Consider the following 144,179-nt stretch of genomic DNA (forward strand, 5'->3'; position numbering starts at 1 on the left):
ACGATTCTACTGGTCTCGCCTCATTTTCTTGAAATCTCTTTACTTTTCTCTCTCTAGCTTTCACATGAGAGAGAACAGTGGCCCTTGATTTTCTGAGTCTGGCTGGTCTCACTTAGCATGTGTTCACTAGTCCCATCCACTTTCCTGCAAAAGACACATTTTTATTTATTTTATGGCTGAGTGAAAATCCATTTGTGTATGTACCACATTTCTTTATCCATTCATCTGTCGGCGGACGCCAAGGTTGGTTCCACAGCTTGGCTGTTGTGAACTGTGCTGCTATACATGAGTATATGCGTACCACTTTAGTATTCTAACTTTAATTCCTTTGGAAAGATGTCGAGGAGTGGTATGTTGGGTCACATGGTGGCTCCATTTCTAGTGTTCTGAGGAACCTCCATACTGATTTCCATAGTGGTTGTACTAATTTACAATTCTACCAACAGCGTATGAGGCGTCTTTTATCCCCACATCCTCATCAGCCTTTATTATTGGTTGTATTCTGGATGATTGTCATTCTAACTTGATTAGATGGAATCTCTGAAGTTTTGATTTCTTCTTTTTAGATTTTAGATCCGGCTTCTTGGTCTTAGGCAAATTAACAAAAACTTCATTTGAAATAATTTTTTACAGATAGATTCAAGTCATGAGAAAAGCTAAAGGCAGTGTATGTTTCTTGTTCTTTTCTTTTTTTTTTTTTTTTTGCAGTACTGGGGATGGAACTCAGGGGCATTCTACCTCCGTGCTGTACCACCCAGCCCTATTTTTTTATTCTTTATTTTGAAACAGGGTCTCACTGAGTTGCAAAGGGCCTCGCTAAGTAGTAGCTGAGGCTGTCCTTGAACTGTGACCCTCCTGTCTCAGCCTCCCAAATGCTGGGATTACAAGCGTGCGCCACCACACCTAGCTGGCAGTGTTTGTTTCTAAAGATACAGGTGCTTTTAATTAATGATGGAGGTTGTGGTAGTTATGAAAAAGTTCTGTCCACAATGTCAAAAAATTTCCATTGCTAATAATCTCAGTTACAAATGTGTCAGCAAAGGTTTTTCAAGGATGAGCGAGAATGCTTAAAGATGTTGATTATATTCTTCAAAATATATAATAAAAAAGATTTTTAAAATAAATTCCTTTGCAGAATAAATTTCTGCTCTATCACTATACCAATTTTAGAATGGCTTTTGCTTAGATTTTGTGTCATAGATACTTTCTGCTCATAAAAATTTAGTTTCCAATTTGTCTCACTCCCACCTCTGTTGCCATTAAGGGGTTATGACGATGCCCCCTGGCTGGGATGTTCTCCTCCCTGCTTAGAAAGCTCATCTCCCCGGTTTTGTCCTGACTCGGAATCCAGCTTCAGTTTTAATGGACAAAGGGACGTTTGGTACCCTGATTTCACTTTGAATTCAGGTCAAGGGGCATTATTGAGAGCTTTTCTCTGTCTCTAACTTCAACAGCTTTTTTTTCCTCTTTATTTAGATATAAAACTGTTCTAAAATATTTGAAGTCTGCCTCTTTGTTTTAGGTGGGGGAGAAACAATTTTGGAAGGATGAAAATATGTGTAGAACTTTTTGGGCCCCTTTCACAGAGCTGAGTCACCATGTGAGTTTAGGATGTGACACTGTAGAACTCCAGTATGTTTCTAGAGTGGAAAGAACACGACAGGTAGATTAGCATGATGAGGCTTCAACTCCTAGTTCTTTCCCTTACTTGCTCTGTGATTTTGAATAAATAATTTGATCTCTTCAAGCTATATTTTTTGTCATCTGTAATAGAGAAATAATCAACATCTTAGTGTTTGATTGAAATAAAGCATACAGATACAAAATATTTACATACATATGAAGTACTTTGCTCCTCTTTAAACTGGATCCAACCTGCACTAACCATTTTTTTTTTTTTTTTTGGTATTACAATGAAATACCTGAATCAGGCTAACATTATAAAGAAAAGAGGTTTATTAAGCTCAAAGCTTTGGCTGCCCAAAGTCCAAAAGCATGGTGTAGGTTCCAGTGAGGATCCCCTTGGTTGCATCACCTCACACCCAATGGCGATGCTGGAGGGAATGTGGGAGGAGAGATTCCGATGAAAACTGGAAGCCAGAGAGACTGGTATCCCTTCTAAAGGAATGCCCTCCAATTGACCCAAGCACTTCCCACTAGGTCTCACCTCCCAACATAGTCACACTGGGGACCAAGCTTCCAACACATGAACCTTTGGGGGACACATTAACCCAAATCTAAACTACAGCACTACCTAGCCCTTAAAAAGCAAGTGTGAGCCATGCCATGTTCTTTTTCATCTGTGTTTCGAGCTTCTCTTTGCTTTCATGTTCTTTGTGGTTCAAGCCACAAAATAAACACTCGTCACTTTTTTTCTCTAGGAGCCTAAGCTTTGTGCACAGGACAGCTCTGTAATATACCCTGGCTTTGCCCTTTTTAATTTTTTTTTTTTGTACTGGGGATGGAACCCAGGGGCATTCTACCTCCGAGCTACACCCCGAGCCCTGTTTTCTTTATTTTGAACAGGGTTTCACTGAGTTGCAAAGGGCCTCACTAAGTAGCTGAGGCTGGCCGCGAACCCCGATCCTCCTGTCTCGGCCTCCCAAATGCTGAGATTACAAGTGTGCACCACCATGCCTGGCTTTGGCTTTGCCCTTTTTATGCCATTTAAGTGCTGATGTTGAAAAAAGTGGTTGAAGTGTTATCTCCATATTTTCTTCTTTCTACCTTATCATTTTATGTAGCTGTCAATATTACAAATGATTAAGTTGCTTTTAAAGGGGTTTGACCAATATAATTCCATTGTCCAAGTGTCGTAGTTGAGCCACTAATACTTTTTAACACTGACTTATTGCCAGGCGTGGTGGCGCACGCTTGTAATCCCCGCGCTTGGGAGGCGGAGACAGGAGGATCGCGCAGGTTCGAAGCCAGTCGCGCTGGCGTAAGAGACCCTGTTTCAAAAATATAAAATAGGTCTGGGAGTGAAGCCCGGAGGTAGAAGGGCTTCCAGGAACCCCAGTACCACCAAAAAAATAAAATTAAATTAAAAAAAAATAAAACTGACTTATTACTTGCAGTGCTTTGTTACTTGGGGAGGTAGCTTGGATAATATCATTTGAACTACATTTTGAGTGACTTATATCAGCCCCTTTGTCTCTTCTTGTTCAAATACTGTCTAATCCCATGAGGTCATTAGGCATGTTTGGGCGGCCTCTTTCCTTAGAACCTCAAATCCTTTACCTGTTCCTCTGTGCCGTTTGCTATACATCTTTCTCTAATCTATGATGACAGATGCCACTTCTAGCATTCTTACTCTTCTTGTCCATCGTCCCTTGAGGTCAGAAAGACAAGAACAACTCTATGAGTCTCTGGATCAAAAGTTGACGGGTGAAAATCCATATGCGCATAGGCACTGGCTCTTCCTTCTTACAGGTAAGTCCATTCCGAAGAAAGAAATGCGCTCCTCTGTTTACAAGTTGACTCTCAAGAGCTGAACCTGAGAGTTTCAGAATAAACAATTTCAGGTTGTGCCGCTCTAAAGGAATTCCAGGACAGGCAATAATAAATACTTTCTTCTCAACATCTTATTCAGTAAATTTCATAATCCCCAAATGTTTTAATAGTTTCGGTATTAAAAACTGAAGGTATTTTTAGCAACGCCTTCTATGGCGTATCGGTATCTTGGTATCTATGAGTCGGAGTCTTCTGTATCTGTGAACAGTCCTTTAGTATACGTGCAGCGTCTTCACACAGGCCAAGAAAACACAGAGGGAGAGTTTTCACCACCAGGTGATGTTTGAAGTCATCACAGTTTTGCCTTGACACAAGCATACGACTTCTCACAGACACGCGTCACAGGTGATCGGGACCCACAGCTAGAAGACTAGATCTGGGAGACTCTTGGAGAGAGGCTTCCTTGGTGTGGCTGTGATGGTCTTAGGAGCCCAAGGCTGTGCAGAATGGGTTTTCATTTATGGAAGAAGCATCCAGGCTGGACCAGCTGGCTCATGCTCTTAGTTATGCATTTCTTAATTTTTCAGTGGAAGATGAATATGCAGGGGTTTAGGTACTGTAATGATTTGATGAGAAACCTGTTTGATAAGATGATATTCTCATTTTTCTTTGAGTAGTGGTTTCATGCTTAGCTATTAACTTCATTCTGTGGTTAGGGATTGAAGAAGATCTTGCAGTGCATCCAGAGGTTCGTTTTTATGCCTCTTTCAATGTGTCTTGAAGATGAATGATGGCTTTTTTTGGTTTGTTTTGGTGATTAAGGTTTGATATCCTCATACAGCTCTTATTGAAGCTCACATTGAATAAATTATTTATGCATTCTTTTATAACTTTAAGTTTGGCTTTTTTTGAATACTGGGAATTGAATCTAGGGGTATACTACCTTTGAGCTACACTCCCAGCCCTTTAATTTTTTTTTTTTGAAACAAGGTCGCTGGGCATGGTGGTGCACGCTTGTAATCCCAGCACTTGGGAGGCTGAGACAGGAGGATCGCACAGGTTTGAAGCCAGCCTCAGGTAGTTAGAGAGGCTCTCAGCAACTTAGTGAGACCCTGTTTCCAAATAAAGTATAAAATAGGTCTGGGAGTACAGCCCGGAGGTAGAAAGCCTCTGTGTTCCATCCCCAGTACCACAAAAAAAAAAAAAAAAAAAAAAGAGAGAGAGAGAGAGAGAGAGAGAGAGAGAGAGAGAGAGAAAGAAAAAAAGAAAAAAGAAAAAAAGAAACAAGGTCTTGCTAAGTTTCTGAGGGCTTTACTAAATTGCCGAGGCTGCCTTGGACCATCTATCCTCTGGTTTCAGCCTCCCAAGTACTGGGATTACAGGTGTGCCCCACCATACCTGGCTTAAATTCGGCTTTCTATGCCATGCCATGTCCTGTGTTCTTCTCTTGAGCACTGGCTTGTGGAGTTGAGTCTCTAATTTATGATCTGGTTATATAAAAGTTTTTAGGTGGAAATGTCTTTACCCAGTCTGGCTTGGTCTTACGTCTGGTTCTTCCTGTGACCTATGCCGCCTCCTGCTCTACCTCGATGGGCTTCATCATCCCAAGCAAGATGAACTAGTACCATGGGCTTCTGGGACACTGCAGAAGTGAAGGAAAAGAGCCATGACCACCTACTTAGCAGTGGAGAGTGGGGAAAGAAAATCCACCAGCTCATCCAAGTGGCAGTTTTTGGCTAGAGACGTGTTTGGGTTTGGCAGAAGAATGAGCACTGGAGTAGCTCTTCTCTTTAGGGCTTTCAAGGTTTTAAGAAACCTGGCACCATGTCACATAGCCAACCTTATTTCCCAAAGCCTCTATTTGGCCCCTCTCCTGCGTGCCCTCCAAACATGCCATGGCTCATTCTGGTGGCACTTCTTGTGAATATTGTGAAATACGTCTTTTACTATTAACACCTTTCTATTCCTCTTTGTCTTCTTCATGTTTCAACTTTCCTCCCTATCTACTGGAAGCTTCCTGAAGTGGGAGGCATATCTTTTCTTTCCTTCCCCTTTCTTTCTTTCTTTCTTTCTTTCTTTCTTTCTTTCTTTCTTTCTTTCTTTCTTTCTTTCTTTCTTTTTTCTTTCTTTCTCTTTCTTTGGTACTGAGAGGCATTCTACTTCTGAGCTACACCCCCAACCCTATTTTTTTAAATTCTTTATTTTGAAACAGGGTATCATTGAGTTGCAAAGGGCCTCACTAAGTAGCTAAGTAGCTGAAGCTGTCTTCGAACCATATCCTCCTGTCTCAGCCTCCTAAATGCTGGGATTACAAGCGTGCGCCACCAATGCCCAGCTCTTATTTTTATTCTTCATTTTGAAATAGCATCTCACTGAGTTGCAAAGTGCCTCACTAATATATATATATATATATATATATATATATATATATATATATATATATATAAAATCTTATGAAATACCTAGTTCGAGCTGGGTGTGGTGGCACATGTTTATAATCCCAGCATTTGGGAGGCTGAGACCGGAGGATTACAGTTCGTGGACAGCTTCAGCTACTTAGTGAGGCCCTCCGCAACTTAGTGAGACCCTGTTTCAAAATAAAGAATATGAGCCAGGCGTGGTGACGCACGCTTGTAATCCCTGCACTTGGGAGGCTGAGACAGGAGGATTGCACAGGTTCAAAGCCAGCCTCAGCTACTTAGTGAGGCTCTCAGCAACTTAGTGAGACCCTGTTTCCAAATAAAATACAAAATAGGTCTGGGAGTATAGCTTAGAGGTAAAAAGCCTCTGGGTTCCACCCCCAGTACCACAACCAAAAAAAAAAAAACAAAAAACAAAAAACAAAAAAACAAAAATAGGGCAGGGGTGTAGCTTGGAGGTCGAATGCCCCTGGATTCCATCTCCAGACCCCCCCCCCCCAAAAAAAAAGAAATACTAAGTTCAGTGATGCACATAAAGAAACCATGCATCAATTCTTGATAAATTCAGTTATTCAAACAATCTCATTCTTCTTTGTGGGCTAAGCTGTTGCCTAACAATGTTAGGAATACTAAGGCCTGGTGTCACTTAATTTTTATGTGACGTTGTTAAAAATGCCCACACGCCAGATGGCTATAATCTTGATTTTATGAAGAAGGCACAGTATAAATAATGAATTAAGATTAGTAACATAATATGCAGCTCAAGCACAATCGATAGCTTTATTTCTAGGTTAGATATTGGCTTTCTTAAAAAAAAAAATCCAGTAATGATTTCATGAACTTGCAAAGGTAAGTTTATTGAAGCATAGAAACAGAGCACGGTTGTCATTTCATTTTTTTTTTTTTCAAGAGCATTCGAACAAGGAAATAAAGGGGATGCAGAAAAGTCAACTGCTCATCAATTTCTGGATTGAAACGTTTCCCTGGAGATTTTCAGAAAGATGCTAGAATAGTGAGATTTCTCACATGCGTTCTTCTCGATTATCTTTTTATTTTCCTTCGAGAGACACTCCTGTTGACCCAGAAACTGCCTATATTATTTTCACCTCTGAAATATTGCTGACTTGAGATGAGACCACTTTGCCATCCACCACCTCTTCTATGATGGTCTTAGTGACTCTAGTCTTGTTGGGATCTGCAAATCATGGGATCACAGGTCAGCGTGAGAACTCAAAAGCAACACAAGTCAAGAGAAATTCAATTATAGTTAATTATGGCCATCAACATGTTCTCTCTGGGCGACAGTATGTGAACAGTGGCATACACTTTAATCTGACACGCAAAGCATGCCTCTACTTTTAAATTACAAAATTATCATCAACACTAAAAAAATGTCTACCTCTTCCTTGACCAGAACCGTTTCCAGATCTTGTATCACCCGGTGCCGTATTCTTGGATCCTGTGTTTCTATAATCAGATCCCCCGAAGCCAGAACCCCTGGAGAAGAGAAGAACTATGTTTTCCTTTGCAGTTTACAATGGTAAGAGAAACCCTCCACACTGGGGATTCTCAATGATGAAGCTTTGGCTGTCTTTTGATTGGACCCTGCCTGTGACTTTATTACTTTATAACTACATGTCCGAGCCCCGTGTACTTTTTTGGTTTCATAAAATAAATTCACCAAAGTTTGCATTTCGGCACATGTCTGAGGTTCCCTTACCCCCTCTCTCCGTCGAGCAGGCGGCGGTAGGTCTCGATCTCCATCTCCAGGCGAGTCTTGATGTCCAGCAGGAGCTCATATTCTGCGTTCTGGCATTCCGTCTCACCGCGGATCTGGCAGATCTGCTCCTCCAGGCTGCTGATCTGCATCTGAATTTCTGACAGCTGAGCCACATAGCTAGCTTCTGTATCCGCCAGGGTCCCTTCCAGGGAGCTTTTCTAAGAGGAAAAGCAAATATCAAACTTCAAGATAAGGCGGGGCATGGTGGCACATGCCCGAAATCCCAGTGCTTGGGAGGCTGAGATTGCAGATTCAGGGTCAGCCTTAGCAATTTAGTAAGACTCTGCTTCAAAATAAAAATAAAAAGGAATGGGGTGTAGCTTGGAGGGAGAATGCCCATGAGTTCAATCCCCAGTACCAAAAATAAGTTTATTATGAAGATATATCAATGAATAATTTTTCTAAAAAATGCAATTTTGCTGGGCACGGTGGTGTATGCCTGTAATCCCAGTACTTGTAAGCCAGAGACAGGAGGATTGCAGGTTTAAGGCCAGACTTAGCAATGCGGTGAAACTCTCAGCAACCTAGTGAGTGAGACCCTGTTTCCAAATAAAAAATTAAATAGGACGGGGGGGGGGTGTAGTCTGGAAGTAGTACATCTATAGATTCAACCCCCAGTATCAAAATAAAGGCAATTTTATGCCAGGCGTGGTGGCACACGCTTGTCATCCCCATGCTTGGGAGGTGGAGACAGGAGGATCGCTGGCTTGAGAACCTGTTTCCAAAATAAAAATATAAAAAAATAGATATCTGGGAGTGAAGCTCGGAGGTAGAAGGGTTTTCAGGAACCCCAGTACCACCACCAAAAATAAATAAATAAATAAATAAATAAATAAAAGCAATTTTATATGGTTTTTCACCATATAAAAATTTATATGGTTCTATATCATTTGTATTTTCATCCAGCAACATCTATTGTTTTATCATTTTTGTCGATAAAACATTATAACTAGTCAGGTATGGTGGTGCATGCTTGTCATCCCAGAACAAGCGAAGCTGAGACATTTCAGGTTCGTGGCCAGCCTCAGTTACTGAGTGAGGGTCTCAGCAACTTAGTGGACCCTGTTTCCAAATAAAATATAAAATAGGTCTGGGAGTATAGCCTGGAGATAGAAAGCCCCTGGGTTCCACCCCTAGTATCACACACACATACACACACACACACACAAAAGAAAACAGAACAACATTACAGCTAATGTTCAATGCCTGTGTGCCTTTTTGGTTCCATAAAATAAATTCACGAAAGCATGCATTTTAAATATTTCACCATATGAATTTTTTTGTGTGTGTGCCTTCTACCTCTGGGCTACACTCCCAGACCTATTTTCTATTTTATTTGGAAACAGAGCCTCACTAGGTTGCTGAGAGCCTCACTAAGTAGCTGAAGCTGGCTTCGAACCTGCGCGATCCTCCTGTCTCAGCCTCCCAAGTGCTGGGATTATAAACCTACGCCTGGCTCTCACCATATAACATTTTATATGCTTCTGCACCATATGTATCTTCACTCAGCAACATCTATTTTTTTTTTTTCATTTTTTGTTGGCCTTGCTCTTTAAACCTTTTATGGAAATGGAATCCATTATCTTTAGCTGCTGTATGCTTTCTGGAACCACAATACGGTCCTCCTGAACCCTGTTCTTATTCTGTGCCCTGTGAACATCTTGGCAAAGAAAGAAAACGATCTGTGCTTTACTCCCTGCTGGTGACTGTGGAGCCGGCTGCACCTACCATGGCCAGTTGGGATTGAAGCTCAATTTCCAGGGCTTGCAGGGTACGTTTCAGTTCTGTGATCTCATTCCTGGCAGAACTGGCTGCTCCGGCATCGGTCGAGATCTGTGCTTGCAGGGCTGCACTCTAAATAGAAAGAAAACGCATTTCTGGTAGGCAGAAGCGGCTCCTGGGCAGCCGGCTGAGGGCTTAGCGGCCCAGGAGACATCGCACCTGCTTGTTGAACTGCTCCTCGGCCTTGCGGCGGTTCTCCTCAGCCAGCTCCTCGTACTGTGCCCTCATGTCATTGAGTAACTTGGTCAGGTCGGTACCCGGGGCAGCATTCATTTCCACGGTCACGTCCCCTCCAGAGCTTCCCTGCATACTCTTCATCTCCTAGTAAACAAAGAAAAAGACCACAGGGATGCAGATAGCAAAGCAACGACATCCTGTTGCAGGGCTAACAAAAATCCCAAACGAGGACACAGAAAGGAGAGAAAAGAAAATCAAGTTCGGATATAATACGCTCGCTATTATTTTTTCTGCTTGTTGGAGGTGAGGGATTCATCAAAATCAAGTGGAGTTTATTTTGTAGGATGGATGGGAGAATGTGAAAGCCGGAGCTCTCGCCTGTGGCGCAGCGTATTCCTACCTCTTCATGATTCTTCTTCAGATAGGCCAGCTCCTCCGTGAGGCTCTCGATCTGCATCTCCAGGTCGGAGCGAGTCATGGTGAGGTCGTCCAGCACTCTCCGCAGGCCGTTGATGTCGGCCTCCACGGCCTGCCGGAGGCACAGCTCGTTTTCGTACCTGGAGGGGACAGCGTAATCACGGAGCTGGCTGGACCCATTTTCAGCAGCATCTCCCTTCTTACAGATTGAGCCAGTTAGCACCTCTGAGCATTCTGATACACGAAAGCTACTAAGTTTTCTCGGATGATTTTTTTCCTCCACAGAGAAAAAGAGAAGTCGGATGTTAGTTCAAATCAGCTCTAATAATTTATAATAAAATTCTTATCCTTAATTTGCATCTTTTTTTGGTTTGGTGGAATGATGGTTTCTAACATCCTCGGGATGTTTGTGAATTGAATTTGGGTCATAATTCCCTGAAAGATACTTAAAAAAATTTTATTTTAGAAAAAGCATTGAATTTTCTTTTTCATATAATACTTGTTTTGAAAAGTTTTCACGCTTCTTACTTCAGTCTGAAGTCATCAGCAGCCAGTCTGGCATTGTCAATCTGTAAAATGGCGCCGGCATTTTCGATCTTGGCAGCGAGGATCTAGAGAAGAGGATAATAGTGAACGGGCATAGATAACTTTTGCCTTGTGTCTACATGCCTATCTAGCAACAGGGTAGATGTCTCCTGAGTTATTGCTTATAATGGTGAATTAATTTGCATACTTATGTAGTAATGACACCTGTAGATTGAAGACTGGCATGTTGGAACTACCTCTTTCTACAAAAAGATAACAGTTTGTACACTTATTAGAATAGGCTCAGAACATTGTTTTATTCTGCCTATTTCCGCTGTCTGGAAGATCAGTTATCCCATGAACTCTTATAGAAAATAGTACAAAAGCTGAATTTCACTTAGAAAAAAAATGCCATTAAAATATAAATCCTGTAGGACAGTGGCAAAACATTTTAGCTTCCATTATATTCTTATACAATATTTGTATCAGGTTTTCTAGGAAGAAAAAATAGTCCTACAGACTATTTAAATCTAGGAAAATACTGACATGCGTCAGCCTGTCAGAATTAATCATGAAATAATTATGTTGAATCAGTATTGATTTATTGCCACCATTGTTCTACACACTTGTTAGTTAGCTGCCTGGCATAATATATAAAATTTTTTCTTGTGCAGAAATAGTCAAATCTGAGTTGCAAACAGAAAATGAATGTAGTTGCAAGCCGTATACAGGATTGTCTTAATTAACACATACTAGGTCCCATTGTGTGTATACGACAAACAAATATGTTTTCCAATAATTTCTTGACTTAAAATTCTCATTACAGTATATGATTTACATAAAAGTGAAAGACAGATGACAGAAACTCAGCCGTGGAGCGAGTTCTCACCTGGTTTCTGAGCTCTTCAATCACTGAATAGTACTTGCTATAATCTCTTCCCGAACTATCGTCTCTAGATCCAGGCCCAAATTTGTCATACCAAGCCTTGATTTTATTCTCCAGATCAGTGTTGGCCTCCTCCAGGGCTCTGACCTTGTCTAGGTAACTGGCCAGACGGTCATTGAGGTTCTGCATGGTTTGCTTTTCATCTCCGGACAGTAGTCCCCCATCACCAAGCCCACCGCCGAAGCTGCCTACCATCCCACCTCCATGGCTGTACAAGCCTCTACTAGCACTGCTGTCGAATCCAGAGCTCCCGCTGAAGCCAGACTCCCTGCTAAAGCCAGTCCCGGAGCCCCAGGCTGCCCCCAAACCGCCCCCTATGGAGCAGCTCCCAAAGCCCACTCCAAAGCCCCCGCTAGACCCCCTACTCAGGCCACAGGTGCCGGCTCCTCCTTGGAAGTCCAAAGCAGAGCCACCCCCCAGACCACATCTGCTTCTGCTGCTGAAGCCGCTGCCCCCCGCCCTGCAGGAGATGCGAGAAGAGCAAGCCATGCTGGTCCTGCGAACGTTCAGCTCACCCAGCGAGAGGGAGAGGAGAAGCCAAGGGCCTGTGGGAGGCTGCCTTTCTATCCCTTATATACACACTTTTAGGGTGTTCCTTTTTCTTTGTCGCTTCTTAATTCGTGTTACAGTTCTGCTAATCTGTAATTGGATAATTTCCTTTCATGAACCCACTCTACTGGCTTTTTTTCTGAGGCTGGGTCAGAGCCTTGGGGCATTTATTAGACAGAACGAGAGAAAATAAGGTGGAGCAAAGCAAAAGCCAAAAAAAAAAAAAAAGTCAGAATGACTGTTTTAATCTTTCAGAGGTTTTGATGACTTGTAATTCTTTTCTGAAAATATGATTACATTGAATCTGCTTCAGAGTTTTCCAATTGCAGGGGATAGCCCCAGATTATCAAATGTAATTAATATGCTTTGTATGAGAACGAAAATTTGCCCAGATGTGACTTTTTGTGCGTTTTGTTGTCAAAAGTTGAAATTAGCTATAACAGCAGTGCTCATTTCAGATCTAATTAAGCATCCTTCTCTTTGATGATTTCAATTTCAATCAGCTATTTTTTTTGAAGTTTGTTGAAGTGTGTGTTTATTGCTTTCTTTGTATTTTAAGATCAAATGATAGTTTTTAATGTTACTGAAAAGAACCTAGATAGACAATTGTCTTTCATGTGAGTTTTATTAGATCTCAAGGATTCAAATTTTCAGGGAGCTCGTTTGAGTAGCAGAGCGGAATTAGATCATAAATGCCTCAAATATGCTATTCCTTTTTTTAGTTTTTTTTTTTTACTGGCACATTATTAATATAAATTAACAGTGTTTTTTGTAGTTTCATATTTGTGCATGTGCATATAGCATAATTTGGCCAGTTTCATTCTTACGTGTGCTTTTCTTTCTGATATAACAATAGCAACTTTCTTTAGAAACTAATCAGGAAATGAAGAGAGGTTGATTTCTTCTGTTTTATGTGCGTGGTGTGCGTGGGGAGAAGTAATTCCCCCACACCACCAACCAGACAGACAAACAGAAAAACTGTGGATTCTTGTCCTAAGCTAAGAATAAGTATTCATCGCTTGGACAGCTGCTGAAGATTTAAAGAAGTTTATTAAAAAGATAGAAATATAGAGATAGTTACAGCCCTGTGCCGGAGCGGGGCACAGGGGGGGCAATTCGAATGAAAATGCCAAAGAACTCCAGTTTACTGAGTGTTTTTATCCCGCCCAAGTCCAGCAGGTCCCTTTGATTTGGAGATAATGCTACCCCCTTATCTCCATCCCTAGCTCTGCTTCTGCTATCTCTCCAGCCGGATTTAGGGCCGAGGGGGAGGCATTTCTGTCTCCAGACGTAGGCTTTTACCTTTTGTCTTATCCCCCAAAATGTGTGAAATTGTTCTTAGGAATGTAAAGACACATTTTTTTCCTGGCTCCAGCCTTCCTTCCTTTACATATGGAAATTACAAGTCACTAATTATTTAGTACTGGGGATTGAACCCAGGGGCATTCTACTTTCTTGCTACATTCTCAGCCCTTTTTTATTAATTTTTTTTTTTAATTTTGAAATAGGGTCTCACCAAGTTGCTGAGTGTTTAGTTACATTGCTGGGGCTGGCTTTAGCAGGGGCCCTGGCTTTGACGGGACCTCTGGCTTTTTTAGCAGAGGCTTCTACAGCCATGGAGGTGGTTTGTAAAAGGATCACGACATCCTGCCATTCTCCTGTCTCGACCTCCCAAGTGTTGGGATTATAGGCGTGCACTACCAGGCCTGGCTTTGAACTCACTTTTTAAAAATTTTTAATTAATTAATTAATTACTTTGCAGGTCTGGGAATGGAACCCAAGGGCATTTGATCTCTGAGCTACACCCCCTGCCCTATTTTTTATTCTTTATTTTGAAACCAGGTCTCACTGAGTTGCAGAGGGCCTCAGTAAATAGCTGAGGCTGTCCGCGAACCGTGATCCTCCGGTCTCAGGCTCCCGAATGCTATTGAGGAGGTAGAAAAGAAGTAGGCAGGTAGGGAAGAGGCCTCGGTAGAAAAACTTAATTTCCTGAGGGGCAACGAATGCTAATTAACTTCCAAGGCTCCTAAAAAGAGACCAGCCCTTCCAAGGTTCAGAGATAAGAATGACCAAAGCTTCACAAAACCATCTGTTTACTAATCAGCAAACCCAGGAGACATCCCTGGAGCAAGTCTGACACCTCTACTGAAAGAAGGAGACTCCTCAAGGACATGCAAATATCCTATGCAAATTTTAAGAACTACCTCCCAGACTCCAAGTAACAGAGGACTTTACCGAGATATATAAACCCCTAGACCAGTCACCAGGACAGTTACCCACTCTGGGAACCCCTCCCCTTTGGGGAGCTTTTATCTCCCACAGGTTGTGTTGGCTTTGAGTAAAGGTGGGGTGCAATTGAAGGCAGTTGGCCCAGGCTACACTCAGGTAGTGACCTGAAGGCCTCCACTGGACATCAAGGCCGACCAGGGCCCCTAGGGGTGACCTGCACTTCTTTTCTGGCAGACTGTGTGGACTTTGGGAGAAAGCAGCTTGCAACTGAAGGCATTCGGCTTGGGCTACCCTCACGTATTGTCCTGAAGGCAGCTGCTGGGCACCGACAGCCCTTAGGGGTGTTCTGCCACTTTTCCCTATTCCCTGCTGTTTCCAATAAACTTCTTGATCCCCTTCCTGCGTCTGTGGGTGTCATTCTTCGCTCACCACAGACAAGAATCTGGTAAGGAAACGCCGTGTTTCTTCTCAAGAAACCCTGTTTCACTGGGATTACAAGCGTGCACCACCACGCCCGGCTGAACCCACTTTTAATAATCCATGTTGTTTCTGGAGTCATTTCATAGGTGTTGAAATCTTGAGTTTCATTCAGCTACTCTTTGCTTAGCTTTTTCTATTTTTTTAAAAGTATTTAGAAAAGAGGTTCTGAATCTACTTCTGGTAACTCATGGTATGATTGGGGTCACTGTATAGATCCTGAAATCCCGGGCCCTTACGGTTCTGCTTCATGTTGTTATACTTTGTATGTAGATGGTTTTCTGTCATTTCTGCTAGTAATTTCTCTGGCTTCAAAGGTTTTTTTTTTTTTTTTTTTGGACAAATACTGTATGATGCCCCTTCTATGAGATTCCTAGACTAGTAGAATGCTGCTTGCGAGGGGCTGGGGCTGGGAGATAGAGTGGGTTATTTATTGGGTGGAGACTTTTTACATAGTCTTCAACGTAAGAAAGACTTTTCAGTTTCACAATCTGAAGGGTTCTGAAGATTGGTTGCACAACGGTGTGAGTACGTAAAGCCATTGAACTGTACACTTAAAAACAATTAAGTCGGGGCGGGGAAGGAGGCAGGGGAAGCTCACTTACTGTTCTGTGTCTGTCTGTCCATGTCACTCTGAACTATATTATGATGTGAGATTACAATGCACCAATAAAGGTATATTAGGCCAGGCATGATGGTGCACGCCTGTAATCCCAGTACTTGGGAGGCTGAGACAGGAGGATCACAGGTTCGCGGCCAGCCTCAGCTACTTAGTGAGGTCCTCCCAAACTTAGTGAGACCCTGTTTCAAAATAAATAGGGCTGAGGGTGTAATTCAGAGGTTGGATGCCTCTGGGTTCAATCTCTGGTACTACAAAAATAATTAAATTAAAAAAATTATGGAATAGAATCATTCTGTGTTAAAAAAGGCTGGCATTCGGCTAAGAGAAGGTATAAAGGAAGGAAGCACATTTAAGCAAAAGAAATCTGATGGAGCTTAGAAGTGTAAATGCCTGGGGGAAAGAGCTTCCTGTGGAAAGAACGAGAAAAGACAAGGTTTAACAACATCCTTTGCCTCTGCACTTCGCCTGGGGTATGAGGAGTTTCTCTGTAGCTGTCATCAGAGCTGTGGCTTTTTCCATTTGGCAGCTTTATTTACCTTGCTCTTTGGGAGATAGGATCATTTGGGTCTTAACTGAGGATCCCATGATGACTGAAGCTTCTCCTCCTCCTCCCCTTTCTCTTCCTCCTCCTCCTCCTCCTTTCTACCTCTCAGCTACACCCTCAGCCCTATTTTTTATTATTTATTTTGAAAGAGGGTCTCACTGAGTTGCAAAGGGCCTCACCAAGTAGGTGAGGCGTTCCGCGAACTCCGATTCTCCTGCCTTAGCCTCCCAAATGCCGTGATTACAAGCATGTGCTAGTTTTCTTCTTGATATAATTTAGAATGCTGGCATCATCATCATCTCTCTCTCTCTCTCTCTCTCTCTCTATATATATATATATATATATATATATATATTTATTTTATTTTATTTTATTTTTTTTCTTTTGCGGGTCTGGAGATGGAACCCAGGGGCATTTGACCTCTGAGCCACATCCCCTGCCCTTTTTTTTATTCTTTATTTTGAAACAGGGTCTCACTAAGTTGCGGAGGGCCTCACTAAGTAGCTGAGGCTGTCCACGAACCGCGATCCTCCAGTTTCAGCCTCCCGAATGCTGGGATTACAAGCGTGCGCCACCATGCCCGGCTTATTTACTTATATTTTTGATACTGGGGATTGAGCTCAGGTTCATTCTGCCTCCCAGCCACATCCTCAGCCAGCCCTTTTTATTTTTTATTTTGAAATAGGGTTTTGCTAAGTTGCTGAGGCTGCCTTCCAACGTGCAATCCTCCTGTCTCAGGCTCCCAGGTACTGGGATTGCAGGTGTGTGCCACCATGCTCAGCTTCTTTCTTTTTTAAATTCAGCCTTAGAATTAAGTTCTTATATTTCCCTGAATCTTTTCAGGATTGACCCATGGGAAGGGCATTTAATGATTATAACAGCCAACACTGCCTAAAATTCTATGCATATGAGTCAATGTATAAATAAACACCTAGAAAGGCCCACAGGATTCTCTCCTTGTTCATATTTCCTTAAGCATTTTCATGCTTTTTCGTCAGCTCTATGCATGTGACTTTTCTTTTAAATGATGAACCAACTAAACAGACTAAGCTTGATTTTGTGATTTGCAAGCTGTCTAGAATGTTGGTGTTTAGTGGATTAAAGGGTTTTAATCACGCATTTAAATACAACTCTGTTTTTGACGTGTTAGTGTTATTTGGTAAACATGGGTTCCCACTGTTTTGCAACAACTTCAAATTTAATACTCACCAAAGATAACACATTAGTTCCTGGTGCTTCTTTCGTTTGTAAAATGGAAGCTTCAAGAATCTGGTGATGTTCCAGTGAAATAGGATGTTCAAAAAGCTAGTTTTGCCGGGCGTGGTGGCGCACGCTTGTAATCCCCGTGCTTGGGAGGTGGATACAGGAGGATCGTGCAGGTTCGAAGCCAGCCACGCTGGTTTAAGAGACCCTGTTTCCCAATAAATATGTCTGGGAGTGTAGCCCAGAGATAGAAGGGTTTCCAGGAACCTCAGTACCACACACACACACACACACACACACACACACAAAAAAAAAAAAAAAAAAAAAAAAAAAAAGAAAGGAAAAAAAGAGGCTAGTTTTGGTGTCTGGCATCTGGGAGTTGTTTGATAGATAGTTTAAAAGAAACAGACTGGGTGTGGTGGCACATGTTTATAATCCCAGTACTTGGAAGACTGAGACAGGAGGATTGTGAGTATTTAGTGAGGTCCTCTGCAATTTAGTGAAACCCTGTTTTGAAATAAAGAATGAAAGCTGGGCATGGTAGCACCTGCTTGTAATCCCAGCATTTGGGAGGCTGAGACAAGAGAATCCAGGTTTGCGGCCAGCCTCAGCTACTTAGGCCCTTTGCAACTCAGTGAGACCTTGATTTAAAATAAAGAATAAAAAATAGGGGTAGGGTTGCTTTGCTTGGAGGTGAAATGGCCCTGGATTCCATCCCTAGTACAGAAAAAAAAAAAAAAAAAAGAAAGAAAGAAAGAAAGAAAAAAAAAGCATGAAAAAAAAAATAGGGATGGGAGTGTTAGAATGCCAGTTTGGGTTCAAATTCCAGTATCCCAAATTAAAAAAGAAAGAAACAGACCTAATACCAAATATCTGGGTTCCCAATTCAGTTCTATGCCCTTTGTTATATAACTGTATGTAACTATATAAATAAATCTATCTGTACTGGGGATTGAGCCCAGGTGCCCAGCTCACTACGACTGAGCTACATCACTAGTTCTTATTAAAAAAAAAAAAAAATTTTTTTTTTTTTTTTGGTGGTACTGGGGTTCCTGGAAACCCTTCTACCTCCGGGCTACGCTCCCAGACCTATTTTATATAATTTATATTTTTATTTGGAAACAGGGTCTCTTAAGCCAGCGCGGCTGGCTTTGAACCTGCGCGATCCTCCTGTCTCCACCTCCCAAGCGCGGGGATTACAAGTGTGCGCCACCATGCCTGGCTTTATTTTAAAATTTGAGACAAGATTTTGCTAAGTTGCCCATGCTGGCTTTGAAGTTGTCATTTACCTGTCTCAGCTTTCTACAGGATATGGTATTTGTGATAAGTGCAGAATAGTTTGCAAATAATACCCATATATATTTTTTCTGTGTGGTAGATTACTAGAATTCTAAAAATTTTCAGTAAACATATTACATTTTTTGGGGGCATCCTGGGGTTGAACCAAGGGGCATTCTACCTCTGAGCTATACCCCCAGCCACTTTTCTATTTTTTTTTTTTTAAACAGAGTCTCAAAGCTATATTGAGAGGCTGAGGCTGTCCTTAAACTTGATATCTGCCTGTCTCAGCCTCCCAAGAACTGGAATTACGAGTGTGTACCACTCCGCCTGGCTATTACATGTTTTTAGATTAGCAAGAAAATAAAATATTGAAAAGAATGGAATATTGCTTCTGAAAAATCTTTGAAGATTTGAGAAGAGAACTTAGGGCTTTTTATGTATTGCTCATTCTAGAGAGTATTCTATTATGTGCTTTTTATTTACTTTTTATTTTATTTATTTATTTTTTGGTGGTACTGGGGTTCCTGGAAATACTTCTGGGCTACACTCCCAGATATATATATATATATATATATATATATATATATATATATATATATATTTTTTTTTTTTTTTTAATTTTTATTTGGAAACAGGGTCTCTTAAGCCAGTGAGGCTGACTTTGAACCTGCACGATCCTCCTGTCTCTGCCTCCTAAGTGCAGGGATTACAAGTGTGTGCCACCACGCCCAGGTATTATGTGTTTTTTAAATGAGGCATAATATCAAAAGAATTGAGAGGAGTAACTGGGCATAGAATATTTAGTGAATGTTGATAGAATTTTTCATGGCAGAAAGTACAGAAAAAGAGGAAGCGCAGATATGGTTTATGAACAGTCTCATTTTATTTATTTATTTATTTATTTATTTATTTATTTATGGTGGTACTGGGGTTCCTGGAAGCCCTTCTACCTCCGGGCTACACTGCCAGACCTATTTTTTTTTATATTTTTATTTGGAAACAGGGTCTCTTGAGCCAGCGAGGCTGGCTCCGAACCAGCGCGATCCTCCTGTCTCCGCCTCCCAAGCGCGGGGATTACAAGTGTGCACCACCACGCCCGGCTTGTGAACAGTCTCGTTTTCATGTCTGACATATTTTAGATAGACAACAAATATTGCTTGAATCAATAGAAAAGAGCACGGCCTGATTTGCTTCCTGAACAACTTGGCTGCTAATCGTTTTTGTCCTTTACTAATGTTGTTTTGTACAACCTTGTTCTGCAGCTTCAGGGTGTGCGGTTCTTGGCGTGTGTGTGTGTGTGTGTGTGTGTGTGTGTGTGTGTGTGTGTGTGTGTGGTAGGGAGGGAGGATGGCAGTGAGAAGAGGTGTTGTCTGAGGAAGGAGCAGGGAAGGTCATTCAAGGTCACCCTGGACTTCCCCAGTAGAGAATCATTGTTTATGTTAACTTTTGGTGGTGGCCACCAAGATTAACTACTTGAAAGGAAAAAGAAAGTTTTGCAATAATATGTGTCCTGAGAGGCCACTCCAGTGGATCTGGCGCCGTCCATCAGTTAATTTCAGCGCTGTGCTGTGGTCAGACACCAAAGCTACAAACTACCTATAAAAGTAGAGCAGAAATCCATCAATCTGTGTTTCTCTTTCTACATTCCTTCCTACACTTTCCCATCTTTTCCCCATCATCCTTGCCCATTCTTTTTCTTCATCTAACCTTCTTTCATCTTGTCTTAGTGAAACTAAAGGTTTGTTGATTTAAAAAAAAATGTGACTGGAGCTGGGGATCTTACAGGTGTCTGTAGCTACTGCTGCCCCAGAGCCTTGAGCTCCACATCAGCAGAGCCAGAGAATGGTAGAGGGGAGGAGATTGCCTGGTACTCACCTGTCCACATTTGCATCCTGGTTTTGTGCACCCAGAGGTGGCCTGGGGTCCTAGCCAGAGTGTATCTGTCCCTGGAGCTTATTATGCCCACAGCATCTGGGGCTGATGGCTTGGTAGTACGGAAAGCCCAGACTGGGATCAGAAGTCCACCCAGGCTTTAGTCCCAGCTCTCCTGAGGCCCAGCAGGGGAACCCTAACATTATGACTGAGCTAATTGCTGTCTAAGTTTCTTTCTACCCCGAGGTTCTTTGAATCTAGTATGTCTTTGCCTATAGGGGTGAAACGCCATGGTGGCCTGCGTGTGTGCACAGGTGGGTGGCTTTGTGTGTTGACATAAAGCCATGCTCCATGCCCAGCCTTGCGCTGTTACTGGGAGGAGGGTACTGTTGGTAGTTTGTACAAAGGCACTCGATGTACATGCTGGTGAGGGCCCAGTTTCCTGGCCTGGTTTCCTCTGCATGGGACTTTTCTCCCCCTTAGTTAAGCACTGTTCTTAGTTGGGGATGGCTGCTCTTTTAAGATCTTACGTGGATAGTCGAGGCAAAGCCATCAGACCTTTGAGGTGTCGCTAAGGCAACAGTCCCATTCTCAGGGCCCTTAAAAAAGAGCTAACAGAAAAACGAAAAACAACCTAGCCAGAGTCTTGTCAGCACCTTTCTTCTCCCCTTCAGCCCAATGCCTGTCATTCATGAAATAAATAACTGTGGAGCTATACCCACACCCAACAAATAAACAATAGACAAAAAAAATGTGACTTCATATTGTTGATTTTTTCTTAGTCTCTATTTTTTACTTCTGCTTTGATCTTTTACTATTTACTTTTTCTACTAACATGAAGTTTGTCTTACTGTTTCTTAAGGTATAATTAAAGGTTGCTAATTTGGGATCATTTTTTTTTTCTTTTTTGTTCTGGGTATTGAACCCAGAGGCATTCTACCTCCAAGCAATACCCCCAGCCCTATTTTATTTCTTATTTGGAAACAGGTTCTCCCTGGGTTCCTGGGTTGCTGAGAGCCTTGCTAAATTGCTAAATTCAAAGTCTCCCAAGTACTGAGATTGCAAGCATGTGCCATCATACCCAACTGAGATCATTCTTTTTTTTTTTTTTTTTTTTTGCAGTACTGGGATTGGAATCCAGGGGTATTCTACCTTTGAGCTACAGCCCCAGCCCTATTTTTTATTCTTTATTTTGAAACAGAGTCTCACTGAGTTGTAAAGGGCTGGCTGCAAACGTGATCCTTCTGTTTCAGCCTTACAAATGCTGGGATTACAAACGTGTGCCACCGTGCTGGGTGAGGTCATTCTTTTTGACGTGGAGTTTATTACCATATACTTTCTATTTTAGAATGCTTTTGTTATATCCTATAGGTTTGGATGCGTTGTATTTCCATTTCTATTTGTCTCAACAACTCTTTATTCCTTCACTGACCTCTGGTTGTTAAGGAGGATATTGTTTAATTTTTGCATATTTGTGAATTCCCCAAAGTTCCTTTCGTTATTGATTTCTAGTGGTCAGAAGAGATTTTTGACATTATTTCAATATTTTAAAATGTTTTATTTCTGGTTTGTGGCCTAATATATGGTCTATCCGGGAGCATGTTCCATGCACAGTCAAAAAGAATATGTGTTTTGCAGCTGTTGCATAGAATGGTGTGCATATATCTGTTATGATGTTTCTGTATTGATTTTCTGTCTGAATGATATTTCTGGTGCTGAAAGTGGGGTGCTGAAGTCCTCTACAATATTTAGGTGCTCTGAGGTTGGGTTCACATATATGAATTAATAATTCTTATACGATTTTGCTGAATTGACCCCCTTATAATTATATAATGACCTTTTGGTCTCTTTTTTAAGATTTAAAGCTTATTCAACCAAGTATATATATTCCTGCTCTTTTGGGTTTCATTTGCATGAAGTATCTTCTTCTGTCCTTTCACATTCAGTCTCTATGTGCCCTTACAGGAAAAGTGGTTCTCTTGTAGGCAGCATATAGTTGGGTCTAGTTGGGTTTTTAAAAAATTCATTCACCTACTCTAAGTCTTTGGAGAATTAAATCCATTTTCACTGAAAGTTATTACTGATAGATAGGACTTACTACTACCATTTAAAAAAGTGTTTTCTAATTATTTTATATGTCCTTTGTTCCTTTCTTCTGTCTTCTTTTGTGGCTAAAGATGTTCTATAGTAAGCTCGGCATGGTGGCACACGCTTGTAATCCCAGCATTTAGGAGGCTGAGACAGGAGGATCATGGTTCAATGACAGCTTCAGCTACTTAGTGAGGCCATCTGCAACTCAGTGAGACCCGGTTTCAAAATAAAGAATAAAAAATAGGACTGGGGGTGTTGCTTGGAGGTAGAATGACCCTGGGTTCCATCCCCAGTACTACAACGACAACAAAAAAAGATGTTCTAGAGTGGTACATTTTGATTCCTTGCTTTTAATTTTTTGTGTATCCATTACATATTTTGTTTGTGTCTCCATTTTATATTTTGCTTTATCATTATCATAAGACTTATGAAAAACATCTTTATAGTTAAAATAAGCTGTCTTAAGCTGATAACTTTGTAAAAAAATAAAACCTTCACACTAACTCCACTCTCCCTCACATTTTGAATTTTTGATGTCATGTCTTTTTATATTGTGCATCATATAACAAATAATTGTAGCTTTCTTTTCAACAATTTTGTCTATTAACACTCATACTGAAGATATAAGTGATTCATACTCCACTACTGTACTCTGAATTTGACAGTGAATTTTATGTTTTCTTGCTACTCATTAGCATCCTTTTCTTTCATCTTGAAGAACTCTCTTTAGCACTTCTTGTAAGACAGGTCTGATCGTGTTTGTCTGGGAATGTCTTCATCTCTCATTTTTGAAAGACAGTTTTGCTAAGTGCAGCATTATTGGTTGGCAGTCCCCACAAGCCCCCTCCCTGCATTTTGAATATATTATTCCACTTTCTTCTGGCTTGTAGAGATTCTGCTGAGACATCTTCTGGGAGGCATATTTGAATTCCCTTATGTGTAATTTGCTTCTTTTTTCTTGCTGCATTCAGGATCCTCTGTCTTTGATTATTATTATTATTATTATTTTGTGTGTGTGTATGTATCATTGGGGAATGAACCCAGGGGTGTTCTACCACTGAGCCATATCCACAGAGCTTTTTATATTTTATTTTGAGACAAGAGCTTGCTAAGTTGTTGAGGCTGGCCCTGAATTTGTGATCCTCTTACCTCAGTGTACTGAGTAGCTGGGGTTACAGGTGTGTGCCACCGTGCCTGGCTTGTCATTGCTTTCTGACAGTTTGGTTATAACATGTCCTGGAAGTAATCTTCAGATTGAATGTAGTTGGAGACCTTCAACCTATATTTACCTGAATATATCTTTCTACAGATTTTGAAAAATTTCTGCTATTATATCTTTATCCAAGCTTTCTGCTCTTTTTCCTCTCTTTCTCTTGAATGCCTGCAATTCATTTGTTCTTTTGGTCCTGCCATAATTCCTGAGAACTTCTTTGTATATTTTCAAATATACTTCCTTCAAGTTCACAGATCTGTTCTTTTGTTTAATAAGTTCTTCTGTTGATGCTCCCTATTGCACTTTCAAGTTCATTGTTATTTTTCAGTTTGATTTTTATCTCGAGTCAGAGTAGCACTATGTTGTCCAGGCTGACCTTGAACAACTCCTCCTCCTCCTCCTCCTCCTCCTCCTCCTCCTCCTCCTCCTCCTCCTCCTCCTCCTCCTCCTTCTTCTTCTTCTTCTTTTTTGGTGGTACTGGGGTTCCTGGAATCCCTTCTACCTCCAGGCTACATTCCCAGACCTATTTTGTATTATTTTATTTATTTGGATACAGGGTCTCTTAAGCCAGCGAGGCTGACTACAAACCTGTGCGATCCTCCTGTCTCCATCTCCCAAGCGCGGGGATTACAAGCGTGCGCCACCATGCCCGGCTGACCTCGAACTCTTGACCCTCCTGCTTCAGCCTCCTGGGTTGCTGGAACTGTTTGATATTTTAAAATTTTCAATCTCTTTGTAAAACTTATTTTGATCACGTATTGTTGGCCTCATTTTTTGAATGGTGTCTCTGTGTTTCCTTGACATTTGCTGAGCATCCTTGAGATGGTTATTTTGAATACCTCTTCACGCAGCTCACATGTCTCTGTCCCTTCAGGTTCAGTCATTGGCATGCTATTTTGTCTCTCTGAGAGTGTCCTGTCCTGTTGATCCTTGTGGCTGTGTGTTGAGGTCATTGCACTTGAAGAAGTAGGTGCTTATTCTAGTCTTTGTGGACTGGGTTCATCTGAGAAAGTCCTTTAAACTAGGACAAGTCAGCCTTTCTACAGATTTCCGGCAGGCCACTTGGCATGGTCCTTATACTTGGGTCCACTGTAAACGACTGACATCTTTTCAGGTCAATACGCGAACATTCTTAATGGCTGCATGATGGTTCTTCGATGGGTGCTTTATAACTGAGCTTATTGATTCTTCATTGTTGGATATTTTATTATGGCTAAGGTTTCATATAATAAATGCAGTGAGAGATATGGACGCATATTAATAATTGATTATGTAAGGATGAGTTCCTAAAAAACTGCTGCTTCTAAGGATATGATATTTTCTTAAAGGCATTGGATATTCTGTTGCTGGCTTGTACTCTTAAAGGGTTTTGTCAACTTATACTCCATCTAGCAAGGTACTCTATCTTGCTAAAATGGGTATTTCTTCTTATTAAAGAAACAGGACATATTTTGATAAAAACGACATTTCTTTAAATTGTCTCACTTTGATGATTAGAGCTGTTGTGTTTCAGGCACCTCGTAATGTTTGTTGCTCATTCCTATTTTATGAATTGCTTGTGCATATCATGGATCTGTTTCATATTTTTTTATTTTATTTTTTTAATTTTATTTTTTATTGGTGCAATGTATTCATACATCATAATGGTATAAAGAAAATACTTTTGTAGACATACATGCACACATCGCCCAGTTAGCCCCTACCCGATCCCCACCCCGTTCCCCCCCCCCCATCCCTCCTTCCCATGCTTGGCTTAGTGGTTGACATGATCTGTTTCATATTGATATTGTTATCTCTTACTTATAGATCTGTTTATACATTGGGGACATCTGCCCTTGGATAGCCACACAGGACCAATACAGCGAAAACTCTTGTTATCATCGGGGCTCTTTTGAAAATACAGACCTAAAGTTATTGGCTTTGGCCCCAACAGGCTGGGCTGATGTTCTTATCTCCTGAAGACAGCAGGTGGCGCCAAACTACAGCCAAGACAAGATAATTCAAACGCTACCGCACAATGGAATTCTACTCAGCAATAAAGAAGAATAAAATTTTGTCATTTGCAGGAAAATAGATGGGCCCGGAGAACAATTAAGTAAGATTAGCCAGTCACAGAAAGTGAAAGGTCATGTGTTTCAGAAAGGTCATATGATTCAGGTACTGGAGGAGAAACCCCATTGGAGTCAGGGAGGTGGTCTAGGAGAGGGTAGGGTGGGGGAGAGGGGAGATGGGTGATCAGTAATGGGAACACTTCCATTGATGGTAAGTTTGTATGTGAGAATACAATGCCAATCTTGATATTCTGAATGGGGAAGGGAAGGAATAGGGAGGAGCCAGTGTAACCCCACCAACTGCTGTGAACTATATCATGATGTGAGACTATAATACACCGTGAAAGTACAAACAATGTAGACCCTGTTGGTTGACTAGTTACATAGATTTTCTTTGGTGTTAAGGTAGGTGTTTACCATATTTCACTAAGGTTAAAAAATTTTCTTTTAATTTTGCTTTTCTTCTTACTACACATTATTTTCTTGATACAAATCTATCCCTTCATTTTTGTTTACTAAAAAGCCTCCAATAACCCCAACTATATAAATACTCCTTTAAAAAAATTTGAAGTGTTTGAAATTTTATGTTCTTATGTTTCTGAAAGCATAGTGGGATTTATCTTGGTGTGTGCGATAAGAATTAAATATTTAACACCTACCTCACTCCCACCACCACCTCCATCCGTGCCCCATGGATTACTAAGTATTCCATCAATGTTTACTGAGTAACCTGCTTCCCCACAGCTGACGTGAAGGTGCCATTCTCATATACAAGAGTCTTGTCCTGGTGGTGTTGATTCTTATGTTAGTAAGACATCACCTTGATGGTAACATTATACTAGTTTCCTAAGTCTTGTTCCCTGGAAACAGACTCTGAGATGTGTGCAGAGGTTTCTCAGGGAGTTTTCTTGGGGGATAGACCGGTAAGGAAGTGAGGAGGGCTGGACTGGGCAGAGGCTGACTGCCACACTGTTTTAATGGAGGTTTCAGCTAATCCTTTTGAGGGCTCTGGAACTGTTCCGATTCGAAGCAGGGTTGCTAGGCCTTGTTATCCTCCATCAGCCAGTTACTTGGCCATGTGTAATTGCCTCAATTGCATTCCTTTGCTATTTTACCAATAATTCTACTTATTCTTATTTAGTATTTAGTTGATTATTTATCAATTATTTTATCTCTTATTCTATTATTATTTATTTTCTATAACTTTTTTTATTTGCTTATTTGGTTTATATTTTATACAACAGTAATGAATAAACTCATCGGTCCTGAATTGGAAAAAACACTCTGCTAGCTCTTGGGAATAAAATGGACAAGATAGTTCCTGTTTTTAAAGAACTTTGTAAGCCAGGCATAGTGGCACATGCTTGAAATCCCAGTACTTGGGAGGTTCAGATAGGAGGATCATGCAGGTTCAAAGCCAGCTTCAGCTACTTAGTGAGGCTCTCAGCAATTTAGTGAGACCCTGTTTCCAAACAAAATATAAAATAGGTTTGGGAGTGTAGCCTAGAGGTAGAAAGCCCCTGAGTTCCATCCCTAGTACTCCCCCCCCCACACACACACAATAAAATACTTTGTAAGTTTTGTAGTATTTCATATAATCACAGTAAGAATTCTATTAAGTATTCTTTATAATGTTGAAAAAGTATAAGAAAATAATTTTTATTTTTTTCCTACCAAGAAACAATAGGGAAAGGTATTCTTAGTCCAAGGGTTGACCTAGATGTGGCCTCTGGGTTGCAGATGGCTGCTTTATTTTCTCGCCTTGTTTACAACAGTCGCCCTAGTTAGAGACCCAGTTTCCATGGAGTTGCCCTAGGAGCTCATCTTGCCAGACCATACCTACTTCCACGCCTTCTGTCACAGATTGCGGCCATGTCCTGCTGCCCAGCAGTACAACTCAGGTTTATCTCCTTGGTTTTGCCCCTAAGGTTTTGTGTTGCTAAAACCAAGACCCCACTTGTCATTTGCTACCAAAGACTTGGGCCACCGTTCCTTACTGCTACCCAACTGCTGAAGCCAAAGTAAGAAATGCTGGAGAGAACATCTAGGTTTATGCTCTTGGAAGCTTCAAATTCTTTCTTAGTGTTCACATCATAGGTACAGAACTGGTCCTTTATTAAACTCAGCAAGCATCACTGAACACTTTGTGATGGGTACTGAGCTTGAAATCAAGGACAGGATTTTGATAGATCTACAGAATTTTACCTCAGTGTCGTATGGTTTAAATAGGTAATTGTAGAATTTTATAATTATTCATAACACTTTCTCAGGGAGAAAGTATATCCAAGTTCCAAAAGGTGTGGTGCTTAAAACAAAAATCCTGGAGCCATACTGCTGCACTTTTTGTTTCTCACTTATTATCTGGCCATTTACTGACTTTGTGACCTTGAGAAAGGGACTTAACATCTTTGTACCACCATGTCCTCATGTGTAAAATTAAAGTACTAGCTTTTACTTCATGGGATTAGCATATGTATTAAATAAGTTATAATGGTAAAGGACTCAAGAGTAAAGCCTGGCACAGAATAAAGCCTGGCACAGAGTGTTAGATAAAAATGTTTTTAAACACACCTTGGAATATCACCCTTTTTTAAACTGAGGACTGCTTTTGTTTTACTTAATTAAAAAATTTAAATTGGTGAATAATAGTCATACATCTTAATGTGGTACAAGGTGGAAGAGGCAGATACGTACACATCACTTAGCCCTCCCCAAATTCCCATCTCGTTCCCTTCCCCCTCCCTTCTTCTCATGGTTGGCTTAGTGATCGATTTTGATATGTTCGTGAATGTACCTCTATTTATTTTTAATACTTTTATTTATACAATGTAATTCTATACATCACAATGGGATCCAGAGTGATACAAACACATCACATGGTGTATTTCTCTTTTTAATGACAAATTGGCGATATCAGTAACCATTCTGTTCTTGCTCATTTAAAAAATATTCCGAAATATTGAAATGTTATCTTTAAGTCATCAAAAGCTTGGTATCAGACAAATGAAACTGTTATGTGAGATTATCATCGTTAATATTGGATAAATTGCTATAAAACTAGATGTCAACCACTAAGCCAAGCATGGGAAGGAGGGATGGGGAGGAAACGGGGTGGGGATCGGGTAGGGGCTAACTGGGTGATGTGTGCATGTACGTCTACAAAAGTATTTTCTTTATACCATTATGATGTATGAATACATTGCACTAATAAAAAATAAATTAAAAAAATTATTCTGAGATTTTAATTACTACCAGCAGTTAGCTAAAAAAATTGGAAAGAAAAATTATGTATGTTGCAATACATTTTTTTAATTTTAAAAATCCCAAGATGGGCATGGTGGTGCATACTTGTAATTCCAGTACTTGGGAGGTCAAAACAGGAGGATCGAAAGTTCAAGGCCAGTCTCAGCTACTTAGTGAGGCCCTCTGGAACTTAGTGAGACCCTGTTTCAAAATAAAGTCTCAAGTAGGGCTGGTGGTGTAGCTTAGAGGTAGGATGGCCCTGGGTTCAATCCCCAGCCCCCCCAACATAATCCACAAAACCATAATCTAGAATAAAGATACTGAGGATTGTAGGTTCCTTGCTTGACTCATCAATTCTTCAATTTGTGGATAATATGTGTGGATCAAATATTCCTATTAATTTTGATTTTTCTTTCTTTTTTATGGTACTGGGGATGGAACGTAGGGGCATTCTGCCTCTGAGTTACATCCCCAGTCCTATTTTTTATTCTTTTGTTCTATTTTTTATTCTATTTTGCAACAGGGTCTCACTGAGTTGCAAAGGGCCTCACTAAGTCGTAGCTGAGGCTGGGCTCAAACCGCAATCCTCTTGTCTCAGCCTCCCAAATGCTGGGATTACAAGTGTGCACCACCACGCCAGGCTTCTTAATACTGTATGCTGGTAGTTGGTAGCACATCAGGACAATGTGTTTTTTGTTTGGGAAAGTCTGCTGCAATGGAACCCACTGTATATTATGGCACTGTCTTAACTGGATGGGTGTTTATCACCATGGAAGCCTACACCCACCACTGTCCCTAAGTTGCCTGAAGTGTCACTTCTCAAAAATCTATTCTAATGAGTTACCAGATTCAAGACTTGTTGCTCCTTTTAATAGTTATTCTTGTGTCTAACGTCTTCTGCTACGAATGCTTTTTGTATTTCTACATCATTTTGCAGTTTTCAACCACTATTGTATATGATACTGTGAAGGAATATTTATTAGATCTGTGAGAGACAGTCAGGGCATTTTAGAGAGAAGGAAACTGAGGCTCAAAAGTTATATTTTCCTCCAGGTAATGCAATTTGTTAGTGCCAAGAACCTGAATTAGTAATAGGGCCTCTTAATTCCTGCCTGATGCTCATTTCCCTACGTCATAGGAAGCTTTCTGCTGTTCCGGATCACTCATTATTCTTTCCTTCCTTCCTTCCTTCCTTCCTTCCTTCCTTCCTTCCTTCCTTCCTTCCTTCCTTCCGTCTTTCCTTCCTCTCTCTCTCTCTTTTTCTTTCTTTCTTTCTTGCAGATCTGGGGATGGAACCCAGGGGCATTCTACCTCTGAGCTATACCCTCAGCCCCATTTTTTACTCTTTATTTTGAAACAGGGTCTCACTGAGTTGCAAAAGGCTTCACTAAGTAGCTGAGGCTGACTTCGAACTTGTACAATCCTCCCGTATCAGCCTCCCAAATCATTTTTCTTGAAGACATCTTTAGTTTGAGAGGTGTTGTGCCTGAAAAGATGAAATTTATGGGTACAGAACATGGATTTTACAGTCTTTAAGTTATCTTCTATATGAAATTTGATGTTTTCTCCTTAAATCCTGTCCAGTTGTAGCAACTTAAAAATTACCATTAGGTATTTGTATTTGTACTATGTTGTTTTTTTTGGGGGGGGGGTAAGAAATAGCCTCTTTGTGCTTGTGGTTTAACTGTGTGCCAGTCAGCCTGGCACACTCTTGTTGGACCAGCCTCTCCTTTCCCAAGCGGGGGCCTCAGGCAGGGCTCTGCCTGTGGATTGTTACTCATGTGACTTGATTTCCTTCCTGTCATCATCAAGTTGGGCCGTCATCAGGGTCCAGCATCAGCTTCCCCGACACCTGTAAGTTAGTGGAGACTGTCAACCTTTGGGTGTATTTCAAAGTTATGAAATCCTCTGGAGCATTCAAGAATCACGGCAGTGCTTTATCAGGACCTCTTCTCACATCCGGTGGGTAGGAAGCCCTCTTGAAAGAGGAAGGGTTCTTGAAAGCCCTCAAGAACCAAGGCAGTGGTGTTCTTTCTCCCTCTTTGGGCTAGCTTTCAGATCCTTCCTGCCTTTGACACTAGTCTGATCATGTGATCCATCTTGCTGGGATGCACCTCTCGTCTGAGTGGGAACATGCTGGGCGGGGACCTGCAGGGCGTGATCTATCACCTGTGCTGATGCTTATGTGGTTCCTGTGACCGGGAGGACCACAATGGATAGGATTAGGAGCCCTGCTCTCTCTGATTTCTTTGTAGACCTGCTATTTTGGTAGCATGTTTATTGGAATTAGATGATTTCTTCCTGAATACTTTTGTTTTAGTTGGCCAATTTGTTCAACTCATTGCCTGGGCCTTACGATGAAACAGGGAGAATTACCTTTCATGAGGTAGATAAGAGGATCTCTCTCATCCTGAGTACCAGGGATGGCTCTCCATCCATCATCTCTTGTGGCCTCGGGCTTCTTATGGGGAAACTGGACATGGTCTAAATAGCCTTGAAACTCTCTTGTATCTTGAAAGTTTTTGGATAATGTGGAATTCATTTGAAATGGTTATTTTCATTTCACTATACTAGTTACATTTATTAGGGTTTCGTAGAAACCAGATATTCTCCAAAGTGTATCGATTAGATACATCACAAGTCTGCAAGGTGGGTGCTATTATTATCACCCCCAGTTTACAGGTGCAGAAATGTTAGACCACTTGCCCGAGAAAACACAAGCTAGGAAAGAGAAGAAATTGCTCTGAATCCAGGCAGTTCCAGGCCTGCTTTTGTGACCAGGCTTCATTGCCGCCTTCTCTAACAGGGAAGTTGGAGAATCTGTTTTGCCTTCTTCCTATCTTTTTTGTTTTTTCTTGTGGCATTGGGGATTGAACCCAGGAGCATTCTACCTTTAAGTTACTCCCCAAGACCTATTTTATTTTTTAAAAAAATTTGAAACAAGGCCTCACTAAGTTGCTGAGGCTGGCCTTGAACCTGTGATCCTCTTGTCTCAGCCACCCAAGTACTGAGATTACAGGCATGTACTGCCACACCTGGCTGAGATGCCTCTGTTTTTCTTTATTGTGACATGTTCATTTGATTCACTAATAAGATGAGCTAGAGGAAAAGGCCCAATGAATCTGTGGTGTGCCCTGAGGCTCCAGCTGAGGCCAGGACTGCCCAGTTCTGGTCTGAGGCATCACAGGGGCCATGATTTTCAGAACTGGGGGGCACAGTTCTGTGCACAGCCACCAGACCAGGCCTGAGCCTACAAGAGTTCCTGGAAGCTTTTTGAAGTTGTGAATGGGGTGTGTGTGGGGGGAACAAAAAGGAAATTTAAAGATAAAATGAGGTGTGCTATTAAGAATATCTAAGCATTGTATAGTATGAACATAGATGAGTCAGAATGGACACTAGCAGCCGGGCAGCTTGGAGCAGGATCCCAGAGGCCCCTGCTGTGCCTGACATGTTTCACTGGATTTTGGCAAGGGGGTCATGAGCCTCCTCCAGGCAGTGATTATTTTAATGACCTGTACCAGCACCTCTGTAGCCCTTGCTGCGCGCGTGTGTGTGTGTGTGTGTGTGTGTGTGTGTGTGTGTGTGTGTTACTGGGGATTTAACGCAGGGAGGGGCATTCTACCTCTGAGCTCCACCACCAGCCCTTTCTATATTTTATTTTGAAACAGGGCCTTGCTAAGTTATTGGGTGGCCTCAGACTTGCAATTCTTCTTTCTCAGCCAATTACTAGGATTGCATGTAGCTTTTTGCAAGTTAGATAAACATGTTTTGTTCCTGGGCACTAGGCCTGCAGAGTCTGGCCACCCTGGTGTGGGGTATAACCTGCCCATGACTTACAGGAAACGTGTGTGTGTGTGTGTGTGTGTGTGTGTGTGTGTGTTACCCAGGAGCTTTTCTACCTCCGGGCTATACTCCCAGACCTATTTTATACTTTATTTGGAAACAGGGTCTCACTAAGTTGCTGAGAGCCTCACTAAGTAGCCGAGGCTGGCTTTGAACCTGTGCGATCCTCCTGTCTCAGCCTCCCAAGCTCTGGGATTACAGGTGTGCGCCATCATGCCCTGCCAGAAACTTTTTTAAAAATAAAAATTCTTAATCAGAAATGGGGAGAGGAGTGACGAGCGTAATTTCTGGTGGGGCTGGCTTGCTATTTATCCCAAAGGGACATATGTAGGTCAGAATAGAGGATCATTGCTTTGTAACATTACTGAGGCAGTTATTCTTTGCAATTTGGCCACGCTACTATAGAAGCTTTTTTGAAGAGTGGTTTCTTGGTCCAATACAGATCAGGGCCAAAATATTTGGCCTAAATTATCTCAGAAAAACTAGTACAAAATTTGTTAGCTGGGCTTGGTGGTGCATGCTTGTAATCCCAGCATTTGGAAGACTGCGGCAGGAGGATCGCAGTTCCTGGACAGCCTCAGCTGCTTAGTGAGTCCCTTTGCAACTCAATGAGACCCTGTTTCAAAATAAATAATAAAAAATAGGGCCGGGGGCGCAGCTCAGAGGTAGAATGCCCCTGGATTCCATCCTAGTACCACACAAAAAGAAATTTGTTCTCCCTGCCCTTCATTGATTCTCTTGTATGTACATTAGTAGATTCCTTTGGATATTTATTATGCTAAGTACGGTGCAGAGTGGAGTGATCTGAGCTGATTTTGGCACGTAAATGTTTCAGTGACTAATTGTTTCAATTCCTTCTAGGCCTTAGGTGCAGTTTCAAATTGCTTTTGGTATGAGCCTGAGTCACGTCGTTCGTTCATTCATTCATTCATTCATTCATTCATTCATTCAGCTCTGAGCCTGGCACTGTGTTAGATGGTGAGGATGCAGAGATGATAGGAACAGGACTGGATCGTAAGAGCTTACAGCTGGTCACATCACGAGACACACAGGTGAATGCAATTTTAACCGCGTGAGGCTAGACATGGGGGCTAGAGTGAGTGGCTTGGGGGAAACCCCTGGAAGAATGAATAGAATTCCTCAGTCTGCCCTGCTGCTGCGGTCCATCCCACAGATTATGTATACATATACCTTTATTAGGTGAAACCAAGATTTCAGAGGGATTGTATTTCCAAACTTACAAGAATGTTAAAAAAGAGATTCACGGTTCCACAGCCTCATCTCCACTCGACACAGGGAGACTTTGATATCTGCCAAGTTGGAGAGGGACTGTGAAATGGAATTTTGTTTTATTTATCTACCTATTTTTTTCTCTTGTGATGAAACCCAGATAATTTCTTCATTCTTTGCTACAATTTATATTAATTCTCTGACTGTATATAATGTGGTAGAGAATCTAAACATTGAGACTTTAATTTCTTATCTTCACTTCTTTTAGTTTACTTTGGTTCTTTTAAAAAATATCTGCTTAGAGCTGGGTATGGTGGTTGGGTATGGTGGTTCATGACTATAATCCTAGTACTTGGGAGGCTGTGAGACAGGAGATTCATAGGTTCAAGGTCAGCCTTAGAAACTTAATGAGATCTGTTTCTAAATTAAAAAATAAAAAAGGCTGGAGATGTGACTTGGAGGTAGAACACCTCTGGGTTCTATCCCTAGTACAAAAAAAAAAAAAAAATCTTAGGCTAGGCATGGTGGTGCATGCCTGTAATCTCAGTGCCTGGGAGGTTGAAACAGGAGGAGCATAGGTTTGAGGTCAGCCTCAGCAATTTGGGGAGTCTCTAAGCAACCAGCAACCTGAAAAGACCCTGTTTCTGAATTAAAAAAAAAAAAAGCTGGGGATTAATTTAGAGGTAGAATGCCTCTGAGTTCAATTTCTAGTACCCTTCTCCACACAAATAAAAAAAATTAAAAAATCTGTTTAGCCACTCTTCCTAGTTTTTTGGAATATGTATACATTTTCTATTTTTTATTTATTTTATTTATTTTTTGGTGGTACTGGGGTTCCTGGAAACCCTTCTACCTTCGGGTTATACTCCCAGAGCTATTTTTATATTTTTATTTGGAAACAGGGTCTCTTAAGCCAGTGAGGCTGGCTTCCAACCTGCGAGATCCTCCTGTCTCTGCCTCCCAAGCGCAGGGATTACAAGCGTGCGCCTCCACGCCTGGCTTATATTTTCAATTTTTAAAAAATTTCAAGTAGGCCAGATCCCACGCTTGTAATCCCAATATTTGGAATGCTGAGATAAGATGATTGCAGGTTGGTGACCGGCCTCAACTACTTAGTGAGGCACTCTGCAACTTAGTGAGGCCTAATGTAATGTAATGTTTATGTATAAAAATAAAAGAATAAAAATAGGGCGGGGGTGTAGCTCAGAGGAAGAATGTCTCTGGGTTCCATCCCCAGCACTAAAAAAAGTTTTCAAGTATATTAATAATTTTTATGCTCTATATTTTAGATTTCTTTCTTTCTTTCTTTCTTTCTTTCTTTCTTTCTTTCTTTCTTTCTTTCTTTCTTGTGGTACTGGGGATGGAACCTGTTTACCTCTGGATTACACTTCCAGACCTATTTTATATATTTTTAAATTTGGAAACAGGGTCTCTTAAGCCAGCGAGGCTGGCTTCGAACCTGCGCCATCCTCCTGTCTCCGCCTCCCAAGCGCGGTTTCTTGCTGTTGGCACCTTGATTTCCTGTGTTCAGTGATTTTTGACCACCAACAGTTAATTATCCTTTGAAATTTATTTGTAGAAATCCTTTGAGGCCCGGGATGATAGCGCGTTCATCCAAAGAAACATTTGCTCTGTTAGGATCTCTGCGGGTACCAGTGGTTAGGGACTGTATTACATTTTCAGCTTAAAGTTATTTTGGAACAGTCTAATAGTGTGAATTTTATCTAAACACACCTCTGTATTTTGGACTGACCGTCTCAGAGATCATTTTTCCCCCTCTTCTTTTTAGTCCAGTAGTTGAGACAGGACACTTTGCCCTCCGTTCTGTGGTAGTGGGGTGAGTTATTTCTAGGTCAGGCTTACAAGGGAACTCATGGCCCATTGGGGCCACTTACCAACTTCTCATGGGTAGGTGCTATGTTTATCTCTTATTCTTTACATTCTGTGAGGTCCTGAAAACTGAAATTTGACTTCGTAGCTTCAGCAAATATAAGGATTGATTTATACTTGGAAGCATCACTCTAGCTAGTGAGGGAAGACTGGGCCACATGTAGGGAAGAGACAGGTGTGGATTGATTCAGCGTTTATACGATTGCAAAATATTTTTTCTAAGAGGAAATGTCTTTGCACTTGTAATGTTTTTGTTTCAAATAATCTGATGGGGGACATGGCTAGGCATTTTGGCTCGAGTGGTCTCTTAGCTAAGATTATATCAGAAGATGATAGAAGTAACTTGGGAATAATTATGGTATACTTAAAGAATGCCATCATCTTTTCTGCTTAGTATTGTCACATGGAGATAATCCATCCACAGAGGACTAAAGCTCAACTAAGTATATAGGGGTAATATTTGGTCTGTTTTCAGTTCATCTAATTTATTTCCCTTAGGGATGAATCCATTAGTCAAGAGAGTTATAAACATCAGCTATAACCTTGTAAGACAATAACTTGGATTCTAAATAAGGATGTTTGCTTTAACCTTTCTTACCTTTGGGATATTGTTTGTTTGTGGTTACTGGGGTTGAGCCCAGGGCCTCATATACGCTAGGCAAGTGCTCTACCACTGAGCTACACCCCCAGTCCTGGAATATTGGTGAATATATATCCATAAAAGGAAAAATGAGATTTGAAAATTAAATCATTATAAATATTGGGTAGTATAAAACAGAGTTAGCATTTGAGTACTTATCGGTGCACTTCATAATAATTTTTAAAATCTTTACAATAATCATTTTAAAGAAGTGCTTATCCCCATTTATAGATGAAGAACCTGAAATGGGTACATTTTAGCTATTATAGGGGGAATAAGCTTCTTACTTTGTCAAAGCATGGTAGATTAAGGATGTAAGTGAAAGTATTTTTATTCCTTTTGAATTTTTCTGATTTTTTTCCCCTATTTTGGCACTGGGGATTGAACTCAGGGGCATTCTACTTCTGAGAGACACCCCCAGCCCTTTTTATTTTTTTTTATTTTGAAACAGAGTCTCACTGCTGAGGCTCTCTTTGAACATGGAATCCTCCCGTCTCAGCCTCCCAAGTACCAGAATTAGACACCATGCCGGCTGTGAACTCGTCTGATTTTGAATCACTGAGACAGCCTCAGGAAAACCTAGCCTCATGAATTCAGCTGATTTTTTAAAGTTTCCACATAGATTAAAAGATGTTAAGTGCTCAACTGTCTTTGCACAGACATACACATTCTAAAGATTGGACAACAGCACCGTTGGTAACTTGCAGAAGGAAGAAGGTTTATTGAATACAGAGGGTTGGTAACAGATTTCTGTAGGATGATCAGATGAGGCATCATATTTGTATGTGACATCTTTCCAGATGGACAGGGAGTTATGATTGCCCAGAAAGAAAAGGAACAGAAAGACAGCAGGACAGACATTTTCCTGAGACTCGCTCATTTTCCTAGACATGCAGAATGCCTTTTCTTCTCTGATGGTCTTTGGCTCATATTATGTTAGTTGCTTTGAGATTTCTCTTCCAGGGAGTGAAGCCTGGTGGTGAGTATTTTACTACGTTGGTCTACCTCTTCAAGAACTTTCTTAACCACTATGGGTTTGGTCGAATCTGAAGATTAAAATTTAAGAGGAGATTTTAGAGAGTTATGAACGAAAAGAATAAGAGGATTCTTATGTAGCATGGACTACATAATAAGTACATACGGGTAGACCTATTTGTGATGAACTTTGGCTACTTGGGTAAAATACAGTGACATGTGACTTTGTTTAAAATTAACCCACATCATTAAAGCTGGACATCTAGGACACACTGATATTCACTACAGATCTGTCATGGCTAGCCTTAACTAAGCCACGGCAATATGAAAATAATCAACTGGGCACTTCAAACAAAGTATAATTGCATAACAATGGAATTTCATTTTAATTACCTTTTATTTGAGTTCCCATGTTTCCATAATCTTTAGACTTGTAACCTCCAGACTTACAGGCTCTGTGAAAACATCACAATAGAGAATGATTTAGAGTTATACTCTTTCAGTTCTAGAGCCATGATTAAGTTTTCTTTAGCTCTTTGGCGAAAACATATTCAATGGGTTGCACGGTCAAAATTTGTTTTCTTTAGCCAAGTGTGTGGATGGTGCACGCTTTTAATCCCAGTGCTTGGGAGGCTGGTACAGGAGGATCGCACATGTTCGAAGCCAGCCTTAGCTACTTAGTGAGGCTCTCGGCAACTTAGTGAGACCCTGTTTCCAAATAAAATATAAAATAGGTCTGGGAGTGTAGCCCAGAGGTAGAAAGCCCCTAAGTTCCATCCCTAGTACCACACAAAAAAAATTGCTCTGCTTTAGGATGAAGAAGTGATATTTTAAATCTTTATACCGTAAACACAAGACTTGTTTCATTTTGATATTGTAAAACATTGCTAATCTATATCAACAGTAGAGGATTATGTTTAATATTTAGCATTCATGATAATAAATGCTGCCACATTAGTTCACGTTAACTCTCTAGGGGTCTAAGCTGCAAGCAAATCTCATCCTTTAGTATTAGTGGGGGATTGGTTCAAGGACTTCAGTAGATACCCAAATCCAAGGATGCTCAAGCCCTTTATGCACAATGGCACAGTATTTGCATATAACCTATGGGTATCCTTCCCTATACTTCAAGTCACCTCAAGATAATACACAATATAATGTAAATACTATGTAAATATTTATTATATTGTTTACAGAATCAAGAAAATTGTCCATGTTCAGTACAGATGCATTTCTATATTTTTGAATATTTTCCACTTGCAGTTGGTTGAATCCAAGGATGTTGCACCTGGAGATCTGGTGGGCTGGCTGCACATGACATCGTCTATATAGATTCCTCTACCTACCCATCATCTCCCCCGATGAGGAGGCAGTAGGTCTCGATTTCCTTCTCCAGGTGGACCTTGATGTCCAGCAGCTGCTCGTGTTCCAGCTTCTGGCCCTCGGTCTCCGTCCTGACCTGGTGCAGCTGCTCCTCCAGGGCCCCGATCTGAGCCTGGATCTGCGCCAGCTGCGTGCAGTAGTTGCCCTCGGTCTCTGTCAGGGAGCACTCCAGGGAATGTTTCTGTCAGGGAACAGCAGAGAGAACCTGAGACGGATATACAGATATGAAAAAATCTCTTTGACATATGACTCCCACCTCTTGTTAATGTAACCTATAATTGTTTGAGATTTCTTGTGAGCATATAGTTAAAATGAACCTACAATAGGGCTTCAAAATGGGGAAGTCTTCCTTTCTAATAGAACAGATCTAAAAACCTTGGCTTTGGAGCCGGGCATGGTGGCACGCCCTTGTAATCTCCAGCATTTGGGAGGCTGAGACAGGAGGGTTGTAGTGAGGCCCTTTGCAACTCAGTGAGACCCTGTTCCAAAATAAAGAATAAAAAATAGGAGCCGGGTGTGGTGGCGCACGCTTGTAATCCCAGCATTCAGGAGGCTGAGACTGGAGGATCGCGGTTTGCAGATAGCCTCAGCTACTTAGTGAGGCCCTCCGTAATTTAGTGAGACCCTGTTTCAAAATAAAGAATAAAAAATAGGGCAGGGGGTGTAGCTTGGAGGTCAAATGCCCCTGGGGTTCCATCCCCAGATTCGCAAAAAAAAAAAAAAAATATATATATATATATATATATATATATATATATATATATATATATATAATGGCTGGGGGTGTAGCTCAAAGGTAGAATGCCCCTGTGTTCCCTCCCCAGTACCTAAAAAAAAACAAACCCCACAAAAACCAAAACACACACACACACACACACACACACACACACACACACATACATACCCTTGGCTTCGCTCTTTTTGCTGTTCTATATACAATCATGTTTCCTTATGTTTTAGGATAATTACAAAAGGTGGACATCTTTTCCACACTGTTGGGAGTTTTAAAGTCAATGGATACATGTTTACAATGAATCTGGGGCGCATTCTCAGAGCTTGGGAGGCGGAGACAGGAGGATCGCACACGTTCGAAGCCAGCCTCAGCTACTTAGTGAGGCTCTCAGAAACTTAGTGAGGCCCTGTTTCCAAATACAGTATAATAAAGGTCTATAGTATAATATAGCCCGGAGGTAGAAAAGCCCCTGGGTTCCACCCCCAGTACCACACACACACACACACAAATAAATAATAAAATGTATCTGGGTGATGGTAGGAAACTGTCCTCTTCCTACCGTGGCTAGAAGAGACTGGAGTTCGATTTCCAGGGTTTGCAGAGTGCGCTTCATCTCCGTCAGCTCGTTCCGGGCTGAGGTTGTGGCCCCGACATCTTCGGAGATCTGCTGCTGCAGCGACGCACTCTGAAACGAAGGGAGTGCGGGAGCAAAGCTAAGTTCTGCGAACACCACCCAGATGCACAGGGCTTGTTTTCCGCAGGAGAGTCACCTTCTCGTTGAACCAGGCCTCGGCGTCCCTGCGGTTCTGCTCAGCCAGCGCCTCGTACTCCGCACGCATGTTGTTCAGCAGGACGGTGAGGTCCACGCCGGGGGCCGCGTTCATCTCCACGTTCACGTTGCCCCCGGCCGCACACTGCAGAACTTGCATCTCCTAGAGGCAGAAAAGTTTTCAGCTCGGCCATGCAGGAATCTCACAGGAAGGCTTGGAAGTTTAGCTTCGGAGGGTTTTTAGAGGTCGCCTGGCTTCCCCTTCCAAGGGTGTTCAGTGCCCCCCGCCAACCCCTTCCACATTTCTATTTCCTATCCATTGGACTGACCTGTCAAGAGCAGTTAACTCACTACCTCACAGAGTAGCCTGTTTCATTCTAGAAGAGTTCTAATTGTTCCCAAGGTCTTCCTTCCCGGGGAGGCCAGACTCCTGTTCCTGTAACTCCAACTTGTCAGTTTCAGCCCTGCTTCCCGGAATAAGTCTTAACTCCCTTTCCTTCTTAACCTACTGGAAATTAATTATCCTTTATCTTTCATGCTATCTGTTTACAGGGTGAACGTCTCCACCTTCGTGGGTGGCCTTCGTTCCACTGGAGACCAGCTTGGTGTGCAAACTGGTTACATCCTAAACTTAGTGACTGGGGTCCGAGGGCCGGGAGCAATTCTGAACAGTAGAAATGGTTATGAATAAATAAATAAATAAATGTGTGTACACTTCCCAGGGAAGAAAAACATATCCAGGTGTCTGTTAGGCTTACCCAGTGACATTTTAGTATTCTGTTGGATTCTAGAGTCAGACAAATTTCTATGTGAATTCTGGTTCTGCCTCCTTATTGGTTGTGCTAACTTTAGGAAAGTCAGTTCACCTATTTAAGGGTTCAATATGCTTCTCTAAAAATTGAAGCTAATTAAAAACCCTTCTTTGAGTTGTTATAAAAGAACTGATAATAGTAAGATTTAGTAATACTGCCTGGCATATGAATACGAAATAAATGTTGGTTATTATGATTACAATCATCATGGAAGCTGAAACCTATTTTTCAAAGTCCACACATGATTCTGTCTGAGCTGCGTGCTGTTAGGATGCGGTGTATGAGACCGAAGGGAGGCATAACTGCCAAGTCTGTGCAAACGGAATGAACACAGATCAGTGCGTCTCAGCAGCAGAAGCAGCCTCCGCCCCACTCCTCTGATCTGAGTGATGCTAACTGGGGCTTTCCTTCCTTCCTGTAATAAATCCCTCTGGCCGTTCTAGCGTTCTTCCTTCCCAGGTGGACGCTATACCTTTTTCATCTCCATGTGTGATTTTTTCCCTAAGGAATTAGTGAAAACTTTTTCAGTTCAAGAGGAATTAAAAAAAAAAAAAGATGTGTATATGGAATCACCTGCAGGTGAAACATTAATTTTTTTCTTCTAATTCTTTAAAATTTATTGAATGACTACCATGAACTATGTAGTAACACTTGAACTTGTATGGCCAAATAAACGTTGTTACTCAAGTGTTAAATTTACAAGAGAAGCCTCATGCCTAAGTGTCATTTTTACTACTCAGCTTGGTCTTCTGCTTTAAGGATTTGGTTGACTATGGAAGTCTTTTGGCTGTTTAAAAATATAAAATTTATTTTTAAAGGATAGTGACTTTTTGCTGGGCATGGTGGCACATGCCTGTAAACCCAGTACTTGGGAGGCCAAGACAGGAGGATCACAGGTTCAGGGCTAACCTCAGCAATTTAATGAGGACCTCAGCAACTTAGAGAGGCCCTGGTTCAAAATGACAAATAAAATAAGGCTGGAAGAATGTAGCTCAGATGCAGAGCACACCTTGGTTTAGTCCCTAGTACCACAAACACATACACGAAAGGCTCCCCTCCTTAAAAAAAAAAAAAAAAAGCAGTGGCTCTGAGAACAATCTCAAGGCTGAAATGGCTATAAGATCTGATTTTGACTTTAGCTCCCCAAAGCAAACATTTCGAAAGTATACTATGTGCTTGGAAGTATAAGTTCTGGTATAACAGTTTAATTGCAGTTTTATTTTGATAGCTGTATCTATTAAGAATGTCTTAATGTTGCATATATATATAAATAATGTTGCATATATAATGTTGCATACATACATATACATACACACACTTAAGGTTTGTATGAAATTAATGTTTTAGTGTTTTAAATCTGTCACTGTTATACAGAAACTTAGAACCGGTTTTCTTAGGATGTCCTTGAAGTCTATAGATTTTTTTTTTATCTAATTAGATGTAATCTTCTAAGTGGACCATTTTAACTTAGTTATAATTACATACCTAGACACTGATCTTATAACTTTGATTGGTCTGAAAAACATGGTTTCTTCCCCTCCCTCATGGGAAACTGGATGAGAAAAAAAAAAAAGGGGACTCTAGACAAGTTATTTGATTCTTTCTTACAAAGACAAGCCGGCTCTTGTACACCAACTGCCCACTCGGGAGGTCAGCACGCTCTCTCCCGCCAGGTGGGCAGATGGCCGCTCTTACCTCTTTATGATTCTTTTTGAGGTAAGTCATCTCCTCGCTTAGGGTCTCATACTGAATCTCCAGGTCCGTTCTGCACAGGGTTATTTCATCCAAAACTCTGCGTAAGCCGTTGACATCCGCCTCTACGCTCTGGTGAAGAGCCAGCTCGTTTTCATACCTTAAAAAGAGTTTGTGATTGCCCAACTTATCGCCTGACTAGACAGTCACCAGTCAGTGATAAATGCTAAGATTTTGGTATTTTGAAGTGGCACACATGACCGCAAGAGACCTCGTCAGTGTTTGTTATATAATAATTATTTTTTATTTTGGGGTTGACGGAAAAAGAAGTAGGTTATTGGGCGCTAGTTTTCTAGTAATTCACTAAAACTAGCCAAGGCATAGAAGAATATTAAGAGTTGATAATATATAATGGAAGGACTGAAAAATAGCTTTCATAGGACAGAGACTAGTAGTGTAGGGGTAGGGGATGGGGCAGGGGGTAAGGTGGGGAAGGAGAGGTATGGGGAAGGAAAATCAGATCATGTTATATGCATATATGAATGTATCATGAATACCACTCTCGTGTACAATTTTATTTTTGCAGTACTGAGGATGGAACCCAGGGGCATTCTATCTCTGAGCTAAGCCCCCAGCCCTACTTTTTATTCTTTATTTTGAAACAGGGTCTCACTGGGTTGCAAAGGGCCCCACTAAGTAGCTGAGGTTGTCCGAGAACCGCGATCATCCTGTCTCAGCCTCCCAAATGCTGCGATCACAAGCGTGCACCACCACGCCTGGCTTCTCGTGTACAATTATAAAGCACCAATAAAAATTCTAAAAGATTTCGATTTGATTCTTTGCACAAATCACCGTGAATTCTTTGCACATTTGGGAGTCTACTTACTTGAGTCTGAAATCATCAGCGGTTAGCCTGGCATTATCGATCTGCAGCACAGCATTAGCGTTGCTGGTGGTGGATGCGATGATCTAGAAATGAAGAGTTTGACTTTTCAAGGCAATTTGTAACAATGAGTAAAAATCAAAAAAAATTTTTTGTTTTGCTTTAGACTAGGTAATGGAAATAACCAACAGTAATAGTTATCATCAGTAAATGGCGTTTTACCATGAGGTTTATCAGTGGCATCTACTTAAGTGCTTATTTCCAATACTCAGTTGAAATCCCCTTTCTGACACCACAAGCAGGGGTGATACATGTCTTTAGAAGTCAGTGAAAAGAAACTTAGGAATAAAAAATACAGACATATGGCTGCAACATGCAATTTCTTACCTGATTTTTAAGATCATCGATTATGGGGAAATATCTACTGTAGTCATGATCGAGACCCCGGCAAGAGCCTGGCCCGAATTTCTCATACCAGCCCTTGATCTTCTGCTCCAGCTCGGCGTTGGCCTCCTCCAGGGCGCGCACATTCTCCAGGTAGGAGGCCAGGCGATCATTGAGGTTCTGCATGGTCACCTTCTCATTGCCGGACAGGAGGCCCCCCTCGTTCACAGTGAAGCCTGAGCAGGGATTGCCCGTCCCCACGTTTCCTCCCGAGGAGCTGCCACCGAAGGCACAAGAGAAGCCACTTCCGATGCCTGGCAGGCCGCAAGCATTTCCAGCCCCAAAGCTGGCAGCCCCACCAGACAGCCTGAGGGAGCCCGTGGTGGGTCGGGAACAGGACCTCCGGGATCCACTGGACAGCCGAAGAGACATGATGTCAGGGCAAGACCGTGTCGCAGAACTGTCACAGAACTTCGTGGAAGTCAGAATGGAGAGCCTCCTCACCTCAGCTGTTTTGTTTCCCTTTATATACACACTTTCCAGGGGTGTTCCGGATGAGATTCTGCCGACATAGAGTAAAACGCAGCTTGCCAGCCTCAGCAAGTTAGCATAATTGGACGATTTTTTCCTAATTAGTAACTAACTTCGCTGGGCTCATTTCTGTAGGAGGGCAGTTGCCCCCAGCTTGGTGGTTATCTAAAAAAAAAAAAAAAAAAAAGGGTTTGGGTGGAGCAATGGCAGGTTCATAATTACGTTTTAAAATTGTGGGTGAGTCATTCTTCACTTATATCCTAAAAAAGATAAGGCTCATCCGTCCATGACAGAATAAAAAAAATGGCATCATAGTTTGAGGCTATTATGCTAAGGCGGGTTTTGATGTTTCTGATTTTTTGCCCTGCTATTCTTTTTACAATTCTGTTCACATTCATAGAGAATGGAACTGTAATCATGATTTCTCAACCTGGTCCTTCATGCTCTAGGGTTTTTTTTTTTGTGTGTGTGTGTTTGTTTTTAATTCCTCCTGCTGCTGTTTGGGATGGGAAGTTAACTTCCATTTTGGCTGACATGGTCAACATATTTTGTTGACAATTACTTATGACTAGGGTTAGTTGTCTTCTCTTATCCATTTTGGTAATTAGGAGCACACCCCTAATTGCTGTTATGATTTGTGGGAGTTGGGATGGACTTTAACTTAATTCCTGACTCTGCAAAATTTGAAACAAACCTGGAAGGAACGATATTGCCTGTCTTCATGTGGTTTGTTTAGCTCAAGTGAAAGTCACAAGTAAGCGAACTTTTTAATGGGTGTGGATTTATGTCTATCTATTGAAAACCTAAATATCATGAAAAAAATTTAAATTGACAAATGAAAATTATTCATATCTATGGTGTATAATGTGATATTTTGAGACGTGTACACATTGTGGAATGGCTAAATCAAACTAATTAACATATCTATAACCTCACATATACTTTTGTGGTGAAAAATACTTTAAAATTTTTTTTGTGGTACTGGGGATGGAACCCGGGGGCATTCTACTTCCGAGCTACACCCCCAGTACTATTTTTTATTCTTTATTTTGAAACAGGGTCTCACTGAGTTGCAAAGGGCCTCACTAAGTAGCTGAGGCTGTCTGTAAACCTCAGTCCTCCTATATCAGCCTCCCGAATGCTGAGATTACAAGCGTGCTCCTTAGCAATTTTCAGGTATAAGCACATTGTTACTAGCTGTGATAATTCAGTCATGTAATACTTCTTCTGAACTTATTTCTCCTAACTGAAATTTTATAGCCTTTGACCAACATCTCCCCCCGCCCCCGCATTTTTCTGCTGATTAGTGATGTTGAACATTTTTTCCTCATTTATCTGTTGGCCATTTGTATGTCTTCTTTTGAGAAATGCTTTTTAAAATCAGGTTGTTTTCTTGTTGTTGAGTTTGACTTCCTTAAATATTTTGGATTTTAAGCCTGTACCAGATGCATAGCTCACAATATTTTCTCCGAGTGAGTAGGTTATCTCTTCACTTTGCTAATTGTTTCCTATGCTGTGAAGAAATTTTAGAGTTTTATGTAATCCTATTGTATATTATTTCTTTCATGGCCTGTATTTTTGGAGTTATATAAAAATATTTTTGTAGATCAGTGTCAAAATTTTTTTCCTACATTTTTTTTCTAGTGGTTTTATAGTTTCAGCTCTTATGTTTAAGTTTAATCCATGTTGAGTTGATTTTGTATATAACATGAGATAAATGTCTACTTTTATTCTTCTGCAATTAGATATCCAGTTTTCCCAACATTATTTATTGCAAAGACGGCCCTTTCTCTTTTGTCTGTTCCTGGCTTCATTTTTGGGAAATAGATTGACTATAAGCGCATGGATTTATTAATGAGATGTTAATTTTATTCCCCAGGCATATAGGTATGTTTTTCTTTTGTTTCCTCTCCGATTCTTTTTGTGGTATTAGGGATTGAACTCAGGGTGGCCAACCACTTTTATTTTTTTATATTGAAACAAGGTCTTGCTAAGTTATCCCGTGCTAACCTCAAGTCTGTGATCCTCCTATCTTAGCCTCCCAAGTACTGGGATTACAGGTATGAGACACCACACCTGGCTATAGGTATGTTTTTCTGCCAGTACCATAATGTTTTGATTACTATTGTTTTGTAGTAGATTTTGAGATCAGGTAAAGTGATATCTCTAACTTTATTCTTTTTGCTATTTGGGCTATTTTATGGTTTTATGAATTTTGGATTTTTTCTATTTCTATGAAAGATTTCCCTGAAAAATTTTTTAACCAAAATTACGCTGACTATGTAGACTACTTTGGTGACATGAGCATTTAACAATATCGGTTCTTCTCATACATGAACATGGGAAAATTTTGCATTCATTTTTGTCTTCAACTGATTTTATAATGTTTTATAGTTTCTAAAAATATCATTTACTTCTTTGATTTATTTGTAGCTTTTTACCATAGAATATAAAGCTACATATGGCCTTCTCACATATGGCCTTTATATGTTGAGATATAATTCTTCTATACCTACTTTGTTGAGAATTTTTATCATGAAAGGAGGTTGAATATTGTTAATGTGTTTTCTGCATCTATTGAAAGTATCATATGATTTTTATGTTTAACTCTTTTAATAGGTTTTATCACATTTATCAATTTGCATATATCAACCATACTTGCATCTCAGGAAAAATTCCTATTTGACCGTGGTGAATGTTTCTTTTACTGTGCTGTTGATTCAGTTTCCTAGTATTTTGTTGGGAATTTTTTTGTATCTCTATTCATCATGGATATTAGCCTATAATTTTTAAATATAGTGCCTTTGGCTTTGGTGTCAAGGTAATGCTGGCCTTATGAGTTTAGAAGTATTATCTCCTTCTTAAGTTTTTGGAAAAATTTGAAAAGGACTGGTATTAGTTCTTCATTAAATCTTTGGTAGAATTTAGATGTGAAGCCATTTGGTCCTGGGCTTTTCTTTGATGAGAGACTTTTTATTAGTGAAGCAATCTCCTTACTTATTGGTTTGTTCAGATTTTTTATTTCCTCATAATTTAATATTATTATATGTCTCTAGGAATTTATATATTTGTTTATTCATTTGTATATTTGTTTATTCATAAATGTCTCTTATGATCTTGTATATTTCTATGGTATTATTTATAACCTCCTCTTTCATTTCTGATTTTATTTAAATCTTCTCTCTCTACTTTAGTTAGCCTAGCCAAGGGTGTCAGTTGTGTTTACATTTCTAAAAAAAAGCTTTTAGTTTCACTGATCTTTTTCTCCTTGTCTCTATTCCATTTATTTCTGTCCTGATATTTGTTATTTCTTCCTTCTATTAACTTTGGGCTTAAATTGTTACTCTTTTTTTCAGTTCCTTGATATGTAATGAAAGACTATTTATTTGAGATCTTTCTTCTTTAATGTTGGCATTTATTGCTATAATAGTCCCTCTTAGAATTGCTTTTTCTGTATCCCATAAGTTTTAATGTGCCGTGTTTCCATTTTCATTTGTTTCAAGATTTTATAAAGTTTTGACCATTGGTTTTTCAGACTCATGTTTAATTTTCATTTGCTTGTGAATTTTCCAAAGTTCCCCATGATCGACTTCTAGTTTCATATCATCGTGGTCAAGGAATCATGTTATCAATGATACTTGATATCACTGCAATCTTCTTAAATTTGTTGAGGCTTGTTTTGTGCCCTCACATATTGCCAATCCTGAAGACTGTTTTTTTGTGTGCTTGAGAAGAAAGTGTATTCTGCTTTTGTTGTTATGCTTTACATATGTCTGTTAGGCCCATTTGATCTAAAGTATAGATTAAACCTGATTATTTCCTTATTGACTTTCTGTGTAATCTACCCATTGTTGAAGGTGGACTACTGAAGTTTTCCATTATTATCATATTGCTTTCTCTCTTTTTAGATTTATTAATATTTACTTTATGTATCTAGGAGATTAACTGTTGGGTTCACATATATTCACAGTTGTTATATTCTCTTGAGAAACTGACTCCTTTATAATGAGATGACATTTTTGTTTAACTTAAAGTCTGTTTCATCTGATATAAGTATAGCTTTCCTTACCCTTTTCTGTTCTGTTTGTATAGAATATAGAATATAATTTTTCCATTCCTTTGCTTTAGTCTATATGTATCCTTAAAGCTGAAATGAGTCTCTTATAGGAAGCATTTGGTTTGAATCTTATTTTTGAAAATATAGTCAGTTACTTTATATCTTTTGATTAAAGAATTTAATCTATTTACATATAATTATTGATAGGTGAGGACTTACTACTGCCATTTGCTGTTTTATAATAGGTCCTTTGTTATTTTTTCCCCTATTTTGCTGTCTTACTTTGTGATTTGACAATTTTTTTTTTTTTGGTGGTACTGGGGTTCCTGGAAGCCCTTCTACCTCTGGGCTACACTCCCAGACCTATTTTATGTTTTTATTTGGAAACAGGTTCTCTTAAGCCAGCGCGGCTGGCTTCGAACCTGCGCGATCCTCCTGTCTCCACCTCCCAAGCGCAGGAAAAACAAGCGTGCACCACCACGCCCGGCTCTAGAATGCATAATTTATATAAAATATTCTTAAAGTTTTTCCAGAGACAGGCATGGTGGTGCACTCTTACAGTCCAAGTACTTGGGAGACTGAGACAGGAGGATCATAGATTCATGGCCCTGTTAGTTTAGTGAGACCCTGTTTCAAAATAAAAGAATAAACTAGAACTGGGAGTGCACTCAGAGGTAGAATGTCCTTAGGTTGAATCCCCAGTAAAACACACATACACACACACACACAAAAAAAAAAAAATTAAAAAAAATAATGTTGTGAGTCCAAAAGGTGTGAAATGGCATCTCATGTGGTTTAAATTTCTGTTTCTAGTTAGGAATGTGGTTGAATACTTTTTTATAATCTTTTCTCAGTATATTGAAAGTACACTGAAGATTTAATTCTACTCTCTTCTGGCTTCCATTTCTGCTGTTGAGAAGTTGATCTTCGATTTCACTGTCACTCATTTGAAGGGAATAGTTTTTTCCCCATAAGCTGTTTCTTAAGGTCTTTTCTTTGTTGCATTGTGGCTTTCCTATGATTCACTTATTATGCATTTCTTTTTTTGTTTTGTCTTTAGTTTCACAATTGGTAGTTCACTTAAGGATGTCCAATAACAGTTTTGAGATTTGTCACATGTTCGTTGCGGATTTTCTCTATTTTAGCTTTCCAAACAGTGACTTTTCAGAAACACTGAAGAGTAAGCATCCTAGCTTTCATTTCAAGTGGTATGACTGCTTGTCAAAAGCGTGCAAGTTAGAGTCATACTTTATAGTTATATTAACTATAAATCTGTCTTGTGAAGTAGATTACTTAGATTACTTAGGCAAGTTCATCAGTTTAAGCAGGAAAGAAATGAACACCGAAAGGCAGAAGTTAGATGGTTCTTGGAGAGAAAAGAAAATTTTTGTGTGGCACTGAGGGTGGAACCCAGGGCCTTTTCTACCTCTGGACTATACTCCCAGAGCTATTTTGTACTTTATTTGGAAACAGAGTCTCGCCATGTTGCTGAGAGCCTCACTAAGTAGCTGAGGCTGGCTTCGAACCTGTGCGATCCTCCTGTCTCCGCCTCCCAAGCGCGGGGATTACAAGCGTGCGCCACCACGCCCGGCAGAGAAAAGAAATTTTCCTGGGAACAAGCACAAGTGATTATTTTTGGTGGTGACAAGAGAAAGAGGGTCAACGCTGTGTTTGCAAGATGGTAAGTTAGCCAAGGACTTTGAGAGTGAGCGTGTGGCTCTAACCCTCCGCTTTCTGGGAGATAGAGCCTCAGTGTGACCCGAGTAGTGAGAAAGACAGCAACGAAGTGTAATGAAGGAGACTGTAGCCTAAGTAAGCGGAGGGGGGATCTGGTTACCAGGACTTAATTGATATGAGGCCCGAGAAGGGAAGTGCAGGAAGGGGAGCTGGAGGTGGGTAACTGCAAAAGAGGGAAAGAGTATGGACAGAGTACAGGCAAAGTATATGAGAAGCAGAGAAGCTGTTTTCCTGGTTGGGTCATGAATGACTATACTCACAAAAATATGCCTGATTGTAGTCCCCCTTTGGTGGCAGTGGAATCTAAGTGTGAAAACAGAGTGTGCTTCCGAGAGAGAATCCTATGCTGACTTTGTTTTGTGCAGTGGTACTCTGGTCAGGACAGAGGAGAAGGAGATCTGAATTTGCATCTAAGTCCCACCACACACCAGCTGTGTAGCCCTAGGGAAATTCCTTTATCTCTTCGAATATCTACTTCTTCACATATAAAGATAAAACACCTAGCTCAGGAACGTTTTTGAAGTTTAAATTGGTGAACACATGCAAAGTAAGTTCAAGCACAGTTAATGAATGTAGGTGTTGTCACTATTGTTCTGCAATCAAAAGCACTTTTTTTTTTTTTTTTTTTTTTTTTGCGGTACTGGGGATAGAACCCAGCGCATACCTCTGAGCTGCACCCCAGTCCTATTTTTTATTCTTTAGTTTGAAACCAGGTCTCACTGAGTTGCAGAGGGCCTCACTAAGTAGCTGAGGCTGTCCGCGAACTGCGATCCTCCAGTCTCAGCCTCCCGAATGCTGGGATTACAAGTGTGCGCCAACACGCCCGGCTCAAAAGCACTTCTAACCTGACTCAATCCAGTTCCACACTATTGGACTTACAGCTTTGATAATCATGGTTGGGGCCTATTCACCACACATGTACACACACACACACACACACACACACACACACACTCTGCAAAGGTAACGTTCAGCTATCTCTACATCTTAAGAAATTGTCTTCAGGTTCAGGTCAACTACCTTATATGGGAGCTGGAAATAATGGCGATTGAGACTTGGAGATGCAATCTCAGAGGGCCCAGCACCCTGAGATGACGTATTTCTTCATTAATGGGCCATTTTGAATTCTATATATCAGGTGATTAAAACCTTTTAGTGATGTCTTGTTGTGCAATTTGGAAATCCAGGTTATTGCAGAGCTCCCAGTCTCATTCCACTTTAAGTAAAAAACCTCTTTAAAAATGCTTTATTTGAACTGGGCGTGGTGGTGCACGCTTATAATTCCAGCATTCAGGAGGCTGAGACCAGAGGATCGCGGTTCGTGGACAGTCTCAGCTACTTAGTGAGGCCCTCTGCAACTCAGTGAGACCCGGTTTCAAAATAAAGAATAATAAAAAAACAATAGGGCAGGGGATGTAGCTCGGAGGTCCAGTGCCCCCGGGTTCCATTCCCAGACCCACACACAGAAGAAAGCTTTTATTTGTGCATTGTAATTATACATCGTAGTGAGGTTCAAATGATATAGACACACATGAAACACATGAAACACTTCGTGCATTTACCTCTGGATACCAACCCTCTCCCCTCCTCATCCCTATCCTTATCCCTATCCCTATCCCTATCCATATACTAGCGATATTGGTAGTGATACCTTCATATATGGATAGCATAGCATAATTTGAATTGTTCCCTTCATCAACTTTTCTTTCGTCTCTCCCCATCTCTCTCTGCAATGCCTTTCTACCATTCTGTTGGTCTCCTCATTTATCTGAAGTCCATTGTCAGATGAATGGATAAAGAAAAATGTGGTTTCTACACACAATAGAAAGTCACTCAGCTATCCGGAAGAACAAAACTATGCCATTTTCAGGAAAATGGATGAAACTAGAGAATATTACGCTAAGTGAGATCAGCCATCTGCAGGACGACAAAGGTCATCTGTTTCTTCATTAATGGGTCATTTTGAATTCCATATATGAGGTGCATAAAACCTTTTAGTGATGTCTTGAGAGAAGCTAGAGAGAAAATAGAAGACAGGAAGGAACAACTTCTTTCTCTTAAAAAAATGTCTGCTCTCCAGCCCCAGCGGAACCTCCCATAACAGTTAGGTAAGGATGTCAGGCATAATCTTGTGTGTAGGAGGATACCGGCAAGATTTAGAACCTGCCTCATGCTTGGATGGTGGAGTTCTGAATTTACTTAGCCATCACTGTGGTAGGGTCAGAGCAATGCACATATTGCACAGCAGAAAGACAGCTATCCAGATTCGGATTCAACAAATTGCCTAGGCATTGCAAGGGTGAGCAAATCCTAGGGATCGATGGATAGAACCTTCTTTCTTATATTTGTCGAAGCCTGACCCTAAAGAGATCAGATAATTTAATAGATCATCAGGAAGATTTGGGGCCCGAGATTTGGGCTATGTAGGCTCTTTTCAACTTATCTTGTTACTATCTGAGGTCACTGTAACTGTGAACTAAGCACATTGCTTTACTAGCTGGTCCTTAGTACGGTCACATGGAAATGACTATGGAAATTAGAAAGGAACAGATTTATATAAAATAACTTGAAACAAAAGAATTTTTAAATGAAATGTTCCCCCTCCTCAATAAAAAAAAAACACACACACACACACATAAAAAAAAAAAAAACTAGAGATAGAGCAAGATTTTTCCTTCACTTAAAAAGGATTGCAATGGAAAAAACATGAGAGAAGAAACCCAAATTCTGGTCCTTTTATTTTTAAGAAGAGAAATGAAAGCTGGGTGCGAAGGAGCATGCCTATAATCTCAGTTTTGAAGACTGAGACAGGAAGATCGAAGGTTCGAGGACAGCCTCAGTAACATATTGAGACTGTAAGCAATCTAGCAAGGCCCTCTTTCAAAACGAAACAACAAAACCAAAACAATAAAAAGGGCTGGGAGTATAGCTCTGAGAACACCCCTGGCTCCAATCCCTAGTCTAGTACATTGAGGGGTGGGGGGAAGGAGAGAGAGAGAGATTTCATTGGATTATTTGACCAATAGAACTTTGCAAAGGCAGATTTTTTGTTTCTTTGTTTTTTGAAATGAATTCTTATCACGCTGGTTTAGAAGGTATTCGTTGTTCCATTGTAATATTGCTTATTTTAGAAGATATTTCTTCTACTGAGTGCACTCTCAGAGAAAGGACATTGCCAAGTTGATCTAGTTCTTCAACTACTGTCTTGACAAACGTTTCTTCTGGTGAGTCTAAAATAAAATAAATGAAAGTTTGGTTACCACTGGTAACTGTTAGGATAAGCAGCCCAGTCATGCCAAAGATGGCGCCTCTCCGGCTTCTCTTCCGGATTGTGCTGACTACCTCATAGCCAGCCAAAGGGGCCACGGGATGCCCAACAACCAGTCCCCTGATAACACACTCACAGGGGTATGAGCCACCCAATCAGTAAACGCACCGTACTTTGTGCGATCTTCCGCTGTGAGCGGAAGTCCCTCCTCCCAGCTGCCTGATATAAAAGGGCGCTGGACTGTCTTAATAAAGCTTTTGCTTGCTTGCTTGCTTATCTCCAACGGCTGGCCTTGGGTCTTTCCTGCGCCGACCCCCCCCTTCATTGGTCCCGAAGACCCCTGACCCCCCTTCAGTAACAACTTGAAAGTTATGCTTTTTAAAATTGTTTTTTGTGGCGTTGGGGTATAGCTCAGTGGTAAAGTATTTGCCTAGCATGTGTGAAGCCCTGGGTTCAGTATATTCCACTGCGAAGAAATAAAAATAAGAAACAAAAAACCCCCCCAAAATAAAGTTGGCTTTTTGTAAATTTGCATAAAATTGAGATATGAAAATCAAGATTTGAATTCAACGTTGAGCATGACCTGGGACTCTCTTTCTTAGGTCTGCCACTGTTTTTTAGAGCAATGGGTATCTGAAAGGATAAAGGAATAGAGATTGAAAACATCCTAAGTATCGGGCAAGTCTAGGCCTGGAGCAGGGATGGCCTTCTTTTAAGTATCAACTTGCTCTATTTTTGTGGTTATAAAGAAAGTAATGCATTTTATCAACACATTGAAACTATGAGAAATAAAGATGTTTTAGGTAAGGAAGATGTTGGTAGATCGATTCTTCATTCTAATAATCTTATAATTTGACCACGTCTGTTCTATTGAGATATAAAATACAAATATCAAGACTTGTCATAACAACTTCTCATCTCTTCATTCACTAGGACTAAACTCAGAAACAAGTTTTATTTAGTCAGCAAAGAAGTGGCTTATGTAACACAACCGTGGGAGTTTAAAAGCATTGCATCAAGTAAAAAGCTTTCCATACCTTTGGCTTCAGAACTTACAGGCCTGCCTCCTTTTGATTGATAACATGCGGATGTGCTTCTTCTGAGAAGAAAACAGTAAGTTATTGTATTTTTTTCTTTCAAGAGAGAGCCCATAAATAACAATGAATTGGCAGTAAAGGTTTTGGAGTTCGATTTCCAATAAGATTTAAATTCCTCTTATGTTGAGGAGACATCGCTAAGCTTTTCATAACTCTGACAAAAGTAAATAAAGAGATTAAGTGGGTGTTTCTGACCAGAAACGTCCTCATGACCAGATAATATCTCTTTCATCTAGCAATATGTGGACTCTGAGTTCATTTTCTTTTGTTTTTTTTTTTTTTTGTTTGTTTGTTTTTTTGCGGGTCTGGGGATGGAACCCAGGGGCATTCGACCTCCGAGCTACACCCCCTGCCCTATTTTTTATTCTTTCTTTTGAAACCGGGTCTCACTGAGTTGCAGAGAGCCTCACTAAGTAGCTGAAGCTGTCTGCGAACTGCGATCCCCCGGTCTCAGCCTCCCAAATGCTGGGATTACAAGCTTGCGCCACTACGCCCAGCTTGAGTTCATTTTCATTCTGACTTTTCTTCCAACTGGCCAGTGAAGATGTTTGAAGCGCCTACTACGTAGTAGAGAGGTCTAGGTGCTGTAGCACTAAAACACACAAGCAATTTACGCTGTTGGAAAGAAAGCACATTCATGTAAAAATGATCTGTAACATCGCATGAAAGGTGCTTTGAGTTCAGTGAAGAATGAATGGTGTACAAATATTTGTTCTAAGGAGGGAGCCATCACTGTTGGGTTCTATGGGAACAGGCTGTAGAGGGTCACCCTGGCCTTAGAGGAGGCCACCTACTGACGTCACCTACGCATGCTGTGCCTGTGGGCAAGCATTTAGTAATGGCCACTGATGATGACGTGCCCTGTGTGTGTAAGTCATTGCCACAAGTATTTTACATAGCACCGGGGTGACACACTCTGCCTAAGAGCAGGCAACAGCATGCTTTAGGTGTTAGTACAGTTTTAACAATGAGGAAATTGTGGTTCAAAGAGGTTAAACCACAGGTTCAATTCACCTGGTGTATGATTCTCACTCAAGGCTGTATTCTAGGGCTTTCCCCGCTTTGCTCTCTCAGCTAACAAACTATGATGCCTCTTCCATTACATTTTCTTAATCAGCACTGTTCAACTTTAATAGAGGGTGCAGATGAGGTCATTAGTGAAGTAATATTAAAACAGAGGGAGTTATTATAAAAATGTGCTTAAGCGTTAAATCACAGAAGGACTTTTTTTCTTGGTTTGGAATATTGGAATTGTTAAATACACCATATTCAATTGTCTTTTATTATATGATTATACTTTCAAATATTTACATACTTAACACTTTGATTTTTCATATTTCCTTTTCTTTATTTTGCAGTACTGGGATGGAACCCTGGGGCATTCTATCTCTGAGTTACACCCCCAGCCCTATTTTTTATTCTTTATTTTTGAAACAGAGTCTCACTGAGTTGCAAAGGGCCTCGCTAAGTACCTGAGGCTGGCTGCGAACCACAATCCTAGATTGCTGAAGACTCTCATAAGTTGTTGAAGCTGGTGTCAAACCTGTGATCCTCCTGTTTCAGCCTCCCAAATGCTGGGATTACAAGCGTGTGCCACCATGCCTGGCTTCAAATTTCTGTTTTCATTTCATTTACATATAATCATGTGCATTCACTGAGGATGTATATATATATATATATATATATATATATATATATGCTTTTCAGAGTAGGAAATTCTAAAGCACAATATTGGCATATGTATATTCTTTCCATATGTGTAAATATGTAATATATATATATATATATATATATATATATATATTTTTTTTTTTTTTAGAAAGAGGGATGTCTAACTAGATATCTGCGAGGTTTCCCCTATAAGTTAATATTTACCTTTCTTCTCCATCTAGTAAGTCGCAATACATCTCAATTTCTTTTTCCAAACATATTTTGATGTCGAGAATCCGCTCATGCTCCAGCTTCTGGCCCTCCATCTCTGTTCGGATCTGTTGCAGCTGCTCCTCCATGGCCCCGATCTGATCCTGGATTCGCTGGAGCTGAGTGTAATAATTTCCTTCGGTCTCAGCCAAGGAGCATTCGTAGGAATGTTTCTGAAAGAAGTATGAAGTAAGGCTTGAATGAGCAAAAGAAAACGACATGTTCACGTTTTAAGCATTCTCAAGGCAGAAAGAAATGTTTGCACAAGGTGTGAGTGTTCTGAATTGAAAATCAAAAATAGCTGTGTGTTTTGGTGCATGCTTGTAATCCCAGGATTTGTGATCGTAAGACAGAAGGATCTCAGGTTTGACGCCAGCCTCAACAACTTATGAGAGACTTCAGCAACCTAGGAGACCTTGTTTTTTAAAAAAAAAAAAGGAGCTGGGGTGTAACTTGGAATAATTAATCCATATGCATACACAGGCCAAAAAAAAAAAAAAACATTTTCTTCCATGGAAAAAGTCATTTTTCAAGTTGTTTCAGGATTGGTTCAGAGGTAATAGAAGGAATTCTAGATATTTAATCTGCTTTTTATTTTTAGTTATATATACTTGTAATATATACTGTACTTAGTGTTATAGATATAATTTTTGTTTTTTTGGTATTGGGGATTGAGCTAGTTAACTAGGGTTGTTCTACCTCTGAGCTACACCCCCAGCACTTTTAATTTTATTTATTATTTATTTTTTTTTGTGGGTCTGGGGGTGGAATCCAGGGGCATTTGACCTCCGAGCTATACCCCCTGCCCTATTTTTTATTCTTTATTTTGAAACCAGGTCTCACTGAGTTGCAGAGGGCCTCACTAAGTAGCTGAGGCTGTCAGCGAACCATGATCCTCTGGTCTCAGCCTCCCGAATAAGCATGCGCCACCATGCCTGGCTTATTTTTTTTTTTTTAATTTTGAAACAGAGTCTTGCAAAGTTGCTGAGGGTTTCCCTAAATTACTGAGGCTGGCCTTGAACTTGAGATTCTCCTATCTTAGCCTCTCAAGTACTGGGATTACAGACTCAAGCCGCTATGCCCCTCCTAGATAATGTTTATATATATATATATGTTTACATATACCTAAGCACATACACTGCTATGCTTTGAATATGGTTTGAATATGTCCCCTGAGGGTTTGTGTGTTGGAATCTTGGCCCCAGTATGGGAAGATTCTGAACTACATTATGATGTGAGGCTACAGTGCACCAATAAAAGTATATATATATATATATATATATATATATATATATTTATATGATATATGTGTATATATACATATATAATTTGTATAATATATGTGTGTATATGTACATATATACATACACATACATATACACATGCACACATATACATGTATATATGTATATATAATACGTATATATACATATGTATAATATGTATATACACATATATACATATACATATACATATACATATATATATATATATATATATATATATATATATATATGGATGGTGGCACTTTGAAGAGGCAGGGCCTAGTGGGAAGTAATTAGATCATTGAGGGCGCTGCTCTTAGAAAAACTTAATATTATTCTCATGGAACTCTGGTCAATTCTTGTGCAAGAGGTGCTATAAAAGTGTGAGCTTAGTCTCTCTCTGTGCTCTGTCTTCCTGTCTCTTACATGCACTTTCTCCACGATGCCACCCACGGTGATCTGACACAGCCAGGGGTCAGAGAGGACTTGTCAGAGCCGATACCATGCTATTTAGACTTTCAGCCTCCAAATCTGTGAGTGAAATAAGCCTCTTCTCTTTATCAAGTATCCAGCCTCAGGTATTTTGTTAGAGAAATGGAAAACGGACTAATATACAAGTTCCACCTAAGGGCCATTCCTACATACCACAGCCGCCAGGGACTGAAGTTCTATTTCCAGTGTCTGCAGGTTGCGTTTCATTTCCGTCAGCTCATTTCTGGCTGCTGTGGCTGCTCCTGCATCATCCGAAATCTGTTGTTGCAGTGACGCGCTCTGAAGAGGAGTTGTCCGAGAGGTTAGTGACCAGCTTGATCACGGACCAAATAAGCCCTTCGCGTACAATTTGCTATAGTCCTACCTTCTCATTAAACCAGTCTTCGGCTTTTTTGCGGTTTTGCTCAGTCAGTTCCTCATACTCAGCCCTCATGTTGTTCAACAGAACAGTTAAGTCCACCCCCGGGGCTGCGTTCACCTCCACATTGACATTCCCTCCTGAGGCACTTTGCAGGACTTCCATTTCCTGGGAAGGGGACAGTGTCAAGACTCAAGGGCGGATTTCAGCTGAGATCCATACGTGCCACGAGCGTGGAGAAGGAACTCGAGATGCTGTACAGCGCTGTTCTGCAGGCTTCTTACCTCCTCGTGATTCCTCTGGAGGTATGTCAGCTCCTCACTCAGGCTTTCACACTGGATCTCCAGGTCTGTCATGCTGATGGCCAGCTCCTCCAGCACTCTGCGGAGACTGTTGGTGTCGGCCTCCACGCTCTGGTGCAGAGCCAGCTCATTTTCGTACCTTAAAGGTTAGTAAAGTGCTTGAGAATTGGCATCACGGGCAGGGGCGAAGCGCAGCTTGCCAAGACATCTCTCCTAGGCTGAAAGATTGGGTGTTCTGTTCCTACTTCTGAAGCTTCTCCTAATGACAGACTGCTAAGATAGTGTGAGATACCCGGTGGTTTGTGACTATCAGTTTTTAGAGGTGTTATTTCTTCAGAGCTAATTTTTCTTGTAATCCAATGTGCTTAACAGTCGAATAAAATCTCACTAGATTTTAAAAACTTAGGCTATCTCTCTGTGTAAGGACATATTTAATATCTTTATTTCTCTAGTATGTCATTATTAAAACATTTTGGTTCTTAAAGCACTTGCCTAGCGTATGCAAAGCCCTGGGCTCCATCCCCAGCACCCAAAACAAACAAACAAACAAACAAACAAACAAAAACACAACAAAAAAGGAAGAGAGCTGAAGATACATGTTTCCATCCAACTTTAGCATACGTAACTCATTTCCACCTACTTCATTCTGAAGTCATCAGCGGTCAGTCTAGCATTGTCGTTTTGTAGAACAATGCTGGCGTTACACGTAGTCAGAGAAATAATCTGAACAGGACAGAATATGCGAAATGTTAAGAACCAAACAGTCAAAGGACCTTCCACATTTCCTGGAGATTTTACATCTTCTGAACCCACCAAGCATCTATTCTGACATCATTTCTTTCTCTGTATTAAAGGAATCTGGATTTTCTTCAGATAATAAATGTCCAGAGTGTACAAGCCACCTGGGTACTTTTATTACCCTTCATCCAAAAATATGAGTTAACTATAAAAACAACAAAGCACATACATTTCTATTTTGAAATGATTTCTCTTTCATTATTTAATTCTACAAATATTTATTGGCACTGGAAATAGAGAGTGCACATATTCTACATCCCATAACATTTTAAGGCACATCTTTACGTTTTCTCTTCTTTTAAGTTATGGCCACCAGAAAACTGCATAAAAAATGAAAAGCAAATCTGTATCCCTTACCTGTCTTTTTAGGTCTTCAATGACTGAGAAATACCTACTGTAGTCATGATCGAGGCCCCGGCCACAGCCAGGCCCATATTTCTCATACCAGCCCTCTATCTTCTGCTCCAAGTCTGCGTTTGCCTCTTCCAGAGAGCGCACGTGCTCCAGGTAACAGGCCAGGCGGTGGTTGAGGTTCTGCATGGTCACCTTGTCATTCCCGGAGAGAAGGTGGTACTCGCTTCCAAGAAATCCAGGCCCGTCGCTGCTCCCTGCCCCTCTACCACCATTGTCAAAGCTTCCTCCGGAGGAAACCCCCTCAAGAGTACAAGAAAAGCTGCCTCCTGCTCCCGACCCAACGCACACATTCCCAGCCACGAAGCCAGCGCCTCCACCAGACACCCTGAGCGACCCAGCTCGTGAGCAGGTTCTCCTGGATTCACTAGAAAACCGAAAAGACATGGCGATAGCCCAGCGCAGCCCAGCGACCCTTTCCCAGAGAGGAGCGAAGCCAAAGTCCACCTTCCACAAAGGGGAGCTGCGTAGGACTTTTATAGGATTCAGTAGTCATTTTAATATCACCTGTGCTAATCTGTAATAAAATTTTACTCGAATCCTAATTGTTGTTTTTTATAACTGGACTATTTTTAATAGTGTCCAGTAGGTGGCAAGGTGCCCCAAGGATATTTTTTTATATATGAAAAAGGTGCCAGGTGGAGTAGTGCTAAACAAGGATTCAAAGTGTTAGTGATGCTAAGCCACTGCCTCCTAGATCACAAAAATAATTTCTTTTATTAAAAGGTATAAGGGTACAACTTTTTAACCTCTGGAATAGTCTAGACTCCTCACCCCCAGAATGGGGAATTAATCATTCAAATGAGAAATGTATTCTACTCTTGTCCTACAAATACACAGAGTATTCCCACTCTTCCTACTTTTTTGAGTGTGTTCTTTCTTACTGAAACCAGATACTCTCAAGAGCTAGTGATCTTTTGATTGTGGGACTTTTTGAGTTGGGTTTAAAACAATTGAAAGACAGAAACAACTGAAGTCCTGCACTCACTCAAGCTTAGCAGTCTCACTGAAGTTTGTGAATCTGTGGTGTTGATAGAGAATTATTTGAACTGCCCTTCCTTCCTTCCTTCCTTCCTTCCTTCCTTCCTTCCTTCCTTCCTTCCTTCCTCTCTTTCTCCCTCTTTCTTTCTTTCTTTCTTTCTTTCTTTCTTTCTTTCTTTCTTTCTTTCTTTCTTTCTTTCTTTCTTTCTTTCTTTCTTTCTTTCTTTCTTTCTCTTTCTGTCTTCTTCTTCTTTTTTTTTGCAGTACAGGGAAGGAACCCAGGGCATTCTACCTCTGAGCTACACCCTAAGCCCCATTTTTATTCTTTATTTTTGAATCAGGGTCTCACTAAGTTGCAGAAGGCCTCAGTAAGTAGCTTAGTCTGGCTGAGAACCTGCAATCCTCCTGTCTCAGCCTCCCAAGTACTGGGATTACAAGTGTGCGCTACCACGCCAGGCTGCCATTTCTTGATTTCTGGTCCAGGAGCAGAACATCAATTCAACCAACTTTTGAGTCTCCAAAGTGTTTACTTCCCTGGCTCAAAAATATTGTTTATTGTCTTTTAGTTCAAACCTAGATATTTAAGGCATTATGAATTATTTTGAGATGTGAACATCATATTGGTCTGGGGAGTGGAATATATGAAGGAGAGGGGTGTTTCCATCATCACCTGGAAGAGCCATGGCTACTACTGTATCTAGAGAGCAGAGCGGTTGTCACAGGGAAGCAGGCTCCTCCTCTCGTGCCTTGATGCTCTGAGGAAGTGACCTGGTCCTGTTGTGCTTATGCCCCTGAGAGGCAAAAGAAAATAGCATCAAACTGTAATAATGAGCAGGTCTAATAATGAATGTCTATAAGACAGTCTGAAGGGCACAGACATTTTGCAGATGTTAATTATTTATATTATTGTAATCAAGTGGACACGTCATACAGGGCCAGGTCTCTCAGTTACAGATTGATTGCTCAACTGATCAAGGGCTTAGTTTTGAAACAGTAATTTTTCTCTGAATGAGATTTTTTTTTTAATGTTGTGGTTATTGGATACTTTGAAAAATAGCCAATGTTATCATCACTAAAAGATATGGAATATTCAGAAGACTGGAATATGTTTTCATTAAACCACAAGTATTAAAAATTATTACTACAAGACTGCAATTCAGACCACCAGCTCATGTTTAGAGCAGTGCATTATTAAGAGATACAACTTATATTCAGAGACTTATTATTTTGTTGTGGGCTGGTCAAGTTTTTAATCTTTTTCCCCTGTTTCCCATGAACAAGAAAAACAGTATGTTGTCAGTGTTAATAGTTTATAAGGCTTGAATTTCTTAGATAAGGGGCATTAGGAGCCTGTAAAGTATTATTAACATAATCTGTTTATCTTCGGCACTTTATAAATACAAATTAACTTATCTTTTGTGAGATAAGTTAAGCATATATTATTAGAACCATTTGAGAGATGAGTCGCCTCTGAAGCCAAATGGAATTGTGGATCACAGAACACTTTTCCATCAAAGCAGGATGGGAAGGTACCATGCTTAACTCCCTCAAACATTACCGCCATTCACAGGGCAAGTCTCTTGGATTCATTTAATCATAGGCTTCCTCTAAACTTACTTTAGAAGCTTAAATATGATTTAGTTCTTTCTGGAAGTGGAGGCTAGATTTAATTATTTCTCTGGGCCACTTCTATTTATATATTTGTTCCCTGAGAGTGGTTATTTTATTTATGGTTGGAAACCAGTATTCAGCAGTATATTGTTTTTTAAGAATCTATTCCGCAGTTGGGTGTGGTAGCACACACTTGTAATCTCTGTACTTGTGAGGTTGAGACAGGGGGATAGAGGTTCAAGGCCACCCTCGGCAATTTAGTGAGACCCTCAGCAACTTATTGATACCCTGTTTCAAAATAAAATAAAAAAAAGGGCTTGAGAGGATATACAAGCACACATCATCCAATTAGCCCTCATCCAGTCCCCATCCCATTCCCTCCCCCTCCCTGGATCCTGTGCTTGTGTATCCTCTCAAGTCTTGTATTCCAATGTGATACATGATTACAATGCACCAATAAAAATAAATTAAAAAAAGAAAACATAAAAAATTCAGTTCTTATAAAACATGTGACCAAAAAAATAAATGAAACACCTAAGTTTTATGAAATATTTATAGAAATTATAAAAAAAACAAATTTAAAAAAAAGGGCTTGAGATTTAGTTTGGAGATAAATATGCCCCTAGGTTCAATCTCCAGCACACAAATGAAAAAGGCTGTACTAGGCATTAGAGTGTTACATAACATGCATATCATAGATATTAAAAATAATTGAATTGAATTAAATTTTTACACTGGGTTAATATCTCATCTCTTTTTATTATTTTATTTTATTTTATTTTTGCGGGTTTCGGGGTGGAACCCAGGGGCATTTGACCTCCGAGCTACACCCCCAACCCTATTTTTTATTCTTTTTAAAAAATTTTTGAAACAGGGTCTCACTAAGTTGCAGAGGGCCTCACTAAGTAGCTGAGGCTGTCTGTGAACTGCGATCCTCCTGTCTCAGCCTCCCGAATGCTGGGATTACAAGTGTGTGCCACCACGCCCAGCTAATATCTCACCTCTTTAATATTTATTTGTTTACTGTGCTAAGGATTGATCCTAGGGGCATTCTACCTCTGAGCTATACTCCCAGTCCTATTTTTATTTTTTATTTGGAAATAAGGTCTTGCTAAGTTTTTGACAGTCTCACCAAATTACAGGAGGATTGTTGGCTTCGAACCTATGATGCTTCTTCCTTAGCCTTCCAAGTGCTAGGATTATAGGCATATGCCATCATGCCAGTTGATGTCTCCTTATATCTGAAAAAAGTTTTTCCTTACGTTTTCTTACTCTAATGATGTTTCAGTTTCTCCCTGATGAATTTGTTTCATTTCAAGTATGTTGCTGATTAAAATTCACCTTCCTGTTGGCTAAGTTTAGACAGGTGTCTTCCTTCCTTCCTTCCTTCCTTTCTTTCTGGTGGTACTAGGGCTCCTGGAAATCCTTCTATCTCCAGGCTACACTCCCAGACCTATTTTATATATTTCTTTTATTTGAAAACAGGGTCTCTTAAGCCAGCGAGGCTGGCTTCAAACCTGCGTGATCCTCCTGTCTCCGCCTCCCAAGCATGGGGATTAAAAGTGTTTGCAGCCATGCCTGGCCAGGTGTTTTTCTTGAATGAGAATGAGATTTGTTTTGTCACTAGGTTCCTATTTCTTTCTTTCTTTTTCTTTTTTTCTTTTTTGGTGGTACTGGGGTTCCTGGAAGCCCTTCTACCTCTGGGCTACACTCCCAGACCTATTTTATACTTTTTATTTTGAAACAGGGTCTCTTAAACCAGCAAGGCTGGCTCCGAACCAGCGCGATCGTCCTGTCTCTGCCTCCCAAGCGTGGGGATTACAAGCGTGCGCCACCACGCCCGGCCCTATTTCTTTTTTCTGAGAATTAGACTCGAATGTGCTAATTCCTCCCACCAAGGGGCTCCCCTGTTTTGGGAAGAATTAATGATAATTGATAAGTGGTGCTTACTCTGTGCTAGGCACTGCTCTAAAAACCCCTTACTCCTCACAATGACCCTATGGGATGGATACTACGGCCATCTTCATTTTGCAGGTAAGAAAACACTTCTAGACATTAGCTGTGGGGCCTGGACAAGCTTCTTGACCACACTCTGCCTCAGTCTCCTTACCTGTAAGTGAGCATGATCCTAGTACTTCCACTGTAGGGTTGTCATGAAACCGAAATGATTTTATCTTTTTGCAGTACTGGGGATGGAACCCAGGGGCATTTGACCTTCGAGTTACACCCCCAGCCCCATTTTTTTATTTTTATTTTGAAACAGGGTCTCACTGAATTGCACAGGGCCTCACTAAGTAGCTGAGGCTGACCACGAACCACGATCCTCCGGTCTCGGCCTCTCAAATGCTGGGATGACAAGCCTGCGCCACCATGACCCACTTAAAATAATTTTTTAGAATGGTGCCTACCACAGAGTAAGTGCCGCTTGCTTATTATGACCAGCTCTTTCCTGGAAGTCGTGCAATGGAATTTTACTCAGCAACAAAGGAGAAGAAAATAATGCCATCTGTGGGAAGATGGATGGACCCAGAGAACATTATGTTAAGTGGGAATAGCCAGTCACAGAAAGTGAAGGGTCATATGTTTCCTTTCTTAGGTGGAAGCCAGGGAGTAATTGGGATAGAAGAGATCCCACAGATAAAGGAGGAGAAACCGCACTGGAGTAAGGGAAGGGGAGGAGGAGAGGCGAGTTAATGAAGGAAACACATTGATGTCATGTACATATATGAAATTGTCGATGCCAATCTTAATATCATGTTGGGGAAGGAGAAGGAGCGGGGAGGGAGCCAGGGTGCTGTGCGCATGCGCACCCCTATCGCTCTGCCCTTCATTATGATGGCAAGACTACAATGCACCAATAAAGGCACATTAAAAGAAAAAGCCTTGGAAATGACCATTCTCTCGATTCTGGTAGAATTTATTCCCTTAATTAAGATGAGTTGGTGGTCAGACATTTTACTTTTTTTTTTTTTTTTTGGTGGTGGTACTGGGATTCCTGGAAGCCCTTCTACCTCCGGGCTACACTCCCAGACCTATTTTATATTTTTTAATTTGGAAACAGGGTCTCTTAAGCCAGCGCGGCTGGCTTAGAACCTGCGCGATCCTCCTGTCTCAGCCTCTCAAGCGCGGGGATTACAAGCGTGTGCCACCACGCCCGGCTGTGGTCAGACATTTTAAACACTAAAGAAATCTGAGCTAAGGACTTACAAATGAAAAACAAATGGTGAAGACGTGGTTTGTAAAGAGCAGTTTGAGGCTCACAGGAAAAGTGAGAGGAAGGGACAGAGATTTCGCACATACTCCCTGCTCCGCACAGGCGTAGCCTCCCCATAACCAGTCTCCACTGGAGAGGTGCACTTGTCCTAATGGTGAACTTCCATCAACACGTCATCATCCCCTGGAGTCCAGAGTAAAACGAGGGGCCACGCTGGGCGCTGTGCATCGCATGAATTTGGCAAATTGTATAATGACGTATCTCTGCCCTTATGGTATCATATAGAGCATTTTTACTTTCCTAAAAATCCTCTTGTTTCCAAGCTTAGAATCTGTTTACTGTTTCCATAGTTCTGCCTTTTCTAGAATGTCATATAGTTGGAATAATATAGTACAAAGCCTTCTCTTTTTTGTAGTACTGGGGATTGAATCCAGGGGCATTCTATCTCTGAGCTACACTCTCATCCTGTTTTGCTTTTTATTTTGAAACAGGTTTTCACTAGGTTGCTGAAAGTCTTACTAAGCTGCCGAGGCCAGTCTTTGACCTGGGATCCTTCTGTCTCAGCCTCCCAAGTATTGGGATTATAGGCATGTGCCACCAAGTTCAGCAGCATAAAGACTTTTTATTTATTTATTTTTGTGGTACTGGGGATTAAGCCCAGGGACATTCTACAACTGAGATATACCCCCAGCTCTGTATCATTTTTTTTTTATTTTGAAACAAGGTCTCCCTAGGTTGCAGAGGGCCTAGCTAAACTGCTGAGGCTGGCTGGCTGCTAACCTGTGATTTTCCTGTCACAGCCTCCCAAGTACTGGGATTACAGGTGTGGGCCACCATGCCCAGCTATGAAGCCTTTTTAGATTGCCTTCTTTCACTTAGTAATGTACATTTGAGTTTCCTCTCTCTTTTTTTTTTTGTGGCCAATTTCATGACTTCTTTTTAGCACTGAATAATATCCCACTGTTGGATCTACCAAAGTGTATCCACACATCCACTGAAGGAGATCTCGATTGCTTCCAAGTTTTGGCAATTAAGAAATAAAGCTACCATACAGACCTGTTTTTTTTTTTTTTTTTTTGCAGCTGAGTAAAATTTCATTGTGTGTCTGTATAGGGGAAGAGGGGTGGGATGCTGAGGGGAATAATACTTCAAGTGATATATGATTGTATGTTTGTACTATTTTGAATCTCACTATGATGGGTTATTATAATGTGCCAATAAAAGTATAAAAAAAAAACTGTGCACACATATGTTTTCAAAGCCTTTGGATAAAAGAGTAAGGATCCAGCAACTGTGGGATCATATGCTGAGTATGTTTAGTTTTGTAAGAAATGATGGAATTGTCCTCCAAATGTAAGCTACATTTTATTTTTATTTAAAAATCTTTTATTGGTGTATCATAACAGTTTGTAATAGCGAGGTTCCCAGGGATGCATTCCTGTGCGCACACAACACTATTTGGTCTGCTTCCTTCTCCGCGCCTCCCCGCCCCCTCCCTCCCCTCCCCTCCCTCAGTCCCCCTCCTCTATTCCGCTTGCCCCTCTTCTATTTTCAGAAGGTCCCTCTTCTTCTCCTTTTTCTCTCTAGCTTCCACATATGGGAAATAACAAGGTGATCCCCGATTTTCTGAGTCTGGCTGATCTCACATTATGTTCTCCAGTTCCATCCATTTCTGCAAATGACATAATTTCGTTCTCCTTTGCGGCCGTGTGAAACTGCTGTGTACATATACCACATGCCCTCTATCCATTTATCTGTTGACAGACTCCTAGGCTGGCTCCCTAACTTGGCTACTGTGAGTTGTACCGTAAGCTAAGGACTCTGACTGTGGTCCCACGTGGCAGGATATTTCCTCCTCCTGGTTCTGATGTGGAAGGATGCGGAGGCTAGTCAACTAGAGAGCCCAGCAGAAGGTATTTGCTTTAGGTTCACCTGGGTGTTATTAAATGCTCGTGGGAAAGAGTGGAGGGAAGAGATCTCCAAAACACTTGTCCTTGAACTGACCTGAATCAGTCCCATAGAGTTCAGTCAGAGATACTGGTTCCTGAGAAAAGCAGGCTGTTTCTATTGTGAGTCAATTTATGGGGAGACAAGTCTTCCCACTCTAATAATTCTACAGAAGGTTTTCTGCTAAATTTATCCCCATACGATTTTAAACTACAGACTAGAGAAATAGCTTCATTAGTGATAAGTGCTAAATATAACTTCACTTAAAATACACATTGTTCTGCAGTCTTGGATGGCAATAAATAAAGTATTTGTGAATACCCACCTGCAAAGTGAAGGGGTTAAGATTTTGACTCAGAGCTGGATGTGGTGGCACTCACATGTAATCCCAGTACTTGGGAGGCTGAGACGAGAGGATTGCAGATTTGAGGCCATGCTCAGCAACTTAGTGAGACTCTCAACAACTTAGACCCTATCTAAATATATAAAAAAAAAACTAAAAGGACTGAGGGTGCAGCTCAAAGGTAGAATGCCCCTGGGTTAAGTTCTTAGTACTAAAAAAAAAAAAGTCCCATTGGAATTCTCCTCCTGGTTCCTACACCTCATTCTTTTCCCTTTCTGAAACTTTCAAATATTTCCATGAATAACAGTCCCTTTATGCCTCGGATGTTTCTGATTCCTTAATTCCTTATTCCCCCTTCCACGGACATGCTGAACTCCAAGACGGGAGTTTAACTATTTTATTCTCATTACCTGGCACTTGGTGTGTTCTTAGCAAATATTTATTAAGGGATGAAAGGATGACAAAATTTTACAGAAATATAAGGAAGACGCCTACTAGTTTATATGTTAAACTTCTGCACTTGTGAAAACCATAACTTAAACGAAATTAAAGACGAAATTCGGCTCGTAGTGGAGGGTGTATTTAAAAACGCAAAGATTGTTCAGCACCAGGAAGGGTGGCTTGCAACAGGAAGAGCTTTTATTGAAACACTGCCACAGAGAAAGCCACAGGAATGCTACTACCCTACAAGGAGCTTATTTTAATCCATTGGAAACAAAGCAGAAAGAGAGGAGGGCCGTTATTTGGGACACTAGCTTCACGCTGGGATTTTGATGTGGGGGCATCCTTTTGCGAGGTGCTGGCGTTTAGGAAGGCACCCTCTGTTCACTCTTGTTGCCTTTGGTGGACTTCTCTTCCACCGTGTGGACTCTGGATGAGAGAACTTTGCCACGAGGATCTATTTCTTCCACGACTGTTTTAACGATGGCGGTTTTCGATGACTCTATAACAACACATAGGAATTTGTTAGAATATATTAAATCCCTGAATGTGAAACCAAGAACTCATCACTAGAAACATAGGAAAAAAAAAAAAAAGACCGCCGCACAGGGTCTCTGTTTACCTTTGATCTGCCCTGGTCCTCCTTTCGATTTAAAGCAAGATCTGTAAAAATAAGATTTTTTTTTTCCCCACTGATTATTTTGTTGTGGGTTTTGTTAAGGAAACTGAAACGCAATGATGTAAGGTAAGAGTTCACTGACTACTAAAATAATACTAAAAGGGGTCTTATCCAGCAGTGATCTGGATCAGAGGTCACAGGCACTTTGTACTTGATTTCAAATAAGCTTTCCTAGCCCTGAATTGTCTTCTCAGCAGAAGCTGTACTCACTCGTCGTCTCCGTCGATGAGGCGGCAGTAGGTCTCGATTTCCTTCTCCAGGTGGACCTTGATGTCCAGCAGCTGCTCGTGTTCCAGCTTCTGGCCCTCGGTCTCCGTCCTGACCTGGTGCAGCTGTTCCTCCAGGGCCCCGATCTGAGCCTGGATCTGCGCCAGCTGCGTGCAGTAGTTGCCCTCGGTCTCCGTCAGGGAGCACTCCAGGGAGTGTTTCTGTGGTTCGGGAAGACATACGTTTGTAGAAAACATCACCATGTTGTTTCAGAATAGTCCCTTGAGAGAGAGGGTTATCCCTATATAATACAAACTGATCACATCCAAAATAATATATGTATTCAATGCTAACTCTTGCCTTTATCAGATCCCTTACTATTATTCTGTTTGGGAATGGCACAATTGGTGGTGAATGTTACTCCTAGGAGTGTTAGAAATAGTTTCACAGTTGGAAATGGTCTCTTCCTAGTACACAGTCTAGGAAAACCGTATCCTGTTTCTGTGGAGTCTGGCATAATTTGCTATGTTCTCCAGGAATAAAAATCCTCCTTCTTTCTCTCTCATCCCTCCCATCTCCCCTTCCTTTTTTCCTTCTTTCATTCCTAGTGAGGATGGAGCTCAGGAGGGTTCTTCCTTGGAGCTACACGCCCACCCCTATTTATTTATTTATTTATTTATTTATTTATTTATTTAGAAACAGGGTCTTGCTAAATGGACGAGGCTGGCCTTGAACCCATGATCATCCTGTCTCAGCCTCCCAAGCACTGGGATTACAGGTACCACCACAGTTCCTGGCTTTGCCCTCTCGAATTAATCAGGAGTCTGCCTCATCTTATGAGGATTGCAGTCAAAAAACAATCCTCTAGTCAACAGCATAAACTTTGTATAAGGAAAATAAAGCAGAAAAAGAAATTGCCCTTTTAAGCTTTAAGCAGTTTGATTTTTTGGCTTGTGAATCTAAAAGAGTTTATACAGATGCACAGAAGGAACACTTGCTATAATTTTACACGGAACGGAGATGAGAATGTCTTGCCCTTTCATATGCAAATGTTTTTGCATAAGCTCTGATTTTATATATTCATAGTTTCATTTGTGGATAAAGTGTGGAGGTTTCTTAGCCGGCGTGGGAAAAGTATAGACTTGGGAGTCTAAACATTTGGAGAGAAATTCTGTCTTCTTCATATCCAACTGTGGGACTTTGGAATCACTTAACTTTTTGTTTTTGCATCTTAGATTTTTCTTTTGGCAATAATCACATGCGTCATTAAATCTGCCCTACCCGTGCCTCAGGGTGACTGTGAACTAATATCTGGGTGAAACTGCTGGGCAAACCCTTCACGAACAAGGTTATTATTATCATTACACATGGCTTAGAGCCAGCCTTCGTGCCTCTATGCTGCTTCTTATTTATGCCACTTAAAAAGAAACTCGAGTGCTTTTAATTAAGTGGCCAGAAGGAAGGCTAGATTAAAAAAAAAACTCAGAAAGGTACAAACGCATTTTCGCTCTTCATACACAGTGGTTTTTGATCTTTTGATCTGGGAAAGCAGATTCAGGATAAAAACGATATTCCTTTCCACGTACCTCCAAAATAATTATATTTGCTAATTTCTAGTGCTTTTCATGACTATTGGCATTTAGGTAGGGTTACATTTTTCGGGCCAAGAGAAATATATGTAAAATGCAAATGTGCCTTACGTCGACCTAATAATTAGTGGATAAACTCTCAAGTAAGGAATACTAAAATAAGGAATGCCGGAGGAAGATTCACCTTAACTTCTTCTCCCTTCAATTTCCAAAGCAAAGTCGTTTTGAACTTGGTACCCACCATGGCTAAGAGGGACTGCAGCTCAATCTCCAGGGTCTGAAGGGTACGTTTCAGCTCCGTGAGTTCATTCCTGGCCGAGGTGGTGGCCCCAGTGTCGTCGGAGATCTGCTGCTGGAGCGAAGCGCTCTGCAGGACAGGACAGGGCAGGGGTTAGCGCGGGAGGCCGCGCCGCACCCGGGGCCGCCGGGCGGCTCCTCACCTTCTCGTTGAACCAGGCCTCGGCGTCCCTGCGGTTCTGCTCAGCCAGCGCCTCGTACTCCGCCCGCATGTTGTTCAGCAGGACGGTGAGGTCCACGCCGGGGGCCGCGTTCATCTCCACGTTCACGTTGCCCCCGGCCGCACACTGCAGAGCCTTCATGTCCTGGAAGAGATTTGTTGAGTCATATTAGGATTTTTATTTTTTATGGTGCCAGGGTTTAAAGCAAGGGGCACTCTACCTCTGAGCTCCCCTCTAGCCCTATTTTATTTGGAAACGAGTTCTCGCTAAGTTACCGAGGCTCGTCTTGAACCTGCAATTCTTTCGTCTCAGCCTTCCAAGTACTGGAATTTGACTTTTTTTTTTTTTTTTTTCTGTACTAAGGATGGAACACTGGGGCATTCTACCTCGGAGCTATACCCTCAGCCCTATTTTTTATTCTTTATTTTGAAACAAAATCTCACTAAGTTGTGGAGGGCATTACAAGTGTGCCTGGCTAAGGAGCTGGAAAGACAGGATCCGTATGATTAGAAGCTTTTTGTGGTGTTTCTTTTGAGAGGGACAACTAGAAACATTTCAAGCAATCTAAGCCATACCAAGAACTGGGCAAGGGCTATCTTGATATTAGAGTATGATCTTGCCTGTAGTATCAGTTCTTGGGAAGCTGAGACAGGAGTATCCTTGGTTTGAGACCAGTCTCAACAATTTAGCTGGACCCTCCGCCCCCACTCAGCAACTTGGTGAGATCTTGTTTAGAATGAAAAATAAAAAGGGCCGGAGGTAGAATGCCCCTGGATTCAATCCTAAGCACCTATTTTGAGTTAATACTTGTATGTGGGATTAGGTAAGGGTCCAATTTTATTCTTTTCCATGTAATTATTATTTTTCAACAATATTTAGTTAAAAGATTATTATTTCCACCACCAAATGTTCGTGGAAACCTTGTCAAAAATAACTTGACAATATAGGGAAGAATTTAGCTCTAGGCTTGTATTTAACTCCAATGGTTTATATATCTGCCTTTAGAACAGTATTACACTGTTTCAATTATTGTAGCTTTATATGGTTTGAAATCAGAAAATATATATCTGCTAGCTTTGTTCTTTTTCAAGATCGTTTTGGGTATCTAGAATTCATATTCCATATTAGGATAGATTTTTTTCTGAAAAATAAATATATGAATATATGATAGTTTCACCTAAAAAAAACAGAAAAAAATATGCTCTGGTAAGAAAGAAAGCAAAAAGAAATATTGAAATGTTATCTTTAAGTTATCAAAAGCTTGGTATCAGACAAATGAAACTGTTATGTGAGATTAACATTTTTAATTTTGGATAAATTGCTATAATACTAGATGTCAACCACTAAGCCAAGCATGGGAAGGAGGGATGGGGAGGGAATGGGGTGGGGATCGGGTGGGGGCTGACTGGGCGATGTGTGCATGTATGTCTACAAAAGTTTGTATCCCACTATGATGTATGAATACAGTGCACCAATAAAATAAAATTAAAAAAATTAAAAAAAAAGAAGAGAAAAAAATATCATATCATTTGAAGTTCATTCTTAATTCCAGGAGAGAGGCAGCCTGAAGGGCAGGGAGTAGGGCACCTACCTCCTCGTGGTTCTTCTTGAGATACGCCAGCTCCTCGGTGAGAGTTTCCAGCTGAACCTCAAGGTCAGTTCTGCACAAGGTCAGCTCGTCCAGGACTCTGCGCAAGCCGTTGATGTCGGCTTCCACGCTCTGGTGAAGGGCCAGTTCATTCTCATACCTTAGGGATGGATTTGAAGGCATCATTCACTTTTGAGATCATTAAAAAAAACCTCAGCCTAAGATTTGAAGCAAAGCTCACCATCATATACAGAACGTTGGTTGGATCGTCCATGATAAGTACACATTTTCAAAGCAAGAGAAATTCGATTACTCAAAATTATTTTCTCTGGGACATTGCCGTTCGTTTGTTAGTTCCCCAGATTTCCAAATAGTTATAATACGCATTTAGGTTCAATATGAATAAATTAAACACAAAGAATAGAAATGACTTCATATAGCCTAGATGAGAGAAGGTGATGCCAAGGTGATCTTCTGTCAGCTTCTCTATGGTTCTACTTACTTCATTCTGAAGTCATCGGCCGTCAGTCTGGCGTTATCATTTTGCAGGACAACGCTGGCATTACCGGTAGTTGCAGAAATGATCTGATAAAGAGAGAGGTAGTAAAGAGCGAGAAAATAGTTAAAAAATTCAAATTTCCTTGAAATAAAGTTACCTATGAAATTATAGTAATATTTCTGGCATCCATATCTAATAATAAGACGATTGTTTTGAAAATGGGAAATTGAAATATAACCTCCTTTGTCCCTCTATTAAAAACACTTTCTATGGAAAAGGTTTTTCAATAGAGTTGCAGCCATTGGGCGTTTTCTTTATTCTAACATTACTAAAAACATACATATGTACCTAACACCAGTCAATGAATGAGTCATGTGCAAAGATTAGAATTCTTACGGAAATCACTTTTGATATTGATAGCCAACTACCGAAGTCTGGAAGCGAAGCCCAAGGCCCTGTGGTAACAGCCTACGCATTTGCGTGTCTACGTTAGGCTAAAGGCTCTCATGAATGTTAATACCTACGACCTGTGTTCCTTACCTGGTTCCTGAGGTCATCGATGATTGGGAAGTATCTGCTGTAATCATGATCAAGACCACGGCAGGAACCTGGTCCAAAGTTCTCATACCAGCCCTTGATCTTCTGTTCCAGGTCAGCGTTGGCCTCCTCTAGCGCTCGAACGTTTTCCAGGTAGGAGGCCAAGCGGTCGTTCAGGTTCTGCATGGTCACCTTCTCGTTGCCGGACAGGAGCCCATGTTCGTTGCTGGTGTACGCGGCACAGGAAGCACCCCCTTGGCCCAGCCCTCCGCCATAGCCCCCTGCCGAGGAGCTGCCCCCAAAGGCGCAAGAGAAGCCACTTCCGATGCCTGGCACACCGCAGGCATTGCCGCTGGCCCCAAAGCTGGCTCCCCCGCCAGACAGCCTCACCGAGCCCGCGCCTCCGCAAGAGCCCAGACGCCTGGACGAGGAAGAAAAGCGCACAGACATGGTGTCCAGATTGGAGAGGTGCTCTACTGGCGAATGTCCTACTCAGTCGAGTTTGCTTTATATATACACGTTATTAGGGTGGTTCTTCATGAACTGTGCTACTCATAGCAAAATGGTGTCTGCCAGCTCATTACGAATTACCCCTAATTGGGTGACTTTTTTTTTTTTTTAATGAATGTCTTTACCCTACTGTGTCCATTTCTGTAGGTGGATAGTTACCTTGGGGTTATTTGTTATCTCTGGAATGGGGCAGGGTGGAGTATTATCAACGTTATTATAGGGATGCTTTACCAATTTAGTGTGAGTAACCCTTCCTGTCTTCCAGGCTTTGGGAATATAAAATCCATATAAGAATTTAAAAAGTGAGATAGACACATTTCTCTTTCCCTTACCCAAACCAATGGCATTGCATTTTCTCCAGCAAGTGAAGCATGGGAATCATGATTTTCTTTCAGGTATTTTGGAAATAATTTTGAGACCGTAAGCCTAGGAGAGGAAGGAGGCCAGCTCCTAAAGGAAAACGGAGGAATTAAATGGAATCGTCTTGGGAGACAGAAAGTCTTTTCTTGATCCTTATCCTTCCTGAATCACCATTTCATCTCTACTGGTTTTCTGTCTGGGCTTTGTTGCTCATCGGGTTAAGTAAGGGAATTGGTTAACCTGTCTGGACCTTGGGTTCCTTCGTTGTAAATAAGGGGACAGCTTTATAGCCTCTGTGTTCCCTTCATTTCTGTCTCTACATTTCTCCTATTTCTATATTTCTTCCTTTCTCTATTTCTAGACACTTTCCTGTCTTCACTTCCTTTACTTTTCACCTTCTAATCATTCCTGAATTTTGTTGCCTCTACATTAAAGATTTAGTGATTAAAGTCGCGAATCACTCCACGTCTCCCATCCAATCATGGCTTTTTACACTCACTCTCCTAGACCCTCTTGGTTATGCTTAGTACTGGCCACCTTGTCTGAGTGAGTCTCAGGCAGTGGCTTCCCAGTTACTCCCCTTTCCTCTTTCAGCCATAACTTCAGCATAACGCACGTTGTCATTCCGTGCAGGTCTGTGCTCGGCAAGGCAGAATCTTCTCCATGGAGATGCTAGCCGTCACTTTGCTGTTCTTCCAGGTCCCCACTCCCCCGATTCCTATCTCTTTGCTTCTGTTCATGCTGTTTATTTTTTTCTACCTGTTTTTTTCCCTTAAAGTGAACAATTATTAAGTATTATTTGAGATCTTACATTTGCCAAGAATGCTTGACACCACTTTTAGTTATAAAGGTTAAAAGCGAAGTTGCTGAGAATATGTTATTTTTCATGATCTGATAAATGAGTGTGCAGGAAAGGCAGCCAGAAAAATCTGTCAATCATGAAATTAAATTATTAAAGTTTTATATTTTATTACATCACCTAAAACTGTGACACTAAAATATATTTCGCATTTTGTTTTTGGTGGTACTGGGGTTCCTGGAAACCCTTCTACCTCCGGGCTACACTCCCAGACCTATTTTTATATTTTTATTTGGAAACAGGGTCTCTTAAGCCAGCGCGGCTGGCTTCGATGGCTTTGAACCTGCGCGATCCTCCTGTCTCCGCCTCCCAAGCGCGGGGATTACAAGCGTGCGCCACCACACCCGGCTTATATTTCACATTTTAAAGTTCATACTGTTTCTATGTATCACTGTTATCTCCATTATGGGTTATAATTACTAAGGTATTTTTAAAAGAAAAAGGTTTATATTTTAGGATTTCTAACCAAACTTTTTTCTTTTTTTCTGACATTTGAACAAGGCATCCTAAATTTTTATTTTGCATTGGGTCCCCAAAATTATGTAGCCTGTTTAGTTCTTCTCTGGAGAAGCCAAAGAATCCTAGAGAAAAGACTATGTGTGTATATATATATATATATATATATATATATATATATATATATATATGTTTGAGATTATGAAAGAGAGAAGTTAATAGAATTCACAAGGAAAGAAATTCTAACACGTTTTATTGACATTCTCATAGAATAAAGACAATGGAGCAGAGGGTGAGAATTTTCTAGAATAAGTTGGAAATAGCAGCCCTTCAATTTAAGAGACATGAGGAATTAAACATTTTGCTTTTAGTCATATTAAAGTAATGCTGCCGAAAATGAAGCATGGAGAATATTTTTTTTTTCTGTGCTGGGGGTTGAATCTAGGGCCTCACACATTCTGAGCCAGCGTTCTACCACTGAGCTATACCCCTGTTCCCTAGGGATAAGATCTACAGCAGCCAGAGGGAAACCAGAAATCATTTACAAAGGAACTCCAGCTCTCCACTAACAACAATGGAAATCAGAAGACACTGGAATGATCTGTATAAAATATGGACAAAAATCATTATCAACATTGAATACCAACTAAAATTATCTTTCTTGAATTCTGGGAAATGGTAGCAAGGATAGAAGAATTTTTGAATCCCCACATGAAAGTTGTACAGAATGATCATCTCACAAAACCAAAGACCCATGCACAATATGTACCACAATGTATGACCCTGAATCCCAATATATAAGCTGACAGAACAATCATAAGACCTACATGCTGTTAGACATTGCTGTGGGAAAAAGAGGGAATCCAGAGGCACCCGAAGAATCTAATTGTTGGAGAAGCCCCAAAGAACCAAATGAAAATAATCGCAGGGGGATTTGAGAAGAGCAGGCAGAGCTGGGAGAGTCTGTGCTTCCCAGATGACTGAGGAGTCTCCCAGGAGGTCAGCAGGGAATGAAGCCGTGTAGGTGCTGTGAATTCCCAAAGGTGACCAGCATGGCTCCTTTCCAAAAGAGTAGCCCACGCTGAGGCATTGCTGCTGGGAGAGGGATCCAGTTGATCAGGATGGGGTTAGAGACAAAGGAAAGAGAAGGTCCAGGTACAAGTCAGGTTGGGGGGAAAGAGACAGGAAATTTCAGAAATCAAACCAACGTAGTTTTATTTATTATTATTATTTTTGATGGCACTGGGGTTACTGGAAGCTCTTCTACCTCCGAGCTACCCTCTCAGAACTATTTTTAGAATATTTTTATTTGGAAACAGGGTCTCTTAAGCCAGCGCGGCTGGCCTCGAACCTGCGCGATCCTCCCGTCTCCACCTCCCAATCGCAAGGATTACAAGTGTGCGCCACCATGCCCGGCTCGAACCAATGTAGTTTTATTTTATTTTATTTTTTAATTATTTTTATTTTTTGGTGGTACTGGGGGTGGAACCCAGGGGCTTTCTACCTCTGGGCTATACTCCCAGACCTATTTTCTATTTTATTTGGAAACGGGGGTCTCACTAAGTAGCTGAGGCCAGCTTCGAACCTGTACAATCCTCCTGTCTCAGCCTCCCAAGCGCAAGGATTACAAGCGTGCGCCACCACGCCCGGCTCGAACCAATGTAGTTTTAAATCCTAGGTTAAAACAAGAGCAAAGGGAGCTCTGGAAAGTTAGAAAAGCTACTTGGAATTATACCTCATTCTGGAAGTTTAGGGACATGAATTGCTTAATAAATGAGCAAAAGAAAAAGATTGAGAATAAAAGCCCACGAAATGTTATACACACGAGTAAGAAAATGAAGATATTCAGGTAGAAAATGAAAGTGTGGCAGTAAGGAATGCCCAGGAAACCGATTGTGACAGTAAGGAATGCCCAGGAAACAGAGTAAGATATAATCTGCCATTTCAAAGCGGCCTAAAACTCATTAACAATGATAGGAGAAAAAGGAGACGGGAGAGGAGAAGCAGGAGGAGCAGAAATGAGGAGCAGGAGGAGGGGAATAAACTAGAATTAGAAAAACCTAGACACGAGATGAAAGAATTTAGGAAAGGACTAGAGTCAAAGAGGAAAAATATCCACTGTACTGAGTAAGATATAAGCGCAGGAAATGAGAAGCCAGTCCCCAGAGGATAATCATATGCTGGACACACATCCCCTTCAATAAAATACCAGCAAATACAACCCAGTAGTCTATTACAGAGCATTCAGTATGCCCAAGGGAGTTATTCACAGGAAGCAAGTGGCAAGTTACTTCCTTGCAAAGCTCCCTCCACTTTTGGGTATTTGTTAAAATAAGGAAGATTAGTTTGTAATATCCACTTTAACAACTAACTACCCAAGGGCAGTGGCTGAATTGCTTCCCCTTCACACAGAGACGGATTCCTTGGATGAACTGTCAGTGTAGGAACCCCTGCAGAAAGAAGCAGTGTGCATCTTCAAAGACCAGGTGTGAATATGCAGCTGTTAGCAGAACTCCTAGGGAACTCCGAAGCCCTGGAATTCTGCCAAGCAAAGGAAAGTCAGAGAACGGCGGTTCTCACCCAGGTAGGAAGGGCAGTCAGATTTCAGACTTTAAAGCCCAAGGCTGGGCTGTTTCCTTTCATCCTGTCTACTCAACAGAACTTAAAGGTAATTCATTCACAATTTAACTCTGTACCCACGCCTTTACTGAATAGATAAACAGGGAATTCTGGTTTATTGCTTTCATACCAACAACACACTTTCTTCAAAGAACGGCGTGTAGTATCTATCCTGTAAAGGGCCTGCTGTGGAAAACGGATCACCACAAAGACAGAGTTTGTAAAAATCTATGCATTATGCACGCCCCTGATAACCAGGGATGGCTTCATGGCCATGAAGCCTATGCAGCTGTGCAGGGTCTTATGTTCAGAAGAGCCTCATGCTTGGTTTAAAGGTCTCTGTTGTCATCTTAAAATTCGTAGTAATTTTATCTTTGAACTTGAGTCTGCTAAGTGAATTCTGGTGGGACCATGGGACACATGAGTGAGCAGAGGAGTATGTAAGATAGGTTTGGCTGCCGTGGGTCCTAACTATCTTGATGACATGTAGTGTATTCAGTGCCCACGTGCGCTGCATTCTGGTGGATCTATGATACACGGGGGCCCAGTGATATTCAAAGTGAGGACAAAGTCAGTATGCCATGTGTATGTCTGTGTGAGCCAGGTCTCTGACAACCCCAAGAAGCCAGGCTTTCCAGGTGAATCAGAACTTGCTATAGATGCAGAAGAATGTGCTGCTGTTCCAAGAAAGATGAAGGACGAAGGAACTAATTCTTTTTTTTTTTTTGGTGGTACTGGGGTTCCTGGAAACCCTTCTATCTCCGGGCTACATTCCAGACCTATTTTATATTTTTATTTGGAAACAGGGTCTCTTAAGCCAGCGCAGCTGGCTTCGAACCTGCACGACCCTCCTGTCTCTGCCTCCCAAGCACGGGGATTACAAGCGTGCGCCACCACGCCCAGCTGAAGGAACTAATTCTACCCTGAATGTATTTGTGCTATTTTCCTATATTAGCTAAGCATGGACGCTGAAAATAATGATTTAGAAAGACAGGACAACCCATACTTCCTTTCCTTTCAGTCTTTTTTTTTTTTTTAACCCATCACTAAACCAAAGGTAGAGTGTTGGTAGAATGTGCACCTCTAAGAAGTAAAATAGTCCTACAGGGACAGCTCAGTGGCAGAGAGATTGCCTCACGTGTGCAGGCCTTGGGTTCAATCTCCAGCAATACACACACACACACACACACACACACACACACACACACACAGACACACACACGTACACACGTGAAATAAAAGGCAGTTGAGTTTGTTTTGAGCAGTGTTTCCGCTCATTTTGGGAAGAACAAAATAAATATGCACATATGACCTACAAAATGCGAATTGTGTAATTTTGGGGTTATTATGTTTAGATTTAAAACTGGCATTGCACAATATAAGAATGAGTGGTAAAATGTATGCAACAACTTAAAATTTTATTTTATCTTGACTTATGATGACTTTAAATAGATAAAAGCCCCCTCCCCTTGCAAAACACACACACACACACACACACACACACACACACATAAATAAATAAATAAATAAATAAATAAATAAATAAAAATAAAAATAACAAACCCAGGACAAGTTGAGAGTGCAATTTTAGAAGAAAGGGTAAAACATTCTATTTTAGTTCTTTAATGACTTTTTTTTTTTTGCTCTTATTTTTGAATAAGTGACCTCGTATTTTCACTTTCTCCTGAGTCCCAGAGATTATGTACCTGGTCATGTGCATTTTACATTTGGACAGCCATTTCCCCAGGACTTTCTACTGTTTGTTTCAATTGGTGACTTCTGGCTGAAAAGTTTACAAATACTCCATCTGTCCACAACTTCTACGAACTCCCTTGTGACTGTTGTCATTTGTTGGGCAGAAATCCTGCTCTCGTTGGAACCAGACCAGATGGCAGAGAAATAAAAGGACTGCTTTCCTAAGGTAGAAAGACACAGCAACCAGAATGTCCATCACTCGCTTGAGATTTTGAGCTCTAGAACGGGTGTTAGTGAATTAAATCTAGCCGTCATGTGTTTTTATACAGCTCTTGAGAATGGTTTTTTACATTTTTTTAATGGTTGGGAAAAAATAAAAAGAAGAATAATATTTCATGGCACCAGTTATTTACAATTCAGATTTCAGTGTCACTAGATGAAGTTTCATTGGAATCCGGCCATGCCCATTCATCTATCTATTGTCGATGACTGCTTTCTGCTACAGTCCGTGACTGAGCTGAGTATTGAAATATTCATTTGGCAGACATTATAGTCTGAGTATTCAAATACTCATCTGGCAGCTATTACGGTCTACAAAGCCTGAAATATTTATTTAGTGGGTCTTTACAGAAAATGCTTGTCTACTCTTCTGTAGAAAGAAAGCCTAACAGTGGGCTAATGGTTGTGGATCTTTCCACAGATTTTCCCTGTTGAGACGAGGGTGGGTAGGTATCCTAGTAAAGATCCAGATGCCCAGAAGAGTTTGAGATAGGCTCTTAGAATACCAGGCATGTGCTATCTAGAAGTGGGACTTTTCAGCCATAGGAGAATTTCTGAGTTTTTCCAGGTTATTTTAACAGTGCAGACATGGTAGGATTGAAAGATCATGCCTGAGCCGGGCGTGGTGGCGCACGCTTGTAATTCCAGCATTCGGGAGGCTGAGACCTGGAGGATCGTGGTTCGCGGACAGCCTCAGCTACTTAGTGAGGCCCTCTGCAACTCAGTGAGACCCGGTTTCAAAATAAAGAATAAAAAATAGGGCAGGGGGTGTAGCCTGGAGGTCAAATGCCCCTGGGTTCCATCCCCAGACCCGCAAAAAAAAAAAAAAAAAAAAGAAAGATCATGCCTCATGAATGTTTATTGTTTAAATGCTATATGCTATTACCCACTGTTATTTAAAACCAAAGAAATTCAATAGAAATATATTCTGTTAGTGTCTCCCTAAGAAAAAAGAAGTCACAACTAATTATCAGTCATCAGTGAAGGAAAATGCGTGCATATCAATTTTTATTTATTAATTTGAAAACAAAAGACCCAACAGCCTATAAAAGTTACTAAAGAAATCAGGTATTTTGGCTAAGGAATTGATCTTTCAGAGCAGAAAGTGTTTCTATTCTCCCTGATATTTAAATTAATGCCTTCGTGCTGGACGCTTTCTCGAATTCTTCTCCTCTTTAACATGACACCTAGAAGGGAATCCTTTGTTCTGTCTTGCCATTGGTTGTTTTCGATGGCTTTTCTTCAATGGAGTGAATCCTGGATGAAAGAACTTTGCCACGTTGATCGATCTCTTCGACTACCGTCTTGACCAGCGTGGTTTTTGATAAATCTAGAAATAAAAATAAAGCATGGGGTTGGGGATGCATATATTCAGCCTAAAAGATTATATGATGAAGAATTCCATTACTATTTATATTTAATATATAATATATATTTATGTGTTATGCACATTATTTGGTGAGGGAGTAAGCATATACTTATAATAATCATTTAATAGTTTGAGATAGTTGGGTAAACTCTTAATACTTTCAGCCCAGAGCACTTTAGTTAAAATTACTTAACAGCCTGTAGGCTGTTGCCGCAGTGTAGGACTGCCTTTCATGTAAAAGTGTTTACTGCACCAGAAATGGAGCTAGATTTTATTACCTTTAGATGAATTCCCTGAGCTTCCTGAGCCAAAGCTTTTTGACTTGGAGCACGAACTGTAAAAAAAAAAAGAAAGAAAGTTTATTCTTATATATTTATATTTACTATCACGTAAGAAATATTCATTGAATCCATGAGCTCAAGTTTCTGGCATAAAACAGAAACAGATATTAGTTTACAATGGAGGGAAATACTAAGACGTTTGTGGGCAGGAGCTGGAAGTACTGAAATGTTATGTCAAGAGAAGAAGACATTTAAAGACTTTAGATGATGTCTTTAAATGACTGTTTTAAACAAGAGTTTAAGAATTCTTAGAATTTATATAAGAATTTAAGACTTAAGAAATATATATGCATATATATATATATATATATATATATATATGAATTTAAGGTGTGTGTATGTGTGTGTGTGTGTGGGGGGGGGTTCCTCTAGCATCCATGCACATCCATACCCGGGTCCTGGGGGTTTTTACAGAGTGCAGTTATTTCGAGGCAGCAGTGATATAAGAAAGAAGCTTAAAGAAGGATAAACCCTGGGATTGGGGTGGGGGCATCTTGAAACCTGCAATGATTAGCCTGGACAACCACTGTGAACTGGAGCAGGGACATTGGAGTCGCCTGAAGCACACGAGGAGGATGCTGTGACGGACAAAACACGCAAGAGAGGACTCTAGGGCAAGGAGGGGGCTTGCGTGCAGGGGAATAAAAGAATAGGCTTAGAGGTATGAAAGGCTAAGGGGCAGCGGATGGCTGTGGCTCAGGACTTCCCAGTGGTGCTACTTACTTCCCATCCCCGTCGATGAGGCGGCAGTAGGTCTCGATTTCCTTCTCCAGGTGGACCTTGATGTCCAGCAGCTGCTCGTGTTCCAGCTTCTGGCCCTCGGTCTCCGTCCTGACCTGGTGCAGCTGCTCCTCCAGGGCCCCGATCTGAGCCTGGATCTGCGCCAGCTGCGTGCAGTAGTTGCCCTCGGTCTCCGTCAGGGAGCACTCCAGGGAGTGTTTCTGAGGATATAAAAAACCCAGAGCAAGGGATGAGACCACCCCAGGACTACATAGTCCAGAGTTTCTTAGCAGACGGCTCCCTGGGCAAGTTTTGTGAACGTGTGTGGCTGGTCACAATAAAATGGGAGGCGCAGGCTGGTGTTGGCTGGGTGGGGGCCAGGCGTGCTGGATGACCTGACATGGGGCAAGTGACCCTTTCTCACAGGATTTTTGACTGTCCTACTCTGCACTCATGATATTAGGACGGACCTATATATGAAAGCATGTCTTTTTTGGAGGGAGGGCGGTTAGCGCGGTAAGAAACCAATATGGGACACTTCTATTGTGAAATTATTTTTGTGTTGCCTGTTGCATTGCAGTTTTACTCTGTGACAGTCCCCATCCTATTCCAAGGCCCAGTGTGCTATTGTTTCTATTTCTGATCCATCCTTGATTTTCTGTTTTCCAGAACGGCCTCATCTTAAGGCACTTGAGACGGAATAAACACCTTACAGGGTGGGTTTTCAAGGTCGGAGATAACCTCATAACACAGTACAGGTCATTATTTATGAATATTATTACTTCCTCTCTATTTCCACAGTCTGTAATTTGTCTGGGCATGTGAGCTGTACTTCAATCGAGGTGACCGCCCTCTTTCCCTTATCATGTATAAATATGTCTGGGCAGTCATTACTTCTCTGATGTTAGTTATCAGCCGACTGTTCACCTCCCTCATCCACTCTTTCATTTACTTTTATTCCTGTATGGAACAACTCCTGATCTTACACTGTTAAAATGAAACATTTATTAAAAGAAGATGAGAGGTTCTTGCATTTTCTAGGGATAATTGATTTAAAGTTTAAAATACATTTTATTAAAAATACTTTCCTTTTTGTTACAGTGATGGCATGATGTTTTAGAAATAATTGTGTGTATTGCTAAATAAATTACGCATTCATTGGGTTCTGATCACACTCATTTGTATAGTAGCTACTCTTTCCTTTTTTAAGTACTGGGGATTGAATCCAGGGGCCTTCTACCTCTGAGGTACACCCCCGGTTCTTTTTTATTTTGAAGCAGGAGCTTGATAGGTTGCTGATGGTCTCACTAAGTTGCTGAGACATTACTCGAATCTGTAACTCTCTTGCCTCAACTCCCAAGTCCTAGGTTTACAGGTGTGTGGCACCACGCCAGGCTTTTTCTTTTCTTTGTATTACAACCCGATGTCTTCAGAAGCAGAGAATGTCTTGGGAAGACAGGGGATTCTTAGGCCACAAGTGTGCTATGATTCTCAAAATCAAGCCTTTTGGTGGCTGCTAGCTCACAGCCCAGAAGTGAAGCTAGTTTTAGTCCTGGGTTGTTTCCATGGTAACCTCCAAAGTCATCCAGGTGCCCTGGCATGTGCCAAAGGCCGAATGCCCAGGTTTGTGGATTGTGTGCTCTGGGCTGAGGCCTCTGGCCCGCATACTGGGGATTTAAGGGGTTGACAGTGCCCTTGTGGAGAGAGAGAGAGAGAGAGAGAGAGAGTGTGTGTGTGTGTGTGTGTGTGTGTGTGTGTGTGTGTGTGTTTTCCTCCACCTGGTCAAAAGCACAGTGTGAGCCAGACACCTGTAATCCCAGTACTCGGGAGGCGGAAAAAGGAGGAACACAGGTTTGAGACCAGCCTGAGCAACCTAGTGAAACCCTGTTTCAAAATAAAAAATAAAATAGATCTGGGGGGTGTAACTTTGAGGTAGAATGCCTCTGAGTTCAATCCTCAGCACCAGAAAAAAAAAAAAAGAAAAAAAAAGTAAAGCACAATGTGTGTTCGTCAGTATTAGGAGAGGCTGGCATGACCCAGGGCTGTTCTTTATGGCCGAATGACCATACAGCTGCCACTTAATTTTCAGATGGGGCGACACTGCTGCTGCTTGCTCTGCGGGGCTGAGATGAAGGATGCTCAGGACAGACTGGAAGGTCACACGTTGCTTCTTTTCATGAATGCAGCTCTGAGCGCCAGGCAGGAGGGGATCCTCAGCCATGTCAGGGAGAGGGCACTGTTGGGTCTGTCTGTCTCTCAGGCTGATTCCCCTGCGCTCTCGCCCCCTTTCTGAGCCTTTGAAGGTGACAGCTATTATTGTCACCGGGCTACTCGTTCGCTTGTACCTACCGTGGCCAGCAGGGACTGCAGCTCGATCTCCAGCGTCTGCAGCGTGCGCTTCATCTCTGTCAGCTCGGTCCTGGCCGAGGTGGCGGCGCCGGCGTCGTGGGAGATCTGCTGCTGCAGCGTGGCGCTCTGGAAGGCAGGGCGCGAGGGGTCACCCCGAGTGCCCCCTCCCGGGTGGGGTGGGCGGCCCGGGCAGGCTGACCTCACCTTCTCGTGGAACCAGGCCTCGGCGTCCCTGCGGTTCTGCTCGGCCAGCGCCTCGTACTCCGCCCGCATGTTGTTCAGCAGGACAGTGAGGTCCACGCCGGGGGCCGCGTTCATCTCCACGTTCACGTTGCCCCCGGCCGCACACTGCAGAGCCTTCATGTCCTGGAGGGAAAGCCGGTGTGACTTCAGGCATGCTCACACGCAGTCTGATAAGGATTTTCAAAGGTGCTACTTTAGGGCCCAAAGTTTGTGGTTGGGGTATAATTTATGGGACCCCCCCCCAAAAAAAAAGTGTGAATGACCTCTCCCGTCCATGTGGCTACCCATCATCTATTTAATTAGTTACTCATTCATGAAAACAACCACAGCTTCCACCTGCACCACCGTGAAAAGTAGTCACAGTATCCCCAGACAAGGTTTTTATCCTCTTCCATGAGAAGGGTCTAATTACTCGCCGCATAATTACAGACTAAATGTTAGGTTGGTGGGAATAGAGAAGTGGGGGGAAGAACACCCAAGAATCTCTTCTGGAACTCTCATGAATAAATTGAAGTAGGCCTTGGTCTCAGGGCATGTGGTAAACCTGCAGCTCTCAGGGGAGATTGAGATGTGAGTGCCTTTTTGCGTCTCCACCCAGTGCATTTATAATAAAGCGCTCTCTTTCAGTTGGTGTATATTTGATATAAGGAATTGAACCCAGGGATATTCTAGTTCCAAGCTACCCTCCAGGTCCTTTTTATTTTTTGTTTTGAAGCGGGGTTTCACGAGGTTACTGAAAGCCTTGCTATGTTGCTGAGGCTTTGTTTATGTTGCTGATCAGACTTGCGATCCTCCTGTCTTAGTCTCCTAACTATTGGGCCGACACCAGACTTTACTTCTGTCAGTGTATTTTTTCTTTACAGGGAACAGTGAATCCTGCTGGGATCCCGGCCCTTCTCTGAATGCCCCTGGTTGGCTGTTTTCTGTGGCTGTGTTTGCCATTTCTTTCCTGAGGTCTGTTTTGAGGCCACTCTTTGTGGTATAGGGTCTGTTTTTGCTCTCCTGCCAACGATCTTGGTGGTCTGGCTCCTCCAGTGCTCAAATAATGGGTCTATTATTATGCTTCAGTGTTCATTAATGGGTTAATTAAATGGAAGAAATGAAATGATTTCCTATTATAGGGTTCTTTTGGAAGAAGGCTGACCTTGAGACAGGTGTATGTGAATGTCATAATAATCTAGTATATATAAAGATGTTTGTAATTTTGTTTTTGTAGTGGTACTGGGGTTCCTGGAAGCCCTTCTACCTCCGGGCTACACTCCCACACCTATTTTATACTTTATTTTAATTTTTTTTTTATTTTTGGAAACAGGGTCTCTTAAGCCAGCGCAGCTGGCTTCGAACCTGCGCGATCCTCCTGTCTCCGCCTCCCAGGCGCGGGGATTACAAGCGTGCGCCACCACGCCCGGCTGTAAGATGTTTGTATTGATGTAAAAATTATGCATTCTTTTCAAATGGTTAGAATTGTATTAGCCTAAAAAGGGGAGGATACTGATCAGATTGTTAATAGTTGTTGCTTTGAGGGATGAGATTAGAATAACAAACTAGGAGAAATACAGTATTTCTTCATGGATGCATAATTACAAGGAGCATGCATTACTATTATCATTTTAACACTGCCCCCTCCCAGGTATTTTAAATGTATAGGATCCTGATTTGGCTAGAGTGAAGCTTCTCTTACCTCTTCGTGGTTCTTCTTGAGATAAGTCATCTCCTCGCTCAGGGACTCATACTGCAGCTCCTGGTCCGTCCTGCAGAGGGTCAGCTCGTCCAGGACACGCCTCAGACCATTGATGTCCGCCTCTACGTTTTGGTGAAGGTTGAGTTCGTTTTCATACCTTAGATGTTAGTAAGTGAAATTCAGTGTAAGTTAGACTGCGTCAGGAAATGGAAAAAGGAAAAACCTTAATTGATTTAAACTACAAATTAGAAACGGAATTAGGACTCTAAATATAAAAGACACACAGAGAAAGATAGCCCCCTCCAATTGTGCGCAGGGTAATTGGCAGTTATTTGATCACACAAATTCTAATAGCATATTCCAATTAAAAAATATATATATACACTATTTTGGAATTTTAGTTTAGTTTATGTTTTCACTCTGTCAGTGAAGTTATTAGGCATCTGCTTTGTGCTTGGCACCGCTCTAGGCAGGCAAAGAGATTCATGGAGATTTGATTCTATGAATGTAATAAATATGTATAAATTGCAAGCATAGCTGATTGTAGTAGTATAATGTAAACCCTTTGCTTCCTTTAATCTTTAATTTTTTTTTGTATTGGGAAATGAACCCAGGGGGATTCTACCTCTGAGCTATACCCCTGGTCCTATTTATTTTTTTATTTTTTAGTTTGAAACAGGTCTCACTAATTGCTGAGGCTGGCTTCGAACCTGGCAATCCTCCTGTCTCCTCCTCATCCTTTATCTTTTAGGTTACAATTTATTCTACTTGGGATGAAACTGAAATTTAATTTGACAAGTTAAATAGATAGGACACTTTCTAGAGCATAATTTTTTTCTTGCTGAAGCTGACCTAAGGCATTATTATTACTATTATTATTATTATTATTATTATTATTATTATTATTATTTTGGTGGTACCGGGGATGGAACCCTTCTACCTCCAGGCTACACTCTCAGACCTATTTTATATTTTATTTGGAAACAGGGTCTCCTAAGCCAGCGCGCATGCGCGGCTGGCTTCGAACCTGTGCGACCCTCCTGTCTCCGCCTCCCAAGTTGGGGGATTACAAGCGTGCGCCACCTCGCCCTGCGAGGCATGGTTATTTATGATCACTTACTTTAGCCGGAAATCATCAGCAGCCAGTCTGGCATTATCAATCTGCAGAATAACATTAGCATTCGCAACAGTAGAAGAGATAATCTAGAAGAAATAAAAAGGGAGATCACCAAAACAAGTTTGCTTGTATTATCTTAGGAAATAAAAATGTTATACAATTCAGCTTTTTAAAATTAAAAACTCACTTCCTTACACAATGACCAGAACATTTAAAGTTTAATCTTTAAAATTAAAGATTTTTTAAAATTTATTCTTATGGAATCACATCATTCTTTTTTCATGGTACTGGGGATTGAACCTGGGGGTGTTCTTCTATTAAGATATATGTCCAGCTCTTTTTAGTTTCTGTTTAGAAACAGGGTGTAGATAGGTTGCTGTGAACCTCACTAAGTTGTTGAGGCTGGTTTCAAACCTGTGAGCCCCATCTCAGCCTTCCTAGTACTGGGAATACAGGCATACACCACCACGCCTGGTTGTCACATAACTTTTAGAATATAACGCTATCTAGCCGGGCATGGTGGTGCACGCTTGTAATCCCAGCGCTTGGGAGGCTGAGGCAGGAGGATCACACAGGTTTGAAGCCAGCCTCAGATACTTAGGCTCTCAGCAATTTAGTGAGACCCTGTTTCCAAATAAAGTATAAAAAATAGGTCTGGAAAAAATAGGTCTGGGAGTATAGCCTGGAGGTAGAAAAGCCCCTGGGTTCCACCCCCAGTACCACCCCCCCAAAAAAGAATATAATGTTATCTTATTTATAATTATATTTATAGACAAAGGAACTAATAACTAATGCAACTACACTGAAATTCATAAATCAGAGTGTTTTTGAGTCAAAAAGTCATGTTAAGAATTATTAAAATAAATAATAAACAAACACAAGTTATAGAGAACCATCACAAAGCATTCCCTGGTGTGGTTTCATACCTTTTTCTAGACATTTCTTACTTTGAAGAATTTCCAAATTTGGGAATTCTCACCTTATTTTTAAGATCCTCTATTGTCAAGTGATATCTGCTATAGTCATGATCAAGTCCACGGCAAGATCCAGGCCCATATTTTTCATACCAAGTCTTGATTTTTCTCTCTAACTCAGCATTTGCCTCCTCCAGGGCTCGTACATTCTCCAGGTAGGAGGCCAGGCGGTCGTTAAGGTTCTGCATGGTCACCTTCTCGTTCCCAGAGAGGAGTCCCCCTTCACTTGCAGCAAAGCCACCAGAAGCAGCACTTCCAAGGGCACCACTGGTATGGCTCCCACCAGGAACGATGCCCACTCCTCCTCCCAAGGTACAAGAGAACCCGCTTCTAGCAACAGAGCCGCCATAGGCGCTGCTGCTGGCAAAGCCTGTGCCGCCACTCGGTGCTCTGACAGATCCTGTTCCAGACTGTAAGCCAATGTGCCTGGATCCACCAGAAAATCGGAGAGACATGGTGCTACCAGAACCGTTCACCTGCTCTGTGGGTAGCAGTAACGTCGAAGGAGAACAGGTTATTATCGTGCGTTTGATGGTTTCTTTGAGCTTTTATACACAATTATGGGGGTGTGTGTGTTCCTATTTGAGTTCTGTATGCCAAGAGAAAATGACATCATTTAGATTAGCATGAAATTATGTATAATTGGGTGATTTAAAAAATAATTAAAGTCTAACATCCCTGGGTGTTGCTTCAGGATATTTGTTATCTCATATAAAATAGGGTTTGCCCTATAATAAGTTCATTATTTTAACTTCTAATGTTGAGTTAGTAATCCTTTACTTTCATCTGGTTCCTAGGAATATACCATTATTATCTAATGCAGGGTATTATCAAGTGTTAAAAGAAGTTAAGTAAGATTGTGACAGGGTACAGCAGGCATAGTAGGGTCTCGGTTACTACTGAGATATAGAAAGGACTACTAACTACAGAAACAGATATTTTATCCCACAGAACCAAAAAAAAAGTGTCATGAAAATATATTCCTGGTAACTTCTTTGTTCTTTAGCATGATTTTAACATCCACTTATTAGCCTGGACAATAAACGGATATTTATCACATCATAATGTAAATCGATGTGAGACTCTGACATGCACGCACACAGCACTTGCTGGGCTTTCCCCCTGCTCCCACCTCATTCTCCCATCCTTCCTCATCCAGGGCATTGAGATTGGCATTAGTATTCTCACATAGGTACACAATGTCCATGGAAGTAATTCCTTCATCGATCCACCCTCTCCCTCTCCGCCTCCCCTAGACTCCCTGGCTCTGCTGAGGTTTCTCCTCCATTGATTGAAGTCCCTCTGGTCTTGATTACCCCCTAGTTCCTGCATATTAGAGAAAACATATGACCCTTCATTTTCTGTGATTGGCTAATCTCACTTAACATAGTGTTTTCCAGGTTCATCTATTTTTCTGCAAATGACATACTTCTGTTTTTTTTTTAATTGCTGAATAGAATTCCATTTTCAATCCATTCATATGTCGATGGACACCTAGATTTGTTCCATAATTTGGCTATTGTGAATTGTGCTGCTATGAACATAATATGTGTATGTCACTGTAGTTCTCCGATTTCAGTCCCTTTGGGAAGATACTCAGGAGTGGTATAGCTGGATGGTATCGATCGTCAACTGCGTATTTGGAAGTAATCCTTGTGAAGGAACAGAAAAGATGATGGGATCAGACTGATGTGGGTTTGGGTATTTGAAGACATGTTCAGGAGAAAAGAAAAGTGCCCCCAAATGATACTGGTGTTCTTAAGAAAGTGGCTGAGACGATTGATTGTATGATCACATAGAAGGAAGAAAGTTAAACCAGAGAGACATATAGGCCAAGGAAAAAGGTTGAGTCACTGGGTATCATTATAAGGTCATGAAGCAGAAAAAATTGTGAGCAGCAAACTGCTAAAGGTGAAGGAGAACAGGTATTAACCTGTCTTCTGTTGCTCTAAAAATACCTGAAGCTGGGAATTTTATAAAGAAAAGAGCTTTATTTGGGTGACAGTTTTGGAAGCTGGAAGTTCAAGATCGTACAGCTCCATCTAATCAGTCTCTAGTGAGTGTCCCTTTGACTCCATCACAACATGGAGGAGAAATGGGAAGGGAAATGGCCACATGTAGAAGGGGGCAGGTCCTGCTTTAGAACAACCCTCTTTCTCTAGAAGTCACTGGGGACCTGCAATCAAAAACTACATTCATCCCCTTTAAAAATCATCTCCCACTAGGTCCCACCTCTTAAAGATCCTTCTACCTCATCACCACCACACCGGGGACCGAGATTCTAGCACATAAACCTCTGGGAAACACACTCAAAACACATCCAAACCATAGCAGTTGGATAGTAAGACCAAAGCCTGGAATTTTAAAGTAGGCAGAACCCCGGGTGTTGCCATTGTTGAGAAAACAGCCATGTAGATTGGGTCCAATAATCACTGAAATACGAAGCTGGCTGCTGAACCACCGGAGGAAGAGATCAGGAGCTACTGGACTGTGACGTCACACAGATCACCTATATGGGTACCCAATCTCTTGTGATGCCAGGAAATGGGAGAGAAGTGGACTCCAAGTGAGGCACACAGTTCTTGCATGTTGGGATGAGAAAGGGTGTGGTGAGGGCCAAATGGGTGGTATGTGCCTCAAAAGAGGAGTTTGGGTATAAGAATTAAGTGCACAGAGGTGGATGTGGCATTGGGTTGTAGAGAATGCAGACTATACCTTGAAGCCCACAGATTGGGTGTGTGGAAGTGGGAGTAGAAGAAGAGACAAGGGGAGAAGGGCTATGGGTGAAGCCAGAGGAAGGAGAGGAGATGGAGGGGGGAGGATGGAATGGTAGGGAGAGATATGGGAACAGGAACTGGGGATGAACAGTAAGTTTTCAACAGAAAAGTTGCTAAAATAATTCAGGAGAAAGGTCCTTTAAGTGTGTAATGCTATAAGAAATATTTCAATTAAATCTTTTTTTTTTTTTTTTTTTTTTGCAGAGAAGCTTTAAGTAGCTGTCAAAATGTGGTGAAAATGCTGGGGCCTCTGAGGCTGGGATTAGAGCCTGCCGAGGGGTTAGGCCAGTGCTGGGGCCAGCGGCCGGCATTGGAGCCTGCCGTGAGGCAAGGCCAGTGCTGAGGCCTCCGAGGCTGGGATCAGAGCCTGCCGAGGGGTTAGGCCGGTGCCGGGACCAGTGAGGCCGTCATCAGAGCCTGCTGTGAGGCAAGGCCGGTGCTGGGGCCTCCGAGGCCAGGATCGGAGCCTGCCGAGGGGTTAGGCTGATGCCGGGGCCAATGGCCGGCATCGGAGCCTGACAGGAGGCAAAGCTGCTACTGAAAGGCTCCATTTAGAAGAAAAAATCATAAGCCCCTAGCAGCCAGCTAATAGTTAAAAAGAAAAGTATATTTTACTGCAGCTTACAGTTTAGGAATGTAAAATATGCGATAAGCACACCTCATCTTATCTATACTGACTGGGTCAGAGCGCCTTGACCCGGGAGCTTACTGACTACACTTGGTATCTTATCTAACACCTGACTACAGAATGTACTTTTCAAATGATTCTGTAATTTTCTGTAAACGCATGCAATCTGGCTCAAACCCCTACCCCCCCTAACTGGTGGTCTTTTCCCTATAAATATCCACACTTTCAGTTGCTCGGGGCCGAACTCCTATACGAGTCGGCCCCAGTGCACTGGCTCTTTAATAAACCTTTTTGCTCACTGCATCAAGGACGTAGTCTCTCGTGGTACTTGACGTCGCTTATCCCGAGGTTGATTGAGGGTCTCCCCTCGGTGGGGGTCTTACACTACTGGGGCCTCCGAGGCTGGGATCGAAGCCTGCTGAGGGGTTAGGCCAGTGCTAGGGCCAGCGAGGCCAGGATCAGAGCCTGCCGTGAGGCTAGGCCGGTGTTGGGGCCTCTGAGGCCAGGATCGGAGCCAGTTGAGGAGTTAGGCTGGTGTCGGGGCCAGCGAGACCAGAATTGGGGCCTCCCATGAGGCAAGGCTGCTGCTTGAGCCAGCGAGATCTGGATCAGTCCACCGGGTAGCCAGGCCACTACTGGGGCCGTCAAGAGTGGGATCAGTACTTGCAATGCGGCACGCACAGAGAAATATCGCAGAAAATAAAAATCAGATGCTTCCCCTAATCAGCAATAACTAGGAGGAAAGGGGCAACAGGAAGAGGTTGAGCTATAGAAAGGGCCCTATAGTGAAGCAACTAAGGTGACCAATCAGAGGGTATGGAATAGGGGAGGATGGAGCCTCTTTAAAACCCAGGAGGTACATAAACAAATGTATCAAAGTTAATCACCAAACAAGTATGGGATTGAGGGAGGGGGAGGGAATGGGATGGGGCTGGATGAGGGCTAATGGGATGATGTGTGCTTGTATATCCTCTCAAGTCCTGTACTCCAATGTGATATATGATTACAATGCACCAATTAAAAAAATAAAATAAAATAAAGAAAAAAATGTGGTGAAAGTTTCTGCCTCTTCACTTTGTTGAGAAATGGCATAAGATTATGCCTGGAAAGTGGGAAACTTCCAATGAATGGCAGTTCTCCTTCTCCTTCTTTCTCCTCCTGCTCTTCCTCCTCCTCTTCCTCTTCCTACTCCTTCCCTCTCCTCCCCTCCTCCTCCTCCTTTCCTCCTCCTCCTCCTCCTCCTCCTCCTCCTCCTCCTCCTCCTCCCCCTTCTTCTTCTTCTTCTTCTTCTTCTTCTTCTTCTTCTTCTTCTTCTTCTTCTTCTTCTTCTTCTTCTTCTTCTTCTTCTTCGTGTTCTCTCTCTCTCTCACTCTGTGTGTGTGTGTGTGTGTGTGTGTGTGTGTGTGTGTGTGTGTGTGTAGGGGCTGGACAGGGAAGCTGAAAGGGAAGGAGAAGTGACCTGAGATGCCTCTTCTGAGGAGGCTCAACATAGTGGGCATGAAGAGGGTGGAGAGAACTGGAGGAAGGAGGGACCGAAGGGACTCCGTTTGATTGACTGGCCCAGTTTCAGGTGCGGAAGACAGGGCAGTCCAAGTGTCTCCAGGAACTGTGCTGGTCAGCTGGTGCTAAGACCAACATTAACATGGCCTTAAATATTCTGATGCCTGGTGTGATGGCACATGCTTATTATCTTAGTACTTAGAAGGCTGGGACAGAAGGATAGCACGTCCTCAGTCAGCCTCAGCTACTTAGTGAGGCTCTCTGCAACTTAGTGAGACCCTGTTTCAAAATAAAGGATAAAAAATAGGAGTGGAGGTGTAACTTGGAGATAGAAGGACTCTGGGTTCCATTCCTAGGAATGAAAAAAGGAAAATATAAAGCATATTCTGGGGCAAAGTTATACTTTGTAGGATCTTTGTAGGCAGAGTCTCAGACATCACTTAATTCATCTCTTTATTTGTCAGGTGAGAAAAACGAGACCCAGAAATGTTAAACAATAGGTTTACTGAGGATCATGAAGCACCTGCCAGGTGGAAACTGGGTATATGTTTAAGGTGACCTTGAGATTCTGGCATCACAAAGAACCTATTCTAGATATAAATAATTAATCTTTGATGCATACTAATATGAATATATACTTTATATATTGCCATTTGTAGACTCAATGTGTTGCATGAATTTTAAAGTTATTCTTTTAATAAACTATTAAAATTTAAATATTAAAGATTATTATATAGCATAAATAATTATAAATCACTTTAGTGTCTGATTACTTAATTCTCTATGACATTATCATTACTACTTATTATTAATTACTTATTATGATTAGTTATTTTAAGTAATAATTAGACAACTAATTGGTTTAATGTGCCTTAATTTTCATATGTAAATAAAATGTGTTCAAAAAAGCATTTTTACAAAAAACTCTAATAATGTATTTCATACTTTAAAGTTATTAAGAAAATAGATTCTACATGTCCTCAACACAGAAAATGGCACAAGATGTTAGTTTAGCCATTTCACAAGGCATATATATTTTAAGACATTATATTGTATATCATAAATGTATAGAATTTTTATTTGTCAGTTAAAAAGTAAATAAAATAGAACATAAAGAAAAATAAGCACTTAAAAAAGGCACACGTTTAAATAAGTTATTTCTCAGAATCTGTTACATAAATTGCTTCCTTCATTCAGCATCTGTGTGTGGTTAGTCACCTCTGGCAATTCCATGTTAGGAATGGACAAATAACCACATTTGTCCTTTCCCTCTATTTCCACAAGGGGGCATAATTTCTCTTCAAATGGATTTTTGCTGCTCAGGTGTTTGTGGTGGAACTGACAGGTGAACCTAGGATCCATATGCCCCCACTGGAGATGATTGAATCCCTGATTAAGCAACCTCAACAGGTATCTTTTTGAGATTCAAACATAAACGAATATAAAGACAAGTTTGCTTTTGAATAGGGTGGTTTACAGCTTCCAAAGGGATTTCTTATATATCAACTCATTCATACCTTAAAAGAAAGCTGGGAATTAGGAAGAGAGAGGTTTCTCTTCCTCCTTTTAAAGATGAAGAAACGGATGAAAAGAATCATTCAAGAATACTCAAAGCTGGGTGCAGTGACGCTTGGCTGTAATCCCAAGGCTGAAACAAGATTGCAGAGTTGAGACCAACCCAGAAACTTAGTGAGACCCTGATTTAATATATGCGTATTCATTATATTCAATATATATATTCAATATATGTAATATGTGCATTACATATATTTATACACACACACACACACACACACACACACACACACACACCTGGATTCAATCCCCAGTTAAAAAAAAGATACAGCCGGGCGTGGTGGTGCATGCTTGTAATCCCCGCACTTGGGAGGCTGAGACAGGAGGATCGCATGGGTTCAAAGCCAGCCTTAGCTACTTAGTGAGGCTCTCAGCAACTTAGTGAGACCCTGTTTCCAAATAAAATATAAAAAAAGGTCTGGGAGTATAGCCCAGAGGTAGAAAGCCTCTGGGTTCCACCCCCAGTGCCACCAAAAAAAAAAAAAAAAAAAAAAAAAAAAAGAAAAAAAGAAAAAGATACATAGCCTAAAACTGGGTGAATAAAGCCCAGAATGGACCTTGTGACTCACTATGGTAGCCCTGTCAGTATATATAATTATCTTAGGGACAAGTAGAAAAATAAAACTTAAGCAGTGCAAACATTCATCTTTAATGAAAACAAATGAACATTTCCACAAAACTTTTCAGAATTTTATAGTGAAATAAAATTTTGACTGCACGTATGCCTTATCAAGTGTCGTTTACTTAGTTAGTATGAGCACCTATCATGTGCCAGACATTGTGCTAGTAGCAGGTGATACAGAGGTGAAGAGACTAGATGACTTCTCAACTCTTATGGAATGTATTGTTTGGTAGGGAGGTTGATCTTAACTGCAACACACACACAATTCTAAATTGTGTTAGAAACTAGGAAAAGAAAAAACATGGAATCATTAAGGGAGGACCCAGTTTATTTTGAGGCAATAATTTTTGAGAAATGACATTAAGCAAATACCAGACAGACAAGAAAGTAATTTCCAAGCAAACAAATGGAGAGACATTCTGGAAGAGGATAAGAAAAGATATACATATTTAAACTTTTTTTTTTTTTTTTTGGTGGTACTGGGACTCCTGGAAACCCTTCTACCTCTGGGCTACGCTCCCAGATTTATTTTATACTTTATAAAATTTGGAAACAGGGTCTCTTAAGCCAGCGCGGCTGGCTTTGAACCTACACAGTCCTCCTGTCTCCGCCTTCCAAGTGCGGGGATTACAAGCGTGCGCCACCACACCTGGCTACACTTATTTTAAGAAGGCATATTCATCTGTTTTATTTCTATAACAAAATACCTGAGACTAAGTACTTTATAATGAAAGAGGATTACTTAGCCCACCATTCAGAAGGCCAGGAGCCTGGCATTGGCCTGTGCTTGGTCCTGGTGAGGACTTTGGTGGTTGACATCATGGTGGGAGTGTATGTGAGAGGAAGAGAGCATGTGTTGGGACAGGAAGCAAGAGCATAGACTTGTTTTTTTTATAACAACTATTCCAGAGAACACACCAGGATCTCATGAGAACCACATCAGTCCCTTCCACAGGTCGTGTTCCCAATGACCTAACCAACTTCCACTAGGCCCCACCTCTTAAAGGTCCCACCACCTCTCAACATTGTCACAATGGGGACTAAGCTTCCAACACATGAACGTTTGGGGGACACACTCAAACCATATCCAGTCACAGTAAGAAGGGGGAGTGTAGTGCCTCCAAGGAACTGGAAGAAGCATTGTTGGTGGTGAAAGTACAGGGAGAGAGAACTGCAAAGGGCTTCCCACAAAGAGACACACTGGGTCAGATGAGGGTTTCCAACGGGGTCCTGAGCATGCAAAGAAGCCATTGAGATATTTAAACAGAGAATTGATTTCATAAAGATCATTCTGACTACTGTGTGGAGAAGTGATGGGAGGGGAGCCAGATTAGGCAGGAGAAAACATTAGAAAGATAGTTGCACTAATTTAGGTGAGATACTAAGGTGACTTGAGTTCAGGTAGTGATGGTGAAAATAGAACTAGATGGAATTGGGATAATTTTTGAGAAAGTCTCAATAGCACCTAGTAATGGCTAGATGTAAAGGTAGGAGGAAGGAAGAGAGAACTAAGGGTGAGTCCTGTGGCAGGCAAATTAATGCCCCCCCCCACGGTCCACACCCTAATCTCTAGAAACTGAATATATCACCTTACATTGCAAAAGGGACTTTACAGGTGTGATTAAGTTGATTAAGTTAAGGGTCAGAAATAAATATTCTATAGATTTTTTAATATAAATCACATTGTAAAGCTGGGTATGCCAGTGTAGCATTTGTGGCAGATCCTCTGGGTGCTCTAGAATTTACTTTCCACCTTCTAATTATTCAATTTCTACCAACCTCCAAGGCTTACTTCAAGAGCCACATCATCTAGCAAACCCTCTCTGCCCTGCTGTTTTGATTTAGATGCCACAGTGCCTGGCCTATGACCCTTCACCTCTCCTCTCTGCACATATCCATCTGTTGTGGCACATATCACAGGGAATGGGTGTATCTTATTTAGCTTGATATTTCCACGGTTGAGCACATTGCCTGACATATTAATCATATTTGTTGAATGATGAATTTGACTCACTGAATTAAACTTGCAGGGACTCCAAACCCTTCTCCCCTCCTGGTAGGGTCCTGGGATTGATTGTCGTGAAAGAACTTTACTGCTGATGCTTAGAGGTGCACCAAGCCCATGACACATTCCATCAGCTTCGTCCTTTCTCTGGCACTCCTGTTTTGGCCGCACCTTTCTTCTGCTCTGTTCCCAGTGGCACAGGCTCTCATTGCACCAACGTTTACAGCTTCTACTGAGCTCCTTCATGGAGGTGTTCATTTAAATTCTTGCCTTCTCTCTTGGTCCCAGAGAAACAAAGAAACACACAGCCTCAGCGAATCAATGGAAAGGTGCTTGAGTAATTCTGCCAAGATTCACATTTGGAAGAATCCCCACTGGTTCCAATCTACTGTCTCAGGCTTCTGAGATCATCTACTTGGACAGGGTTCATATTGCCAGATATTTCAGAGATCTTCTGAAAGATAAGGACTTCTTTTAAAGAGTTTGGATATTTTCCTTGAGAGAAGCACTGAATGTGGAGAGACATCAAAGTTCATAGCACACGGAGGACCCTGGATGACATGCGTACCTTTTCTTTTTGATTTGTTCTCACCCAATCTTTCTGGATTTGCTTTGGGAAGCATTGTAGGCACATACCCATTTGTATGTGGCTTAATCTTTTTGTCATTCAACCAATATTTATGAAGCCTTAATTATTTTTGTGTTGAGAACTATGAGAGGTTTGAGTTTATGTGAATAAGAAAGACATGGTCCTCACCTCACTGCAATCACAATCTAGTTTACAAAAGGATTGACCAAAGAGTTCCTGGGGGAACCACGCTGGCAAGGTTTATTCTATGGGGACTCCTGGTACTCAAGGAATAAAAGCCTGGTTCTCAATCTCACTGGAAAAGTGTTGCCCCCAGACTGGGCGTAGTGGCGCACGCTTGTAATCCCCGCACTTGGGAGGCAGAGACAGGAGGATCGCGCAGGTTCGAAGCCAGCCGCGCGTGCTGGCTTAGGAGACCCTGTTTCCAAATAAAAATGCAAAAATAGGTCTGGGAGTGTAGCCCGGAGGTAGAAGGGCTTCCAGGAACCCCAGTACCACCAAAATAAATAAATAAATAAATAAATAAAAGTGTTGCCCCCAGGGCCCATTGTGTGTGTGTGTGTGTGTGTGTGTGTGTGTGTGTGTGTGTGTGTGTTCATTAATGATAACAGGGCAGTTGCATTTGGGTGGAAGAGAATGCCAGATACCCAGAAATGCATAATACACAGAGTTGTTCTGTGTGAGTTGTTCTGTGTTTCTCATAACTTTTGAATCTCCTATGAGATAGTCCTTAAAGTGAAAACTCTGCTTATAATTATCTGTCTGAAAACTAGTTCATGTCAAAATAAAATGAAAAATTTTTGAACAGTTGTGATTGAATTTTCCATTGTCTTTGTACTAATGTATGTTGTGAGTTGCGTGATGGGATAGTGTATCTATGCATGCATATATTTAAATATCATTTTAAGATAAATTATTCATTGCACATGCTCAAAATATTTAAATTTCTTAGAAGTAATAAAAATGTCTAGCAATCATGGCTATAAAGGAAAAAGACCCAGGCTCAAAATAAAAAATCTTGGGTTTAAGATGTAGCTGTACAATTTTCTCTGCATGAAGCTTTGGGTAAGTCCCTATTTCTGAGCCCTTCATGTGTCCCAAGGCTGTTTTGAAGATGATTTCCACATATAGGTGTATTTTGAGAATTGTAAAGATCGATATGCATGCATTAAGTATTATTTTTCTTCTATATCACTTGATAAGAGAAGTGAAGATTTGCTTTGGTGTGTCTGTACCACACAACAAAGTATTCTAGTATCCTGCATATGGAGAAAAATATATATACATACATATATACATATATATATATATTATTTCTAAACAGTATGAGTCATCTCATACTGATTTAACCATCTAAATGCCTATACCTTAATTAAAATGGAGTAGGAGCCAGGTGTAGTGCTACACCCTTGTAATCCCAGTACTTGGGAGGCTGAGACAGGAGGCTCACAGGTTCTCAGCTAGCCTCAGCTACTTCGTGAAGCCCTCTGCAACGTAGTGAAACCCTGTTTCAAAATAAAAAAGGCTGGGCATGGTGGCGCATGCTTGTAATCCCAGCAATTGGGAGGTGGAGACCGGAGGATCGCAGTTCACCTATAGCCTCAGCTACTTAGTGAGGCCCTTCACAACTCAGTGAGACCCTGTTTCAAAAAATAAAGAATAAAAAATAGATGGTGGTGTAGCTCAGAGGTACAATGCCCCTGAGTTCCATCCCTGGTATGTCAAAACACAAACAAACAAAAAGAATAAAAAATAGGGCTGAGAATATAACTCAAAGGTAGAATGTCCCTGGGTTCTATCCCCGACCTACCTCTCTCTCTCTCTCTCTCTCTCCCTCTCTCTCTCTCTCTCTCTCTCTCTCTCTCTCTCTCACACACACACACACACACACACACACACACACACACACACACACACACTCAATGGAATGGAGTGGAAATTCCATTGCAATTATTTCATTTTCCCCCCTCTCAACCTGGTTTCCACAAATAATAAAGCATGGCATTTCTGCCAAGATAAAACAGCTTGGTCTTTGCCACCAGTTTTGAAGAAGATAATCAGCTCTATTGATAGGGAAGACTGAGAAAAGTAGTAAGAAGACAGGAAGGTTAGCATGAATGTGTATGTTGATATCCTGTAGACATTTCAGACAGCATAGGTTTCTAGGGATAATCTTGATTGTAGAGTAAGTATTCCACTTAAAAGCTCCTGTGACAGCCTGGACTCACTTCCATGCAGTGCTTTTTGCTCTTCTGTCTGGGTCTGAAGTCAGGAATTGCATGTCAGTCACCCTTTTATTCCCATTGCCTGGCACAGTGCCAGACACTGCTGAGTAATAAGCAACCAATAAATATTTTTAACGTGTACTGTGAGCCAAGGCCTGGAACAGACATCGGGTTGATCTATATCAACTCCAATTATTTAAAAAAGGCAGAAAGATAATGGCTGGGTCTGGGGGGAAGTAGGTAAAAGAGAACGAGTGAAGAGCAGTGATGGTGTTATTTTATTCTTTTTCTAAAAAGAAAAAAATTGGAAGATGAACTTATTGGATAAAGACTTTACCAGGAAGGTCCCGTGGAGCTTGAAGGGTGAGGATGCATCTGGTGATAGAAGACGGTGCCGTGAGTCTTTGTGTCTTTTGGCTTCTCGTCAAGTAGCAATTACTAAGCAACTCCCTTTATCTCTTTCCACCATAAGCAACCAGTTGTCCAAACATTACTCATCTACATTCCCAAACCAACTACCATAACAAAATACCAGAGGAACTAGGAAGAATTTTGAAGATTGTGGATTCTGACACTTTCATCTTTTCTTTCTCACAATGGGCTACACAAACATAAGCCGGTGTTATTACAGAGGGACTATGGTTCAGATTTAGTTAATCCTTGGGTTCTGCAGCTCAAGAGTATGATTCATTAAATATGTTCATTAAAAATCCATTAGAAGATGGGCGTGGTGGTGCACGCTTGTAATCCCCATGTTTTGTAATCCCTGTGTTTGAAAGGCTGAGACAGGAGGATAGCACAGGTTTGAAGCCAGCCTCAGCTACTCAGTGAGGCTCTCAGCAACTTAGTGAGACCCCGTTTCCAAATAAAATATAAATAGGTCTGGGAGTATAGCCCGGAGGTAGAAAGCCCCTGGGTTCCACCCCCAGTGCCACCCAAAAAAAATCGTTATAGGGAAATTACTTACCTGTGCTATGTGCTTTGTTATAAAGACATTCTCATGCTTTATAGTCCTTAGAGTGCAAGCTTTATTTTTGGATCCAAAAAATATAGTAGAAATTGACATTTGACATACTAGAAAAATCAAAATGTTCAGTCACCATTTTTCACTTCTTTAAAAGTAAGCCTTAGGGGCCAGGATGTAGCTCAGTGGCAAAGTGCCTGCTTTGCAGGTGTGGTGCTCTGGGTTTGACCCCAAGTTCCAAAAAGACAAAAAAAAGAACCCCTTTAAAAAGTAAGCCTTAATTGAGGCTTAAAGCATATACAGTAGAATTATCCCTTTTGGTTTATGATTCTTGTAATTTGGACAAATTCAGTTGTATAATGGATACCAGAAACATTTCCATCATTCCAAAAAATTCTTTCGTGCCCCCTTTTGGTAAACACCTTACCCTTTACTCTCTGGCAACCTCTCATCTGTCTTCTAGACTTTTGGCTTGAACTTTTCAGAGAGTATTATATAAATGAGATAGAACACTAGCTTTTTGAGTCTAACTTCTTTTACTTTGTGTAATACTTTAGAATTTTAACCATTTGTTTTCCCTTATCTGTTTTTTTCTTTCTATGGTTTCAGCTACCCATAAACAAAGGAAGTCCCAAAACATCAAATGGACAATCTAGAAATAAGCAATTCATAAATATTAAGTTGTGCACTGTTCGGAGTATCATGATGAAATCTCATGGCATCCCACCTGGAATGTGAATTACATTTGTCTAGCCTATCCAGGCTGTAAGCACGACCCACCATTACTTAGAAGCTGTCACATGTATCAGATCATCTGTGTTGGGATTGCCGTGGTTGTGTTCCCTTCACCCTTATTTTACTGCAATAATTGGCCCTATACTGCAATAATTGTAATGCTGGGAGTTTAGATACACCAAAAAGAATCTGTAAAGTGCTTCTTTTAAGTGAAAAGGTACAAGTTTACCATAGGCATGTATATTTAAGAAACCAATACATATAAGGTTTTGAACTATTTGAGATTCACTGGAGGACTTAAAATGTGTCCCTTTGGATAAATGGGGGGAGACTTTTGTTACCTCCTTATTATGTAGATAAGAACACCAAGACTCACTAGATTGACGTAACTTGTCTAAAAGTTGCATGATTTTGTCAATGCAGCGCCAGGATATAATCCAGGCCTCTTTAAGAGTCATGCTTATAATGGAGAATAATTTCCCTAATTTCCACTCTCAAGATGCACTTCAAATGGGAAGTACTCAATGGGCCCTACTTAGTTAACCTTACTCAAGCTACTTTCTTAATAAAGGTGACTCTAACAAAGCTACTCTCCATTCCTCAGCAAAATATCAAGCCATCATGAACACCGGTCTCAGGGTGCAAAGCATAAAGGCTTTAAGGAGGCATTGGCAGACTGTAAAGGTAAGAGGATAGGAACAGTATGCATTCAGATACTTCAGGAATGAAGGTTTGGGTTTCCACTCAACCAGATGAAGAATTCTGAGCAGCTGAGATCCTGGATGGGGTGAAGAGGGCAGAAAATGGATAGAAGAAGAGACAAACTTACTAGACTAGCAAGTACAACTATCTCATAATAACACTTTTATATTTGTTTCAAATCAGCATTTTTTTTGTGTGTGTGGTACCAGGGATGGACCCTAGGGGCATTCTACCTCTGAGCTACATACCAAGCCCTATTTTTATTTTATATTTTGAAAAAGGGTCTTGCTAAGTTGCAGAGGGCATAAGTAGCCGAGGCTGACTTCAAACCTGTGATCCTCCTGTCTCAGTCTCCCAAACTGTGATTACAAGTGTGCACCACCACACCAAGCTCAAATCAGCATTTTAAATGCAAAACTTTTATTTCTGCAGAGTAAGAGACAATGACCACCTCAGATTATGGATAATGTAACAGGTGCCAGGTACCAGGTACCAGGACTTACTTAACTTTATTATATAATAAACAATTTAAAAGATGATGTTTCTGACCAGCAACCATTAAATCACTCTGCACACAGTAGGAATTCAAGTGCCAATACTCAAACACTCGTTTCTGAGCTTTATAGCGAGGCACGGTGGGAATTCAAGTGTACTGAAGAAGATTGGATCCCAAGAATGACGGTACAAGTATCCACATCTGAAGAGGCATGTGGACAAAAGTGGAGCGCTTCTCACTGTGGTATATTTGGTGCCAACTTGCTTATGGAGCCTTGACTGTAGGAAAGTCTAAACCCATTGAAATTTGGCTCATGTAATCTATGTGAAGGTAGTGTCTATAGTCGTGGGAGTCTCAAACAAATGGCATGGGAATTAGAACTCTTAATTCTGGTATTCTGAAGCTCAACTCAAGAATACTGAAGAAGGTTAATACTTGGTAGACATGTGTAATATAGGAGTCCACCAGGGGAGTCAAGATAGTCTTAGGGGCACATATGAACTCTGGATGCAGGCTCTCCTCTTTCCCCTTACAGTATTTCCTAGCAGAAGCAGTATTAGCTGGGTTCTTATTGGCTAAAGGGTTAGAATAGTTTGAGCAATTTGAATCAAGGTAGATAGTACCTGGCAGAAAGTATTAGGTATTTAATATTAATCAATGGGTAGAGTTGGGAATGTAGAGACTAGAAGTACTCCTTTGGTTACATTGGCATCATTTATAAAGTCAAGTAACTTTGTTGGCTACATTATGATTTTATTGGGTTAGTTAAGTGATGGATAATGTCTGTTAAACAGTATAACAACTGGAAGGGCATAATATAGTAATTGAAAGAAAATAAGGGCGAGCAAATGTGAGACGTGAAATAATTAGAAAATGTGCAATTTCCAATTTTATTTTTTGGAGTCTTATTTGAGATGGTTCAAAATTTCTGGGATTGAAATAACTTGAAGCCAGAGAGTTTGGGGCACCACATGTATACCTTTAAGAAAGTGTAAGACTGAGATTTCCACATTTGAAAATTTTCAGTGGGATTACTTACATTGGTCTGAGCATACCCACAAGATTATGAAAAGATAAACTCTGACAAATTTATTTAGTTTGCATCAGTAAGAAAGTTTATTGAAATTCATTAGTAAATGAGAACAGAAAGTTTTTCTTTTGTTTTTCCTCCCCATAAAAAGAACACTTTCTGGTAAAGTAAAAAGAAGAAATACAGAAACAAAACACCTTTTAGACACCTTATTGTCAAGGAGTGAACCTGTTTCCAGGGACCATTAAGACAGAAGTGTTTTCTTGGCCATTCCGCCACTCATCTGTATACAATGGCCTGTGTAGAGAGACATTTCCTCTCCATGCAGCTTAGTAGTAGTGTTTCTTGGTTTCTGATTCAACCATAGATGAGAGAACTCTACCATCAGGTGTCACCTCTTCAATAATTGTCTTGATGACTCTGGTTTTGTTAGTATCTGTATGAATAATAGCAGGAAATTAGAATTAAGGCTAAGCAATTTATAAGGCTATTTGTTAATTAGCAAGCAAATATTAAAAAAAAACACTTTTTTTAAAGAAAGAAAATTCATTTTCACACACACAATCGCGTGCACACATGCACACACTCACACACAATCTAAAAAATGTTTAGGTTGTTGGTGGCACATAAGACCCTGCCACTTTTCCTTCAAGATCGGTGTCAGGAGTACAGCTGGTTAAAAATGCAAAGAAAAGCCCTAATATTTTCACTTTTCCCCCCTTTTTCTTGGCGCTAGTGGGGGTCTAGAACTTAAAGCAACAATGTCACCACAGAAAGTTCAAACTAATTCTGATTACCCCAGTTAGTTTCTGCTGACCTTGGTCCCTTGGATGAGGACTCTCCAGTGGACCCAGACGAGGAGGACTTGTGGCCTCCGCTGGAGCTGCCGCCCCCGTAGCCGCCGCCGGAACTTCCGCCGTGGCCGCCGCCGGAACTTCCGCCGTGGCCCCCACCGGAACTTCCTCCGTAGCCGCCGCCGGAACTTCCGCCGTGGCCGCCTCCGCTGGAGCTGCCGCCCCCGTAGCCGCCGCCGGAACTTCCGCCGTGGCCCCCGCCGGAACTTCCTCCGTAGCCGCCGCCGGAACTGCCGCCGCCGTGGCCGCCGCCGGAACTTCCGCCGTGGCCGCCGCCGGAACTTCCGCCGTAGCCGCCGCCGGAACTTCCGCCGTAGCCGCCGCCGGAACTTCCGCCGTAGCCGCCGCCGGAACTTCCGCCGCCGCGCCCGCCGCCGTAGGATCCACCTCCGGAACTAAAAGGGGTGAGGGCCATATTCGGTTATCTCTTAACACTATCTCTTAATGGTAGCTCTTTCTTCAGATTATTATCATAGAAAATAGGAAAACGTGTTTTGAGAAAAGATAGCCCCATCCCTACCAAATATGTGTCTTAAAACCCAGCCCTTAAAAACAAGTGTTTGGACACAAAACCCCCAACAATCATTCTTGGGCCAAACTCATGATAAAGTGAGGTTGTTGACTCTTCCTGTACCTTGCTTTATCCCTCTGTCTTCCTTCCTCCCACCTCTGGCATTTCCTTGGGCTTTGTGTAAGCCTTGCTAGCGAATAGTGAATGAAAGCAATCGGGATATTTTTCACTTTTCTTATTTACCTTCCCTCTCCTTCTAGCAGGCTGCGGTAGGTTTGGATTTCATTCTCCAGTCGGATCTTAATGTCCAGGAGTTGTTGGTATTCGGAATTCTGGCACTCGGTTTCACCTCGGATCTGTTGCAGCTGTTCCTCCAGGGCGGATATCTGGGCCTGAATCTGTGAGAGCTGTGCGCAGTAGCGACCTTCTGTTTCTGCCAAGGAGGCTTCCAGGGATTGTTTCTGAAAAGAGGATTTTATTTCTTCTTAGTGACATTGTTGTTCAGCTGAGTATAGAGAAGCTCATTGAATTATTCAATGAGACAACATATTGAGGAATAATTGAAACTGAATTGCATTTCTGTGTTAGCACCTTTGCATGAATACTTATAGTTTTTTTCTTCCATTAACATATAGCTCAGTTTTCTTACTACTCTTTTTACCCACACCTGTGTGTGAGTATGAAACTTTTTATGATAAAATGGAGGTCATTCCACCTGACTTAACATACCAGGGCCAGTTGGGATTGTAGTTCGATCTCCAGACCTTGAACAGTGCGTCTCAATTCAGTAATTTCGGATTTATGACTGGACATTTGTTCAATGTTGCTGTCAATTTCTGTAGTCAGTTCCTTGCTCTAGAATATTAGAAACAGGGAAAAAGATGAGAAAATTCGGACAGAGCAACAAAAACCTCCATGAGCTTCACCATGAAGGGCAATATACTTACCTTTTCATTGAACCAGGCTTCGGCATCCTTTCTGTTTTTCTCAGCAAGTTGTTCATACTGGCTTCTCATGTTATTCAGAAGTTGAGTCAGATCAATACCTGGGGCAGCATTCATTTCCACATTCACATCACCAGTGGACACATTTTGAAGGTCTTTCATTTCCTTTTTGAGGAACAAAAAGATTTATTGACTGCACCATAACCACAATGAACCTTTTTTTTTTTTTTGGCCTGGGGAAAGTATAATTTTGTGTCACCTCTTCATGGTTCTTCTTCAGGTACTGCAGCTCCTCATTCAGGCTCTCAATTTGCATCTCCAAGTCAGCCTTTGTGAGGGTTAGCTCATCCAGCACCCGGCGTAGGCCGTTGATGTCGGCTTCAACGCTTTGACGCAGGGCCACTTCATTCTCATACCTGAAACAAGCACGATACAAATATTGGTTTTAACTCTTATAAGAGAGCTGTACCTGTACAAAGGCTGTTTAAAAAGGAAGTAGAGTTCATTTCAAATCATGAGTATGTTTTCACATAGGGATTTAAGTGGTTTAATGCAAAGAAGGTTGGCCATTACTTTCAAATGCATTTTGTTGTTTTAATGATTGTCAAAAATATAAAATTAAAAAATTTCTCAGACAATCCTAATAATATTTCACTTTGGATGCATTCAGGAAAATGTAAATGCTATTGTGGGCATCTAAAGTCATTGTTAAAATAAGATGTATTATGTAGTGATAGTATTATACAACTTTTTTTGTAAACTTAGCTTACTTCATTCTGAAGTCATCAGCTGCCAGCCTGGCATTGTCGATCTGAAGTAGGACATTGGCATTGTCAGTAGTTAGGTTGAGGATCTGGAGGAAAAGGTACAGTTATTTAAAAAGAGGTCAGATATAGGTATGGTTTTTATAGTGGCATAGATAAATTGCATTTTTATGTTGTTTCAGGATGTTGGGGGAATTTTTAAAAATACAAAACATTACAAGGCTACCATTATACATGTATTTGACTAATTCTCTTGACTTTTCTATATATTTTAAATTTCTATGTCATCTCTTTTCAATGACTAACTATAGTTATATAGATATATTCCCCCAAGTGTGTCCCCCAGTATACTCTATGATTTTTTTTTGTATTTCAGCTTACTTTTGACCTACTCACACCTACATTTATTTAATTTGTTATAAATACTTCTAAGTAGACTCTCAACTGCTAGGTCCAATTCACAGATTTCCTGGAGGCAAGCAATAGCCAGCTTCTGTACTGTCTTGCGATGTTGGCACTGATTATGGCTTATTTATTAACAGTTTCAATGATACTTTGTTCTTATTTGTTTAATAATTCTTTTAATTTCTACATTTGTAAGTGATCTAGCATATTTTAATTGTAGACTTATTATATGCTCACTACAACCTAAAAAATTCTCAGTAATCTGCATCCTGTGAGAGAGAAAGCATACATTCTGGATGGCGATTACCTTGACTATATGGCAAAGAAAATATTTATCTTTGAGAATAGATTATATATTTTTACTATGAAAGTTAACATAGGTAACACATTACATAGCCTAATTTGAGATTCATCTATCTATATTACATAAATAAAATAGATTAAAAATGCCCCTTACCTGATTTTTAAGTTCTTCGATGGTTTGATAGTATTTGCTGTAGTCACGGGGCTCTCGCTGGCTTGAGTTGCCATACTTATTATACCACTCCTTGATTTTACCTTCCAGCTCATAGTTTGATTCTTCCAGAGCCCGGACTTTGTCCAGGTAGGAAGCCAGGCGGTCATTCAGATTCTGCATGGTTACCTTTTCATTTCCAGAGAGAAGGCCACCATCTCCAAATCCACCACCAAAGCTTCCTCCATAGCCACCTCCACCAAAGCTGCCACCTCCAAAGCCGCTGCCACCTCCAAAGCCGCCTCCTCCAAAGCTGCCTCCTCCAAAGCTGCTTCCATAGCCTCCACCAATGCAGCTGCTTCCATAGCCTCCACCAAAGCTACCGCCACCAAAACCTCCTCCCATTCCTCCCAAGCCACCTGATGAGCCCCCAAAGCAGCCTCCACTAGAGCTTCCACGGCTAAAAGAGCCACCACTGAAGCCCCCTGAGCTAAATCCTCCACCAAGGGAGCCTTTGCTGCTGGAAATTCTGAGGGATGACCCTCCTCCTCCACCTCCTCCTCCACTTCGGGAGGAAGAGTACTGCTTGCTTGAGCTGTATCTGACTGACATGGTGATGCTGTTTAGCTCAGGGAGCACCTGCTACCAAGGACAGTGACAAGCCTTTATATACTGAGAGGGCGTGTCTCACCTGGGTTAGGGTTTGCTTACTTGCATGGTTTTTTTTTTTGCCAACTTTGCATCTTTAGCTTATGATTGCATAAATTATCTTCAGTAATAACCAATACCAATATGTATGCTTTTGAATTTTCCCTAAGAACAAACAAGAGAGTTACTATGTTGAAATTGAAAATGGGTGGAGTTCAGATGAGCATATGTTTCATTGTGCTTTTTACCTTTTGAAGAATATTGAGCAATTGTTAAAATCCTTTTCCTCAGCACTAATTCAAGTTGCAGAGTATATTTGCAAAGTTTTGGAGAAAAAAGAATTTTAGCTGCAAAATTATGGTTAAATAAGAATTTTAAGTTTATGTTTCAGTTTTAATTAATAAGAACAACAAATAGCATGAATTCTTCCAGACTCATAATAAAGATCTTGTTAAAAATCTGTAACAACCAAAAAGAAAGTAAAAAGCACATGATAAACAATTTATTTAGTTTTCAAAACTTGCCACATAAAGAAAGTGAAAGCCATAAAGGCATAATTTAGGAAACCATGTGTTTGTAGAGAATCTTTAATTTGGAGAATGAGAGTATATTGATTTTGGAAGTGAGTAATGGTTGAGGAATCTTAAAATTTAATGATGCTTATTATTTTTAACATTTAAAAACTGAAATTATTCTGGGTTTACTTTCTTAAATTCATCATAGTTAAAGTTTATATGGAGACCATGAATTGGAAGTTCTTAGTAGAAGAAATGAAGAACTAGCTCGTAGAACTTTAAGTTCTGATTGACTAAAAGGGGAGAATTTAGATATATTATGATTATTAGTAAAAACTTGCTTGCAAAAATATAAATCCAGATTAGAGAATACTTGCTGCCAAAATTATGTACAAGACTTATACTTTATGTTCCCTAGTTAAGTTCTCTTTCTCAATAAACAAAACACATTTTCTTGGAATTACTGTGTACAGAATTTAGCATAACAGTTTGTCTAGTGATGTGTCTGAGACTCTACTACACATTTCTTTTATAAAATTTATATATGTTATTTTTATTCACCAATAAGAACACATTATTTAAATGCCAGGCATGGTGGTGCATGCTTGTAATCTCAGTACTTGGGAGGCTGAGACAGGAGGATCACAGGTTCTAGAACAGCCTCAGCAAGTAGTTAGACTCTCATCAATCTAATGAGATCTTGTTTACAAATAAGAAATAAAATTGGGCTGGGGGTGTAGCTCGAAGGTAGAATGCTTCTGGGTTAAATCCCCAGCACCACAATATATACTCATACATACAATTATATACTTATATCAAAATATATACTCAGGTATTTACAATTATATAATTCTTTTTGTGATACTGTAATTGTAAAATCTAAGAAACGAGTTCCTGAGACAGGGGTGGTGGTTATTATTTCTATATTTCAGGAAGCTGAAACTGTGGGAAGTGATGTTTTTTTCTAAAGATATGTAGTAGGTGGTTGATCTTCAGTTAGAAGCTTGGTTCTTTGAGTCCTGGCTTTGGATTTTTCTTGGTATGCCAATGTATATATATATATTCTCTGCTGTGGAGGATTTGGTTTTATAGAACCGAATATCTCTAATTTATTACTTTAAACTGTGTGTGTATGCGCGCACATACACGCACATGCAATGGGGAAGCAGAACTTGGAATCTTGAAGATATTGAAAGGGTAGGGATCAGGCATACACTCTTCCATTGGTAATTGTCTCTTCAAGTTAAATTTATAGCTGCACACTCCAGTTTATGAAATCTACAGAAATAGTTTCTTCAGGGAAAGGGAATGTGGTTGAGAGCATTACTGAAGAGTTGATTGTTAGAGTGGAGGTTACTACTAAACAAATTGCAGCTCCTCCAACTTGTTAGCACATGCAAGTAGGGCAGTCGTTGAGAGAATAAAAGAAACCTACCCATGGGAATTTGATTCTTACTGAAGATAACCTACAGTAAGAGAGACTGATAAATCAGGATAGGAAAAAAATTTTCAGCAGGCTCAGAGAAGATATTGGAGCTTTGACATTTCTGTAAGCTATGTGGCAATTAAAAGTTTAATCAAAGAGATGACTTATTTTATTGGTAATTATTACAAATTTTGGATGTTATAAATTTTCTTTTAGCATTACTCTTTAATTCTCACTCAGAGGAAAAATTAAAATCTCAATCTAGTTTTAGATAATTAAAAAGTAGTATGAGGAGATGACTGTTATAATAATATTAAACTAAAGAATATAAGTGAAATAAAATCTTTGCCTAAAATTACATGTAAGCATATACAGGTATGGAGGGCTTTAATACCATAATGTTTAATTTAAGCTACCCACAATATATCAGAGATTATTATTAATTTATATACTCTAGAGATTAATTTGTCTTTGTTTTCTCTGTCATTCTTCTAATTCAGTCTTTGGTGTGAGTGAAACTAGTAAGGTTCCATGTAATAATTGTACAGCTAAGTTGTATAAAAATGTATGATTTATTCTTAGCACCATTTATACTTGATTGTCATAGCCCACTGTGGCTGTTATTTCATTATTCTCAATTTTTGTTCTGTTTATGTAAAATACATTGGTAGATGTTTAAAAGATATAAAAAAGAATGAGATTCAGCTCCTGCCCTTAAGGATCTTAACCAGTAGTTACAACCTAACTGGAGAGAAATGAATGAAATATAATGTAAACTTAAGTGCCATGCAAATAGAAAGTGACTGCAGGGCCTGGGAATCTGGGGAGAAGCAGTTATTTCCTGAACATTTGTTGTGTTCAGAGAGTTTATTTTCCTTAAATCCTCCCCCAGATTCTCTAAGATAAATATTAGTTACCTCATTTTATTGCTGAAAATAGCCAAGCCTTGGAAGGGTTCAGGAATTTTCTCAGAGTGGGTAAACTAGTTTATACTAGAGCTTGATTTTGAATCAGGTGATAGAACTACAAAGGTGACATGAATTGACACCATAAGGTTAACTAGCAAGGGTCGTGTTAGAATGGGGCCACCTGACAGAATTTCATGGTGAAAGTGGAGTTATGGTGGCATGTGAAGAATGGGTAGAATTTCTCAATGTGTGTAGTGTGGGGAAGAGGAAGGGAAGGAGAGGAGAGGAGAGGAGAAGAGAGGAGAGGAGAGGAGAGGAGAGGAGAGGAGAGGAGAGAGAGAGAGAGAGAGAGAGAGAGAGAGAGAGAGAGAGAGAGAGAGAGAGAGAGAAAATGTGTGTGTGTGTGTGTGCGCGCGCGCACTGTTCTGGAAAGTGGGACCTTGAGTATGCCAAGCAGGTAAAGACTTCAAATGGACCAGTTTGGCTGGAATAGATCATCCATATTCGTTAATGTATTTATTCCTTCAACAGGATTTATTGAGTACCTGCAGTGCACTTGGATTTACATATGTGACTAAGATACGGTTTCTACTTTTAAAGGCATTTGCTTGGAGATGCACACAAACATACTCATAAATTTGGGATAATAATACAAAGTAATGTAGAGTACATTTGAAGCATGGGCTGGGGGACACAGAATAGCATTATAAGGAAAGAAGAGAGAAAGAAAGAAACATGAATAAGAATATGTATAGTTGATAGATTTGGTATATTCCCAGAGAGCCAGGACAACAGATATTGGTAAGGTCCATGTTTGATCAAATCTGTAGGCACTCATATTACACATTTTTTCTAAAATTTTTGAGTCTGTACCGTAATGGAAACTGCCTGAAGGTTTTGAAAGTAGAATAGGAGAGTAATGATTACATGGCTGAGGTCTGGAATCAGACTGCTTGGATTACAGTCCAGGCTCCACCACTCACTGTGTGGCTTTGTCCCACTTTCCGTCTCTCTAAAATGAGAATGATAATTTTACTTGCACTATAGAGTTATACTGGGCATCGAATGAGTTAATTAATATACAGCATTTAGAACAGTGGTTGGAATACATAGAATAAGAGTTTAATAAATGTCTTTGTTGATATTATTACTGCTATTGTGATCCCTGTTTCTTAGAGCCTAACCCACTGTCCAACCATTAGTAGGTCTGAAAAATATGAATGAATGAAAGGATAGGATTTGATGTTGGAAAATGGTCACTGAGGAGGAAAAAACAAAGGTTGGGGAGAAGCTGGGCACCTGTAATTCCCATACTTGGGAGGCTGATACAGGAGGTGTGAAATGAGGTTTGAAGCCAGCCTCAGCAATGTAGTGAGAGCCTGTTTCAAAACAAAAGATAAAAAAAGGCTAGAGGTGTAGCTCAGAGGTAGAATGTCCCTGAGTTCAATCCCTAGTATCACCACAGGCACGTGCATGTGTACACACACACACACACACACACACACACACACACACACACACAGGCTAGGGAAGAGAGTGAGGTTGGAGAAGGTATTGATCAAGTCTGCTAACTCTGCAATGACCCATGCCACCAATTTTTCTCTGGGTGATACTTGCTTTCATTTTTACTTGATTTTTTAAGTTATTCCCTACCTCCAAGTCACCAAATTTGTTGCTTTGTGTCATCTCTGATGTACTTGTTTCCTTCTGTCTGAACTGACTGTAGATGCCCTTAATCCGGGCTTTCACAACTTCTCTCTGGATTACTTCACCAGCTTCTGAAGTGTGCTTTTTGGCTCATCACGGTGTCAATTAAGATCTCTTCTGTTCACTGTGGTGTGATTAATGTTCTTGGAAGAGAATTGTCACCACTCAGTCAACGTGCTCAGGCCTCTGTCGACGGATGAAGTCTTTTCTGCAGGCTTGCTCTCCCATATTGGTCCTGCCTCACGCCCCCTGCGGAAGGGTGGGAGAGTAGAAAGAGTGCTGCATTCTCGGCAGAAGGTGATTCTATGGCCTTGGGCAAGACAACACAGTCTTCCTGTGTCTCAGTTTATTATCCCATTAAATATAGATAATAATATGAGCCATTAAATATAGGTAATAATAATAATCTGTGATCCAAGGAGAAGATGTTAGCATCTCCTTTATTTTTATTCCTGGTTTTGTTTTTGTGGTACTGGGGCTCAAACCCAAGGGTATTCTACCTCTGAGCTACACCTTATCCCTATTCTATTTTTTATATTGAAACAGGGTCTTGCTAAGTTGCTGTGGGCCTCATTAAGTTGCTGAGGCTGGCTTCAAGCCTGCAATCCTCTTGTGTCAGTCTCCTAAGTACTGGGATTACAGGCATGTGCCCTCATGCCTGGCTAGCATTTCCTTTAAAAAATCCTCTAAGTACAAGCAGGTCTTTCCTTTTACTCCTGGTCCGGGTACTATACCTTGTTCCATTTAAAGTCTTTGTTGCTCTTGGCTTGGGGTGCCTTCCTTCTCCCTTGCTGGTTTATTCAAGTCATTCTACCTTAACTCCAAACTCTAGCTCAACTGCCATCTCCCTCATGAGATTTCCCACTTTTTGTTAAGTTCATGGCTGTCTCTTTCTTCTCATTTCTGGTGTCGTTTAGCTGACTGTTATTGTTCCAATGCAATATGGCACTTACCTTCCTTCATAGAAGGGAAGGGGTCTTTATACTCTTGCTACACCTACTAGATACTCACTGCTCTCAGAACATTTTCATATCATCTCAGTGACTTTTTCCACTTTTTGATTTCTCTTTATTTTGTTCTCAAAGGTTTTGGTCTCTGTGTTTTAGCAGTAGTGCAAGTTAAAAACAATTGAGGGCTGGTTGAAAACAACTAACTTAATTCTACTTTAAAATAAATTAGGGATGAAAGTTTTATATAAGAATGATAAATCCATGATTTGATATGGGAATTTTAAGATATCTTAAAGTATATAAAGATAATTATCTTAGAATAAATATACTTTATACATATGTAATGTTTCTTTATAAAAACATTTTGGAGCTGGGCATGGTGGCACGTGCTTGTAATCCCACTACATGGGAGGCTGAGACAGGAGGATCACAGGTTCAAGATTAGCCTCAGCAACCTACTGAGGCTCTCAAGCAACCCAGTTACAAGACAATACAAGAGAGCTGAGGGTGTACCTTGGAGGTAGAAAAAATATCAAAAGATAGGTCTGGGGGTGTATCCTGGAGGTAGAAGGCCCCTGGGTTCCACCCCAGTGCCATACACACACAAAAAGAAGAAACGGTATGCACAGAGGTTAAAATATATAATCCCTAATTCTGGTCATTTTAAGTGAACATATATAATATGTTTAAGGAAAAAAGTTTTGTGAAGTTAAATTAACCTAAATTTTATTGTTTAAAGATTTTTAAAATGTTTCACTTTTAAAGAATTAAGCAACTATTTATTTTAATAACAGATGAAACTCTTTGAATCACTTTTGAGGTGGGTAAGAATGGTAGGGGAATTGTTTTAAATTATTTAAGTGTAACATACAGCAATGGGAACATTTACCATAATCATCTTGGCTCCACAGGGTTAAAGATAATTTAATATCTGAGATTAAACAGATTAGAAAAAATGAGGGTAACATTTGCAAAGTTAGTCCTAAAAGTTCATAGAGTTTATTGAGACTTTTCCATGTTTCAGGGCCTGTATGAATTACTGTGCCAGCATATTTGTCTCATTAAATCCTAAGAGCAACTTTATGAGGTAGCTTTTGTTTTAATTATGAAATTAAGTGGTTTGCCACAAATTATTATAAAGGGTCGCTACTGGGATTCGAACACAGGTTTATCTTTTGAGCTTTTTCTTTAACACAGTAACTCTTAGAGCTCTCTTGAAGTGACCTAAAATTGTTTTTCAGTGTTGTGACTTAGAAAATTAAAAGTGCACATAAGAGATTTTATTTTATTTTTCATACTGGACAGACTTTCCTTGTTATTATATTTGTGATGAAAAGACTAATGAGAAAAGAAAAGAAAAAAAACTAATGGGGTGAGATTTCCTGCCTCTGAGAGGCCAGACTCATAGGTCTTGCAGGTGCTCAGTTTATACTCTACCCTGAAGATGGAGCCCAAGGGCATTCTACCTCTGAGCTACACTCCCAGCCATTTTTACTTTTTATTTTGAAACAGGGTTTCACTAGGTTGCTGAGACTGTCTTTGGGCCTGTATTCCTCTTGGCTCAGCCTTTCAAGAACTGGAATTACAGGTGTGGGCCACCCTGCCTGGCTGCCCCAACTTCTTGAGGATCCCTCTTGCTTGGGTTTCTGGAGATTCCTAACTCCTTGTTAGGATTATCCTCAGTCTGGGACCAGTGATTAAAATAAAGCACACATGTGGTGGCACAAGCCTGTAATCCCTGTACTTGGGAAGCTGAGACTGGAGGATTGTAGGTTTGAGAACAGTCTTAGCAAGTAGTAAGACTATCATCAACCTAGTGAGACTATTTAAAAAAAACAAAAGGACTAGGGGTGTAACTTGGAGGCAGAATGCTCCTGGGTTCAATCTCCAGAATAAAAATAAATAAATAAATAAATAAATATTAATTAAAACAATTAGTCACCATGCAAAACTGCAGTGTTAATTTTTTATGCCTGAATTTTCCAGATGTTGCTAACACCCATTATTAGAGATTAATCCCTTTTCATCAGATTTTAATTCTACTGCATACATTGCATATGTATTGTAATAATATTCTAATTCAACAAATGTATATCAAGTGCTGAACCTGCAAAGCTGTTTTCCCCTCCAGATCCTTTTTTCCATCTTTCTGCATCCTATTCTGCCCCAGGAAGACAACCTTGCCCAGTTATGTTTGCCCAGTGGGGGTCCTGTAGGGCATCTGGAGAATAAGTTTGGAATTATTCTTCTATCCTCCATAACAGCTTGATTGTGTCCTTTCATTGAAAGCCACAGCTCCTCTCAAGATGATCCCTTTTATGGAATTTTCCCTTTCTAAGTTAACTTCCTTTGTCCTTTTGGACACAGGGTCATAATAGCTACACTTAGCTCTCCTACATCGTACCCACACTTTCTTAAATAGTCCTTTTATTAAACTCTCCTTGACTTATTATCCTAATCTGAGTGTGTCAGTTGTTTCCTGGTTTAACCCTGCTGGAAGGGATCATGAAGATCGTTTCTTGATGGAGGGAGATTCACTTAAGTTCACTAAGTGCTGTGCCCGTGGATGTTCCTTCCATTCTCAGCTGCATAATGATGTGGGCCTAGAGTGTACTAATGGAAGTGTATTTTTAAAAAAGATAATTTTTCCAATTTTCTCATTCTGAAGAGGAATAAATGAAGGTCATGGTACATGTATCGTAAACAGGTTCACATCTTAACCAGGTAGTGTTATTCTTTCTGTTTGATAAGGTCCTTTGGTTGATAAAGTAGGGGTCTACTGGCACCTGTTTTTCTTAAAGAAAAAGAGGATAATAAAATATCGTGTCCCTGCATGCCCCTTTCCATTCCCCAAAACCTAGCCAAGTTAAGGGAACAAAGAGAGTGAGCTGAGCTGGAGTGTCCAGATGCGTGTTATCTTGAAGGACACCTGCTTTCTCACATGTAGGCTGGGAATTAGGGCACGTCAGAGTTATCTGTAGAGAGCTGCTTTCCTGCATGCATGCCAGATTTCTTGGGGGTGCCGGCCATATAATGGGACAATGCAAGCTAACCTGATGCTGCTTCTGTAACCTAACCTGGAACTCCCCTGCTCCCTGTGGCGACTAGTGTGGATCAGAGCACTGTGGAGAGGGAAAAGCAGTCAGGGTGGCCACTGCTGGACAAAGGGTTGTGGAGGAATGGAGGCACAACTTCCTGGTGAAGGACCAGAGGCACTGTGTGAAATGGAGGTGCACTCGTACAGACTGCTGTCACTGAACTTTTTGGTGAAGTACTTGTATCATCTGTCACCACTAGATCTTCTGGAAAAGCACCTGTTCAGCCCATCACCACTAGACACTCTGGCAGAATACCTGTCCAGCCTGCCACTGCTGGGTCTCCCATAGCATTTCTCAATAAATAATATATCTCACATTCCATCTCCAGGTATCTTCTTTGGTCTCTTGGCAACCTGTTCTATTGCTGTAGCACAACCGGGCTGTGAATGTTACATGTCAGAATGGGAACGCTTGGAGAAAGAGAGGTTTAGAAGCATAGGTGCCAGGCGTGGTGGCACACCCTGTACTGCCAGTACTTGGGAGGGGGAGAGAGGAGGGTGGCAGATTCAAGGCCTATCTCTCAGTCTCAGCAACTTAGCAAGACCCCGTTTAAAAATAAAAATAAAAACAGCTGGTGATGTAGCTCATTATCAAAATAAATAAATGAAAATAAAATAAAACCCCCATAAAAGTATGGGTGCTGATGTGTTCATGAAAATGATGGTGGCATATCCTACTCAGGGCCAGCTCTTTGGTTTACTTCAGGTGTACTGGTGCCAGTTTCACATGGCAGGAAATGCTCTCGCTTGCATGTTATGCTTGCTATTTGGAAAGAATCTGGGTTTTATCCTTACTTCTTCTTTTAGGGAGCCCGCTCACAGTTGCAGTTAAGGTAGAAGGGAAATGAATTTCTCAGGTGGGTCAGGTAGCAGATAAGAGAAGATCTCTGTGAGCCTGATAGCTTGGGACTGTAGAAACCAGCTCACCCCTCTTTTCCTCATCTGCTGACAGAAAGATAATGGGGACAGTAGGTGGAAAAAATTTGAGGTTACACGAGTTAACAGGAGTTAAGTAACAATGGTATTGTGCTCTTCCCCTGAAGAGCCAAGCCTGTGTACAGAGGTGGGGCTGCTCTTGCTGAGTGTGAGAGAGGGTGTTTCCTCTATCCCTAGGTGTAAATCAGCACCTATCAAAATTTCCTTGTTGAATTTGGGTCTTTGTTGTGCTGTCATTTTCATCTCTGTAGCACCCCTCTTCCCTGCAACCCTTTGCTTTAAAGTTGCTCCCTAATACTCCAAAGCTACAACCTCGTTTATTTTGTTCTCTCTTCACAGCCTTTAGCCCTCTATTTTCTCTTCCTTCCCTACTAAAATGTCTTTAGCTTAGAATAGGTATTAGGCATATTACTATCAGGTTCATCTAATTGTGACTTACTGACATAGGTAGGTAGGACTGGAGAGGTATTTGCTGAAGTTATATACATTAAAAATGTACCTTTTATCTAAGTGGAATTCGTGGTAAAAAAAATTTGAGGAAAAATTTCAACTACTACAACTAGATTATTAGGTTAGCTGCAGCAAGAAAGGGTCTCTTTGTCGTCTCTAGGTCTTTTTCTATCACTTCCTAGAGGAAAGGAGCAGTGTCTTGGCTCTAATTTTTTTTCTTTTTTTTTTAAATAGCTATTCGCTGAATACATATATGTCATATTTTTCTGGGTTCCTAAAGATGGAAGGATAAGATGTTGTCTTTGCCCCTAAGAAAGCCATATCTTAAGGAGAGAGGATAGGCACCAAGACACAATTATAAGATAGGATGAAGAGTTTGATAATACAGATTTATATAAAACGAGACACCAGCAAAGAGGAGCTAGTTTATGGAGTACTTAAAGAAATGCCACTTGAATGGTGTCCAAAAAAAGGTGGTAATTCGAGACCCCTGGAGAAACCAGGCCCAGTAAGACGCTGGGTTCTGGGCGGGGGTCGCGCGCGGGGCACGCCAGCTGGGGCCCGGGTCACGGGACTCTGGGCCCCGGGCCGAACTGCGAGTAGCACGCCAGACCCCTGGAGAAACCAGGCCCAGTAAGATGCTGGGTTCTGGGCGGGGGTCGCGGGGCACGCCAGCTGGGGCCCGGGTCGCGGGACTCTGGGCCCCGGGCCGAACTGCGAATAGCACGCCAGACCCCTGGAGAAACCGGGCCCAGAACAGAAAAAGATAAAAATATCGGAGAGGAGATAAGAAAGCCGTTATGGATGCCAGGACACTGGAGATGCAGACAAAACTTATCTAAATGCACTGGAACTTATGGAAAAATTCGCCATGAAAGAGGACTGCTATTTCTCTATATTGTTAAGAATCTCAGACATCACATATAAGAAGAGAGTTTAGCGGAGACCAAGGAGAAATGCGGTGTTGAAAGAGTTCTCCGCGATGGTGGTGGAGACTTGTATTCAGGAGAAGCAGAAACCGGATCTTACCAACTTTATTTTTTTGGAGAAATTACACCAAATGTCGAATGCTACCATCACGCATGCTTAGGAACACTGGACAACATTCAGAGTGGAAAAAGAGCCTGGGAAGGATTTGAAACGGTGGAGGCAGTGGAAATGCCAGTGGCCAATACTCAGGGGAGGCAGAGATCTGATACATTACACCTGGAACCTTTGAAATAATAACCACAGAGACAGTGATCGGAACCTGCTGAGGGGTTAGGCGGGCACCGGGGCCAGTGGCCAACATCGGAGCTTGCTGTGAGGCAAGGCTACTACTGAGGCCTCCGTGGCCGAGATTGGAACCTGCAGAGGGGTTAGACCAATGCTGGGGCCAGCGAGGCCGGCATTGGAGCCTGCCATGAGGCAAGGCTTGTGCTAGGGCCTCCGAGGTCGGGTCCGGAACTTGCTGAGGGGTTAGGCCGGTGCTGGGGCCAGCGAGGCCAGCATCGGAGCCTGCTGTGAGGCATGATCAGTGCTGGGGCCTCCGAGGCCGGGATAAGAGCCTGCCGAGGGGTTAGGCTGGTGCTGGGGCCAGCGAGGCCGGCATCAGAGCCTGCCGTGAGGCAAGGCTGGTACTGGGGCCTCCGAGGCCAGGATAAGAGCCTGCCGAGGGGTTAGGCCGGTGCTGGGGCCAACGAGGCCGGCATTGGAGCCTGCCGTGAGGCATGACCAGTGCTGGGGCCTCCGAGGCCGGGATCGGAGCATGCCGAGGGGTTAGGCCGGTGCTGGGGCCAGTGAGGCCGGCATTGGAGCCTGCCTTGAGGCAAGGCCGGTACTGGGGCCTCGAGGCCAGGATAAGAGCCTGTTAAGGGGTTAAGCCGGTGCTGGGGCCAGCGAGGCCGGCATCGGAGCCTGCCGAGGGGTTAGGCCGGTGCTGGGGCCAGTGAGGCCGGCATCGGAGCCTGCCGTGAGGCAAGGCTGGTACTGGGGCCTCCGAGGCCAGGACAAGAGCCTCCCGAGGGGTTAGGCCGGTGCTGGGGCCAGCGAGGCCGGCATCGGAGCCTGCCTTGAGGCATGACCAGTGCTGGGGTCTCCGAGGCCGGGATCGGAGCATGCTGAGGGGTTAGGCCGGTGCTGGGGCCAGTGAGGCCGGCATCGGAGCCTGCCGTGAGGCAAGGCCGGTCCTGGGGCCTCCGAGGCCAGGATAAGAGCCTGCCGAGGGGTTAGGCTGGTGCTGGGACCAGCGAGGCCGGCATCGGAGCCTGTCGTGAGGCAAGGCCAGTACTGGGGCCTCCGAGGCCAGGATAAGAGCCTGCCGAGGGGTTAGGCCGGTGCTGGGGCCAGCGAGGCCGGCATCGGAGCCTGCCCTGAGGCATGACCAGTGCTGGGGCCTCCGAGGCCGGGATTGGAGCCTGCCGAGGGGTTAGGCCGGTGCTGGGGCCAGTGAGGCCGGCATCAGAGCCTGCCTTGAGGCAAGGCCGGTACTGGGGCCTCCGAGGCCAGGATAAGAGCCTGCCGAGGGGTTAGGAAGGTGCTGGGGCCAGCGAGGCCGGCATCGGAGCCTGCCGTGAAGTAAGGCCGATACTGGGGCCTCCTAGGCCAGGATAAGAGCCTGCTGAGGGGTTAGGCCGGTGCTGGAGCCAGTGAGGCCGGCATCGCAGCCTTCCGTGAGGCATGGCCGGTGCTGGGACCTCCGAGGCCAATATCAGAATCGGCCGAGGGGTTAGACCGGTGCTGGGGCCAGCGAGGCCGGCACCGGAGCCTGCCATGAGGCAAGGCTGGTACTGGGGCCTCCGAGCCCGGGATTGGAACCTGCTGAGGGGTGAGGCCGATGCTGGGGCCAGCGAGGCCGGCATCGGAGCCTGCCGTGAGGCAAGGCCGGTACTGGGGCTTCTGAGGCCAGGATAACAACCTGCCGAAGGGCTAGACCGGTGCTAGGGCCAGCAAGGCCGGCATCGGAGCCTGCCGTGAGGCAAGGCCGGTACTGGGGCTTCTGAGGCCAGGATAACAACCTGCCGAAGGGCTAGACCGGTGCTAGGGCCAGCAAGGCCGGCATCGGAGCCTGCCGTGAGGTGAGGCCAGCATCGGAGCCTGCCGTGAGACACGGCCAGTGCTGGGGCCTCCTAACCCGGGAACGGAACCTGCCGAGGGGTTAGGCCGGTGCTGGGGCCAGCGAGGCCGGCACCGGAGCCTGCCATGAGGCGAGGCTGGTACTGAGGCCTCTGAGCCCGGGATTGGAGCCTGCCGAGGGGTGAGGCCGATGCTGGGGCCAGCAAGGCCGACATTGGAGCCTGCCGTGAGGCAAGGCCACTCCTGCGGCCTCCAAGGCCAGGACCGAAGCCAGCTTAGGGGTTAGACCGGTTCAGGGGCCAGCGAGACTAGACCTGGGGCCTCCCATGAGGCAAGGCCGCTGCTTGAGCCAGCGAGGTCTGGATCAGTCCACTGAGTAGCCAGGCCACTACGGGGACCATCAAGAGTGGGATCGGTACTTGCAACGCAGCATGCATAGAGAAATATCACAGAAAATATAAATCAGACGCTTCTCTTAATCAGCAAAAACTAGGAGGAAAAGGGCAACAGGAAGAGGTTGAGCTATAGAAAGGGCCCTATAGTGAAGCAACTAATGTGACCAATCAGAGGGTATGTAATACTGGAGGACGGAGCCTCTTTAAAACGCAGGAGGTACATAAACAAATGTATCAAAGTAAATCACCAAAGAAGCGTGCGATGGAGGGAGGGGGAGGGAATGGGATGGGGGCTGGAGGAGGGCTAATTGGATGATGTATGCTTGTATATCCTCTCAAGTCTTGTACTCCAATGTGATTGATATATGACTACAATGCACCAATTTAAAAAATAAATTAATAAAAAAAAGGTGGTAATTCACTGTGTGAGAAAAAAATACTAGACAGAGGGCCCAGCATGTATAAAGAAGCTGTAAATATACATGCTGTATTCGAATAGCTGTGAAAAATTTGTTTTAGAATAAAGTTTATGTGAAGGAATGCCAAACGATAAGATTGGAAAATAGGCTGTAGCTACATTAGGAAGGGATTTTTAAGGAATGTGGACTGGAACCCATAGTCATGGAGTGGACCATTGAAGGATGCTAAGTAGGAAATAAACATGGTCTTGTTGTTTAGAAAGGGAACTTCACTGAGAGTGTACTAAAGGATTTTAGGGGAGCTGGAGTCAGGGAGACAAGGGGGTTTTCAAGTGTCTCTGAAGAAACAGTGAGGACATCAGTAAAATAGCAGTAATGTGGTAAGAAAGGGAAAATAGAAGAGAACTGATGCCATTTGATGATTGGCTGGCTGCAGGCTGATGGTGGGGGAGTCTAAGATGACAAGAGGTTTCCAGTTGCCGGCGTTGAGGAATTCAACTACTCATAGTGGAATGCAAAGGAGAAACAGGTTTGGTAGGACAGATGATGAATTCAGGGAATGGAAGGTTGGGATGAGGCACCTGCAGCATTCAGGTGTAGATCTTCCACTGGAGCTGTGGGTCTGTGATTTGGGAGAGAAACTGTTGTTTGGGTTTGGAAGTTAATGACAAAGAGAAAGCAGGAATTGAACAAGATTTCCCAGGGAGGATGGGCAGAAATGAGGACCGAGAGTAGAATCTTGAGGAACTGCAACATTTAATGAGAAACACAAGAACATGGGAGGTAATACTCAAAGAAAAAATAGAACCAGGAGACAGAAGTTTGAAGAAAGTCAAGGGAGATGTCAAGTTCTAGAAGCTAGGATGGCCAACAGTGTCAATGATGTTAAGGAGGACTGGAACTACGGAGTTGTTTTTCAATTTGGATGCTTTTCCTGAAAACATCCAATAAGTACAGTTGTCTTTTGGGAGTAGGGAGTGAATTCTCTCAAAGCTACAAACTAAAATTACATAAATATTCTTAGTCTTTATAGTTTATGGATCACATAATATGACTATTTATGCAAATTAAAGAAAATATTGGAATTGTTATAGAAATTTAGGAAAGAGTTAAAGACCAGAGATTGTCCATATTGCAGAGGTTGCTGAAGCTTTTAGAATACCTGACATTTATAAAGGAGAGAAAGTAGAAGGTTTGGATCCAATGGTCAGGAAACACTCAAGGCTTGACACAAAGGAAAAGTGCTCAGTTAAGGAGGTGAATAAGGAAACATATGTCCCTTCTCTTATGTTTCCTCTAATATGCCCAAACTAGCGAGTACTGGGGATACGAGAGGGACTCTCAACTCTTATATCCCCAATGGAGGGGAAACCTCAGCAAAGCTAGAATGGAAGGGGACAAGTAGAAGGCAGAGGTTGATTAATGGAGGAGTTACTTTCAAATATGTGTAAAAGTATGAATGTAGCATGGTCAACCTGGACACTCATTGTTTTGGGGGGAAAGGGGAAGCAGAAGGGGGGAGGGGACCAAACATTGTCTGAATGTATACCATTTTCAAAATGATCCACATTAAAAAAAATTCTACAGAAACTTAAAAAAATAGTGAATAAGGAGTGATCTGAAACACTGAGGAAAAAATAAAAACCTCAGGGAATCACAGCATGATTGTAGCCTGGGTGATTCACTCAAGGAGGTGCCTCCAGGTCCTGCGTTTCAAATTCTGCCCAGACTATGCAGAATGAGTCAGCAAAAAAAAAAAAAAAAAAAAAAAAAAAAAAAAAAAAAAAAAAAAATCCATAATATTGTCACAAGATCTTTGGAGATCTGGGAGCAAGAATTTTCTGGACATTTTAGGGCACAGAAGGCAGACTACTTGTCATTGGGAAAGGAAAGGGTGGAGATGGAATGAAGCCATCTCTGTCTTACGTTGCTGCAGCTTACTGAGTGAGTGCTCAAGACAAAAGAATAGTGGGAAGGAGAGCAAGGATGGAGTGAAGGCGAGATTGTTGGGCACAGAGCACACTGGGAAACAGAAGCAGGCTGAGTTTTGGGGCTCTTTAGAGGTATTTAGGAAATGTTTCCTCCTAGGAAACAAAAGGAGAATCCTCAGGGAGCCAAAAAGACAGCACAATTCAATACTTGGAAGGAGAGAGAAAGCAGAAATAGTAGTGTTTCAAGAAACAGTAAACCCTCAGTCATATTTGTTGCATCAAATCTTATAGTTATTTGTGTCTCATCTCCTACCTTCTCTCCTGTAAGACATAGCTTCTGTAAGGGTAAGAACCACATCTTACTTATTTTTGCATCCTCAGAATCCCAGTAAAGCCACATGTTGGATAAATAACCTCAATTTTATTATAGGAAACATCATGAAGAACAGACTTATGGTGTCATAAAAATGTGTCTGACAATTACCTACATTTTAGCAGAGTCACTGTGGTGAATGTGCAGGCAAGTGGCCTTAGACATCTGGAAAATATATCTTTTGATATTAATGAACTGGCATTCCAGTCTATACATCAGTATTGTATGAACAGTCATTGTAAGTCTGTCATCAAGTGTTGGGTCACCGCTAGGTACGAAAAAGTGATAAAGTTCAGTTTCTGGACCTGCAAAGTTGAGGGGAACAGATTCTGGACCATGGCAAGTTTTCCAAAGTAATTCTAAAGTGTGTGTGTGTGTGTGTGTGTGTGTGTGTGTGTGTGTGTGTGTGTAAGGTTGTTCTTAGCTTAATTGTTTTTGGATCTTTATTTTTTTGTCTCTTTGGAACCAGGGATTGAACCCAGAGTGCTGAATTTGCAAGGCAAGTACTTTGTCACTGAGCTACATCCAGCCCCCTATTTTTTTAAATAAAAAAACCACCTGGTAATCAATCTAGTCTTGTGGACATCCTTTTGTTTGCTTTATTATATATTCTAATACCTTTCATCGGTGGTTTTAAGAATAATACAGGTAAGGATTACTTTAGACAGTTTAGTTGTAAGTAATTTATTCCCATTCTATCGACTCAAGAAATGATGAAAAATATAAAAATAGTTTTATGGAAAGTGTAGAGATACCAAGGACAAAGCCTTTTTGCTGCCAATCTATTCTGTACACATGGCGGACATTACTAACCGATAATGATACCTTTCTCTTGAACCTAGACTGGCTGCAGAATTATTATTATTATTATTATTATTATTATTATTATTAGTAGTAGTAGTAGTAGTAGTAGTACTGGGGACAGAACCCAGGAACATTGTATCTCTGAGCTACACCCCCAGCCCTATTTTTAGACTTTTTATTTTTGAAACAGGGTCTCACTGAGTTGTGAAGTACTTCACTAAGTAGCTGAGGCTGTCCATGAACTGTGATTCTCCAGTCTCAGCCTCTCGAATGCTGGGATTACAAGAGTGTGCCACCACACCTGGCCAGAATTATTATTAATAACATTAATCCAAGGAAAGAAATATTACTTTAGAAATGCAATGCTCAGCCAGGCGTGGTGGCGCACGCTTGTAATCCCCACGCTTGGGAGGCGGAGACAGGAGGATCGCGCAGGTTCGAAGCCAGCCGCGCTGGCTTTAGAGACCCTGTTTCTAAATAAAAAGTATAAAATAGGTCTGGGAGTGTAGCCCGGAGGTAGAAGGGCTTCCAGGAACCCCAGTACCACCACCAAAAAAAAAAAAAAAAAAAAAAAAGAAATGCAGTGCTCACTGTGCTGCACCAATCTCCAAGGTAATACTACTTCTAGAGATATAAAAAAAAAAAAAACCTACAGGATTTCTTGTTTTCCCATCTAAACTTATAGAATTTATTTAAACCTAGTAATTAATCACTAGGAGCATCAATATCCCCCCACCCTTGGTTTCAGGGTGTGGTTTCAGGGTGGCTCCTGTGTCTTGAACACATTTGCAATGGAAGCTTGTTTTGTTCACTCTCTGGGTTCACCCTCTTTTCTTGGGTGTGGGGCCAAAGTTTGTCACTCAGACATTTTTGATTCTGGTGTTGATTAAGTAGTTGGCTCTTAAGCTATAATTATCTTCCTCCTTCAATTAAGGTCACATTTCTTTATTGCAACACATACTTATTGCAAAATCTAGTGATACATATTGGATTTTTATGTTCCTCCAAACAAAATTTACCTGACTGTTCGTAATTGTTCTTCTGAGTTGTTCAACTGTTTGGTGTTGCTGTGCCCCACTGCTGAGTAGGACAATTTTCCCAACAAAGATGATTAGTGGATATTTTACAGTATTGTTGGTTTTCTCTGTATCTTATTTACTGCAGTGTAGTGGCAAAAAAGACTTTAATTTCCAGATTTTAGAATTTTGGATGACTCATAGACTAGAGCCATACCTCTATATGACAATATAATTGAGTACCAAAGTGAAAAATTCAATCAACATACGATTTTATTGTTAATTGAAGCAAATGACAGACTTAATAGTTTTCACTGGACTCCAGTCAGTCCGTTTCCCTGAGAAGTAATTTGTTTGGTGTTGGGACTTGAATAAGGGGCCTTATACATGCGAAGCACATGCTCTACCACTGAGCTGCACCCCTAGCCCAGTTTCCTCTGAACTTTTCAATTGTGTAAACAAAGGATAAGCCTAATGTGATGGCTTTAAACATTGTCTCAACCAAAATGTATTTGACATACTCACATTCTGCCAGATGCTGTGTTAAGTACTAGGAATTTATTTCTAGGTGGCCAATAATAAATGGCCCTACCTTTGAGAAGGCATCAGATACAAGCATTTATCTTCTAAAAATAAAATGCAGACCTCCATAATCAAAAACTTTAGTGACAGGCACATTGGTCCTATTCTTGCCCATTCCATTCCCACTTAACACCATATAGAGAAATTTTATATAGTTCTCCAGGCTCTGTTCAGATGCTTCTTATGCCAAAATAATGCTCCACATTACTAACCTTACATATTCTCTCCCTGAAGCAGGTCCAGGTAAGGTCATTTGCATACATGTCTTTTATGTCTGTTCTCAGTTGCTCCTGTAATGTTTAGTAAATGTTAATTTGAAGGGAAAGTATGTTTTAGATAGAGTACCTCTGTTTATTAAGGGGGGACAAGTTATATTTTGATCTTGATTGCCAGGAGAATTATGTTTTCAGACTCATTTTTAGAGGCAAAACCAATCTTCCATCAGTTATTTAAAGAGAACTCAGGTCTGTATCCTTATTGACTTGATTGCACATACACAGAGCCCATTCATGTGATGAGTAAAGAGGATTCCAAGATTGTGTCTATTAGAGAGTCTCTTTGGAAACAGTTTTTCGTTATACGTACTGCACAGAAACCAAGTGACTCCATCTGTGTGAAAGCAATTTCTGATATTCTTTAGATGTATGGGGAAAAGTCCTCGAGTTAATTTCCTTTAAAAAAAATCTTAAAAGTCTGCTTGTTGAAACTGAAGATCACTTTCTACTGAACCGCCAGACACTGAACAGTATGATTTATATCAGCAAGTCTTGTGAAATTGCCAAGTTAAGTTTTGCATATTTTAGACAAATTTTATGTCCCCACAGTGTTAAGATTCTGTTTTTTGAAAACACTAGTTGAATTCAATGGGTAGCTCAGTAAAATGCAAACATTTTCATGTTTTAAGAAACATTAAAAAAAAGTCTATGTCAGTCTTAGTTCCTCTATTAAGAATTAAAGAGGAGAAAGTAAATGGGATTCATTCTCATGTGACTCAAACATATTTTAAATAGAGTAACCAGAACAATGAGCTCAGGTTAAATATATTCAAGGCCTACTCTTAGCGTTTACCACGTATGGACACTACCTAGCTTCTTTGTCTTAAGAAGCCAGGGTTTGTTCATTTACTGCTTAAGATAAGTGGTGGGAAACTTAGAGTTAATAAATTCATAAAAATGGGATGAATGTTTTAAGAAAATGATAAAAGAAATATCTTAACCCAATATTCATGCAACAAATGCTTATTGAATACCTTTAATATGGTAGTCCCATGCTAAGAATTGGAGCTACCTAGAGAGTAATACAGGTATTGTTTCAGCTTTTATTGAGTGTGTAGTATAGAATTTGCACACAGTACCCTGCAGTATTCAGTCACTTTTGATCGTATCCTATTTAGTGGGCTATATGTGCTGTTTCAGATGCCAGGGCTATAGTAGAGGGAAAAACAGACATGGCTCCTGCACTTCCAGAGTTTACAACTGAGAACCAAGCATTACTTCAGTGGCCATACAAATAAATGTATAACTGCAAATTATGTTAATAGCCATAGAGGGAAACTATAGTATACTATGTGTATAGTATAATAGGAAAACCTTCCTTGTTCTCTTATTGGTTTTATATGTGTCTTATTTGCTTTAGTGGTGGTGGGTGGGTGGAGGAAGACAGAGACAGAGGCTAGTCAAGGTTTCTCAGAGGTGACATTGGAGTTAAAATCTGACTGCTGAGTAAGAATTAGCTTGGACAAAATGGGGGAGGAAGCACATTAGAGACAAAGGGGAAAAGTCTGTAAAAAGGAGCTGGAGTGGAAAGTAGGAGGGCATTCTCTTTTATTTAACTGAGCTGGGTGGGGTGGCACATGCCTGTAACCCCAGTGCTTGGAAGGCTGAGACAGAAGGACCACAGGTTCAAGGTCAGCTTTTGCAACTTAGCAAGGCCCTTAGCAATTTAGACTCTGTTTCAAAATAAAACATAAAAAAGGCTGGGAATATATCTTGGAGGTAGAATGACCTCCAAATATATATATATATATATATATATATATATATATATATATATATATAATATATAAAAAAGTATCTATAAAAAAAGAATTTACTTAACACTAATAAACATTTCCCTACATATATGTATATCAAAACATACTGTGTACCTTAAATATATGGTTTTTTTTTTTTTAAAGTTAAGCAAGGCCACTAGAGTTGGTGCAGATGGAGAAGAGGCACACAATTTGAGAGAGGCCAAATCTTTTTGGAGTTGCTGTTTATTCCTAGAACAATTGGAAGGAAGCCTTTGAGGGTTTTAACCACTGAAGTGACAAGATCAGCTGTGTGGGGGGAGAGAAGGGAGGGGTGTAAATGGAAGCTGTGTAGTTATCCAGGTGGATGATGAGTTCTGAGCCTGGACCTAGGTGGTGGGGAAAAGTAATTAGATCACAAGACATGTAAGAAGCAAAGTGGTAGATATAAGCAGGATGTGCTTAGAATATTTGTTGAATGAATAAACACATAGTTTCAGGAGACAAGGAGCTTGGCCTACTTAAAAAGCTACAATTGAAGAATTTTTAGACCAACATTGATGCAGGAATAGTTTTTCCTGTGTTGTTTGGTTTGAGTTCAATTTGATGGAAATGTAAGAATTTGTTAAAATAATGCTTCTGTGAATTTGTGGTTCAGAGACAAATTATTATGATGCTATAAGCTGTTTGGATATATGTGTTATTGCAAGTATTTTTGATGCATGTTGCACATTTTTTAAATGCAGTTTTAAATGATTATGTTTTCAGGGTGTCAGTACTTCGGGAAATGGAGTTCAAGAATCTCCCTCTGGATAAGTTGGCAAATCAGTATGTAATCTGCTTAACTCTGGCTTCATGTCTTGGGAAACACAATCTTACATATATTGCCCTTTAACTCCTCAGAAATCATCTCCCTGTCATGCAACTGTTGCTGTGTACCCTGGAGGTGACAGATTATCATGATAATGATGAGTCAAACTTTCATGGGCTCCCCTCCCTGCCGAGCCCTACCTTCCCCCTGAGTGATTCTCATCTTCCCACTGGCCGGTGTTCAGCTCTCCTCCCTCAGCTCAGCAAGCTTAAACACATTTGCCAGAGTCACAGGGAGAGAGAGCTGCCGCTGACGACTCCAGCAGGGGCCTTTTCTCACCTCGGTGTCTTCATAAGAAGACAGGGAAACTACATTTCATTCTTCTGCTTTATCTAGCACCTCTGGTGAATCCTGATTAGCGTGGGTCCAATTCTGTAGTTTTTGTTTCCACTATTATCTCTTGATTAGATGCTGATTGTGTATGTTTGTTTTTAAAAACAACGATAAGATCTATCTTATTATTTATCAGCCTACTCAGCCACTTATTAGATAACATGGGGAACTTCATCTTTAAAAGGATTGTCACCCAGATTTGGCACACAAGGTTGTTCAGAATAGGTGCCATAAGCACTGTGGAGGCACTTTGATATCATGTAGATGCAATATAAAATATAATTAGATATTTAAGAGTATTTTGCTTTAAAAACATGCCCTGAAAATATCTGCTTAGTACTGTGAGTTGCTCCTTCTAAAACTAATAGAAATGAACGAGGAAGTGTCAGATCTTTCAAAAGAAGCTGACTACTCCTCACACCTTTGTTGAATAATCGGTGTATATTATGTGTGGGGCAATGACGTTTGCCAATTAAAAATAATGATGACTTTATTCTGTTTGCACCTACGCAATAAAGACAAAGTGTATGAAACTTGACCATGTATTTGTCTTTAGTTCTTAAACAGTCAGGTTATTTCCAACAGACTATGTAAAAACTTACAGTAGTTGGTGCTAAGTAGATTTGTTGAATGAATGATACAAAATAAATGAACATATAATGCCACATATAACTATGCCAACAGATATAGTTTAAAAATAAAAATTATACTTTAACTTGTTAAAAGTTATATTTGTAGCTCTGTTAATTTGAAGTATGAAATTATAACTTTGAGGATTAAAAAAAACATATATAAGCTGGGCGTGGTGGCACATGCTTGTAATCCCAACATTCAGAAGACGAGTGTACTAGTATTGGGAAGAGGTTTCAAAATGTATTAATGTACCAGTATTGGGAAAGATTGCCAATGTTAAAAAATATATTGTTTGTACTAAAGAAAGCCAGGATTGTCAGGAAGAAAAGCCTCTTTACATTTCTAAAGAGCCAGGGAAGGGGTCTCTTTACATTTCTAAAGAGAGACAAACTGCCTCAAGGATGGGAGGATGGGAGGAAATCCCAGATCCCAGAGAAGCAATTTAACACATCTGTAACAAAAGGAGACAGGGCTGCCCCCCCCTCCCCCTCTGAGGGGCCAATCTGGCTGCGATGGAGACAGCAGAAAACTGGGCTAAGAGATAGGGCAACATATCTACATATCACAGGACCTGCCGCAGACTTGGTCAGGATAAGAACACTCAGCATACTGGGGTTCTTTGGTAAATTCACTCGAATGCCCCTCCCCCCTGCCATTCTATACAGAAGATACAGGGCTGTAACTATCTCCTGTATTTCTATCTTTTTAATAAACATCTTTAAGTCTTCAGCAAGAGTTCGGGCTAATGTGTATCTATAATTAGCTCAGAACAAGGACCCGTGGTTTTTTTCTGTTTTTCTGTTTGTGGGTTATGTTGGGGCAATTACTTCTCCCCTCACACACTGAACCGCAACAAGGAGGATCACAGTTTGCAGATAGCCTCAGCTACTTAGCAAGGCCCTTCACAACTCAGTGAGACACTGTTTCAAAAAAAAAGACTTAAAAATAGAACTAGGGGTGTAGCTCGGAGTTAAAATGCCCCTGGGTTCCATACCTGGTCCCTAAAAAAACCCCACAAAACTGTATATAATATTTCAAAATGAGTATACTTTTCTCAGGAGAAACTTTATAACTTTAGGAGGTGAGTTTCAAATCAATAACTAAAACAAACATATTCTCTCCAGCTAAGTTTATGGTGTCCTGTGTTTATGGTGTTTTTCATGATTCTAAAATGCTAGGTTAATGCTATATGTGTGATACTATTATTGCCTTTTTGTAAAAGATGAGTCATTTCAAGTTGAGTAACTTGTTCTAAGTAAAATAATGAATCACTATGCAAATCCTGAAGTACCATCTACTTTCTGTTAGAACCCACTGCTTTCTGTGGACTGTTTTATTAGTATGGTTTGTTAAAGGTCTGGGGTTTTTTTTTGGTCTTATTTTTGCAGTCCTGGGGAAGGAACTCAGGGGCATTCTACTTCTGAGCTATATCCCCAGCCTTCTTCTTCTTCTTCTTTTTTTTTTTTGTGTGTTACTGGAACTTAGGGGCTTTTCTACCTCCAGGCTATACTCCCAGACCTATTTTATATTTTATTTGGAAACAAGGTCTCACTAAGTTGCTGAGAGCCTCACTAAGTAGATGAGACTGGCTTCAAACCTTTGTGATCTTCCTGTCTCAGCCTCCTGAGCATGGGGATTACAAATGTGCACCACTACGCCCAGTCCCAGCCTTACTTTTTATTCTTTATTTTGAAACAGGGTCTCACTGAGTTGCAAAGGGCCTCACTAATTACCTGAGGCTGTCTGCAAACCATGATCCTCCTGTCTCAGCCTCCCAAATGCAGAAATTACAAACGTGTGCCACCATGGCTGGCTGTTTCTAACTGTATATTTGTTTCCATGAGTTTGAAGAAAAATTTCATTTCTTTAAGAATATATGCATAGAGAAACAATAATGCTATCTTTTAGCAACTCAATTTCAATTTAATTCGAATTCAGCTCATTTTAAAGTTTTTATACATTTATTGGTGCATTATAGTTTCCCATCATAATGTATTTCATAGCGACAGTGACATATTTGCACACAGCACTTGGTGAGCTTTCCTCTGGTACCCTCCCCACTCCTTTCCCATACATGATATTGAGATTGGCATTGGTATTCTCATATATGTATGTGATGTCAATGGAAATATTTCCTTTTTTAATTCTACCCATACCTCCCTCAACCCTCCCTGTCTAGTTTAGGGAAGACCAGAGTGCAGAAATTGTTTCTGAAAGACTTGATGCTCATGTTTTTGCATTCTGTAAAGTTTAAATATTTATTCTGAAATTTTCAAGACCAACATTGCATGTGTGCAAAGCACTGAATTCATTCACGATTTTGTTCTAAGTCATACTTTAACAAGAATTTTTGTATCTGCCCCAATTTTCCAAATCAAATAATTGGAAAATCAAGCATTTGGAAAGAAGGAAAAATGAGTTTTATTGATTTGTTAACAGATCAGAGAAATCATTGAACATATGTATGTTCAAGGCAAAAACAAACTCATAGGATAGGTCTGGTCCCCACCCCAGCGTGAGCCACAGCAGGGACAAGAAGCGGAACCCTGGTAGCCAGAAGCAGAGATGCCGTGAGAATCCAGGTGCCGCGAGACCCCAGGCATTGCAAGGCTACAGACGTCACGAGAGAATTGGCATGCCTATAAAACATCAATATTTTAGATCCGCCACGTGACTCAGCTGGCCAACTGGGGCTACACACGACTTTCCATGGCTCGTCAGTTCCTTCCTCCACGGCCAGATGACTCCTTGAAGGTGCTGGGTTTCTGATTAAAGCAGCAGCTTTGGATAACCTGATTGGTGTTTGTCTCCTTCGCCATTTCCCCAAATTCTATTTTCAACATTTCACAAACAATAAAACCACAAAACAAAGAACCCTGATTCTCTCTGAACAGAGGAAAAAATGTTCCTTTTTTTCTTCTTATTGGTGGTACTAGTGGTGGAACCCAGAGGCTTTCTACCTCCAGGCTATACTCCCAGACCTATTTTATATTTTATTTGGAAACAGGGTCTCACTAAGTTGCTGAGAGCCTCACTCAGGAGCTGAGGCTGGCTTCGAACCTGCGATCCTCCTGTCTCAGCCTCCTAAGCGCGGGGATTACAAGCTTGCGCCACCACGCCCAGCTAAAATGTCCCTTTTAAGAGCTAACTACTCAGGATCAGGCAAGTGATCAGAGAACTAAGGAACAGGGTGGCAAAACCACTAAAAAATGGCAGAGCTGGAACCCAGTGTCAGAAAGACACAATTCATGTCCACATAGTACTTGAGCTGATTCCTTTTCAGACACATGGGCACCAGTTCTCCATTCTTTAGTCATTAAACTGATAAAAGCATGTTATTGGTTAACAGGGAGAGAAGGAAATTGGGAGGACAAAAAGAAGGGAGGAGGGAAAGATGTCAGCTTTGAAACAGGCCATCTGCTAGTTGCCATAGTTGGAATCTCCAAAATTGAGCCCCATTGCAATACTGTGCTACATTAAGAAAAGACTCTGAAACCATTGGTGGGGAGTCCCAAGAGTGTGAAGGTTTTCCTCAGTCTGTTTTCTGTGTGTTAGTGTATTTACTTATACAGCCCTCTCTTTCAGTGTGCGCAGCTACATTATTAATAACATCTTACAGTTCTGAAGTGCTTTCTGGCTTACAGTGCTCTCCATAGAAATCAGCTTATTTGATGGTCACAACAGCTTATGATAAAAAAGGCTAACTATGCCCACCCCATAGGTCAAGTGAGAAAGCTAAGCAATTCGCTAAGGAGAAATATTCCAGGTGAAAAAGAAAATCGCATCTTCCTCCCAAGATTGGAATTGTTTAGGAGGGACAAGAATAAATGCCTGGGGGAAAATATACAAGTTAGTTAATTTCTTCAGTTTTAGAGTGACTTTGTTTGTTCTTTCTCTATTAGTGATAGCTAACATTTAGCTAGTGTTCACTGTCTTCCATGTGTTAACTGACTCATTGAATCCTTATAATAGTCATATGAGGTAGATTTATTTTTTTTTAACAGTGGTGGGGATTCAAACCAAGGCCTTGTGCATATTGTACAATTGGTCTAATAATGAGGTACCCCACCCCACCCTGGTAGGCATTCTTTTGTTTTCATTTTACAAACCAGAACACTGAAGATCAGAGTGATATATATATATATATATATATATATATATATATATATATATATATATATATATATAATCTCACTAGAAAGTGGCAGACCTAGAACCCAACTCAGGCCATTAGCTTCTAAATCTGTTCTTAACCTTTCTGCGCAGGGGTGTGCTGATGTAAAACAGCTATCCAGGGAAGTCACTAAAAGTCCATGTTCTATGGCATAAATATTTCCATCATGGCCAATTATAAGCTGTCAGTGATTTAAGAGCCAGCTGAGTAAGTCCTGTGTATTTACCCATCAGCGCTCAGGACCATGTGCCAAATGGCCCTGGCACACCACTGCTGGTCCCACTGACCTCTCTGCTTCCAGCACAGTCTCATCGTGAAGACAGGGCAATCAGTTATTAAATTGACTTGGTGGAGAAATGATTTCCATAGAATAAAATGTACCCATTGTAAACGTAAGAATTGTGACAAATGGATTCACCCAGATCACCATCGCCCCAGTCAAGATACTGAACTCATCTGCCAATCCTCAAGGTCCTTGTGTGGCCCTCCTCTTCCGGTTGATCCCCACTTTCAGCCCAGGTGACCAGTGACCTGCTTTCTGTCACTGTAGATGACATCCATTTTTCCTAAAGTTTCATATTAATGGAATCATACAGTATGTATTCTTTTGTGTCCTGTTTCTTTAGCTCAGCATAATGCTTTTGAAATTCATCCATATATTTTGTTTTGTTTTTTTGTTTAAGAGATGGGGTCTTGCAACATAATAAGGCTGTTGCCAAGCTCTTGGGCACAGGTGGTCCTCCTGCCTCAGCCTCCCAAGTGGGACTGCAGGCATAAACAGGCATATAACACGACACCTGGCTTCCCTCCGTCTTTGTACAGTAGTAGTTCCATCTTTTATTTTTGGCAGGTTTTATTCTGGTGTGTGGGTTTACTTATTTAGTCACAAGGGGATTGTTTTTCAGCCGGGAGTTCTGTCATAACAAATCCTTAATGAATGTGCCCTTGGATATTGCAGCCATAGTTTTAATGACAAGCTGTGGCAGTGAAGAGGACAGATTCAATGACCACACCAACCTTTTAGTTTGATTTTGAGTTTATGATCCTAATATTAAACAATCACACTTAATCTCAGATTCAGTCCCAAGATTTAAGAGACATTTGCTACCACATAAAAAGCCATTTACTCAGTTATGCAAATGAAATTTTCTATTTCATTTAATATTTGCCCATGATTTTTTTTAGAGCCTGAGTATTGTATGGTGCCCCTAAACTCCAAATAATTATTCTTCTTTATTTTATGCTTTATAGAACTCTCTGAAGAGCAATTATTAGTTAAATAAGACAGTTTTAATTTATTAAGTTGATGCTTTTTAGAAATGTTTGGTTTCCCCTCCCCCTCTTCCTCTTCCTCTTCCTCCTCTCCCTTCTCTGGCTCTCAAGTAAACTTTCTAGTATTGAGCACATCTCAGTTGACTAGAACAAGCAAGTTTTTTTTTTTTTTAAGTTCCTTTCCAAGCGTCACAGACTTTCTTTTGTATGTCGAAACTAAAGTGAACACATAACCCTGAAAGTAGTAAAGGAAGGGAGGGGTGGGGAAGGGGCAAAAGGAGAAGGAAAGAAAAGGCAGAAGGGGAAGTGACAGGACCATGGCTTCACGTGTACATGTACGGAAGTGTTGCAGTGAAACCCAGTATTTGTACAATTGATGTTAATAATTGTAAGAAAAATGTCCTCTCCTAAAATTCCAGCAGGGGGAGCTCTTACAGAGCTTAAAGAAGTATGGCTTTGCCTTTCTATGGTGGTTCTAGGTGGCTCCCTTCCTACTGTAATCTATTTGCAAACCCATATGTTTTGGAAAACTAAAATGCTCCCCCATTGTAGGAGACGTACGCTGTTTATTAAGCATTAAAAATGTACAAAAGGAAAAAAATTCCTCAAAATCCTTGCTGTTCTCCAAGAGATTATTGTAATAGTTCAGTGCTCATAGCATTTTCTAGACTTTTAGGTTTTTTTTTTTTTTTTTTTTTTTTTTTTGCGGGTCCGAGCTACACTCCCTGCCCTATTTTTATTCTTTATTTTGAAACAGGGTCTCACTGAGTTGCAGAGGGCCTGACTAAGTAGCTGAGGCTGTCCGCAAACTGCTATCCTCCTGTTTCAGCCTCCCAAACGCTGGGATTACAAGGGTGCGCCACTACGCCTGGCTTAGACTTTTAGTTTAGACAAAAAATAAATACACATAAAAGTAAAATTAATTCATAAAATTTTAGATTTTTATTTTTTATTTTTATTTTTTGCGTACTGGGGATGGAACCCAGGGCATTCTACCTCTGAGCCTCTGAGCTACACCCCCAGCCCTATTTTTTATTCTTTTTTTTTTTTTGTGGTACTTTGGTGGTACTGGAAACCCTTCTTACCTCCAGGCAACACTCCCAGACTTACTTTCATACTTTTTAATTCGGAAACAGGGTCTCTCAAGCCAGCGCGGCTGGCTTCGAACCTGCGCGATCCTCCTGTCTTCGCCTCCCAAGTGCGGGGATTACAAGCGTGCGCCACCACGCCCGGCTATTCTTCATTTTTGAAACAGGGTCTCACTGTGTTGCGAAGGGCCTCACCAAGTAGCTGAGGCTGGCCTCAAACCACGATCCTCTTCCAGCCTCCACCTCCTGAATGCTGGAATTACAAGCATGTGCCAGCATTCCCAGCCTTCTGTGGCCGTTTGAACTGTGTCTTTTGAATTTCTATTCGACCTCTCTCACTGTGTCACCATTCCTGATAGATGTCTACCTACCTTTGCCCTCAATTATGAACCACTCTGGTGAGAAATATACCTAACTTATCACTGAGTCTCTAGTCTGGAATGCTGTAGGGGTTCAAGGGTGTCTCCTGACTGTATGAAAGAAGGTACTAGAAAATTAGCAGGACAACTATTATTCTTCCCTGTAATGGACAACACATTTTTGGGGGGCAACCTTGATGTAAACATGTAAACAGGACAAAACTTCTAAAAGAATCTTCTCAACTTAACCTCCCACCCTGACATCTTTGTCCCAGTGTTGATCTACTTCATGGTTAATATTTCAAGCTGAGTTTACAATCTCAGTACTTGGGGAGCCGAGACAGGAGGACCGCAGATTCAAAGCCAGCTGCGGCAACTTAGGCTCTCAGCAACCTAGTTGAGACCCTGTTTCCAAATAAGAAATAAAATTGGGCTAGGGGTGTGGCTCAAAGGTAGAATGACCCTGGTTTCATCCCCAGTGGAACAAAACAAACAATGAAAAATTTCAAGAACTTTTTTCTATGTACTTAACAGTGTTGAAATTAAGAAAGCACACATTCATTGCTATTAGTCATTTATTAAAATTAGCTCTATTAAAACAATACTACTTCATTAAAGCTGTGCAATTAAAATAATATAGTCCAGGTCACCAGAAGAAAGTTCACTAAAAGACCATTCCAGGTTCAGAAACAGGTAAGGTAATTTTGGTTTGTTATGAAAATCAACATGGTCACAGGGACTTGTAGTTGAATTAATTGAAGGTAGTGTCAGAGGGGCAAAAAGGACACAGTGTGAACAGGGAATCCAAAGAAAAGGAAACAGGCACAGACAGAGCTGGAACTAATACAGCATCTTACGCTGAAAGCAGTAATCTCCAGTTGTAAATTTCTCTCTCCTAGGGAACCAATTATAGGGTAGAGCTTGTGAAATTTTACATTAGTTCTTCAATTTCTTGAACTTGGGATGAGACCACCTCACCGTTCACCACCTCCTGCACAATTGTCTTGATTTTTCGGGTTTTACTGGGGTCTGAAGATTAAAAAGGAATAAAGGGGCACATGTTAGTGTTTCAAATATTAATTCAAAATTGATTTTTATTCGACTTAAACATATATGTTAGCCGATGTAATCCATTAAATTTAAATTTTAAAAAGTGACTTTTACCATTTAAAATAAATTGAAAATGAAATATATTCCAGTATTGCCATGTGCAAAAAAATTAAAATATTTCTTTTTAAAAATTTAAAAGTGGTTATGGTGCTCATAATACCTCTTTGTAGAGTGTTTCTCTCCCTCCTGGCCTTGCCAAAAGCTTTAATATGCTACAGACTCCCCGCCACTTCCTTTAGTTTTTCATAGTCCTGGGGATGGAACCCAGGGCCTCGCACATGCTGGGCAAGTGCGCTAGCACTGAGCCATACCCACAGCCTGAAGTATTCTTTTTGCTGTGAGAATCCACAGATATTTTTCCTTGGCTTAGAATATAAGCTTACTTCACATTTAAGCTATTAATAATGCTGTCATGTTCGATGAGATCTTACAGTGTTAGCCATTAACAAATAGTATTCTGACACACTCAGTGATTCATATCTGCCTACCTTTAGAGGAATCAGTTGACTGTGCTTGAGATTTGGAGTCTGTCACAGATGAAGTCTCGTCAAAACCATCACTGTAAAGAAAACAAGGGATATGACCTCATGTGGTGTCTGCCAGAATGAGAAGAAAGGAGGAGAATTTGCTATTTCAGCTAAAATTTGGAAAGGTCGATAAAATCATGACCAAACAGAGAAGTTATTCTAAGTTCCTCAGACGAATGATGCATTCTGGAGAGTGACCACTTGGTTCAATGCACTTATTTATTTACTTTTTTATACTGAGAATTGAGTCTAGGGGCATTTTTACCTTCAAGCTACACCTCCCGTCTGTTTTTATTTTATCTTTTAAATTTTAAACAGGATCTTGCTAAGTTCCTGAGGGTTCTGCTACGTTGCCGAGGCTGGTCTTGGCCGTGCAATCCTCCTGTCTGAGTCTCCCAAGTGCTGGGATTACAGGTGTGTGCCAGCATGCCTTGGTGGACATTTGTTTTTTAAACCCTGCCCAAAATGGGCTCTCAAAGCAAAGAGACCTTGCGATTAATGGAAGATTTGGCCTCGGAAATCGGATCCTCCAATAGGCAGACCTGAATTCTTCTCTTCTACTCCAGTCTGCTAATACTTTAGGAAGGTTGGCTTCAGCAGGTCTGAGATGGTGTTGATGGCCAATATTTGATGTGTCATCCCTAGAATTGGGTCACTAACATCAGAAATTGAATGGATGGGTTTTCTAGTACATGCAAACACCTGGTCACAATATGCTTCTCTGTCTGTGGTCTTTGTGGACTGCTGTCTTTTATGAATGACCAAGACACAGGGAAACATACTTTGCACAGCATTTAATAAATCCTAGGCACGATTTGTTATTTTCTATCAACTAAAGAACCCTTTCTCATGTTGCAGGGGAAAACAAAAACAAAAACAAAATAAAAAACAACAAAACCCCCAAATGCTCCTGCATTAGGTGTCCACTACCTGGCCCGAGGGCATTTCCAGTCTACACACCCTTGGTCCTCGCCGTCCAGCAGGCGGCGGTAGGTCTCGATCTCCTGCTCCAGGCGGGCCTTGACGTCCAGCAGCCGCTGGTGCTCCGCGTTCTGGCGCTCGGTGTCCGCACGCACCTGGTGCAGCTGCGCCTCCAGGTTGCCGATGAGCTGCTGCACCTGGGACAGCTGGCAGCAGTAACCGCCCTCGGTTTCCGCCAAAGAGTCCTCCAGGGATTTCTTCTGCACGTGGGAGGAAAATGGAACAGACTTGACAGTGAAAGGAAACTGAAACCCGAGAATAGCCGGCGGTCGGACATACTTTGGACGCAACGTTTTCTTTGGGAGTCGAAGAGATGCCGCGTTTGCACGATGGACCTACCATGGCGAGCTGGGACTGGAGCTCGATCTCCAGGTTTTGCAGCGCGCGCCTCAGGTCGGTGACCTCGCTCTTGCTGGACTGAAGCTGCTCGGTGTTGGTGCTGATCTCCTTCCTGAGCTCCCCACTCTGCCAAGACAGAGGGCGGAGAGGCGCTATCACCGAGCTGGCTGTGCATCTTTGCGCGAAGGTGCGAACGCCTTTTGTGTTTGTGTTACCTTTTCAATAAACCAGGCTTCCACGTCCTTCCGATTCTTCTCCGCGATGCCTTCGTACTGTGCCCTCATGTCGTTGAGGAGCCTCGTGAGGTCCACTCCTGGCGCAGCATCCATTTCTACGCTGACCTCTCCTGGGCCGCCTGCCTGGAAACTTTGGAGCTCCTAGGAACAGCAAGTGAGGATCGGGGCGCAGGGGACCGTTGTGACTTTACTGGGCTCTAGGTTATTTTGCCTTTACGAGCCTCTCCCATCTCAATGCTATAAAAATTAAATTTTTGATTAACCTGGTAGATAGACAAATATACTAACATATGAAGACATTTTAAGCCCAAACATTCATGTGTTTTCTTCTGATTTTAAAAGAACTTAAGATGTTTCTCAGCCCCTTAAATTTCCATAGGCCCTGTGCGTGGGCCTATGGGCCAAGAGGTTGGTGGTTGGCCCTGCTTTTAGAAGATTCATGGCTTTTACAGGAAAGGAAGGCTTGCTTAGCATGCAGATCTCTGCACGGTATCAACTACAGCTGCCAAACTGAGAACTGCAAGTAATACCTAGGCTTGCACACTGTGCCAGCCATCAAAAATGTAGTAGGGACTTCTTTAGAAGCCTCTTGTCAATGCCCTTGGGTACCAGCCTCTGATATACACCGTGGCACATCAGAGTTCCATGTGTGTATTATACTGAACATAACCAGTTCCTATAACATATATAGCATTATACATGATTGTTAGACTTTTTTAACTTTTGAAATGCTATATATGTATGTTAAAAATCATGAAATCAAGATAACTAAAATTGTTATTATCATTACCCAATAACGAAAATGACAAAATTAGAAAGTGCCCTTAATTTGTTAAACCTTAGCAGAAACTATCATCAACATCAGAAGCAGCAGCAGCAACAACAATAACATCAACAATAAACACACACACACTCAACAAATGGCCATTACAACAACAACAACAACAACAACAATAACAACGCACACACTCAACAATGGCCATTTTGACAGCCGTGCTTTAACTTTTGATTTGCAGCCTGAGTTGTAACCATAAGGAAAAGGCAGCTCTGACCTCCTCGTGGTTCTTCTTCAGGTAGGCCAGCTCCTCGTTCAGGTTCTCAATCTGCATCTCCAGGTCAGCTCTGGCCAAGGTCAGCTCGTCCAGCACCCTGCGCAGGCCGTTGATGTCGGCCTCCACGGTCTGGCGCAGGGCCAGCTCGTTCTCATACCTGAAAACCAGTTGAGGGAGTCAGCATGACCACT

At 41.3% G+C, this 144,179-nt stretch overlaps 7 protein-coding genes across 7 annotated transcripts in view; all 7 read right to left on the bottom strand.

The window, feature by feature from the left end:
* Nucleotides 1-6,964: 6,964 nt before the first annotated feature.
* KRT24 (keratin 24) lies at nucleotides 6,965-11,989 on the bottom strand (the record flags this gene model as incomplete). Its single annotated transcript, XM_080714054.1, has 8 exons — nucleotides 6,965-7,068; nucleotides 7,273-7,370; nucleotides 7,594-7,811; nucleotides 9,382-9,507; nucleotides 9,595-9,756; nucleotides 10,013-10,169; nucleotides 10,558-10,640; nucleotides 11,444-11,989. The coding sequence occupies 8 exons, from the start codon at nucleotides 11,987-11,989 to the stop codon at nucleotides 6,965-6,967; spliced, it is 1,494 nt and encodes a 497-aa protein (XP_080570180.1).
* A 25,425-nt stretch (nucleotides 11,990-37,414) lies between these two features.
* KRT25 (keratin 25) lies at nucleotides 37,415-44,541 on the bottom strand (the record flags this gene model as incomplete). Its single annotated transcript, XM_080713231.1, has 8 exons — nucleotides 37,415-37,524; nucleotides 37,847-37,908; nucleotides 38,800-39,017; nucleotides 40,129-40,254; nucleotides 40,340-40,501; nucleotides 42,846-43,002; nucleotides 43,729-43,811; nucleotides 44,113-44,541. The coding sequence occupies 8 exons, from the start codon at nucleotides 44,539-44,541 to the stop codon at nucleotides 37,415-37,417; spliced, it is 1,347 nt and encodes a 448-aa protein (XP_080569357.1).
* A 5,989-nt stretch (nucleotides 44,542-50,530) lies between these two features.
* Nucleotides 50,531-60,732, bottom strand: LOC308275702 (keratin, type I cytoskeletal 26-like; the record flags this gene model as incomplete). Its single annotated transcript, XM_080714055.1, has 9 exons — nucleotides 50,531-50,597; nucleotides 53,517-53,664; nucleotides 54,740-54,801; nucleotides 56,675-56,892; nucleotides 58,630-58,755; nucleotides 58,841-59,002; nucleotides 59,119-59,275; nucleotides 59,777-59,859; nucleotides 60,292-60,732. 9 exons carry the CDS (start codon nucleotides 60,730-60,732, stop codon nucleotides 50,531-50,533), a joined length of 1,464 nt encoding a protein of 487 aa, XP_080570181.1.
* An 8,515-nt stretch (nucleotides 60,733-69,247) lies between these two features.
* Nucleotides 69,248-74,889, bottom strand: LOC308275478 (keratin, type I cytoskeletal 27; the record flags this gene model as incomplete). Its single annotated transcript, XM_080713785.1, has 8 exons — nucleotides 69,248-69,384; nucleotides 69,505-69,545; nucleotides 69,772-69,989; nucleotides 71,599-71,724; nucleotides 71,798-71,959; nucleotides 73,407-73,563; nucleotides 73,906-73,988; nucleotides 74,443-74,889. 8 exons carry the CDS (start codon nucleotides 74,887-74,889, stop codon nucleotides 69,248-69,250), a joined length of 1,371 nt encoding a protein of 456 aa, XP_080569911.1.
* A 7,515-nt stretch (nucleotides 74,890-82,404) lies between these two features.
* On the bottom strand, nucleotides 82,405-90,466 carry KRT28 (keratin 28; the record flags this gene model as incomplete). Its single annotated transcript, XM_080713782.1, has 8 exons — nucleotides 82,405-82,547; nucleotides 82,865-82,920; nucleotides 83,651-83,868; nucleotides 85,997-86,122; nucleotides 86,201-86,362; nucleotides 87,921-88,077; nucleotides 89,041-89,123; nucleotides 90,017-90,466. 8 exons carry the CDS (start codon nucleotides 90,464-90,466, stop codon nucleotides 82,405-82,407), a joined length of 1,395 nt encoding a protein of 464 aa, XP_080569908.1.
* Nucleotides 90,467-105,965: 15,499 nt separating this feature from the next.
* Nucleotides 105,966-110,403, bottom strand: KRT10 (keratin 10; the record flags this gene model as incomplete). Its single annotated transcript, XM_080713777.1, has 8 exons — nucleotides 105,966-106,295; nucleotides 106,657-107,108; nucleotides 107,468-107,685; nucleotides 107,954-108,079; nucleotides 108,172-108,333; nucleotides 108,428-108,584; nucleotides 108,939-109,021; nucleotides 109,795-110,403. The coding sequence occupies 8 exons, from the start codon at nucleotides 110,401-110,403 to the stop codon at nucleotides 106,189-106,191; spliced, it is 1,914 nt and encodes a 637-aa protein (XP_080569903.1). The 3' UTR covers nucleotides 105,966-106,188.
* A 30,271-nt stretch (nucleotides 110,404-140,674) lies between these two features.
* Nucleotides 140,675-144,179, bottom strand: part of KRT12 (keratin 12) — a gene marked incomplete at both ends in the record, with an annotated part of 6,027 nt that continues 2,522 nt past the window's right edge. Inside the window, 6 exons of the mRNA XM_080713780.1 lie at nucleotides 140,675-140,772; nucleotides 141,342-141,412; nucleotides 142,341-142,561; nucleotides 142,701-142,826; nucleotides 142,916-143,077; nucleotides 143,989-144,145. Of these exons, the coding sequence (XP_080569906.1) occupies nucleotides 140,675-140,772; nucleotides 141,342-141,412; nucleotides 142,341-142,561; nucleotides 142,701-142,826; nucleotides 142,916-143,077; nucleotides 143,989-144,145 (835 nt within the window). The remainder of the gene's footprint in view (nucleotides 140,773-141,341; nucleotides 141,413-142,340; nucleotides 142,562-142,700; nucleotides 142,827-142,915; nucleotides 143,078-143,988; nucleotides 144,146-144,179) is intronic.

The sequence above is a fragment of the Muscardinus avellanarius genome (genome assembly GCF_963383645.1).
Source record: "Muscardinus avellanarius genome assembly, chromosome: 16".
Classification (NCBI taxonomy): Eukaryota; Metazoa; Chordata; class Mammalia; order Rodentia; family Gliridae; genus Muscardinus; species Muscardinus avellanarius.